The 138,230-nt window shown below is 37.4% G+C and overlaps 3 protein-coding genes across 3 annotated transcripts; 1 reads left to right on the top strand and 2 right to left on the bottom strand.

Moving 5' to 3' along the window:
• Nucleotides 1-16,802: 16,802 nt before the first annotated feature.
• On the bottom strand, nucleotides 16,803-84,381 carry LOC118846815 (complement decay-accelerating factor-like). Its single transcript, XM_036755534.1, has 11 exons — nucleotides 84,352-84,381; nucleotides 82,325-82,940; nucleotides 81,480-81,671; nucleotides 75,599-75,698; nucleotides 64,565-64,653; nucleotides 57,732-57,926; nucleotides 49,728-49,910; nucleotides 31,901-31,984; nucleotides 26,740-26,757; nucleotides 18,859-18,925; nucleotides 16,803-16,860 (listed from the first exon to the last, which is right to left on the bottom strand). The coding sequence occupies exons 1-10, from the start codon at nucleotides 84,379-84,381 to the stop codon at nucleotides 18,861-18,863; spliced, it is 1,572 nt and encodes a 523-aa protein (XP_036611429.1). The 3' UTR covers nucleotides 16,803-16,860; nucleotides 18,859-18,860.
• LOC118846816 (mitochondrial uncoupling protein 2-like) lies at nucleotides 17,990-18,815 on the top strand. Its single transcript, XM_036755535.1, has one exon. It carries the CDS (start codon nucleotides 17,990-17,992, stop codon nucleotides 18,638-18,640), a length of 651 nt encoding a protein of 216 aa, XP_036611430.1. The 3' UTR covers nucleotides 18,641-18,815.
• A 28,377-nt stretch (nucleotides 84,382-112,758) lies between the features above and the next one.
• On the bottom strand, nucleotides 112,759-126,827 carry LOC118846814 (complement decay-accelerating factor-like). The gene is made up of 6 exons (XM_036755533.1): nucleotides 126,467-126,827; nucleotides 124,862-125,047; nucleotides 123,074-123,265; nucleotides 122,038-122,137; nucleotides 120,460-120,545; nucleotides 112,759-113,633 (listed from the first exon to the last, which is right to left on the bottom strand). The coding sequence occupies exons 1-6, from the start codon at nucleotides 126,825-126,827 to the stop codon at nucleotides 112,759-112,761; spliced, it is 1,800 nt and encodes a 599-aa protein (XP_036611428.1).
• Between the last annotated feature and the right edge of the window lie 11,403 nt (nucleotides 126,828-138,230).

The raw sequence follows: 138,230 nt of genomic DNA, 5'->3' as shown, positions 1-138,230 counted from the left end.
TCATTAGAAGATTCAAGCACACTTTCACTGAAGTGGGCTCTGGGAAGGAGGTGTTTCGGTTTGATAAGTAAGAGAGTCTGTCTGCTAGAGAGTGCAACCCAGGTTTCAGTGGCTACCAATAGGCCATCATTTAGGTCTTTTCAGAAGTCTGGGGATATGTGTGGGACTGTCCTTTGTAAACTGATACCCGGATCTGGGTTCAGCCTAGTCAAATAAGATAGTGAATCTGCTCTTTCTGGGTTGCAGGTGCAAATGACTGTTGCTGAGATATTTGGCATAGAGAACGTTTGCCCTTCCAGACAGAAACATATATAATGTGATTGTAGACATTATACCTGGTAATAACCATCCTCCTGATGACCTTTAGGAGATAAAAACTGGATTAGGCTTACAATGTGAGCATAAACATTTCAATTTAGAACTGATGCTGTATATATAGCAAATAGGGGCCCAGTGATTTGTGAATGATCTGGAACTGTGACTCATCCTGTTTCTGGGAAGTTTCTGTTTTCATTCCTGTAACTAATAACCATCCTGTTACTGTCCCTCAGGGGTGCAGGATATCCTAGGGAAGGAGAAACTAGCCCCTTATTCACCAAAGGAGGTAGCTACCATGGTGCAAGGTGCCATGAAGGAGGGAATTTAGACTTCAGAAGGAACCATTGAATTTTGGGACATGGTTCTGAGGACTTAGGAAGAGAAAAAGGAGGGGCAGCTCAATCCCAATCATTTGAGGCAGGCTACTTCCAAGATATCTTCTTCAGAAAACTCTTATTAGGAAGTTCCCTTGAAGTAAAGGGCACGTCAGGTTCAGGTGAGCCTACCTATTTATCAGAATCTCACATCCATACCCTGTCTAAGCTTGCTCAAAGTTCCCCTCTCTACTCCTCTGCCTTATCTCATCCCTACAGCCATCAATAGTCACTCTGCTAACTATCCAAACCCTAAAGCCACCATATTCCCTAGCATTAATGGCCCATTATGGATAGAACACTGGAGTTGGAGTCAGGGATACCTGAGTTTAAAACCTGTTGCAACTATTTACCAGCTATGTGACCCCAGGTAAGTTGCTTGACTACTCTCAGCCTCGGCTTCCTCATCTCTAAAATGGGGATAATAAATCTATGCACCTCACAGGGTTGTTATGAGAATCAAATGAGATAACTTATGTAAAGCTCTTTGCAAACCTTAAGGCACTATATAAATGCTAGCTTTTATCATCATCAGCATCATTATTCAAAATTCTTCAGAACCTGGCAGTTAATTTCCATGGGACTAGGCAACTTGATTGCCACATGTCTGGCTTGCTTTCCATCCTATTTTTTTCCTCGTGTCTAGAAAATGTAATGAATTCATAATTCACATAAAAGTCTTAAATATTTCTGCAATTCTCCCTTCTGATATAGTTTAATTCCAAATACATATGTAAATTTATATACATATACACGTATCTTTGGAATATATGATATATAATTAATATTTAATATATTATATATTTAAAAATCATTCCTAAGCCCATTAGTCCAGGTGAGGATAATCATAATTACCCAGAAAGTGTTGAATTTAGATGTTAAAGTGGGTATCGACACGTGATGGATAGAAAGAGATTACTGTAAGAGAAGATAGTCTTTCTGTCCAGGCATTTAACTATGTGAGTCTTAGTTTTTCCTAATGCAAAAATCTAATTGATTTGAAAACTTGTTCCTGGTTTTCTGTGTCCCATTTTGAAAATGGATTTTAAGTATTACACCAGTGTATTGTACTACTACTAGTTTATTTTCCTTTATCTGGAGTTTGGGGCCTTGAACCCAGAAACTTATATAAATAGTTGAGCTTAGAAATCTGGAAATTTGTGAATAAAAGTTTGGTAAACTTCAAAACGAAGAGGAATTGCTCTGTTGGGGGTTTCCAGCCTGGCTTTGGTACCTATAGTGTTCTGAACCCTAAACACTGAGTTCATTCAGAAGTTATCGAAATGATTGTAAAGAAGAAATTTCTTCCCCTTCTAGAAGACTGACCATGGTGACACAATCAACAATAGCTTCCAGGTCATGTCTAGGACAACCAGTAAAGATCATTTCAGCCTTAGGGAATGGTCAACTAAAAAGAAAACAAAAAATGAATCTTTGTTACCTTAGAATACCTTTCTATGGTCAGTGTTAATAATTGGTTTGTTCTCTTTCCTCCCTCCCAACCCCTAACCCCAGTCAATATTAATACTTTTAACACTGCCTAACAGTGTTTCTGGTTTTTAGGGACACAAAACAATATTGTGTAATTCAAACACTTGAGAGTGTGGAACATTTTCAGGGACTTCCCAGGCCATCAAACATTTTGCAGATGCTCTGTTCCTCAGGAACTAGGCAGAGAGTGGCCATGTCTTCTCCTGGGTTCTTCTACCTCTCAGCAGAATCCATGGATTTACATGTTTACATTTTTGCCTTAATATCCCTGACCCTAAGCATTGTCTAATGACAGGGTACTGGCACAAAGACCTAGTCATTCCAGCAGTGATGAGATGTGCTTCAAAAACACACCTTTATATTATTGTAGACGTTGTTGTAGATATTGTATGCCAACAAGATCGTATCTCATCATTGCCACCAGTAATTGCAATAAATAGGTGTGTGTATGCCAGTGGCTTTGCAGGGGCAGTGGTAATAGTGGTGGGAAGCTGTTTAGCTTGCCCAAAATCCTACTGCTCTTTCTTAATGAATACTTTGTTTGGGTTTATCTTTTTTGGGGGAAGGGAGAAGGTTTTTTTAGTTTTAAAAAAACCCCAATGCTAAATAATATATATATATATTATATACATATGTATGTATATGTGTGCATATATGTATATTTAAAATTTCTAACTTCTAGCCACAGATTTAATCACAGTTTTATTGCCTTCACCCCTTTCCACTATTGAGAAGTCTTTCTTATTTGTCTTCCTTGGACCTCTGTCCCCCCACCATTTACTCTTGTAGTTCCAAAGTCATTCTTAGGTTTTTTGAATAGGTGTATCTGTAACAACAATTTTGCTAGCAGCTGCTGCTGAGGTGTAAGACCCAGTAAGACCAGCAACAGAGAGGGCTGCCAACACAGGTTCTTTGATCTGCTTTTCTAAGCAACTTTAAGGACTTAATAATCTCAGTTTAATTAAACATATATATCATTCACTTAGTTCAGGGGGAAAAGATCAGCCCCCTGAACTTTAAGGCAAATACAAACAGAAATTCCAAACATCAACAGACAGACCTTGTCTGATTCATAGTTTCCAGAGAAGAACCAATGGGTCTGGGTTAGCAAAGCCGGGGGGAGGTTACAACGGCTTGTCCAGAGTCTCAACACTCCTTCCATGAGTGAGCCCCAAAAGTCAAACACCAAGCTCCCCTCAATTACATCCTGTTCATAGCTCTGAGGGCTCTGACCTCACCCAGGCTGGGTGTATGAAAGTTTCCCATCTCCAGCATTATGTCATATACAAGTCAATGACTCCTGATTGCCTCAGTGCTGAGAAATACTATATAACAAAGACAGCAAAAGGTTTCCCACTGATTCAAACAAAGGGGAGATTTGATAGTCTTAGCATCCCAAAAGGGAAGAACAGCAAAAAGTCTGATTGCTATAACAGTATCTTAAAAATTACACCAAGAATTAAGTGGCTACCTTTCCTGAGAAAGACTTTTTCTTCATACTCTGATCCTTACTGCCCCTTAAATAGCTTGAGATCAAGATTTATAACTGGCCAGTATAGTGGAAAGAACGCTAGATTTGAAATCAGAGATCCTGTGTTCAAATTCTGGTTCTACTATTTAATATCTCCTCATTTGTAAAATGAAGCAATTAGATTAAATAATCTTTATGTTCCCTTCTACACAAAATTGTTTTGCATATATTATTTTCCTGCTTCTGTCTATTTTACTCTATATCAGTTCTCCAAGTCTTCTATGTATTCCTTTTTCAAAAAAACGGTTTTCATTCCTAATGTCAACACCAAAATTTGCGAATTTAAAGCACAAGATCAGCATCTGCCATTCCTCATAACTCTAATCCCACTCAAGTCCCCATCTCCCTATTTCCCTTTGTCTTGGTTTTTAACAGGGGTAGGGCATGGGAAAGGAAGTTTTACCAATAGTGATGGAAGAAAAATATGGCCATTGTAACCTTGTAAAAATATGAAGAGGAGGACAGAAGGAAGAACATACAAGCAGAAGAGTTTTGAAAGGTATATGTGGAATTTATTACGTACTTTTTACGAAAAGCAAGCACTATGAAAAAGAGATTTATGGATTCAAGTAAAATCTTTTTGTATTATGGAATGTGCATGGAAATATGGTGTTTATGGAAATTTTGGCACTGTGGCAAGCAATTTTTACAAATGTTTTCTCATTTGATCCTCACAACAATCTTGTGAGATCTGTGCTATTATTCTGCACATTTTACAGTTGTGGTTAAACTCTTTGAGGGCACCGTCTACAATAGCTGCCTCCACTTTGTCTCCACTCACTCTCTTCTTGGCTTCCTACAACCTGTCTTCTGACTTCATCATTCAGCCAAAATGATCACCTCTTAATTGCCAAGTCTCCTGGCCTTTTCTCAATCCTTATTCTTTCTGACCTTTCAGCAGCCTTTGGCACTATCATCCCCCTTTTTGATGCTCTCTTCTCTCTAAGATTTTATGCTACTGCTCTCCCCTGGTTCTCTTCGAATCTATCTGACTGCTCCTCAGTCTCCACTGCTGAATCTTCCATGTCATCATGCCCACTAATAGTGGAGGTCCCCCAAGACTCTGTCTGAGGCTCTCTTTTCCCTCTATACTATTTCAACTCCTGCATTTTAAAAAAATTCACTTGATGCATAGAAAATTTTTATCTAGCCCCTCAGTTTTATTCTGTGTTTGTCCGCTTTTTAAGTGTGTTTCTTGTAATCGCGTTACTTCATGCCAGGACTATTGCAATAGCCTGATGATAGGTCTGACTACCTCAAGTCTCTCTCCACTGCAATTCATCCTCCATTCAGCTGCTAAAGTGATTTTCCTAAAGCACAGGTCTGATCATGTCATATGCATACACCACTCCATTCCCACATTCTCTACTCAATAACTCAAGTGACATCCTATTGCCTTCAGGATCAAATATAAAATGCTCTGTTTGGCATTCAAAGCCCATTATAACCTAGCTCCCTTCTACCTTTCCAGGCTTCTCATACCTTATTCCCCTCCACTCTTCACCTTACATACTCTTTGATCTTGTGACATTGTCCTCCTGGCTGTTTCACAAGTAAGATACTCCATTGTTTGGCTCCAGGCATTTTATCATCATTTCTATTTGACTAATATTTTTCAACCTTATCTCCTTGTATACATTTAGAAAAAAAATCTCATAATGGCCTCTCTGTTGCTATTTGGTTTTTGTTGGTTTTCTTGGTTCTGTATTTGTTTACCTGTCTTACATTTCTGTTGCCTTACAAATAATCTCTTCAGGTGTGTTTTTTCCCTAGAAATGTTTTAAAATCATCTTTATTATTAAACATCCATCTTTTTTCATTTATGATTAGGTTTAGATCTGCAGTATATACCTTGGACTGTATAAGGTGCATCATTCATTGGAACATATTATTCCATTCTCTCCTGCATTTTCTGGTAGGTACAGAATAATCTTGTGTTATTTGAATTTTCTTTCCTTTGTATTTGAAATTCTTTCACCTGATCACTTGCAGATTTTGTTGTTTCTGAATAAAATTATTAAATTTTATCACTGTGTCTTGTGGCCTTGCCTCTTTTTCTTTCTGGAGGTGATCTCTGGATTCTTTCAATTGGTATTTTGTTTTCTGTGTTTAGAAGTTCTAGGCAATTCTCTGCTATTATTTCTTGCATTATGGTATTTAGGTTTTTTGATTTACTTTATTCTTCTGGGAAGCCTATAATCCTTAAATTTTTCTCTGTGCCCTTCTAATTATAATTACATTAGATTTGTTCATTCAGAACTTTAAAAATTTTATACAATCAGAACTGTCCATTTTATCTCCTTTGATCTTTTCTATTTCTAGTTTGGTTATGAACTCTTCCCCTTTGTCCACAGATCTGAAAAATAATTTCTTCCTTCCTCCTCTAATCTGCTTGTGATGTTACTTTCTTTGTCTAAATCATTATTTATTTGGAGTTTATCTTGGTATATGGTGTGAGATGTTGGTCTATGACTAATTTTGGTAAAACTGCTTTATAAGGTAAATCAGACTTCAAAGAGTTCAGAGTAGCAATAAGTAGCATTGCTTGTAATAAAACAGTTCAGGGGAAGTTATCCGCAGAGGGATGGGAGATGCTCAAGAATGATACTCTGAAGACACAAAGGGAATAATTCCAATAAGGAGGAAAAATGCAATTTATCTGAAGAGGCCAATATAGATGCATAGACAATTCACTATCCAACTTAGATTTTCAAAAGAAATATACAGTAGATGAAATCAAGGCCAGGTAATAAAAGACAAATATAAGACCCTGGTAAGGTCCTGTAAAAATAGTGTTAGGAATGATGAAGTTCTGAATGTACTGAAACTGGTAAGGGTAGCTAAAGATAACAGAAGAGGGTTCAGGTTGTTATTGTTTTAGCTATATTGGGAGAAAAAAGAGGATCAAAAAAGACATAGGGCCTTTGCTTGGGGTAGATGGGACAATGACAGCAGACAATAGAGAAAAGAAATTCTTTAATTCTCACTTTGTTTCTGTTTTCTCTGAAAAGGAAAATGACCTTTCACATCTTAATCAATGAATTGGATAAAGGCATAGATAGTATAGAATTCACAAAGCTGGTGGGATTATTAACACAGAGTAAGAATCAAAGAGAATTTTGAAAATCCAGAGCATTGGGTTCATTCTAACAAGATGAAATTCAAGAGGGATAAAGGTAAAGCCTTTCACTTGGGCATAAAAAGTCATCTTCACAAGTATAAGAATCAATGGGAGAAACCATGAGAAAGAAGAGACCAAAAAAGAGAGCAAATATTATGCTTCAATCTACATTCAAACTCCATAGTTCTTTTTCTGGAAGTGGATATCATTTTCCATCATGAGTCTTTTGAAGTTGCCTTAGATCCTTGCATTGCTGAGAAGAGCTAAGTCTATCAAAGTTGATTATCACACAATGTTACTGTTACTGTGTACAATGTTCTCCTGGTTCTGCTCACTTCACTCAGCATCAGTTCATATAAATCTTTCCAGGTTTTTCTAAAATCCGCCTGCTCATCATTTCTTAAGGAACAATAGTATTCCATTACATTCATATGCCACAACTTGTTCAACCATTCCCCAATTAATAGGCATCTCCTCAAAACTTGCAATTCTTGGTCCCCACAAAAAGAGCTGCTATAAATACTAAACCTGTCTTAATGCAGTCTCATTTTGCATTAGTTTTTTGGGCTGCCATATTATATTATTCATTTATATTGAACTTGCAGTCCACTTAAAGCCCAAATTCTTTTTATCCTTAAATTTTATCTACATATGCTTCCTCCATCTTGTATTTGTAAAGTTTTTTAATCCAAATATGAAACTCTAAATTTGTCCTTATAACATTTAGTCCTATTAGAGTTGGTCTGTCATTTTAGCCCACTGAAGCCTTTTTGGATCCTGATTTTGTCATCCAGTTAATTAGTTGCTGCTCCCAGTGTTGCATCCCTGTTGTCATAGTCCTCTTCAAAAATGAAGGACAAACACACCAACAGCAACATCTACAAAATGGATAAGCATGCCTTCTATGCTTTTACACAGGCATTCTCAGCAGGGAATTTTACTGAAGAGTTTGTTTATATAAATAGATTGAATAAAAGTTCTTTCTTGATTTCAGACATATAGTGACCTTTGTCCACACTCAGACACCAGAATCCCCTTGTTTGTTCTTATAAGTTGTATGACACATAAGTGAAATCGTTATGTAACATTTGTCCTTGACTCAGTTGTCGAGTGTATTCTTAGACAATGGACTCAGTTTGACAGGAAAGATATTGATCTGGTCTAGGTCAGTGAGGCTTCTACCCATAATGTTCCATGTGATCCTCAACTTGGATCCCTTGTAATTTAGAATAGACTGTCTGTTAAAATGATCAAGTAGTGCTCCCCTGGGGATCATTTTATGAGTTCTAAATTCACATAAATTATCATTATCTGATCTACATATCTTCATCTTATTCAAAAGGATAACATGATGGACTATTAAATTGTGTCTAAAATCTAGGTAAACAGTATCTACAACATTTCCCTGATGTATCAGTCTAGATACTCTGTCAAAAAAGTGAAAGTAAATTTGTCTGGTATGACCTATTCTTGATGAAGCCATGTTAAAGATTTGTGATCATCTCTCTTTTTCATATGTTCACTAACAATCCTATTAAATAATGTGTTATAAAAGTTTTCCAGGAATTGAAATCAAGAATATTGGCCTATACTTCATATTCATTCCTACCTTGGGTTCTCCTTCTACTTTTCTTTCTAATCCTTTTCGTTTCCTTCACCATGCTAGTCCAGGTCCTCATTACTTTTTTTTAGGCTATCACAGTAACTCCTAACCACTTTCCTTATCTCCATTCTCATCTATTCTAGTTTATTATACAAATTATTGACAGACTAATCTTCCTAATACACAGCTGACAGTTGCAGTCAATTCCCTCACTTCAACTATTTTTCCTATGTGGATGATTTTCCACACTTGTTCTTCTTGGTCTCAAGGGACAGAACAAGGAGTAATGAATGGGTGGACATTGCAGAAAGACAGATTTCAGTTTGGTTTAAAGAAAAACTTTCTTATTTCCTGCTTTTAACAGTGAAATGGGCTGCCTCAGTAGGTATTTAGTCCCATTTTATTAGAAGTCTTCAAGCAGAGATAGGATTACCACTTGTCAACTATATTGTAGAGAAAGTTCTTGATCAGCTACTAGTTGGACTAGAATGGCTTTCAAGGCTGACTGTTAGGTGCTATGATAAGCATAGGGGATAGTATGGTTGATGGGTCCTTTCTCCCCAGGACGTGCTCTTCTCAATGATGGCTGTGGGGGAAGGTTAGAAGTAAGGTTTTTGGCCTGGGAGGTTCATAATTTTGTTTTTTTTTAAATTTTATAACCAGCAGTACTATCCTTCCTCACTTTTAGGAATGCCAATGAATAAATGTTGCTCTCTATAGAAAATACATATACACATTTAGACTATACATAGCCATATTAGTAAGACCTTTATTTTTTTCTGTTATGATCTTTGTATATTAGAAGTCTATTCTCCTTTGGTTAGAATTTCACATGGAGGGAAAAACATAAGCAGTGTACTCTCATCAAAAAAAAAAAACCTCAAAGTTATTTTTTCTTGGCATTTGCTAGATAACTTAAGAGACAACTCCCAGTGAAGATCTTTGCCTATAACACTTGGAAGGTGTCTGGTAAGTAATAACAGTCTTTTGCTTTTGTCCCTACAGCTAGCCGAAAAGGTCTCTTCCTCTTTCCTCAATAATAACCCCATAAAGTTTCCATCTGGTCCCAGATAGCCCTATAGCACTTGGCAACATGCCCCTTCTTAGCCAGCCTTGAGTAATCAAGAAACATTACACCTAGCTCTTCCTCAACCCATTATTGTGCTCAAAGATCCTAAACTGTAGATATGAGAGCAGAGGTAGTAGTAACACTTTGCAGCTCACCAGTTACCATCCTGGAATGCCCAACAGGAGAGATACATTCTAGCATGTCAGAACTAGGACTTTTCCTTTATAAAAGGAAAGATGGGGAGGCCATCTTTGGAGGTGTCACATCATCACCCTAATTCAGACATGGATTTGGAGGACTAGCTCCCTTCTACAATCCACCTGAAGTCCAAGTTGGCCGTATAGAATATCCTTTAATAAATCTTTTGATGGACATATAAGTCTTATGCATGACTCTTTTCCCTTTCCCCCTAGTGTGGACAGTATTGAGTTTCCCCTTGATCACTCAGTGGTAGAAACTTTTGCTTTAAGAAGTAGGAACTCACAGAGCAGTGAATGTTCTCTAATTCACTTATTGCCACTTGTGGTTCAGGTAGAGCCTATCCTTCTTATATAGTCTTCACCTACTCCAAAAGGTTGTCTCCTAGGTCCTGATGTATCCTTATATTGTTTCATCCATACTTTGAGATCTTAGAATTCTATCCTTTCAAGTCCTATTCATGAAGTTGTCAGTGTCTCAGTGAGTACCACACTGGTGGTCTAAATTCAATTTTTGACCCAGCAACTTGATTTAAGTCTGTGGATCCACACTATAATTTCCAAATTATTAGTAGCTCAAAATGGGCTCAAACATGAGTAGTACCTCAGATCTGCCACGGTAACTAGATTCTCCCTAAGCCTTGATATCGTGGTTCCAAGTCTTGACTTAGCCTTCATAGTCATCAAAGACTCAGTTTCCTATTTGCTTAATTGTTGGGTATCCCATTGTTTGCACATGTACTTTGGGGCACAGGACAGTGTCCTTTTACTTGGAGAAAATTCAGCAGGAATGTGGATCTCCTTTAAAAGTCTCCTTTTTTGGTAATGGTATCTACCTCATCTGAGCAAAGAGTACTTTGTATTTCTCTTACACACTTCACATATTAAAAATTGTTACTTCTGTCTGTGTATATGTCTGATCACCACCTCCTAAACTGTAAAGTCATTGTAGGCAAGGACTATGTCTTATTATTTGTGCTTCCTTTAGTATTTAGTACATGGAAGGTGCTTGATAAATATTTGTTGCATTCTCTGACAGAATGCTTTCTTTCCCTTAAGCATTTCTTCAGGAGTTGGCACTATTCAGAAATGTGCCTGAAAGTCTCCTCCAAAAAACTCTCTATCTCAGCTTCCAGCTTAGCCTTTCTTCTACATCTATACATACTTGTACAAAATGGAACACACTTTACTCCCATGTGACACAGCTTTCAACATGCCTTTATCTCTCATACCTGGAATGTAATTCCTTTTCACCTATGCCTCTTAGGATCCCTAATTTCTTCCAAGACTCAGCTCAAGTGCCACTTTCTACATGAAATCTTTATTGACCTCTTCAAGGCGGGCACTTTCACACTGGGCTCAGAATCCTTAGTGCCTAGAATAATGCCTGGCACATGGTAGTAGTTTGGTAAATGCTTGCTGATTTATTCTGGGCAGCCCAGGAGTAACAATGAGCATATGTATAAAAGATCTTACCTGATTCTTACCAGGAGCACATATACATACACAAAACCAAGTATTTCATAGACATCATATATTTGCATTACTGCTAATCAAAGGATGTTTTAACTGTAAACATATGTAAACAGAAGTAATTAGATCTCCAGTGTTTTAAGAATGAAAAGCACCTCACTTACAGCTGAACCTTTGGACAAAAAAGTCCTTGCTCCCCTTTGGAAAATCCCAATGTGAAACCAAGAAAGAACGGTGCTTTCTGAAGGATGGAAAGGGGGATATTGTATTTTACTCTGGGAATTCCATGTCTTCTAGGAAAATATTGCTTTTTGATATGTAATCTAAAGTGGATTAAGATTTTTAAAAATTAGAATCATTGCTATTTAATTTTTAAAATTTAGTTAAAAGGTAATTGTTCCTTTTAATCCACTTAGCTGAATTGTTCAGCACATCCATGTAAAATTATTATATTCAATGACAAATTGATACAAATAAATTTTCAATCCTTTTAAACAACAAAAAAAGATAATCTGATACATCTGAGAGTATATTTTTAATAGATAGCTTGCACTCAGTCAACACAAATCTATTAAGCTCTCAGTATGTATCAGGTGCTGTGCTGGTAATTTTTTTTAAAGGCTGAACAATAGTCCCTGCCCTCAAGGAGTTCACAAGGTAATTGCACAAATAGGGGCATGCGAGAGTCATGACATCAAGCTCAGGTGTGGTTGTTTCATGGCATTGGCTGTTGGGCCAGCACTGGAGAGTTGGAGCTGCTGACATCACCAGATATAGCCACCAGATGTGTGGGGTGTGCAGGACTAATACGGTGATGATGCAAACACTGCCTTCACAGAGGTCACAACTTCACTCATACTTGGACTTCCACTATTGGGGTTAAGATTTTATGTAGGGAAAGGGCCTGGCTTCTCTAGAAAGAGAGAAGAGAAATGATTTTATTACTTTACTAATTAGGTCATGGAAGCAAACTCCATTTCTGTCTTTGTATACTTTTCAATAAATATTTTGTTTTATGTTAAAGTGTTTATTGGTAGTCTTGGTTGCTTGCAGGTGAACTGAATATCCAAGAAATGAGCCAAGTTGAGACATTCCTAGAGACAGAGATTCTCAGTGTAGGAGTGAAAAATAAACTGTTATTTGAGGAAAGCTTGCCATGATTGAACTTAATCTGACAGGTTACACTTTGGGAGCTTTTCTGGAATGCCTCTTTGGGGTGGGTAGAGAATCTAGTACAGATAGCAAAGACTCTATAAACAAGGAAGACATAAACAAGGAAGACTTGGGAGCATCGTACCCTTATATTTTGTGTGGTGAGTAGCCACCATGGCTATTGAGTTATTGAAAGGCTGGTTCACCATGGTGGGTATGAACCCTTACCAAGGACTACTGAGGGGTGTCTGAGGTAGATGCTGGAGCTTTGTCATGGAATATTGTTTTGGGATATAATTGACCCAAGAGATATAACAATTAATGATCAATCAATCAACAAAAAATTTATTAAGCACCTATGTGTCAGGCTTGTGATAAGCACCGAGGATACAAAGAAAAAAGTTAAAGTCTTTGCCCTCAAGAAGCTTGCATTTTACAAGGGAAGACAAACATGCACATGAAGCATATACAAAATAACATATATACTATATATAACGATGATAAAAGGAGATATTTTAAGAGGGAATACACTTGTAGCTGAATGGTTCAGGGAAGGCCTCATGTAGAAGATGGTGCTTGAGCTGAACCTTGAAGGAAATTAGGGATTGTAAGAGGTAAGAAGGGAGTTCATTCCAGGTGTGAGGATGGCCAGTGGAGAGGCACGGAAATGCGAGATGGTCCCATTTGTAAAGGGGAGTTTCTATTTGGCCCCAGCAAACAGACAGATAGCTACTTGAGTTTATTGAGAAGGGGAATGACATGGTCACATGTGGTAGAATCATCACATGGTCTTGAGACACCAGCTTAGTCCTAGCAATGATCTTGATTTAGAAGAGCATGAAGAGAGATAAGTAAAGGCATAACAACTGAATTTGCTCTCTATGCCTAGCTGGGGAAAGAGTCCATCTACAAGATTTTGGTTTCCCAGGAAAACACAAGGTAGTGGAGAGCTATCTGGTACTTTTAATAGTATCCAGGCTATATATCATAATGCATCTTACACGGTCATCCAAGACCCAGTTCTCTATGTGATTGTTGAGACTTGGTACATCTTTAACCAAGAAGAAAGACCAGATTGTCTGATAGTATAAAATAGGACCAGAGAATGGCTGAGGCCCTGCAAAGATTATACTGTCTATGGTGGAGTTAATGAGACTCTCTAGTGAACAGGGTGCTCAGGAATAAGAGATTGCTAAGGAAACTGGCTCCCAGAGAATGAGGAAATAACCATGAATATGAGCCATATTCGAGTCACTGAAGCGAATCAGTTCTCAGACTGAGCCTATTCTGACTGCCAAGAGAAGTCTCAAGGGGCATTAGGAGACTTCCTTTGCAAGTGCTGAACTCAAAACAAAATGAATTTAACCAAAGTCCTAACTCACCAAACACATACATATCTTACGGCAGAATGGTAGCTATTGCATATGGTTTGTAGGATGGATTTTAGCACCAGCATTTTAAAACTCTCAAGGCTCTTCACCTGAAGAAGTCTTACTACTCTTGTGCTGTAGCTTTTCTCCCATTTGAGAGGTGAGCCATCCGATCACCTGCAAAATCTTACATGGTGAATTCACTTCCTCCGGGTCTTTGCTTCTTTAACTCTCATATCAGTTCCCAAAGGAAATAGGAACCAAGGTACAATGCACTTGTTTTTCAATTCTTCTTTTTCAAATGTTTCCTAACTTAAAGTAGTATTAATGTTGAAAATTATAGATTTTTTTTGTTGGAGATTAAACTATTGTGGTATGATTAGAAATTTGGAAATTTTTGAAGTTTCACCAAAATTCATAAGACTTCTGATCTGATGTCATTAAAGATGAGAAGAATGGATTGAGAATTCCTACAAAATTCTGAATTATCACTATAATTTGGTGTATTTCTTTTTACGATAGACATTAAGCTCAAACATTTACTACGTGCTTAAAATACTAAATAAACTTGAGTGATGTTACTTGCTTCTTGAACAAATTCAATTGTTTGTCAATGTTGACAGAGAACCAATGGGTCAATTCTTTTTCTCCTGTCATTTTTTTAATAGTCTAAGCCATTTTAGACCAAACACAAATGGAAAGGAGAAAAATATTTTTCCTACTTTCTATGAGAGGCTCAAAACTGAAATTATTGAGTTTATATAAATTCTACCCTTAGTAGACTTTTACCTTTAAAATTTAAATTTGCCCTTAGTATTAGTGCTCCTTTTCTCCCTTTGTTCTATTCTTACCTATATACATCATCGACTTTTTTCAATGGATCATTATCTATCTCCTACTCTCCAACCTCCCACAACTTTTTCTTCCCCCACTCTCTCAGCTAAGAATATTGTGTCATATTTAATTGAAAAAACTGAGGCCACTGTGGAAAATTCCCTTTTTCCCCTCCTCCTTACCTCTCATTACTCAGACACCTTCTGCTCCTGTTTCCTCCTTTGTCTCTGTCTCACAAGAAGATATGGCCCTTCTTTCAAGGCAAACCCCTGTATTTACGCTTGATCCCATTCCATCTTGTCTTCCCCCACAGATTTCCCCCTCCACCACTCCTACTCTCTCACTAATCTTTAATTGCTACTTGCCTACTTCTGTTTTCCTGCTGCCTATAAACATGCCCATGTCTCTCCCATCCTCAAAAAGACTTTACAGTTCATCTATCCCCACTAGCTAGCATCCCATTTCTATTCTCCCTATTAGAGCTAAATTCCTTGACAAGGCTGACTGTACAGAGTGCCTCTACTTTCTTTCTTCTTTTTAAACTCTTTTCAACCTGGCTTCTGACCTCCTCATTCAACCAAAACGGCTCTCTCTAAAGTTACCACTGATCCCTTCACTGCTAAATCTAATGGCCTTATCTCAGTTCTCATCCTTCTTGGCCTCTCTACAGGCTTTGACACTTTCAAGCACCCTTTTCTCCTTGCTACTCTCCTTTCTAGGTTTTCATGATGTTATTCTGTCCCGGTTCTCCTACTTGTCTTCATCCATGTCATGCCCTCCAACAGTGGAGGTCCTCCAGATCTCTGTTCTGGGCCTTCTTCTCCCTCTATTCTATTTCATTTAGTGATCGCATCAGCTCCCATAGTTTCAATTATTGTTTTTATGCAGATGACTCTCACACTTACCTGTCTAGGCCCAACCTCTCTCCCAATCTCCAGTGTCACATATCCAAGTACCTTTTAGATATCTCAAGTTCAATGTCCTATAGACATCTTAAACTCAGTATGTACAAAACTGAACTCATTCTCTTTCCCCCCCAAACCTTTCCCCTGTCCTAATTTCCCTATTACTATTGAAGATACCACCATCTTCTCAGTTACTTAGGGTCAAAAATCTAGGTGCCATACTTGTCTCCTCACTCTTTCTTATCCCCCACAAGCCAGTCACTTGTCATGTCCTGTCATTTCTGCCTTCATGACATCTCTTGTATATACCCTATTCTCTCCTCTGACACCTCCACCACTGTGGTCCAGGCCCTCATCACCTGGACAACTGCAGTAGTCTTCTGTTTGGTCTCTCCACCACAAATCTCTTCCCACTCCAGTCCATCTTCCACTCAGCCTTCAAGATGATTTTCCTTTAAAAATGAGTGTCTGACCACATCACTTCCCCTTTAATGAACTCCAGTGATGCCATATTACCTCCAGCATCAAATATATTTTTAAATGATCCATTTGGCTTTGGAACAGCTCTTCATAACCAAGTCCTTTCTCATCTTCTGATATCTCATTCCCTTCTTCATTCTCCATGATCCAGTGACAGTGGTCTCCTTACTTTGTTTTTGTACAAGACACCTACCCCATCATCCACCTCTGAGCATTTTTACTGGTAGAATGTTCCTCATGCCTGGATCACTTTCCACATCTCTGCCTGCTAGATTCCTCAGCTTCTTTCAGATCTCAGCAAAAGCCTCACATGTGATAAGAAGCCTTTCCTAGTCACTCTCAATCTTAGTGCCTTCCCTCTGAGATTACTCAAAACAGACTAGGATTTTAAAACCTAAAGCATTTTAGTGTCAAACTTTGACCCAAGAGATAAAGAATGAAGCTCATAAATTAGTTATGTGAAAGACATTTTCATTTTAATTCACTGACCCATTGAAGAAGAAAGGTTTAATGAGTAAAAAATTCCATTCAAAACCCCTATAAATTAAAGAATAACAATGGAGTCTTCAGTTTGAAGCCAAAAATATAATTTAGTATTTAATGTCTTGTCTGCTTTGGTTTCTCAGATAAGGTGCTAGAATGTCTTCCTCCATGCACAAATCACCTACAAGTTTGGTTCATATGACATAAATAGATAAAAGGAAACACTTTGGTTAAAATACTTAATATGTCAAAAAAAAATCCATCTTTGCCCCTTCTGCAACTCAGAATCCCAGGAAATCATGAATTGTTAACACCATCAAAAGCATGTCATTCTCATAAGGGCAATGTGATCTGCTTTCCTGAGTTCACCTTTATAGGCAAGAAGCAAATGACAATTTAAATACTTGATGTAGATTTGATTTTTGTAGCTGTAGATACTTGATTTTTCATGACCAATCTCTGCAAATGAAAAGGAGAGCATAAAAACATTTAGTGATAACTAGAGAGAGCCAACAAAATAAAAAATTATAACTTTTGTATATTTGCATGTATATTTTTATTGGGGACAACCAGATGGCAGGGTGCTGGGCCCAGAGTCTGGAAGACTCCTTTTGCTAAGTTAAAATCTAGTCTCAGACACTTAGTAATTGTGTGATCCTGGGCAAGTCACTTAACCCTATTTGCCTCAGATTCCTGATCTGTAAAATGACCTGGAAAAGGAAATGGCAAATCACTCCAGTATCTTTGCCAAGAAAACCTCAAATATGGTCATGAAGAGAAGGACATGATTGAAATAACTGAACAAACATCTTTTAATGTATTTAAATAAATCTTTATATATTTAACCTTTAGATGTTTATATGTATATACATTATATATAAACATATAAAGGTGACATATAACTGAAGTGTGTTTACTCTAAATGAGAAAGTATTTGTAAAGCACTTTGAAAACCTCACAGTGCTAGTACAGTGTTAAATGTTATCTATTAATTTATTCCATTCTATGTAGAGCTAGTGTGAATAGTATTGCTCTTAGGACAAATACTATAAAAAATTGTGAATGAGGTAGCCTCATCTAAAACCAAACCGTTCAAAAGATGGAAATGTATACACCAAAGGGCCTGGTCAGAATCCATAATCTCTCTTCCTCTCCTCTCCTGCTTCCACACTAAATTATAATTCTGGATGCAGTTTTCTGTAACAGGCAGTCCTGGTCTCTTCTAACCCCAAAGTGATTTCTCTCTTTTGAGATTTTCAAGGTCCATAAGTCTGTATTAGGAAGGGCAGGAAGGACAGAGGCAGAGAAGCTAAAGAACATTCTTGAACCTCATAGGGAACTTGGATGAGTTAAGTGTTGAACCATTGAGAGGAAGTATGGTTACCAAAGGTAAGTTGGCAGTTCTAAATATACATTTCTACAGCTGTTACCAGTCAGAAAAATGTAAATGAAGAACATGAGAAGGGATTCAGAGTGACTCAAAACTATCCCTATAAGAACCTCAGTTTTTATGTGGCACCCCTAAATGCCTGGCATTAAATAACTGGAATTAACACCTTAACTTTGCAGGCTAATATAAAGATCTAACATGGAGTCAGGTAAATACTGTTTAAAAAAGACTTTATTCTACACCAAGGGATCTGAGCATGCAGGCATCGGGAGCCGCCTCCTCGCAGGCTGCACCACAGGGGCACTGGCAGTGGGCGTAGCCCAACCCACAGATGTGGTGAAGGTACGTTTCCAGGCCCAGGCTCGTGCAGGTGGCAGCCGGAGATACCAGGGTACAATGGATGCCTATAAGACCATTGCCCGAGAGGAGGGCCTTCGGGGCTTATGGAAAGGAACTTCACCTAATGTTGCCCGCAATGCTATCGTCAACTGTGCTGAGCTGGTGACCTATGATCTCATCAAAGATGCCCTCCTGAAGGCCCATCTCATGACTGATGACCTTCCATGCCACTTCACATCAGCCTTTGGGGCTGGCTTCTGCACCACCATCATTGCTTCCCCCGTGGATGTGGTCAAGACGAGATACATGAACTCTGCCGCGGGCCAGTATGCCAGTGCTGGCCACTGCGCCCTCACCATGCTTCGAAAGGAGGGACCCCAAGCCTTCTACAAAGGGTTCATGCCTTCCTTCCTCCGCTTGGGCTCCTGGAATGTAGTGATGTTTGTCACCTACGAGCAACTGAAACGGGCCCTGATGGCCGCTCGCACTACCTGGGAAGCTCCTTTCTGAGCCCTCTCCTGCTAGCTTTTCTGCTTTGAGTCCAGACCTCATTCTGCCTCTCCTCCCCTGCCTTAGCATTGAAGGAACCCCCTCCACCTTGGCCCCATTTAAACCTTCTCCAGCCTACTTCTGCCATTACAGCCTCACCCAGTTCTTAAGCTCCTTCTAATAAAGCCAAACCAGAAAAAAAAAAGACTTTAGATGGAATATATGCAGAAATAATTTACCTTCAAATCAGGGTGAAGATTATCAATGTTACCACCAGGATTATTGTGTCAAGTTGATTTTCTTTCCCTACAAGTGAAACATTTGTTATATCCATAAGTTATAATGATCCACAATGCAAGTATTCTTCTACAACTTACTCTAGCCTCTCATTATTCAGAGGATATTTATATGGGAATAATGAATTTGAAGACATGGACCATTTTCTTTTAATTCTTCCCTTTATGGAGTCACAGAGTGTTATGAACAGGAAGGCAGATCATCTAAAGGAGCAATTTTCAAACTTTTTTGTTCTCAGGAACCCATCACACTCTTTTTTGTTTATGTTTGTTATATCTTTTTATATTTACTGTGTTACAAATTTAAACTGATACATTTTATTAATTCATTTAAAAATAAAAATAATAGATCAGTTATGTGTTAACATATTTTTGTGGAAAAATAATTGTATTTTCCAAAACAAAGAAAAATTAGTGAGAAGACTGGCAGTTTCATATGTTTTTGCAAATGTCCTTAATGACTGGCTTAATAGAAGATAGCCTAATTCTCCTATCTACTTATGAATTCAATTTGTTGTGATGTTATTTCATTTGAAGTACCTAAAGAAAATCTAGCTTCACACAGACATGTGGTTGAAAAAGGAAGCACATTTTAATTGGCAAATTACTTCTCAGTATTATTAAGAAAATAATTTTGGCCTTTCAGACTCAAGTACCCCCAGGAATCTACAGTGCAAAGCTTGACTCTCACTCATCTAGAGAACTAGAAACCATCCAGTCTATCATTATATAGATGGTAAAGTAAGGACCATAAAGGGAAATTGACTTGCTCAGTGTCACATTAGAAGATAGGTGGCAAAGCTGGTACTATAATAACTCAAGCCTTCTTGACTCTGAAGTCCACTATTCTTTTCTCCACACTTCTGCCTCAGAAGTCCCAGTTTCTTCAATCTGTGAAGGACTACTTTCCATTTTAGGACAGACTACGTTAAACAAGAAAAAAATTGTAGGATCAACATAAAACAGCTTCTTAGAAACTCAAGAGAAGTAATGTGAAGTTCGAATTTAGTGTTCGTTGTAAGTCACAGTAATACCATTTTTTCAAGAAGAATTTCTCATTGGAACCCATAAATCCAGCTTTTAAAAAATTAATATGTTGATGATTTTGTGATTTTATCAACATTTTCCTTACTCCAACAGAGCAGATGGCAACTCATCCACAGCTTTTCATCCTTACTCAGAATCTAAGAATCAGACGAGATCTTGGAGGCTATCAGCTCCAGCTGAACAGGAATCTCCTACATAATACTATTGACCAACAGTCACTTAGCCTTTACTTGAAGACCTCCAATGAGTGGGCACTGAATATATAAATCAGTTCAGGTAAAATTGTCATTTTTATTATATTGGTCTTGCCTAACCATGAATAATTAATATTTCTCCAAGTATTTAAATCTGATTTTATTTATATAAAAAGTTTTTTTTAAATATCATTTATATACTTTCTGGGTTTGTTTAGGCAGGTGTGCACCTAGGTATTTTATACTGTATAGAGTTAATCCACTACCTCCTGAAATGGCCACTTTTGGAAGTTGTTCCATACATTAAGGCTAAATCTGCCTCTGCAACTTCTATCACTCCTGTTTTTGCTTTCTGAGGCCAATCACATGTCTAACTTCTCTTTCATTTGACAAGCCTTCAAATACTCAAGAATATTTCATTCTTAGCAATGCTTTATATATGTTTTTCTGGCATCAGTTGTGATCATGTTCATCACTAGTAGGTAGAGAGTACTTATGGAGGTTGACAAGTCTTGGGAAGTTCCTATTTTGACATGGAGAATAGAACTCACAGTGTTAACAAAGGTACATAAATAGAAGGGCCTTGGGACTCCTACTCATGGAGTCACCAACCACCACTGTTGGTCTCTTATTCACCTGGTCCTTACTAGATAATTTCCCAGCTAACAAAACTTATAGGTCCACATGATCATTCCTTTTCAATCAATTCCAGGAGGTCACTATTACCCTCAGAAACAAATATAAAATCTTTTGTTGGGCATTTTCAGCATTTCATAACCTGACTTCTTCCTAACTTTCCAGTCTCCTTAGACATTACTCTCTTCCACATAGCCTGCTATCCAGAAACACTGGTCTCCTTGCTATTCTTCACACAAAATTTTTCATTTCCTGATTCCATTCTATTAGTTTTCCCTCAGGCCTGGAATTCTCTTCCTCTTCATTTCAGTCTCTTGGCTTCCCTGATCAGTAAGAAGCCTTTCCTGATTCCTGTTATCGTCAGTGCCTTCCTTCTTAGAGTATCTCCAATTTATCCTGGGTATATCTTTGCTTGTATACAATTTGTTTGCATATTGTCTCCTTCATTATAATATGGGCTCCTCGAGGGCAGGAACTGTGTTTTGCCTTTCTTTGTATCCCTAGTATTTAGCACAGTGCCTGGCACAAAGTGGTATTTAATAAATGCTTATTAACTTGACTTGATTTGTAGTACAGGCTGCTGTTTCTTCCTTGGAGGGGCCAGTTCCCTGTTCTTTAGGAAGAGGATCCTATTTTACCTCACTTCCAAGTATTCAGTGGACCTTCTTCCCTTTCTTCACTATGTAACATTCTTTTACCCTCCCAATATTTTGAAACAATTAAAAATTCTTTTCTTTCCCTTTAATTCTTTTAGTCTTATATTGAAAACCTTTTCCTAATTTTTTTTAAAGGGAACACTTCATTGCTCCTGATAACCTGAAGAGAAGAGAGGCATTCCTTAAGCCCCGTTACCTTCTCTTCTTTGAAGACCAAAATTGGCTTCACACATAGACAATGATGGCTTGGCTGGTGCAGAAAGCAAACATTATATACTCTCTGCAGATTATTGCAAAATTATTTCTGTTCTCTATACTTGTTAGAAGCAAGATCCATATTCCTTTCTTATACAACTCTTCTCCATTTCTCCCACAAATCCTCCACGTGGATCTACCCAACATTCTCTGGCAGATTTCTCAATGCTGTTCCGTTTTTCATTCTTGTGAATGTAATCACACTGAGTGACCACAAATGGATCTTGAACTGTTCATTAATTATCCCCCACTTTCACTTCATGTCTGGCCACTTCCTTTTTGGCCCAATATCTCTCTGGTTGTTTCCGTATTTATGTGACTTATCCTGTGCAATTCTTTGTTGATAATGTGCTGCTACAAACTACTTCTACCTGCAGTGTGCCTCTTCATTGTCCTCTGGGTGCCCTCAAATTATACGTCCTTGGAGACTGTACTTCTTACTGCCATATAGCATTACCAGGAGGATAATGATGTTAAAAAGATAATACTTCATTTCAGGGACAAGTTGTTCAAAGCATTGCAGAATTTCCCAAATGCAACCCAGCTTGCCTCACTATTCAGTTCTAGGCCCAGATAGTCTGTACACATCTCTATGTACACAACAGCCTTCATGATGTTTTTTCCTGTGTAGATGGTTAGAAATGTTGTAAGTGACTACAGATCTCATTTAGAAGGCTTCTTTACTTTTCTGGGACTTGACTCAACTGGGGTCACATGAAGAGCCCATTAGTTATAGAGAATTCCACTTCCATTTGGATTCTATGCTAACATCCTCTATGACAGTGGTAAAGGTATTTGGCAAGGTTATGTTTCCCTATTTTATACTTCTCTCTCATATTCATATGGATCTGTGATCTCATTGATTTGGATATTCACTCTTACAATGCAGGTCATAACCATCCATACCTGCTCTTCCTATGTAACCATCATCCATATCCTTGAATAAGTTTGCCACAGGCTATGCATACAACATGCTGATAGCCTTCCTTGATGTCTCCTGCTATCACAAGGATTTCAGTGGAGCATTTGTACTGTATACTTGTCCTCCCTTGCCACATCACCCTTACTAGACTATCTTTTCTTCCTATGACAATGTTTTACTCTTGTTCTTCTCTGAAGTTCCTTATTGTTGCCTGTTCACATCCACCATATGCTTCTTCACTGTCCTTTGTGTGATATTTCAATTCTTCAAAGAGTTTTGTGTTCCATGTTTTATAGTCACATAGAATATATTGGTTTCACAATATGGAACCTTGTTTCTGCGAGGATGTTGGAGGTTATTAAAGGAACTTGGCAATTTTCTAATTTCCTGAAGGCAACCCAATCTGATTTCCCCTTACTATTTAATTCTAGGCCCAATTTATTGCCCATTTATATCATCTGTCTCAAATTACACCCATAAACAAACATACATATATATACATATATGTATAAAACTCATACGTATATTATTCATATATGTATATTATGTATATATATTGATAGATCATTGTATTACATGCTCTCCATCCAACTGTATGTCATAAACTTGGCAATAGACATTTTTCATCCACTTGTTATTTCCAATGTTGATAGATCAAATTCTTAAGAGGATCAGTATCTCTTTTAGGAGACTGCTATATTATAGGACTTGATAAAACCAAATTCATATTGCTCACAAACAGGAGTATCTATAGGAATTCACCATTCACCAAATCAAAATTTGGTTCAACAGTCAACAAACAATAAAATCAATAGAATCTTGTATTCTTTGTCTGTAAAGATTTGGTCTGCTGCAGAATATTGTTTTCAGAAGCCTGCCTATTCCCTTCTCATGCCTTCTTCAAAGATAAAGATAAATGTTATTTTTTATAAAGATTTCACAAAGATGGCAAAGTAAACATGCGTCAATAGTTATAGCTATATTTTCTTAATCTCTTTTTCTGGTAATAGTAAGGTCGACAATTTTTTTCAAGCCTTTTGGCATCCTGCACTTTTCAGATAGTTTAATAACTGATTTCTAAATACCCTCACAATTAACGCCAATTTCAGCATAGATCTACCCTCTGTATAAATGGTCTAATCCCAACCACTGTTGCCATCTCATTTTTTTTTGTACTATTTCTAATTCCTCATTCAACATAGTGGGAACTGTGACGTTGGAGTCCAGATGTGGTGGCTCTATTGTGAATTATGGAGAAAATAGTTTGATCTGGAAATCCTTACAGATCTTTTCCATTTTTCATGTTTGTTGTTCTTCCACTTAAATAATAGAAGAAAAACTTAGACTTAGGTAGATTTGAAATGATTTGGTATACTTGTATCTCTCTTCAAGATCTCTGTAAACTTTTTTTTTCTTTCCACTACTTCTCAATGTTTTATGGGACAGTACTACTTAATCTTCTGTCATCCAAAACATTTAAAGATCAACTTATATTCAAAACTAGTGTTCTTCTTGGCTATCATATCTCTCCACATGGCAAGACCAAATGTTTGTTGAGTAAGACAATTTCTAGACTCTTTTGTTCTCCTCATTATGGTAATTAATTTACAACAGCTAAACTTCCATAATGATCCATAGTGATAGTATCAATGTCCTTTGTCCTATCTATTTCCAATTTTGCAGTGTCAATAGCATGTTTAAGTAGGTCACATTAGAGTTTTTTCAATTTTATACTACATCATCTCATTTTTATCTTTTCTTCCTATTTGGTTTTGATTTTTATCTTTGTTCTAAGAAGTTGTTGGTTTGCTTTTTATTGTATCCTCAGTGCATAGCATGCAATAAAAGTTTGCGGATGAATACATATGGATGACTGATTTGGAAGTGATTCACTCATTAGTTGTTTCCCATCTAATAGAACATAATCAGTTTAATTTCTTTTATGTTGTTCAGTGCTTACCCCATCCCTCTCAACTCTTCTTGAAGCAAATATTCATATTATACAAGGGTAAGGCTTCTGTATAGTCTACAAGCCTTTGGCTTCTTCCATTTCTTATTTCTGAATCATACTTTCCAACTTTTTTTGCCATTGTCACCTATATCTACTTTTACATTAAAGTCACCAAATATTATAACATATGTTAACCTAATTTGGAAGTTCTTAAGTTCTTTATAGAATTTGTCTCTCCTCTCATTCTTTACAACATATTTTGTTTCATAATTTGAAGTTATAGGAGTCATTTTGCTTATTATGAGTAATGTTATTTAAGATGCAAGTATATTTCCTCTTGCCTTTGGATGTCAAATAGAACCAATTTTGCCAATTCTTTTACTTGCCTCTCCAAGGAGAAATTGTGAACCATGCTTCCAATTATAATTTCATTAAAAAATTCATAGTGAGATTTTCAAGATTGATGTGATTCAGTTCTTTCAGTTGTATATCATTCACTGGTCACTGAATAAGGATCTTCATTTAGAGTACAAATAGCTTAGTTCTCTAAAATGGTGTGTTTTTTTTTAGCTCTCTTTGCTCTTTTCTGCCACTTTACTATAATCAGTTTACAAGTAGAATGGAGTCACATAGGACAAAAGGCTATTTTATGTTTTTGTTGTTTTGTGGGTTACCACAAAATTTATTACCAAGTCATTAGCCTATTGATGAAGACCTTCTCTGTATTCAGCTAGCCTGTGCTCCAAGTGCAAATGGCCTGTTGTCAAAACCATGCCTGAAGCCCTTCCATGATGAAATAACCTACCCAAATTTGTATTTTTCTGGTATAACCCTCAAAACCAGTGTTAGTTACCTGTATGCTACAAAATGGTTTCAAAGTAGGACTTTGTGGAGGGACATTAAACACAGGAAAAATATAAGTAAAGAAAATAATTACAGTCCTAGAAAAAAATAAGTGGAAATTTTATCAGCCAAATGAGCAGGTGTTTGGAGAGACTAACAGATAATGGCAACAACTTCTAAACAAACAAAGATCTATAAAAGAAAATGTATTATTTCAGTTTCAGTAAAACTTACATGCTTGCAAGAAGGAATAGGTATAAACAATGTGGGCCAGCACAGTTTTTATAGGGATAAGTTCATCCATGATTTATATGTTTGAAAAGAGTATAATAATTCATGAAATGACAACAAATTCAGTCTATATTAATAATTAATAATCCAAGATGACCCTTCAAATTGGAGAACTCTTGAAAATATATAATTTATTTAGGAAGCAGTAGTTTAAGAGTAGGAAAGGTAGGTTGTGCCATGGTGGATAGAATGCTGGGCCTGGAATCAGGAAGACTCATCATTCTGAGTTCAAATTTGGCCTCAGACACTTACTACCTGTGTGACCCTGGGCAAGTCACTTAACCCTGTTGGTATCAGTTTCCTCAGCTGTAAAATGACCTGGAGAAGGAAATAGCAGACCATCCCAGTATCTTTGCCAAGAAAACACCAAATGGGGTCATGAAGAGTTGGACTGGATTGAAAAACAACTGAACAACAATAGTTTAAGGGAAATAGCCCATATCTTAAATATGTTTTAGTGCTTTTTTTTTTAAAGGATTGTGTCTCACTATCTCACCTAGGCCAGAATTGTGGTGGCTGCTCACAGGTCCAATTTCACTGCTGAGCAGCATAGGAACCATGACCTGTTCTGTTTTTGTTTGTGTTTCTTTTTTAAAATCTAGCACCCCCTCCTTAGGCAGCCTGGCTCCCACTACATTCCCTTCTCCCCCAAGAGCTCCATGTATTGATGCCACACTTGGTGTGGGTCAGCTTAGCATGTGATCACTTTAGCACATGGCAGCTTGGAATTTTCAAGCTCAAGGTATTCACCAACCTCAAGCTCCCTGGTACAAGAGATTACAGGTGCATGTGACCATGACCGGTTTTTTATTTTTTGCAAATGCTTTGTTTTAGTAGAGTTATGAATTATGTGTCAATCCCTTTAAAGAAACTTCCTGGCTAAAAGTAGTTAATACTAGAAGCAATTTGTAAATATCATAAAAAAACTTTTCTTATAGTGACAACAACTACAGGGGAAAACAAATCTTTAATGTGTTACCATGAATAGTTCTAATCAAATATGTTTGTGTACTTGACAGAAATACTTACCACTGTCAGGAGAAGAACCTGAGAAGAAAAAAAAAAAGGTAAAATGTAATGTTGCAAGTCAGTTATTTCTTCGTTTGTATTTGTATAGCAGTGGCATAGAGCTGTCACAACAGGGCATCAGGGGACTTGAACTCCAACGTATAACTCCTAACGTGTTCTCTATCAGTGTGGGCTGTCCCATACATGGTTTCTGTACTTTTTCCCATTCCTGGTGTGTATCTTTTTTTTTGGAGAGTGCTTGCTGAGTTTACATGGGGCATATTGTACTTTGAACAAGAATTGGCTTGGTCAGTTAATTACAATGATGTGATTTGTGCATTTAAGTCAAGAACATCCGGTGCTGTCTTATTCTCTAGAATAGGAAGATGAAGAGAACTTAATCTATTTGGGTCAATTTGGCTTGCTTAGCTCCTTATTTGGTAAGAGAGAAAGACCATGAAAATGGACTGCATGTTTTCATAAACCTGATCATCACTCCAGTAAAAATTTAGTATTTTGTGTCTCATTTAAAAAAATTTTATTTTAAAGTACAGTCATTAATTTAAAAAATTAAATTTTATTTTCTTTAGCTTGATGAATAAAATATTGTTGACTGAATATTTAATAAATGTTTGCATTTTTTAAAAGCTCCCTCGGTACACACTCTAACAACATGTACTATGAATAACTGGAAAAGATTTTGGAGGTTGACAATCACATGTGTGACCTTGGGCAAGTCACTTAACTCTGTTTGCTTCAGTTTCCTCATCTATAAAATGAGTTGGAGAAGGAAATGGCAAACCACTCCAGTATCTTTGCCAAAAAATCCCAAATGGGATCACAAAGAGTTGGATATGATTGAAAAACAACAGCAATACTCCAAGAGAGTATTTAGGGTAAATTAGAAAGAGGCATTTTAATCAAGGATGGGACTAACTAGAATAATTCTAAATTATAAAAATAAAAGCTAGTAAAGAAGGTTGCCAAATTATAACAAAATATTTCTTTTAAAATTTTTACTCTCTGAATGTGTTTTAAACCTGGAGTTTGGTAATAATATTTAAGCCTAGTTGTTTTAAATAGGTATTCTATTTAAAGGGCAATTATCTCCATGTCAAGTAAAGGATAGTAACTGTGTAAGTTTTATTGTTTGACCACGTGACTTTGAGACACAGCTATTACCTGGTGATAACACATACTAATTCAAATTTCACACCTTTTATTGATGAAGGATAATATGATGATAAGAATAAAATTCTTAAAAGTTAAATCTGGAAATGTAATATATAAAGTCATAACAATAATGTTATAAGACATGCTGCACAAATATAATCTAAGGTATGATTGGTATATATGAGTATAACAGAACTGTCATGAAGGTCAGAGTGGAACACAAAATGACAATTCAGTTCTGTTGGCAAGCAGAGCTGATAGGAGGCTGAAATTGGTAGGCTGAGTGCTCATCAAAGATATTTTGAACCCCAATAGATAAATGGTCAAAGGATACAAACAGGCAGTTTTCAAAAGAACAAAAACGAGCTATCAACAACCATATGAAAATGTTTTAGATCACTAGTAATAATATAAATGCAAATGAAAACAACTCAGAGCTTCTGCCTCACACCTATCATATTAGCAATAATAACAAGTTTTGGAGGTACTATGGGAAAATAGGCATTCTGATGCAATGCTGGTGGAGCTAAATGCTTATTAACTGGCTGACACTAGCTTTGTTAGCAGTTATTTCATACCACTGATTCATAGTGAGCTTGAATTTTGCTAAACCCATAGGTCTTTATCCCATAAACTTCTGTCAAGTAAGGTCTCCTTCATTCTATACTCATGTAGTTCATTTAAAAAAATCTAAATGAAGGAGTTCCACATTTTTCTTATATAGTCTGATCTTGTTAATTTTGCCCATTTTTAGCTTTTAATCCTACCGTACCCCAAGTTTATGTTTTCTGAAAATGTAATTAGCATATCTTCTGTCTTTAACCAAGACATTGATACAGATGTTGAACAATATAGGACAAGGAAAGAATCCTGTGCATTGCATGAGAGACCTCTCTCCAACCTCCTTCCAGGTTGATATTGAGCCAACAACCAATATTCTTTGGAAGTAGTCATTGAACCAGTTTCATATCCATCATTATACATTGTCATTATCCAGGTCATTTTTCTCTTCCTTGAATTGACATAGTGAAAAGGTAATGAGGCAATTTTTGTTTGGTGATGGAGCAGAGAAGAAAGGAGAATTAAAGAGTGAGGAGGGAATTTGGAATTATCCAGGAAGAAGTCTCACAGATAGATACTGATTAGGGAATTAGAAGCATTTTTTTAATTACTGATTTCTAGCACCTGGATAAGTATCAATCCAAGAATAGGAGAAAGCCTCAGAGAAGCTGCAAACCATGATCAAACACCTACAAGTGACCAGCAACCTGAACTTCCTTAGAAAATAAGCACTTTAAGCCTTTCGTTCCCTATTGCAGATATCTGGGGAGCAAAAAGGAACAACAGATTTGTGATTCAAGATATCTGGAAAGTAAGGAAACTTAAGAGTGGCTACAAGGGATCATGCTACAGTTGTACTTCTTTGGAAGCAAGCAGCAACTACATATGTAATAAATGTTAGTATTCCCAAGAAAGGAAAAAAGTATAAGGGCTGAAGGAATGCTTTTCTACCCTCTAGCATGTTGGAAAGGATGAAGGGTTCCTACACAGAACTAAAGAAATAATCTAAGAAAAATACTCTAAGGAGGCAGAGAAGAATCTAAATTTGTTTAAGAGGCTGGACTATGGGAGAATTTGTTATAGAAGAAGAAAAGAAATCCCAAATTGTTAAATTTTTATGCCATGGAACTAAAGAGTTGGGAAGTACCTCAGACATTATCAATCAATCCATTAACCAATCAATAAGGATTTATAAAGTGCTCTGTGGCAGCACTGTTAGGTGCTGGGTTATTTAACCCAACCACTGCCCAAAGCATGGATTACTTCTCCAACATCTATGACAAGTGGTCTCTACATGAAGACCTTCAATGAAAGAAAAAAGCTCTATCTTCCCAAGTACCCATGCACACTGCCATGTATAAAAAAGACGTGGAATGAATGAACCTTCTGGAGGTCCCTCCGCGAAAAGCAGAATATCTGGTAAATTCTTGATTTGGCTTGCTAATAATCATTATTCAGAAGCTAAAGGAAGTGATGGGGGAACTGTGAAATTCTGCACTTCATTTTGAATGACAAGGAGGAACTGGCAACTTGCTGGTGTAGTACTAAACATGGGAACCCAAGGGGAAAGAGGACATGTCATCTTAAGAGTTTTTAACAGATAAAGAAGGGAAATACCAAACATAGCTTGGTATGTGTTCTACATTTTATGAGAGTTTTTTTTAAATTCAGGGACAAAGTATGTGGGATTCTATGGCTTAAGACTCTGAAAGAGAAGTCAACTTAATGAGGATGGGAGACAGAAGAGTTATGATTGCATTGTGCCATCCTGCCTTTTATGACTGCATCATGAAATTAATCCTCTGTCCCCTTGGGTTGGTTTATTATACTCCTCTAGTCCATGAGGCAAATGTCCACCAAATTGCTTCCCTTGTCCTTCTCATGGTGATTTCACTCACTTCCATAGCTTCAATTCAATTTATTCATGGAGATAATTCCCAAATCTGTATATTTGGCCCTAAATTTTCCTGAGCTCCAGTCCTTCATTTCCAAACGCTTCTTGGATAACACTACTCAGATGTACTGCCTGCACCTCAAATTCACCATATCTTTTGATGCTTTTGCTAGAACTGTTGTGGTCGAGTTCTATGGAGAATTACTGTGGCAATCTTCAGAGTACAACAGTACTCACTAGGGGGCAGCATGTTTTCATCAAGAACAAGTCATGCCATACTAACTTCTTGTCTTCATACAAGTCATTCAATAAATATTTGTTGAATTGAATTTCAACAGGATTATTAGACTGATAGCTAGATTTCAACAAGGTACCTGGATATCATAAAGGTGAACCTGATGGTAGAACTGTTAGGTAGATTCTTAAATGACTGGGTAATAACCCAAATAATGGCAATTAATTGATTCACGTAAACCTGGAAGTGGGGTTCTAGTGCACTCTAGTGGTTCTACAAGGCTCTTGTTTTGTTCAAAATTTTTATTATTGACTTAGCTTAACGTTATACAGATGATGTTCTTATCAAACTGTGATGGAACAAAATCAGGAGGAATGTCTAGTATGCTGGAAAACAATCTCAACAAGATGGACTGATGATCCAAATCAACAAGGATATATGAAAAGTTCTGTATTCAGATTAATTAAAAAAACCCCAAGATTTCCCAAGTACAATACAAGGGTGATATGGCTAGACAGAAATTCATGTGAAAATAGCTTTGGGGTTTTAGTACCTACAAGCTCAATATAATTTGAAAGTATGCCATAAGTTAAAAACTTGGTAACGATCTAAGGCCATATTAATAGAAATATAGTATTTGTACTCTGATGTTTCATTGGAAAATGTAAATGACCTCAGTTCCTAGACAGCAGAGACCATCTTTTGCATCTTTTTGTATCCCCAGCACTTAACACAGTGCTGGGCACGTAGTAGGTGTTTGAGAGAAGTTTATTAATTGATTGATAGCTACAGCAGCATACTAGAAATTCTGGAAGTTCTAATTAAGTTGGAAACCATTAGAATAAAAGTAAAACTGGTAAAACACTTATCTGAGGACTAGTCTAACTATGTTTGGAAAGATGAATCACCAAAAAAAGGTTAGTTAGCCACAGGGTAATAATTTTTTTTTGGCTATAGTAATTCAAAATGTTTACAAAGGCAGACTGCAGTAGTGATTTGAATTAATAGAAGAAGGCCTCAAATCAGTGAAGTTCACATCTCTTTTGGATTACTGAAGAGATATCCAGGACAAAGGAGGTTATAGGCCTATTGCATGCTACCCTAATTAGATCACTTCTGTGTACTATTCAGTTATGGGTGCCATGTATTAAGAGAGATGTTGACAGAATGGAGATCAACTAACAGTTGGCAACCACAATGGCAAGTCATTTTGTTTTAAAATACAAGTTAAAAGAACAGCTCCTTGTGTACAAATATCTGGAAGAGAAAAAAGAAAGGTAAATTAAAGCATGACATTTCATGACTGGTAAAACACTTACCAGTAGTGGTAGTAGTGGTGGTGGTGGTGGTGGTGTTGGTGGTGGTGGTGGTGGTGGTGGTACTGGCAGTGGTAGACTTAACATCTAAGAGGAAAAAAAATAAACTTATTTAAAATGTGTTTTGCCCTTTCTCTGTACATTCTCTACTGTGATGATTTTATCTCTTCCCATGGATTCAATGATCACTTCTATGCAGATGACCACAGAATCTATGTATTTAGCCATAAGTTTTTTGGATCAGGAACTTTTAATGATGCTGTTGAGAAAGTCTATGAATCTCTTGAAAAGCTAACAAATCATGATGTGCTTAATTAATCCTAACAGATCAGTTTTTAGGGGCTTCTCTTGGAAAGGCAGCAGATGTAGTAGATGCAGGAAGGCTTGCGTTTAAATCCTATATGAGATACTTACTAGCTCTGTGACCCTGGGCAAGTCACTTCACCAATCTGGGCCTCAATTTCCTTATTTGTAAAGCAGGGGGAGGGGAGCTGAACTCAGTGGCCTCTAAGATCCTTGCCATCTCTAAATCCATGATCCTGTGATCTCCATAGGAGAAAGTAGGAAAAAGGAATTGTGTTATAGTAGTAGGGATATAGTAGATATAAGGAAGATAGAGTAAAGATTGCTAAATACCATAGTCAAGCACTACACTTATTTCAAAATATCACAGAGGGGGAAGATAGAATATGTATGGATTGTATGCATTGGATGAAATAGATACCAAGGTGCCTTCTACCTTTCAGATTCTGATTCTATAAAGATTATGAGTATTATCATTTTATAAAAGGAAAACCATTAGAAGGGAGAAGATGAGCCTGCAGTGAGCTTGGTATGAGACCCACAAAGCCAGATGAATCATCCTGAGAGCTCCAATACTTCACTGGTATCCAAGAATACCGAAAGAAGCAAAGGAGGCTTATGGTTTGTTAGACAGATTCTCTATATAAGATTTATGGAAAGACATAAGCAAGCATGACATAGGCTGAGGAGGCATGGATTATTTGTGAACTAAATACTGCTAAGTTCATGGATTTATTGAAGTGGTAAAGTATATGTGCACACATGGGGGGTGGGTAGAGTTAGTTCCCCTATTAATAGTGCTCTATCACTAGACCATTGTCAGGAATTAGTTTATCAGATAAACCTAGTCATCTTGAAAAGTGCAATGATCACCTCTGAGGAGAAGGGACAAAAGGGCAAAAACATTTCAATTGGTGAGGGAGAAAAATTGAGGGAGTAAGATAAGTTCTGAGTAGCATAAGGGTGAGTAAGCCCAGTGTTAGAAGAGGTAGAAACTAGTCTGATGGCACTGTTGACCCTCAGAGAACATGGTAATATCCAACCAGCTTTCTCTCTCCTCTGTACCCATCAAGGTGGGTTAGGCTTGGCTGCTGCTATGACTGGAGGGTGTGGTGACACATGTCAAGTTCTGTGCCCTATCTGCCAGGAAGAGAAGTTGGATGGGAAGCAATAAAAAATAAGTACCAATTTCAGGTCAGAATAGTCAAGAGATCAATTAGCAGGAGTACAGAAAAGCATGGAAAAAACCATAGATGAAAGTGCCAAAAAGAGAAAGGCAAAGGCAGGAAATCTGTATGCATAGGTGTTCAGTGAGCAGGAAGTAAACATCAGAGGACCTGGAAAGTACCTAAAAGACTTTGTGACTGCTCACAGGATGCTGTAAACTGGCTGCTCTTCACTCATCAACTTCCATCCCCATGTGCTGGCAGGACTCATCTCTATCTCACACTTTCTAGTACACACTAGCCCCTCCCTCAGGCTTTAAAAAGTAGATAATGCTAAAACTTCAAGGATCCATGATTGTGTCCATGCAGGTACTCCCTTCACCAAAACACTATTCAATGTTTTATTATATAATGTCATTATTCAAAGTCTTATGACTTAGTAGATGATCTTTGAGAATTGCTGCAGATGAAAAATCAATCACCCTGTGCCCATGAACTTAGGTGGTAGCTGATCTTACATTCTCAAAGACTTTTTAGATTAGTAATATTTTCCTGATCTCAAACTCCAACTGCTATAGCTGTCAAAGAAGCCAAGTGTTTCAACAATCCAGCTAGCAGCTGCTGTGGGGGTGAAAAACCAACAACAACCAGCTCATAGAACGTTGCAAGCCCAGGTTCTTTTGATCTGCTTTACTAAGGAAAGCAATGTTAAGGAGTTAACAATCTTACTTTAATCCAGCATACAAATGTCATTCACTTAGTTCAGGGGAAAAAGCTAGCACCCTGAACTTCAGAGCAAATACAAACAAATTACAAACATCAACAGACAGACGAAATACAATTCATAGTTACCCAACATCTGAGTTCAGCTGGGAGCTCCACAAAGGCTGGCTCAGTCACGCAGTACTCCTGCTGTGAGTCAGAGCTCCGAAAAATGAAAGCCAATCCCTGGTTTTATATCTTTTTCAGGGTCAAGGGTGGGTCACACATGCGACTCACCCATGTGACCTAAAATCGTCACAAAAACGTGACTTAAACCCATGTAGCCTAAAAGCCTCTGATGTCACGAACATGTCACTCAAACTCATGTAAACTAGGCTTTCCCTTGAGGCAAGGAGATCATCAAGGACTCCTAATTTAATCAAAGAAATAAAGGCCAAACTCTTCAAGGGCAATTGGTTGAATTAAGTGCTAAGAGCCCATTTTGATTGCCAATACACCAAGTCACATTCCTGCTGAATGACATCATCAGGTAACATGGATGTGGTTTCTTGGCTTTAAGGCCAGTTCTCTATCTGCTATACCAGACTGCCTAGGTTATCATTGGAAATAAGGTATAGCTAGCTCACTTGTGCCCACCAGGTGTGTTTCCATTTTCCTCAAGGTCTCCCACAGTATTAATTTCTCAGAGATTCCAGTGTTCTAAACTTTGCATCCTTGCAGTATTGCCAGGAGAACATTTGTACTTGAGTCTTTGTGCTAGGGAGAAGCTTGGGATCATTATCACAATTAATCAAAATACCATACGATTTCCTAAATGCATTCCAGCCTAATCTCTTTCTCATAACACATTTTGGGTCCAATTCACTATCCATCTGCAGTGTCTATACCAAATATGTGTATTGAAATACTAATCCATCCAACTTTATAGTATAATCTAAAAAACAGGCATTTTCTATTCATTTAGGTTTTTTTCTGAGGGACTATTAGGCTGATCTCTTCTGAATAATTATGGATTTCATTGAGGAAACTGTAATGTTCTGAAACTTGATACGAGTAACCCAGCATTATTTACAAATAAGACCATCTAGAGGAACTCACCATGTACTGGGAATCCTTGCATTTAGACCCTACACAAGATATCCTTCAGATTCTTAACCTATAGAATATAAGAATGTCTGTAAGTTTGAGTAAAGTGGTTCCAATCTGTAGTTTAAAGAAACAAGATCTATACTGTATGCTAGTAATAGGAATCATGGCATTTATAGTTGAAGTATCTTAGAGATAATCTAATCCACTTTTCTGTTTAAGACATCCAAATATTGAACAAGAATAAATGAATCTTATTTTCAAGTAATTGTCTTTTCTAGATAGAGATAAAAAGGGGGAGAAAGGAGAAAATGAAAAAACTGAAACACTGTAAATGGAAAGAGAAACCTAAAGACAAGCTAACTTTATCTATTTTAGACTTTACATATTTATATATTATATATACATGTACAAACTATCTATTTTAGACTTTATATATTTATATATTATTTATGTACATATGTCTAATTTTGTCTATTTTATATATTTAGACACACACATATGACATACTAGCTTTATATATTTTAATTTTAAGGTTGGTCGTAGCTCTGAGTTAAAAAAAGAGATGAGGATAATAAGAGGCACACATCTGCCTCAACTCTTCCTTCCCAGCTCTGTTGTTCTGATTGGAGATTTAAATGCTTGAAGTAAGGAGGTGTGAGACAAGACAGAGGGAAGAAAAACTCACACCTGCTGAAATGCAGGACAAGAAGACCTGTAAAGGACCTCACCCTTTTTTCTCCAGGTGTGGCATATGAACAGGGTTCAGTCAAATTATTTCATTATAGAGATTACTAGCATAAGGGATTTGTCCAAGTTCATTCACCAACCTCATCACAAAAAGGGGCCCAACTAATGAGGTATTAAATTGACTATATAATTCAGCCACACCATGTGATTTCTTTATGAGGTACAAATTAATCCCTTGAGTGAAGAATAACAGGCAAGACAACAAAGACATTGGCCAAGATGTCAGAATAATAACAATAGCTACCATTTAGAGCAATTGAAGGTCAGCCAGGCAGTGCAGTAGATAGAGTACTATGGGCGGAGTCAGGAAGACTCATCTTCCTGAATTCAAATCTGACCTCAGACATTTACTAGCTGTATGAACCTGGTCAAGTCACTTAACTCTGTTTACCTCAGTTTCCTCATCTGTAAAATGAGCTAGAGAGGAAGAGCAAAAACCAAAAAATTTCCCTAATGAATACTGATGCAAAAATTTTAAATAAAATACTAGCAAAGAGATTATAGCAATAGATCACAAGGATCATACACTATGACCAGGTAGAATTTATACCAGGAATGCAGAGATGGTTCAATATTAGGAAAATTATCAGCATAATTGACTATATCAATAATACAACCAACAGAAATCACATAATTATCTCAATAGATGCAGAAAAAAGCCTTTGATAAAATACGGCACCCATTCCTATTAAGAATACTAAAGAGCATAGGAATAAAGGGAGCTTTCCTCAAAATGATAATATTTATCTAAAGCCATCAAAAAGCACTGTCTGTAATGGGGATAAGGTAGAAGCTTTCCTAATAAAATCAGGGGTGAAGCAAGGATGCCTATTATCATCACTATCATTCAATATACTAGAAATGCTCACTATAGCAATAAGAAAAGAAAAAGAAATGGAAGGAATTAGAATAGGCAATGAGGAAACAAAACTATCACTCATTGTAGATGATATGATGGTATACTTTGGATTCCTAGAGAATCAACTGAAAAACTAACTGAAACAATTAACAACTTTAGCAAAGCTGCAGTATACAAAATAAAGCCAGATAAATCATCACCATTTCCATATATTACCAACAAAGTCCAGCAACAAGAAATAGAAAGGGAAATTCCATTTAAAATAACCATAGGGAATATAAAATAGTTGGGCGTCTACCTGCCAAAACAAAACCAAGGAACTATATAAACACAATTACAAAACACTTCACACAAATAAATTCAGATCTAAACAACTGGAAAAAAAATAATTGGTCATGGGTAGGCTAAGCCAATATAATAAAAATGACAATTCGACCTAAATTAATCTACTGATTCAGTGCCATACCAATCAAACTACCAAAAAATTATTTTATAGAGCTAGAAAAACTAAAAACAAAATTTATCTGGAAGAACAAAAGGTTAAGAATACTGAGGGAATTAATGAAAAAAAATGCGAAGGAAGATCACCATCCCATACCAGATCTCAAACTGTATTATAAAGTGGTAATTACCAAAGCAATCTGGAACTGTCTAACAAATATAATGGTGCCTCAATGGAATAGATTAGGTATACAATACATCATAGTAAATGACCATAGTAATCTGGTGTTCAATAAACCCAAAGATCCAAACTTTTGGGGCAAAAAACATTATATGACAAAAACTGCTGGGAAAATTAGAAAGCAATTTGGCAGAAACTAGATATAGACCAATGTCTTACACTGTATACCAAGATAAGGTCAAAATGGGTACATGATCTACACATTAAAGGTGATACCTTAAGTAAATAGTTTACCTGTCAGATCCATGAATAAGGGGAGAATTTAGGACCAAACAAAATGTAGAGAGCATTACAAAAGGTAAAATGGGCAATTTTGATTATATAAAATTAAAAAGTTTTTGCACCAACAAAACCAACACAACCAAAATTAGAAATAAAGCAGGAAACTAGGGAATAAAATTTAGAGCAATTTTATAAAGGCCTCATTTCTCAGATATAGAGATTACTGAGTGAAATTTATTTAATATTTTTAGTTTTCAGCATTGATTTCCACATGATTTTGAATTACAAATTTTCTCCCCATTTCTACCTTCCCCCCACTCCAAGATGGTATATATTCTGATTGCCCCATTCCCCAGTCAGCCCTCCCTTCTGTCACCCCACTCCCCCCATCCCCTTTTCCCTTACTTTCTTGTAGGGCAAGATAGACTTCTATGCCCCATTGCCTGTATATCTTATTTCCCAGTTGCATGTAAAAACAACTTTTTTTTGAACATCTGCTTTTAAAACTTTGAGTTCCAGATTCTCTTCCCTCTTCCCTCCCCACCCACCCTCCCTAAGAAGGCAAGCAATTCAACATAGGGCACATGTGTATCATTATATAAAACCCTTCCACAATACTCATGTTGTGAAAGACTAACTATATTTTGCTCCCTCCTCTCCTGTCCCCCTTTATTCAGTTTTCTCCCTTGACCCTGTCCCTTTTTGAAAGTATTTGCTTTTGATTACCTCCTCCCCCATCTGCCCTCCCTTCTATCATCCCCCCTTTTTATCTCCTTCCTCCTTCTTTCCTGTGGGGTAAGATATCCATTTGAGTGTGTATGTTATTCCCTCTGAGTGAAATTTATAAGAATACAAGTCACTTTCCCAATTGATAAATGGTCAAAGGATATAAATTGGCAGTTTTCAGATAACGAAATCAAAGCTACCTATATTCATATGAAAAAATGCTCTAAATCACTACTGATAAGAGAAATACAAATTTAAACAACTCTGAGACACCACCTTGCACCTGTCAAATTGACTAATATGACAAAAAAGGAAAATGATAAATATTGAAGATGTGGGAAAACTGCAACACTAATGTACTGTTGGTGGAGTTGTGAGCTGGTCCAACCATTCTGGAGAGCAATTTGGAACTATGCCCAAAAGGCAATCAAACTGTGCATACCTTTTTATCTGGCAATACCACTGTTAGGTCGATATCCCAAAGAGATTTTTTTAAAAAAGGGAAAACGACCTATTTGTACAAAAATATTTATAGTAGCTCTTTTTGTGGTAACTAAGTATTGGAAATTGAGGGGATGCCCATCAATTGGGGAATGGTTGAACAAGTTGTGGTATATGATTTTAATGGAACATTATTGGTCTTTAAGAAATGATGAGCAGAACGATTACAGAAAAAACCTAAGAAGATGTCCATGAACTTATACAAAGTGAAGTGAGCAGAACCAGGAGAACATTTTACATAGTCACAGCAATACCATATGATGAAGAACTTTGAATGACTTGGCTATTCTCACCAAAACAATGATCCAAGACAATCCCAAAGGACTCAGGATGAAAAAAATGCTGTCTACCTCCAGAGAAAGAACTAATGTTGTCTGAATGCAGATTGCAGTTTCTTTCCTTTCTTTCTTTCTCTCTTTCTTTCTTCCTTCCTTCCTCCCTCCATCCATCCATCTCTCTCTCCCTCCCTTTCTCTCTTTCTTTCTTCCTCTCTTTTGTCTCTTTCTTTTGAATCTTTGAGTCTTCTCACACAAAATGGAAATGTTTTACCTGACTGCACGTGTATAACCTATATTAGATTGCTTACCATCTCAGAGAGTGGGAAGGAAAGACAGGAAGGGATAGAATATGGAATTTAAAACTTGAAAACAAACAATGAATATTAAAAAATGCTTTTGAATTAAAAAAAATAAAATGAGCTGGAGAAGGCAATGGCAAACCACTCCAGTATTTTTGCCAAGAAAACGTCAAATAGGGCCATAAAGAGTATGACATCACTGAAATGAATGAACTTCAACAAATATATTTTTATGTATTTAACTTTTATATATTTATGTGTATAATTATATTTTATATATTTAACTTTTGTTAGAAAATAACATGTAATTGAAGTGTATTTACTATAAATAAGAGTGTTTGTAAAGCGCTTTGAAAACCTCACGGTGCTATTACAGTGTTAAATGCTATCTATTAATTTATTCCATTCTATGTAGAGCTAATGTGAATAGTATTGCTCTTAGGACAAATACTATAAAAAATTGTGAATGAGGTGCCCTCATCTAAAACCAAAGGTTGCTCAAAAGATGGAAATTCTGACCAAAGGGCCTGGTCAGAATCCATAATCTCTCTTCCTTTCCTCTCCTGCTTCCACACTAAATTATAATTCTGGATGCAGTTTTCTGTAGCAGGCAGTCCTGGTCTCTTCTAACCCCAACGTGATTTCTCTCTTTTGAGATTTTCAAGGTCCATAAGTCTTTATTAGGAAGGGTAGTAAGGATAGAGGCAGAGAAGCTAAAGAACATTCTTGAACCTCACAGGGAACTTTGATGAGTTAAGTGTTGAGCCATTGGGAGGAAGTATGGTTATCAAAGATAAGCTGGCAGTTCTAAATATACATTTCTACACCTGTTAACAGTCAGAAAAATGTAAATGAAGAACGTGAGAAGGGATTCAGAGTGACTCAAAATGTAAAATTATCCCTATAAGAACTTCAGTTTTTAGATGGCACCTGTAAATGCCTAGCATTAAATAACTGGAATTAACACCTTATCTTTGCAGGCTAATATAAAGATCTGACATGGAGTCAGGTAAATATTGTTTAAAAAAGACTTTAGATGGAATACAACTGTGGTATTAAGAAAATATTAATATATGCAGAAATAATTTACCTTCATATTAGGGTGAAGATTATCGATGTTATCACCAAGATTATTGTGTCAAGTTGATTTTCTTTCTCTACAAGTGAAACATTTCTCATATCTGTAAGTTACAATGATCCACATTAGAAGTATTCTTCTACAACTTATTCTAACCTCTCATTATTCAGAGGATATTTATATGGGAATAATTAATTGGAAGACATGGACCATTTCCCTTTTATTCTTCCCTTTATGGAGTCAGAATGTTAAGAGCTGGAAAGTTGATCATTTGGAGGAGCAGTTTTCAAACTTTTTGGGCTCAGGAACCCATTACACTCTTAAAATTACCGAGGACCTAAAAAGCTTTTGTTTATATTATAACAATACTTTTATATCTACTGTGTTAGAAATTTAAACTGATCGGGGCAGCTAGGTGGCACAGTGAGTAGAGCACCGGCCCCGGTGTCAGGATGACCTGAGTTCAAATCCGGCCTTAGACACTTGACACATGTACTAGCTGTGTGACCTTGGGCAAGTCACTTAACCCCAATTGCCCTGCCCCCCAAAAAAAGATAAAAAAGAAATTTAAACTGATAAATTTTATTGGTTAATTCATTTAAAAATAAATAATTATATTTTCCAAAATAAAAAAAAATCAGCAAGAAGACTAGCATTATTTTACACATTTTTGTAAACCTCTTTAATGACTGGCTTAATGAAAGATAGCTGGATTTTCCTATCTACTTCTGTATTCAATCTGTTGTGATATGTTATTTCATTTTAAATACATAAAGAAAATTCAGTTTCACACAGACATGTAGTTGAAAAAGGAAGGCATGTTTTAGTTGGTAAAGTACTTCTTAGTATTGTTAAGGAAATAGTTTCGGGCTTTCAAACCCACTGAAAGGGTCTCAAGGATCTCCAGGAATCCATAGACCAAAACTTGAGTCTCTCTCATCTGGGGAACTAGAAACCATTCAGTCAGTCTACCATTATATAGATGGTAAAGTAAGGACCATAAAAGGAAATTGACTTGCTCAGTGTCATATCAGAAAGCAAGTGGCAAAGCTGGTACTCTAATCCAAACCTTTTTGACTCTGAAGTCTACTACTCTTTTCACTACACTTCTGCTTCAGAAGCCCCAGTTTCTTCAATCTGTGATGGACTACTTTCCATTTTAGGACAGATTATGTTAAATGAGAAAAATTGTAGGATCAACATAAAATAGCTTCTTAGAAACTCAAAAGAAGTAATGTGAAGTTTGAATTTAGCATTCATTTGACATTTTCAAATGTAAGTCACAGTAATACGCATACCATTTTTTCAAGAAGATTTTCCACTGGGACCCATGAATCCTATCTATAAAAATTTAACTTCATAAATTTCATCTCTAAAAATATTAATACTTTGATGGATTTGTGATCTTATTAACAGTTACTTATTCCAACAGAGCAGAGGGCAACTCATCCACAGCTTTTCATCCTTACTCAGGATCTGAGAATCAGAAGAGATCTTGGAGGCTATCAGCTCCAACTGACCAGGAATCTCCTACATAGTACTACTGACCAACAATCATCTAGACTTTGCTTACAGACCTCCAGTGAGTGGGAATCTGCTACCTCTGGAAATCACCCATTCCACTTCTGGAAGTTTTTCCACACATTAAGCCAATCTCTGCCTCACTGCAACTTCTATCATTCCAATTTGTACTTTCTGAGGCCAAGCACAAGACTAACTTCTCTTTCAATTGACAAGCCTTAAAATACTCAAGAATATTTCTAGCAATGCTTTATAGATATTTTTCTGGTAGCATTAGTTGTGACCATGTTCATCACCAGTAGGCAGATAATACTTATTGAGACTGACAAGTCTTGGGAGATTCCTATTTTGATGTGGATACATACCCCAGAAAGAGAGCAGAACTCTCGATGTTAACACAGGTGCATAAATATAGGTGCCTTGGGACCCTTCATCATGGAGCCACCAACCATCTCTGTTTGTCTCTTATTCACCTGGTCCTTACTAGATTAATTTCCCAACTCAGAGAACCTATGGGTCCACACAATCATTCCTTTTCAATCAATTCCAGGGGTTCCCTATTGCTCTCAGGATCTTCCATTTGACATTTTAAGCACTTCACAACCTGACCTCTTCCTAACTTACAGTTCTTTTCACACATCACTCTCTTCCACATAGCCTGCAATCCAGCAACACTATTCTTGCTGTTCCTCATATATGACTCTCCGTTTCCTGATTCCATGCATTTCTATCAGTTTTCCCTCATGCCTGGAATTCTCTCCCTTTTCATTTCCGTCTCTTGGTTTCCCTGATCAGTAAGAAGCCCTTCCTCATCCCCGTTATCGGCAGTGCCTTCCTTCTTAGAGTACCTCCAATTTATCCTGTGTATACCTTTGTTTATATATAAATTGTTTGCATATTGGCTTCCTCATTAGAATATGGGCTCCTTGAGAGCAGGGACTGTATTTTGCCTTTCATTGTATCCTCAGTATTTAGCACAGTGCCTGGCACAAAGTGGCAGTTAATAAATGCTTATTAACTTGACTTGATTTGTAGTACAGGCTGCTGTTTCGTCCTTGGTGTTGTAACAATTTGGCTAGTGGCTGCTGTTGGGGTGAAAGACCAATACAAACCCAACAACAAGGATGCTGCCAGCACAGATTCTTTGATCTGTTTTACTAAGGAAAGTAGCGTTAGGGGGTTAACAATCCTACTTTAATCCAACATATATAAACTCACTTAGTTCAGGGGAAAAAGGCAGCACCCTGAACTTCAGATCAAATACAAACAAATTACAAACATACATTATAAACAGACCAAATACAATTCATAGTTACCAAGAAACCAATATCTTAGTTCAGGAGCTGGGGAGCTCATAACAACGGCTGGCCCAGAGTCACGCAGCACTCCTTCTGTGGCTCAGAGGCCCAAGGGAGAACACCAACCTCTGGGTTTATATATCTTGTTCAGGGTCAAAGGTGAGTCACACATGCGACTCACCTACGTGACCTAAAAGCATCACAAAAAACGCGACTTAAACCTACATGGTCTAAAAGCCTTTGATGTCACAAACATGTCACTCAAACCCATGTAAACTAGGCTTTCCCTTGAGGCAAGGAGGTCATCAAGGACTCCTAACTTAATCAAGGAAACAAATGCCAAACTCTTCAAGGGCACTTGATTGAATAAGTCTTAAAATCCCATCTTAATTACCAATACACTTGGAGGGGTTGGTTCCCTGTTCTTTGGGAAGAGTATCCTATTTTAACTTAATTTCAAGTATTTAATGGACCTTCTTCGGTTCCTTCTCTATATAACATTCTTTTACCCTTCCAACAATTTGAAATAGCTCAGAATTCTTTTCTCTTTAGACTTTTTTCTTTTTAGTCTTCATATTGAGATCCTTTTCCTAATTTTATTTTAAAGAAACACTTCATTGCTCCTGATAACCTGAAGAGAGGAGAGGCATTCCTCAAGCCCCTTTACCTTCTCTTCTTTGAAGACCAAAGTTGACTTTGAGCATAGACAGTGATTTATTAGCTCTGGCAGAAAGCAAATATCATACACTCTGTGTTGATTATTGCAAAATTATTTCTGTCCTCTGTACTTGCTGGAAGCAAGATCCATAGTCCTTTTGTAACTTTGAAAAATATACTATGTTATTTGTACACTGAAACATAATACAGTTCTCTAAAAACTATTTATTGCTGGAAGAACTGCCAGGCAAAAAGGAAGGTTTTACCTTTTTTGGTTGACCATTAGGAAAAGTTAGAGGAATAAACAAGAGCATAGCATGTTTTTTAATTTAAGGAATTTTTCCAGGTACAAATTTTATAAATAAAAAACAAATTCAAAAATTTCCTTGAATACTAAATAAATATCTATTCAATAGACTACAATTGAATACCTCCAGCAACCACTGGTATAGCACTTTTGCTTTTTCTAGACTCTGGAGTTGTGGAAGTTTTATCAAAATAAATGAAATCTTCTACTTTAGCACGGTTTAGAAAAATGTAAATGACTAAATTGTTTTATGAGCACATCATCCTTTGAACACTACACATGAATGAGTACAATTTTTTGTATAGCAATAAAAGATGAAAAATAAATCAAAGGTGTAGTTCTTTCTTGTACAACTCTTGTCCATTTTCTCCCATAAATCCTCCACATGGATCTACCCAACATTTTCTGGTAGATTTCTCAATGTTGTTCCTCTTTTCATTCTTTTGGATGTCATCACATTGAGTGACTACAAATGGATCCTGTGAGTTGCTCATTAATTATCTCCCATTTTTGCTTCATGTCTGGCCCACTTCCTTTTTTGGCCCAATATCTCTCTGGTCAGTTCCATATTTATGTCACTTATCCTGTGCAATTCTTTGTTGATAATGTGTTGTTACAAACTACTTCTACCTGCAGTGTGCCTCTCCATTGTCCTCTGGGTGCCCTCAAATTATACCTCCTTGGAGACTGTACTTCTTACTGCTATATAGCATTATCAGAAGGATAATGATGTTAAAAAGATGATCCTTCATTTCAGGGAAAAGTTGTTCAAAGCACTGCAGAATTTCCCAGAGGCAATCCAGCCTACTCTCCTATTTAGTTCTAGGCCCAGATTGTTTGTACACATGCTATGCACACAACAGTCTTCATGTTTTTATCCCGGGGCAGATGGTTAGAAGTGTTATGGGTGATTATGGATCTCATTTAGAAGGCTCCTCACTCTTCTGGGACTTGACCCAATTAGGGTCATGTAGAAAACCTCATCATTTATAGGGAATTCCACTTGCATTTGGATTCTGTTCTAACATTTTCTATGACAGTGGTAAATACATTTGGCAAGCTTGTGTTTCCCTATTTTATGTTTCTCTCTCATATTCATATGGAACTGTGACCTCAATAATTTGGATGTTTACTCTAACAATGCAGATCATAAACATCCAAGTCTGCCCTTCCTATGTAACCTTTGTCCATATCTTCTAATAAGTTTGCCATAGGCTGTGTATACAACATGCTGATCGCGTTCCTTCATATCTCCTGATATCACAAGGAATCCTGTGGAGCACCTGGACTGTATACTTGTCCTCCCTTGCCACATCACCCTCATGAGACCATCTTCTCTTCCTATGACAATGTTTACTTCTATTCTTCTTTGAAGTTCCTTATTAATTACATATTGTTGCCTGTTTGCATCTACCATACTTCTTCACTGCCCTTTGTGTGATATTTCATTTCTTCATAGAATTTTTGTGTTCCATGTTTTATAGTTATATAACCATGAGACAATATTGGTTTCAAAATGTGTACCTTTGTTTCTGGGAGGAATTGAAGGTTTTAAAAGGAACTTTCCAATTTCCTAATTTCCTGAAGGCAATCCAATCTGATTTCTCCTTCCTAATTAATACTAGGCCCAACTTATTGTCATTTTATATTGTCAATCTGAAATTACACACACACACAAACACACACACATGTACACAAAAATACACACATAGTAACTCATAAATGTATTATACATATGTGTCTATTATATAGCCCATTGATGGTTAACTATCTTCTATAGCCTTTCCATCCAATTGCATGTCATAAACTTGACAATAGACATTTTTCATCCACTTGTTATTGCCTACGTGGATAGTCAGGCCAAACTCTTAAAAGGTTCAGTATCTCTTTTAGGAGACTTTGCAATATTCTATAATCAATGTGATACAACCAATACAATATCATTCACAAGCAAGACCATCTATAGGAACTTGCCATTCACCAAATTAAATTTTGGTTCAATTGTCAACAAACAATAAGCTCAGTGAAATCTTGTGTTTTCATTCCCTTCTCATGCCTTCATCAAGGGGTCAGAAGAAATGTTATTCCATATGGGAAACGTAATGATCTTGGGGAGGGCAGGGGGTAAATATGGATCACACAAAGGAAAATTTCTACCATATGAAATATTTCTCTGTTCTCTGTCTCCTACATGAATTGACACTTTTAAGAATTAGGCACACACAACAGAAATGAAGGAGAAGAGGGCAAGATCTGTAAGGCAATAATAGAAATTTTTTAGAGGAGGGAACTCAAAAAGTTTCTTTGGAAGATTAATTCCATGAAGAGCACATAAGCTAAAATGAGCATGTAAGTATAAGGAACACAAATAAAAGAATTATTCAACAAGGATGTCTTTGATAAAGACAGATATTGTTTACATAAAGATTTTATAAAGACAGTAACGTAGGCATAGAGGAATATTATAGCTAAATTTTCTTAATCTTATGATATAAAAATATAAATAAGGAAATTACATTATGATGAAAGGAATAACATACAACAAATAAATATTAATATTAAACTTATATGCTTTAAATGCCTTAGCATCCAAATTCATAAAGAAAAATTAACCTTATTATAAGAAGTACAGTATATGCTATATTACAAAAAGCATAGTATATATTACATCCTAAGAAGCGTAGATAGTAATACAATAATAATAGAAGACTTTAATATACTCTAAATTTTGAACAAATTAACAGAAAGATAAATAAAAGAGAAAATATGGAATTAAATAATTTTCTGAAAACTCTAAAGCTAATCCAAATTGGATTGCCAAAGAATATACACATTTTTGAGCACCACATGGAAAAGTCACAAAAATTGACTATGTTTCATGGCACAGAGGTATGTAAATAAATGTAAGGAGACAGAAATACAAAATACACCCTTTACACTCCATGATAAAATAAAAATAATCAGTTCAAGGAACATACATAAAAGACAAAGATCCAAGTGGAGATTTAATGATCAAATCCTAAATAATGAGGTAGTCAAAGAACAAGCCCTAGAAACAGTAATGCTTTTAAAAATTATAATAATGAAACAACATAGCAAAATTTTAGTCCTTGGGGAAAAATCATATCTCTAAAAACATAAATAGAAATAGAAAATAAATAGAAAAAGAGGCAACTAATGAACTGAATAATACTTTAGAAAGTTAACAAGCAAAATCCAAACTAAAGCCCAAAATAAACACAAAAAAGAAGATATTCCAAATTAGAAGAGAAATAGAAAAATTGTAAATTAAAAAGATTTTAGAATTGATAACCCAAAGCTTTCTTCAAATAGACAACAAAATTGATAAACTTTTAGCTAACCTAGTAAAAGAGGACAGAAAATCAAATTAACAAAATAGCAAACAAACAAGGTAAAATCACAATAAAACTAGAAGAAATAAAACTATTTATCAAAATCTACTCTATGGTTTTATGATAATAAAACAGAGAACAAAAAGAAATAGAGGAATGCCTTCAGGAATATCAAATACTCTTACCAGTAGAACACCAAAACAGAGACCTTAAATAATTCAGTCTCAGAAAAAGAAACAGAACTAGCTATAAAGGAATTACCTAAAATAAAGGAACTACCAAAACAAAACTTTTAGTTCCAATGGATTCATGGGGAAATACTATCAAATTTTTAAAGAACACGCAATACCAATACTATTCTCAGAACTATCCTCAGAAGTTGAGAAAGAAAGCACTTTACTAGTGTCCTTTTATGAGACAAATATAGTCCTAACACCAAAATCCAGAAAAGATAGAGCAAAGAACTATAGACCAATATCATTAATGAATACCGATTTAAACATCATCCTGTCAAAAAGTCTATAGCAATTCACCTAGGAAATCATTCATTAAGGTCAACTTGGACTTATACTAGGGAGATATCTGGAGAACAAGAGATCTAGAACAGGGGTAGAGAACCTGCAGCCTCGAGATCACATATGGTCTTCTAGGTCCTTGCAGGAGGCCTTTCAACTGAGTCCAAGTTTTATGGAACAAATCCTTTTATTAAGGGGACTTGTTCTGTGAAGTTTGGATTCAAAGGGCTGCGCTTGATTCTAGAACATCAAGGGAGATGAAGAAAATAAGTGGGTTTTGAGTAATGAGTAAAATGTTTAAGATCTTAGCATCCTGCTTTGGATTCTGAAGGTGCTTATGTTTACTGAATTGAAACATTTACAGATTTGCTAAAATTGTTACTAATAATGCAGAAAAAATACTAGATTTGGAGTCAGAAGACCTGGGTTTGATACTTACCAGCTTTTGTTATTTACAAGCTCTATGGCCTTGATGAAGTACCATAGCTACTCTGAACCTCACTGTCCCATTTCTGAGATGAAAGGGGTAAAGAGTTGGGCTAGAACACCAGATAATCTCTAAGGTCCCCAAGATCTTGATCAGAGCACTCAGGAATTACTCCACTGAAGCTCTCTTCCTCTCTGTTTATACCAAGTTGTAAAGAACACCTCCCTCATCCTGGCACTGACATGCAAAATAATAGGGACATATTTGTCCCCAGGCAAAAATGAGAACATAATCCTGTGGGAGACTTTGGTCAGAGACTGGAATGCCAATGTAAACATTTTAGGGTAGCCAGTGCCCATTATCACCACCAACACCACAATGAAAACAAAACACTTGAGAACTGGTATTTGGCACCCTGGCTCTCTTCTCAGAGAAAGAGGGGTGGCAAATGTGAAATACTCCTTCTACTGTCAAATTCCATGAGTGTGTTGGTTAGTTTTGCTGAAATGCTTTTTTCCCTCTCCCCACTTCCTTTTCTTTTGTTTGCAACAAGGTATGGCTGCCTGGGTAGGGGAGGGAGGAGGGAAGCATTTAGAAATAGATTCATCTTAGCAGCAGCATCTCTAGACACAAAAATCCAAAATATATCAGTGAAAATGGAAGACCAACAAAAACCAACCAACCAACCAACCAACAAAAAAAAATGTTCATTTGTCAATGATTTCTAGGACTTAAGCTAAGAAACATAATTGTAGTAGTAAATCCACGAGGAGGGGTGGAAAAAGTCTTCTCCCCCCTATAATTTTAAAAGGCATTCTGTTAGATCAGAGGGAAGAACTTAATAGAGAATCTGGTCAATTTGGAAGAATGTCTGAGGCTGGATTTGTGCTCAGGTCTTCCTAAGAACCCTAAATTACAAAACCCAATGTAAAACAGTATATTTACTAGTACACTTATACTTAATATAATTACTAGTATACTTAAATTCTTTTCTAATCTCCGCCCAATGAAGTCATAGAGATTTTGTGGATAACAGAAAAATGAAGTGCTATTTTTCTTTCTGAAGTGCTGGTCCTTACCTTGTATACACTGTGGAACACCAGGAACCCATGAGTTGTTAGCACCACAGGAAATCTTTTCCTCTCCTTCCATGTGAAATCCAGAATTGCATTCCAAGATCACAGCTTCTTTATACGTATAAGGTGGTCTTCTTCCAGATAGCAGGCGTCCGTTTGGGAAAACTGGACTTTCACAACGGACAACTAAAAATTAAATGAATCAAATCATTTTATGTTGAAGTGGGGGATGTATTGAAAACAAAGACTAAAAAGAACTCTTTGAAAACAATTGTATTTTTGTCCATTAAAAGAATACTCATTGCAGTCATCTTTTTATTTCGTGTCTTTTTTGTTTATATCATGTTATATTGTGAGGTTGCAGCACTGAGACAAAAGTGAACTACCAAAAGTAATTTCAGATTTAATTTCATTTGTAAAGTTAATAAAAAAGTTTAGTAGCCTCATCAATAATAAATTAATAAAGTATATGGAACTGCACGAGGTGTTAGGGGATAGAGGCTGGAAGACTGTTTAAAAAAAGACTTCCTTCAAGTCATTTATAAACAAGGTGAATCCAAAGCTATTCATGAGTATTTATAGGATATATGGCCGTGGTGGTGGTTGTTGAGTCGCTTCAGTCACGCCTGACTCTTCATGACCCCACTTGGGGTTTTCTTGGCAGAGATACTGGAGGAGTTTGCCATTTCCTTCTCCAGCTCATGTTACAGATGAGGAAACTGAGGCAAACAGGGTTAAAGTGACTCACCCAGGGTCACGCAGCTATAAAGTGTCTTAGGCCAGATTTGGGCTCAGGAAGATGAATCTTCCTGACCCCAAGCCTGATTTTCTGTCCATTGTGCCACCTGGCTGTTCATATGTGGTGGAAGCACACATAAATTTCTATAACATGGACACAGACTCTGTCAAAATAGAAAGAGTTACAAGATGTGAGGAATACATAGATACAGCAGAGATTAGAAGAGGAAACATAGTCAACGAAATGTTATGTTAAAATTATGTTTTTATCTTTTTGGTGAATTGTAAAGTAGTTTAGAGTTTTTATCTTGTACAATAAATGAAATGGATGAAAATTATTTATTAAGAGTTTATTATGTGCCAAGCACAAAAGGGAGACAATTCCATCTTCAAGCTTAATGGGGGAGAACACACACACGTATGTACATATATACGTATGTATATATGTAAATTATATATGTGTATATAACATTTTTATTATTTTATATATAGACAGACACATGTATGTTTTCTATCTATCTATGAGAATGGTGGGAGGGAGGGGAATTATGGTCTAGGAAATCACAATGGTGAACTCAATTGCCCCACCCTTTTTAGAAGCAATGGTAGTGTTGATTTAATTGCGGTTCTCAGAGCAAAAGGTGAAATATGTGGTGGTGGTGGTAGGGTCATGGTGGTAAATGGCCTAGTGAAGAGGAATGAGGGAGTGAATGAATGAAAACACATTTATTAAGTGCTTACTATGCACCAAGCATTGTAACAAGTGTTGGGGATACAAACACAAAATCAAAAATGACTCCTGCCTATAAGGAGCTCAGCTGGTGGTAGAGCAATGGACCTGGACTTAGGTAAACCTGAGTTCAAATTTGCCCTCAGACTCTTACTTACTGTGTGATCTTGCAGGCAAATCACTTAACTTCTGTTTGCCTCAGTTTCTTCATCTATAAAATGAGATGATAATAGCACTTACCTCCCACAGTTGTGATGAGGGTAAAATGAGGTAATATTTGCAAAGTGCTTTACAAACCTTAAAGCGTTAGCCATTATTACGTTCTAAACAACATACATAAAAGATTGGTGATCTGGGAGGGGCAATTTAGTCCAGAAAGTTACAGGGATGGTAAGTAGAACTATAGGGGAGTTATGTAGATTGACAAACTCTATATGAGAAGAGTTGATTTGACCATGGTTAGTGGTTACAGAAATGATGGGGAGGTGGGAAGGTAAGAAATGGAAAGAAAACAATGTTCTGAGAGAGACAGTCACCATTCAGTCCCTTGAGAATATGGCCTCTGGTGTAAGTCACTACGGGTAGTCATGGAACCCAGTGAGTACTGAACTGAGGAGTTTAGCTCCTCCCAGGCATGGTCTTTCTAGTACTATTTTGGAGTACGGAGCAGGCAAAAGGGCAGAAAATGAAGGATACCACCTCACAACTATCAGATTGACTAATAGGACCGAGAAAGGAAAATGATAAATATTAGAATGGATGTGGGAAAACTGAGTCACTAATGCACTGTTAGTGGAGTTGTGAACTTATCCAACCATTTTGGAGAGCAATTTGGAACTATGCCCAAAGGGCAATAAAACTGTGCATACCCTTTGACTCAGCAATACCACTACTAGGTCTGTATCCCAAAGAGATCAAAGAAAAACAAAAAGGACCCATTTGTACAAAAATATTTATAGCAGCTCTTTTTGTGATGAAAAATAACTGGAAATTGAGGGGATTCATCAATTGAGGAATAGCTGAATAAGTTGTGGTATCTACTGTCCCATAAGAAAGGACAAGCAGGATGCGCTCCAAAAAATCTGGAAAAACTTACTTGAACTGATGAAAGTGAAGTGAGCAGAACCAGGAGAACATTGTGCACAGTATCAGCAATATCTTATGATGATCAACTGTGAATGACTTAGCTATTCTCAGCAATACAATGATCTAAGACAATTCCAAAGGACCCATGATGAAAAATGCTATCTACCTCCAGAGAAAGAACTGACAAAGTCTGAATGCATATTGAAGCATACTATTTTCCATTTATTTTTTTCTTGGGGATTTTTTTTTGGTCTGTGTTTTCTTTCACAATGTGACCGATGATTTGCATAATTGTACATGTATAACCTATATCAAATTGCTTGCCACCTCTAAAAGGGAGGAAGGAAGGGAAGGAGAGAGGGAATTTGGAACTCAAAATTTTAAAAATGAATATTGAAAATTGTTTCTACACGTAATTGGAAATGATAAAATATTATTTAAAATTAAAATACATTCTAGAATTTTTCCAGGAATCAAAGTAAACCTTACTGGTATATGTAGATGCCACCTTCTTCCTTTTAAAAAAAATACACACATCTGTCTTTCTCTTCTGTTTTGTCTGATTTTCCATAGTTAGTATAAGAATGCTTAGCAATGACAGGATCATGGAAGAAACCACAGAGACTGTCTATACCCATCCCCTCATTTTACATATAAGGAAATAGATATCCAGGATATTAAGTAACTGGCTCAAAGTCATATAAGTACTAAGCACCAGAGGCAGGATTCAAACTCAAGTCCTCTAGCTTCTGAGCCTGTGCTCTTCCCAGTATACCATGGCTAGTCACAATTTTTCTGGTACCCTGGGATGTGGTTCATCTGGTCCTGATGACTTGAACTCACTTAGTCCAGCTGGGTGCCCTCTGACGATATCCACTCTTATCTTAGGTTGTAATTCCTTATTAGCTATTTTTATTCTATCTTTTCCAGTTTATTGGTAGAGAAAATGGAAGCAAAATAAAAGTTATCATCTATTGATGATATAATTGTGAAGCATTTAGCTCAGTACCTGGCACCTAGAGAGTGCTATGTAAATGTTAGCCCTGATTAACTATCGTCATTGTATCATCCAGCCTGAGCGACAGTCCCATCTTTCCTTTGACCCTTCTCTTTTCCTATTAATAACAGAAATCCCTTTCTTTGTCCTTAGCATTCATCACCAGCTTTAGCTCATTCTAAGCTCAGTGTTCTTGATGCTATTCTTATAGGATCATGACATTTTTACAAGATCATGACACTTTATTGGCATTAATTCTCCATTATTTGCTTTTGCTTCCATCTTCAACATGTCTTTTCTTATTTGAAAAATGTTTATTGATGCCTTCAGTTCATAGATCACAGTCTCTTAAGGATATTCCAGGCATCCTTGAAATTGAGCCCTTCATTATAAGTAAAACAATTAAGCAAAAACAACCAATACTGGGGCAGCTAGATGGCTCAGTGAGTAGAGCACCGGCTCTGGAGTTAGGAGGACCTAAGTTCAAATATGACCTCACATGACCTCAAATATGACTTGAAACACTAGCTGTGTGACCTTGGGCAAGTCACTTAACCCCAACTGACCTACTTTCCCCCCTCCCAAAAAAAAGACCAAAAAAACAACCAATACAGTGACTGCATCTGACAATCACACCTGTCTTGGAAAAATCTAAGTTGGTCAATGAATTTCCTGTATGTCCACATTGGTCTGTCTCTATACTCTTCCCATTTCTTCCTCAGCAGAATAAATTATTTTGGAGTCTTCAGAATTTTTCTTCCTTTATTGATTTTCATCTTAATATTCTCCACCATTATTTACCCAGTCTTTTTTTAGCCTTTTCTCATACGTTTCCCCGCCTCGATTGTGGGGAGACTAGTAAGATGGACAAATTTACTTTAATAAGTAAAAATAGACTTTGCTTATGAGAATATTTTCTTATATCATGCTACTCCAAGCCACCCCCCCAACTATCCTGTTCTTTCTGAATAAGGCATATTCTAGTCCTGTCTGATTAATGATCCTCAATCTACCAAATCTCACTGATATCTCTGAAGCTGTTTTTCTCTCTTTATAGTTGAATTGCTTTTTCATTTTTAATACCCATACTTTGTTTATTTAACTTACAAAGGCTACAAACCAAGACTAAAGTGGAGGGAGAGTTGGTATGTGACTTTTTGTTCACAGATGACGATGTACTCAGTATAGCCTCTGAAGCTAAGATGCAACAAAATATCATTCAATTCTGTGCCACTTGGTGCTAATTTTGACCTAACAATGCCAAGAAAACAGAGGTTTTCCACCAGCCAGCACTGCACCATCCATATGTGGACCCAGTGGTTATAGCAAATGGAGAAATTCTGAATGCTATGTTCAATGTGCACTTCATTTACAGTATATGCTACATTGAAGCAACTGTCTAAAATTCCAAATCCTGTTCTCCTCACCATCTTCCTAACCAGCTGTTTATCTCCCAAATATACCTTTCTCTTCTGAAATCTTATCTTCAGGTGGCATCACTGAGAAAAATACCACCCATGGTCCTGAGGTCTTTGGTTTCTTGCCTAGGCCTCCAGTATTTTTAGTAATACTTTCTAGGTTCCATTTGACATTATAATTTATCCCCATATGAATCACCAGAGATAGGCAGTAATTGTTAGGTTAAACAAGTCTCTGGAGGTTCTCCATCATGTTTTAGGTACCTGTCCTAGAAAGACAGAAGACCTTTCTACTGTTGACATATTAAGTTGACAAATAACTGATTCTGTATGTTACCATTACTTTTCTCATTTACTTTGAACTTTAGTGGATAATCTTTCCTTTGATGCTATGTATGGATTTATATCATGCTGCTTTGGAGTATAAAGAGTTGCTTCCTCTGGAAAGTGTCCACTTTCCCCTTTACAGGAAAAGTCTCATACCTGTAACTTATCTTCAAGTATTTAGTGGTCCTTCTTCCCTTTCTTCTCTCTCATATTTTTCTATACTCCAATCTTCTAATAGAAGTCAGGATTCCCTTTGCCTCTTCAAATTATTTTTCTTTTTTGTTTTCTATCTGTAAATTCTTTAGTTCCTTCAAGGAATATGTCAACAAATTCCATTCAGCAAATGATTATTAAGCACCCACTGTGCGCAGATCTGGAGAGCAGAAAGGTTTTCTTTCAACCTTTTTGCCTTCTCTAGGTGGGAGACCAAACCATACTTTGTACTTACACAGCAGTTATTTGACAGGAGCAATATCATTCTCTGGTCAGTCATTGATTGGCCAACAATAGGTCCCAGTCCAGGCCTCACTTGATCGTTGTTTGGGCCCTGGTGACTCAGAGTGACTGTAAATACCAATTGTTTCTGTTTTGGCCAGAAACTCTGAGGGCCTTCCCCTCCTAGGATGATTTTTTTTGACTAGGTAAAAGAGGCCTTTCTTTACTTCATTTCTTACCTAGCCTTAATCACTGATTGGGCATTGCCTCAAACTGAGACCTGCTAAAGATCTTAGCTTAAAAAGGCCAAGGTCTCCCACTGTATCCAGAGCCATCTCCAGTCATCCTAATCTACTGCCACTAGACCCAGATGGCTCTGGAGGAGAGAGTGAGGTTGGTGGTTTGGCACAGCCCTCCCTCACTTAAATCTAATTCACTTGCAAGTCATGGCATTACCTTTCTGATGTCACGGTCCTCTTCAAGAATGAAGGACAAACAATAACAACATCATTCTCTGAAGGACAGTGTAAAATTCTTCTTGTCTCTCTCCATAATAAAAGCAAGATCCTCTAGCCTGCCTTTTTTTGTTGGCACCTCTCATAGCTAATTCATCTGGCCAGCTGTCTGGTGGCAGTGCCTTTTCACTGAAGTCAAGATTCAATCTCTGGAGGCTCCAGCTGAAACTTAATTTATAGTCCTTTTCCTTCTAGTTTTCTTGAGATAACACTAATTTGCTTAATCTCCTTTGATTAGCAATTAACTGCTTTCTACTAAAGCACCAATACAACAAAAACTTTACCCAGTGTTATGTTTGAAATAGGGCTGTCGTACAAAACTGAAATAGCAGTCACTGAATCCTTCCTTCCTACTCTTTTCTTTTCTCCTGCTGCTCAGACTCTACAAGTTTCCTTTAACCTTCTTGTTTGAGTCTCTGCTGATGTGTCCTCTGCATGTAGGATCTGATTCCGTACTTTATTTGTTTTCTTACTTTGGTTGATATGGTTAGGTTTATCACAAATATTTTTAAAAGATGTATTTACACCAGAGTTGTACTGTCTTTTGAATCCCAAGTGTATACAGTTGTACAAGGCCAAAAAAGAGAAAAATATAGAAAATTTTAATTTCCACATTTTTGGTAGATATGAGTTTAAAATTTAATATGTTACTGGCAAACAAAATGGTTTAGTTTTTAAAAGATAAAATTATATAGGTTGTATAGTAGATAGAATTCTGGACCTGGATTCAGGAAGACCTGAGTTCAAATCAAGCCTTACTTGCTGGATGACTCTGGGCAAATAAATTAATATCTGCCTCAATTTCCTAAATTGTGAAATGAGAATAATAAGAGCACTTACCTCTCAGGGTTCTTGTGAAGATAAAATGAGATAGTATTTGTAAAGCACTTTGCAAATCTTAAAGCACTATATAAATGCTAGCAATTATTATTATTGAAAGGATAGATTTATATTTCATATTAAATAAACCAACTTGAAATGTAATTTGCAAACATCATGATGTCAAAATTAATAAACTGGGATTGTTTTTACATAGAAATGTTTAGCTACATGGATCTGCCCAGACATTAGTCTTCCTTAATTTCCAAAGTTTGAGGACAATGACAGAATTTTTCCAAGGAAACTAATTAGGAGAAAGATTTTTATGGCTTTGGAGACTTAAACTATAGAGTTGTGAGATGTATATACATACAGAGCTGCTAGTACTTTCCCTTCTAAGGTGACTTTATATGTGTTTCCTAACTATCTTATATGTACATTTTATCTATTCTGTCAGAAGGTAGTTCTTGAGGTACAGACTTGTTGTCTCAAGAGATACAGACTATTTCATTTCTTGAAAGTACAGACCATTTCATTTTGTCTTTGTCTCCCCAATACCTGGCAGAGCCTGACTTATAATGGACTCTTACTAAATACTCACTGAATGAATGCTTGAGTCTATGTGTATAGATGATATGAACTGACAGGAACTCAGCTGGTCAAAGGTGGGGGCTACAAATGAAACTAACTGACGACATGCCATTTATACAAGTATATTTGAAGAAAAGGGATTCACAAAGAGAACTATACAAATATGTGACCCTATCTATAGTGGGTTTTCAAACTTAATCTTCTTAAGATGTATAGCAGCAGCAGTATTAACTTTTAAAACAATAATTAACATCTTCCTTCATTTTCCAGGAATGCCTAAAGTCATTATTCGTCTAATTTTCTTTTCATGTGTATATAAATCAATGAATCAAATACATAAAAATGAGTCACCTTTGCATTGAGGGGGAGAGCCACTCCATTCTCCATCTTTCATGTTGTTGGTAGTACAATGGATGGATTCATCTCCAATAAGTGAATATGTTTTATCACATGTATATCTCACTGATGATCCGTAAGTAAAATAATCTTGAAAAGCTCCTGTGAATTGCCCATTGGCAACATCTGGAGGTGGATTACAGTGAATGACTAAAAAACAAACATACACACAAGCGCAAAGGTAACTCAAAAGTAGTTTGAATAAGGTTTCAGTTTCTTCAAGATTCTTCACTTCCCTCCTTCTCCTTCTCCCTCCTCTTTTCCTACCCACCCCCACATGCAAGGTATTATGACATAGTAGAAAGGCCTCCTCAGAGTCAGGAAGACACAGGTTCCATTCTCTCCCCTCTGCATACATGCATCCTGAGCATGTTACTTAACCTCTCAAAGCCATGGGCAACTCTCTTAGATTATAAACATACAAATCAATAGAGAATCTTATAAAGATGGAAGCAAAAATGAGGAAAAATTCAAAAAGACACCATAACACCATAACATTCAAAGAGACACCATAATAACAAAATTATGTCATGGTGGAAAATGAACCACAATGAAGAAGAGAATTTTAGAGAACTTAGAGATTATGAGGCAATAGAGGGTAAAAAAAACAAAATCCAACAATTCCAGAATGATTCAAAAGAGAAAAACTTTGAAAAGACATTAACTAGAGCTTTCAATATCCAATTAAAGACAAATAACAGGTACAAAATTTAGAACAAATGACCAAGAGTATCTCCAAAGATGGAGAGGATTTGAAAGACAGAATGACAGATATGCCACTAAAAAATACAGAAATGGAAGAAAATTTGGCAGAAGAGAAGCAAAAACAAAAGTGGCAACTTTAGAAGAACACATGAATTCTATTACAAGACCTTGCAAATAAGATACTCTGAGAAAACTAATGCATAATAGTCACCCTAGAAATCAAATAATCTGAATGCCATACTGCAGGAAACTGAATAAGGTAACAAGTCTTAAAAATTAATCATAGATAATGTTAATCCTTACATACACTCAGTACTCCTTGCACACTAGCCTCTACTCTCTGGCAGGTTGGGCATAAATGAACCTATTGTCTTGTGTTTTGGAATCCACTTAGAGATCTCCTTTCCTGTTTCAGACACTCCACTCTACTCTCCCCCTCTCTGTTGCAATAAGCATCAGACATTGACCAGCCAAGATGGCAGAGTAATAGACAAATGGGTGAATCAGGCTTTTGTTTACCTGGAATAGCCCTTAGGTTACAAAATTTCCAGGAAACAGAAACTCTGCCCAGAACACTCATCCTGCCTTCCCTGACTCTACTAAAACTGGTAGACACTAATATAACCTGGCTAGAGAAACAAAGAACAGAGTGAATTGGGATGGGGGCAGCATGCATAGCTGTACCAAACCTTGAGGAAGTAGGATTGAAATCCAGGTAGGGTCAATCCTATCTCTTTAGAAACTACTTAGGGCAGTGAAAAAAGTAAATAATTGAATGTGAATGAGGGTGAAATAGCATTCTGGTCTAGCCTCAAGGGTATACCTACTATCAAAGGAGAGGTAGTCACAAAGTAAGTGACAGGAGGAAAAAGGCTAAAACCACCAAAGATTTCAAGATAAAGATAATTTAATTAAAAACCTAAATCAACACAGAAGACAATAAAATTAGAAAGTAAGATGCATAGCAAAACATTGAAAAATTACAAACATCTGTAAACAAATATTGCCGTCCAAAGAAAGTTAAACTAATGCCTGATGGAACCATGGAAGCACAACAGGATGTCCCAGAATGTTTCAAAAAATAAATGAAAATCTTAAGAAGTTAGAAGAGAAAATATTAGAAATTTTGTCCTATACAGAAATAATTAGCAGAATACAAAAGCTTAAAGCCATAGTAGTCTCTCCAAAGAAGCAAAAGAGAGAACAATAGATTTGAAATGCAAATAGTGGACAGTCTGAAGTGGACTGTCTAGAAGAAGAGAAGAAAGAGGTTATAATACTACCACATAAGGAAAAACCATTGATTTTGAAGACAGGATTTGGAGAGAGAATAGGAATCAGAAGTCTCCCAGAATAATATCACAAACTAAAAAAAAAACCACAAACCAAAACTCAATACCATAATGCAAGAAATAATAAAAGAAAACTGTCCAGAACTATTGTGTATAGAAAACGAAGCATCAGTTAATAAGAATGCATTCAGAAAATAACAGAAAAACCTATGCTTCAAACTCTAAGACATACAGTGCTTAAATTGAAGAATTCCAATGAGAAACAATATGTTATTCAAGCAGTCAAAAGAATAGTTTCCAAATATAAAGGAAAGGAAGTTCAAATTTTCTGCAAGAGTATTCCGCAACTACTAGAAACCCCAGAAGGTACTGGAATAATATATTCTGAAAAGTAAAGGAGATCAGGATACAACACCAAAATAATATATACTTTACAAACCTGAGACTAATCAGAAATGAAAAAACAATATTTATGTTTAATAAGAAAAGCATTTAAAGTATTCTTACAAAAAAGATATGAAAAAAATCATTTGATTTGCCAACACCTGGGGGTGAGGTGAGAGGTAGAAATTTTGCCTCTGCCCCTTCACATCCTTCTCCACAATGACATAAAAAACATGCCAAACCAATTTCTGATTGGGAAAGCCAAGAAAAAGTCACAATGAGTCAGTTTTTCTAACCCAGGGAAGCTTAGGAAGATAGAAAGGATTGCAGACCTAGGGTAGGAGTAGGTCAGGAGCACAATGCAGCAGCAGTAGCATGGTAGCAGGTAGAAGCAGCACAGAACTGTGGCAGTAGCAGGAGTGGGGAGGAGTCCAGCTCTCAACAACGGTAAAAGGACTGACTATTCAGGAAGAAAGACAACCCAGGGACCCCTGTACCATCACTGGGAGCAGGAATGGATGCCATTCGCTCTGTTGCGAATTACTCTGTTCCAGATCACAGTTCCTGGGCAGAGAAGAGAAGTTAGTGAGGGAATAGGAGTTCTATCCATGCAAAGAACAAGTTCCTGAACCATAGCTGTGTGACTCTAAGCCCAAGAGGAGAGGAGGGATTCAGTTTTAATCTTTAACCTTATACATAAGTTTGCAGTGGAATAAACTAAGACAGGACCCAAACCAAGGGGGAGTCAGCAGTTCAATCACACTGAACCGGCAGAACCTTCCAGAGTGCTAACTGTGACTAAGTCGAGCAGCCGTCTATGAAAACTCAACTATACATATGCCAACAGACCCAAACTGGGTCAGGAATTTGCAGATCAGGAAGGCAGAGCTCTCTCCAGATCATACCATTTTGGAAGCAAGTCCCATATTATCTCTTAATCTATTTTCTAGGTCAGTTGTTTTCCCAATGAGATATTTCATATTTTCTTCTATTTTTTTTTACTCTTTTGACTTTATTTTACTGTTTCTTTATGTCTCCTGGGGTCATTAGCTTCCAGTTGCCCAATTCTAATTTTTAAGAAATTATTTTCTTCAGTGAGCTTTGATATATCTTTTTCCATTTGGTCAATTCTCCTTTTTAAGGAGTTCTCTTCAGTGAATTTTTGTCCCTCTTTTATCATTAGGTTAAGTCTATCTTTTAAGATGTTAGTTACTTCTGTATTTTTGTTATCCCTTTTACCAAGCTGCTAATTCTCTTTTCATAGTTTCCTTGCATAGTTATCTTTTCTTTTCCCAATTTTTTTTGTCTAGTACTCTTATTGGATTTAAAATTTTGTTTTTGCTCTTTTTAAAAATCTTGTTTTAACTCTTCTAGGAATTCTTGTAGAGCTTGTGTCCAATTTGCTTTTTTTTTTCCTTTAGACTTTGCTTGTAAATGTTTTCAAGTTTTCTTCTAAGTTTGTGTCTTGAGCTTCACTGTTATCATAGCACCCCTTTTCATAGCCAAGTTCTTTTTGTTTGTTTGCTCATTTCTCCAACCTACTTCTTGCGGACTTTATAGTGTTGAGCTATGCTCACTCCTGGGATCTGGCCTGAGCTTCTGTCTTTTTATCTCCTTCTTTTGTTTTCACAACTATGTCTGGGAACTCATGTTGACTGAAGTGAGCAGAACCAGGAGAACGGCAATATTGTGTGATGATCAACTATGACAGACTTAACTCTTCTCAGCAGTACAATGATCCAAGCTAGTTCCAAAAGATTCATGATGGAAAATGCTATCCACATACGGAGAAAGAATTATGGAGTCTGAATGCAGATTGAAGTATACTATTTTCACCTTGTTTTTTCTTTCTTGTGGTTTTTCCCTTTTGTTCTGATTCTTTTTTCACAACATGACTATGTGAAAATATGTTTAATAGGATTGTACATGTATAATCTATATCAGATTGCTTGCTGCCTTGGGAAGTGGGTGGGAAGGAAAGGAGTGAGGGAGAAAAATTTGGAAATCAAAATCTTATAAAAGTGAATGCTGGGAACTATCTTTATATGTAATTGGAAAATTTTTTAAAAAATGTTAAGTGAGGGAAAACACAATGAAGTATAAATACAATGATCCAAAACAGTTCTGAAGGACTTATGATGAAAAATTCTACCTACCTCCAGAGAAAGAACTGATGCAGTCTGAATGTATTTTGAGCATACTTAAAAAAAGACACTTTATTATTCTTGTTTTTTTTTGGTTTGTTTTCTTTTGCAATATGACTAATATGGAAACGTTTTGCATGGCTATACATTTATAATAATATCAAATTAATTGCCTTCTCAAGGACAGGGAAGGGGGGAGGGAGGGAAAGAATTTGAAACTCAGAAATTTAAAAAAATATTAAAAATGTTTGTTTACATGTAATTGAGAAAAATAAAAATCAAATGAGAAAAAAGAAACAATATTGAAGAGAAACATAAAAAGGTAAACATGAAAGAGTAATCACAAAGAACTCAATAAAGTTAAACTTTACATTCCTTTATGGGGAGATGATTCATGTAACTCCTAAGAACTTAATCATTATTTGGACAGTTAAAATGAGTTTACATAGACAGAGGTGATGGGTATAAGTAGATGTTGAAATGATCTCCAAAAAAAAAATGAAGGGATGAAAAAGAGGGATGCATTGGGAGAAGGGGGAAGGGAGAGGTGGACTGGGGAAAATTTTCTCGCATAAAATTGGTGCACAAGGAAGAGCTTTTACAGTGAAGGGGAAAATGGCAGGGGTGGTGGTGGTGGCGTGTGGTGCTTGAACCTCACTTATCAGAACTGATTCAAAAAGGGAAGAATATATAAACACATTCAGATGTGTTTATATAAGAGGGCAAGGGAATAAGTGAGGAGAGGGAGAATGATGAAAAGGAGGGAAGATTAAGGGATGTAGTGATCAGACACAAAATAGACTTCTGAGGAGGGACAGGATAAAAAGAGAGAGAAAAGAGTAATCAGAAGGAAATGGGATGGAGTCACATTACATAGTAATCATAACTGCGAATGTGAATGGGATGAGCTCACCCACAAAAGGGAAGCAAAAAGCAGGGTGGATTAGAAGCCAGAATGCAATAATATGTTGTTTACAAGAGACACATTTGAAACAGAAAGACATATATAGAATTAAAATAAAAGGCTCCAGCAGAATCTAAGATGTTTCAGATGAAGTAAAAAAGGTAGAGGTAGCAGTCATTATCTCAACCAAGCCAAAAGTGAAAATAGATCTAATTAAAAGAGATATTCAGGTAAACTACATTTTACTAAAAGTACCATAGACAATGAAGCCATAGCAAAAAATTTTATAGCAAGTTTCTCTGATAAAAGCCTCTTTTCTCAAATAGATTGAGAACTGAACCAAGTTTACAAAAATAACAGCCATACCCCAGTTGATAAATGGTCAAAGTATATGAACAGGAAGTTTTCAGAAGAAGAAATCAAAGCTATCAACAGTCGCACAAAAATTAGAGAAATGCAAAGTAACACAACTCTGAGATACCACCCTATCAGAAATGATTAATGCTGGAGAGGATGAGGGAAAATAGGTACACTAATGAATTGTTGGTGGAATAGTGAACTAGTCCAACCGTTCTGGAGAACAACTTAAAACTATTCCAAAAGTGGTTTAAAACCACTACTAGGTCTGTATCCTAGAGTTCAATGCCCTGCAAGCATGATCATTATTTGAAAATGCAAGAATGAACCTCAAAGACCAGTAAGATCTGAAAGAATTTATCAACAAAAACCCACAAGAAATCCCTCCAACCAGTACAAAAGGAAATCCAAACTGACTGAATGATATGACTAACAAAATTAGTAACAGATTTTCAGATTACTTTTTCCTCTAACTAAAGTTTAATATAGACACAGAGATAATAATAAAATGTAATCCATCTCATGTATAATCTATAATAGAAATTAAAAAACTAGAGCTTGGAATAAAGACATGTATTTCAGTGATCAATATCAGTGGGTAAATAACATTTTAAAATACTAAAAAGGCATTTAACATAGATGAGAAAAATAACAGGAGTGAGGGGCAAGGGAAAGGTACTGACACTGACAAAGGCAAAGCTCCTCTCTTGATAAAAAATAAGACCTCATTTTGCCTATCAGATACGGGGCTGAGATTCCCCTCTCAGAATAAGTAACAGAAATAAATATAGAAAATAAATTTTTGTGTTGCACATCTCAGAATGAATTGTACTTTCATTCTTAAAATAAATGTTCTGAGTGCTTAAGGTTTAAACCAAAGTTAACACAGTATGCAAAATGTGCCCCAATGCTCCCTTGGCAATGCAGTTTTAAGTATATTTGCTATGCAAACGACAAAAGTTCACAGTGTGAACTTTTTTGTGGCTTTGGTTAGCAACTTACCTTGGCATTCGGGAAGAGGTTCACTCCATCCAACCTGGTTCTCACCTATAATTTCACATCGAGTCTGGGGCTGACCAACTAATAAGAACCTAAATGTAAGAGTAAAAAATATCTGTGTGAATTGTGGGGCAGGTCAGAACAAATGGAGCTTTAACATCAAAGAAAATGGAAGTATGAAAGAAAGTCCTGCTGATAGATAGAAAAAAGGCAGTGAATAGGTCATGAAAAAAGATTGATCGACTGGCTTATCTCAAAATAAAGTTTTCTTCACAACCAAAGGAATAATCTCAAAATTCTTGAAAAATAATGACAAGTAAAATCTTCATGATAAATATTACTTACAACAATCTGATAATAATCATTAAATATCCTCCGGGAAATGGGCAGTCTCTTTAAAATTTTTATCACTTCTTTGTAGATTCTAGGTATTTCCCAATGAGAACAGAAAGGATATTTTAAAAAAATTTCCAAGGAGTTAGGAAAGAAATCGTTATAATCGCTTAAATTTTTTTAAATTCCCCTGTATATATACACTTATAACCATGTAAACAACAACAATAATAACATTAAAATATCCAGAAAAACATAAACAAGAAACAGTACCAAAGAAGAGATGTGAAGAGATTTTTTCATTACTCTCATCTTTACATAAGGCACTGTCTCTTTTCTGTGTGAGCAGTCTGGTTGCTGAAAGGGCAAAGAACTGTTGTGCACAAAAAACCCAAATGAGATTGAAAATTAATTTTAGGAATGGAAATTGAACTGTTGGGTTGTGAAGGATGGAGGATACTATCCCCATTTGAATGTGAATGGTTGGATTGCCAAAAGGGGCTTTCTAGATAAAGGTAGAGTAACTTTTTAAAATTTTTATTTATTTCATTAAATATTTTCTAATTACATTAACAAAATTTTTAACATTTATAAAAATTTTGAGTTCCAAGTTCTCTCTCACTCTTGCCTTACTCCCTTCCCTGAGAAGGCAAGCAATTTGATTTCAATTATATATGAAAAAACATTTTGTGCAAAACATATTTCCATATTAGCTATGTTGCAAAAAATACACACTAAAAATAAAACAATAAGAATAAAGTTTAAAAAAGTATGCTTCAATCTGCATTCAGAGTTCATCAGTACTGTCTCTGGATATGGATAGCATTTTTCATCATGGGCCATTTGGAACTGTCTTAGATTATCTTGATCAGAGTAGCCAAGTCTTTCACATTTGGCCATCCTTTACAAAATTGCTATTACTGTGTACAACGTTCTAGTGGTTCTGCTCACTTTACTTTGCATGAGTTCACATAAGTTTTGTTCTCCAGAATAGTTGGACTAGTTCACAACTCCACCACCAGTGCATTAGCATCCCAATTTTTCCAGATCCCCTCCAGCATTTGTCATTTTCTTTTTCTGTCATGTTAGAGTCAGACATTCTCATAGATGTGAGATGGTATCTCAGAGTTGTTTTAATTTCCATTTCTCTAATCATATTATTATGGATAACTTTGATTTCTTTATCTGAAAACTGCCTGTTCATACCCTTTGATCATTTATGGACTGGAGAATGGCTCTAATTTTTTATAAATTTGGTTCGGGTCCCTGTATATTTGAGAAAAGAGGCCTTTATCAGAGAAACTTGCTGCAAACATTTTTCCTGGTCTAATTTTGGCTGTATTAGTTTTGTTTGGGTAAAAAGTTTTTTTTTAATTTCATGTAATCAGAATTACCTATTTTGCTTACCATAATTCCCTCTATCTCTTGTTTAGTTATAAACTCTTCCCTTATCCCTAGATCTGATATGTACCATGTACATGTTCCATGCTCCCCTAATTCACTTATTACATCACCCTTTTTGTCTAAATCATTTACCCATCTTGACCATATCTTCGTACACAGTGCAAGATGTTGACCTATGCCTAATTTCTGCCAAACTGCTTTCCAATTTTCCCAGTAATTTTTGTCAGATAGTGAGGTCTTACTTCAAAAGCTTGGATCTGTGGGTTTATCAAACACTTGATTAATATAGTCATTTATTATTTTGTATTCTGTAACTAATCTAGTTCATTGATCTACCACTCTATTTATTAGCCAATACCAGATTGTTTTAATGATTATCACTTTGTAATATAAGTTGAAACCTGGAACTGCTAGGCCACAGTTCTTAACTTTTTTTTTTTTCATTGATCCCTTTCATATTCTTGACCTTTGTTCTTCCAGATGAATTTTGTTACTATCTTTTCTAGCTCTATAAAACAATTCTTTGGTAATTTGGTATTGCACTGGATAAGTAAATTAACTTAAGCAGAATTGTCATTTTTATTATATTGGCTCAGCCTACTCATGAGCAATTAAAATTTCTTCAATTGTTTGGATTTGTCTTTATTTGTGTGAAAAGTGTTTTATAATTGTGTTTGTATAATCCTTGGCTTTGTCTTGGTAAGTGAACTCCTAAGTATTTTATATTGTGCAGTTATTTTAAATGGAATTTTTCTCTTTTGCTGCTGGGCTTTATTGGCAGAATATAGAAATACTGATGGTTTATGTGGGTTTATTTTATATTCTGCAACTTTGCTGAGGTTGTTAATTATTTCAAGTAGTTTTTTAGTTGATTTTCTAAGTAAACCATCATATCATCTGCTTTTGTTTCCTCATTGCCTGTTTTTATTTCTTCAATTTCTTTTCTTGTCCTGTTGCTAGCACAATGCTGAATAATAGAAGTGATAACAGGCATCCTTACTTCACTTCTGATCTTGCTGGGAAGGCTTCAGTTTATCCTCATTGTAGATAATGCTTCCTTTTGGTTTTAGATAGAAACTACTTATCATTTTAAGAAAGTTCCTGTTGATTCTTAGGCTTTCTAGTGTTTTCAATAGGAATGGGTGTCATATTTTGTCAGACTTCTTCTACTTCTATTGATATAATCATATGATTTTTGTTGTTATTGTTATTGATATGATCAATTACACTGATGGTTTCCCTCATATTGAACCAGCCTTGCATTCCTGGTATAAATCCCACCTGGTCATAATGTATTATGTTTTTGATATATTGTTGTAATTTCCTTACTAGTATTGTATTTAAATTTTTTGCATCAGTATCCATTAAGGAAATTGGTCTATAGTTTTCTTTTTCTGTTTTTGCTGTCCCTGGTTTAGGTACCAAAACCATATTTGTGTCATAAAAGGGATTTGATAGGACTCCTTTACCTATTTTTTCAAATAGTTTATATAATATTGGGATTAATTTTTCTTTAAATGTTTAGTAGAAATCACTTACTAATCCATCTGGTCCTGGGGATTTTTCTTAGGGAGCTCATTCATGGCTTGTTCAATTTCTTTTTCTAAGATAGGGTTATTTAACTATTATATTCCCTCTTCTGTTAAACTGGGCAGATTATATTTTTGTGATCATTCATCCATTTCACTGAGATTTTAAGGTTTGCTGGCATATAACTAGGCAAGATAACTCCTAATAATTGCTTTAATTTCAACTTCATTTGATGGTACATTCACCCTTTTCATTTTTGATACCACTAATTTGTTTACTTCTTTCTTTTTTTAAAATCAAATTAACCAATGGTTTACCTATTTTATTGTTTTCCCCCCATAAAACCAGATCCTAGTTTTATTTATTAGTTCAATGGTTTTTTTTTAATTTTAATTTTATTAATCTCTCATTTGATTTTCAGGATTTCCATTTTGATGAGAATTTTTAATTTGTTTTTTCTAGTTTTTTTTAACTGCATGCCCAATTCACTCATTTACTTTTGTTACAATTTATTATCTAAAACAAAAAGCAAATTGAGGACAAAGTTACCCAGCCATCTATGATTTAATTTGCAAAGCTAGCATTTGCATATTAAACCAGGTCACCTGACTCTTCAGATATTAGAGACATGGAGTGATTTACAGAGATGATTTTACAACCAAAAAGAATTGGAAAAATTACAGAAACTTGTTTTGAACATAATTCTATTGGACAAGGCAGGTCACTTGACTAGTTAGCTTCTCTCAGACTTTCTTAATCTTATGCCAGATAGCTTTTCCACCAGGTGATATCTTTTATAACCAGAAAATGTATTGGGAAAGAGGAATTTGTGGTCAATGGTTAACACTCTCTTCCCAACTTCCTTAGCAGAGTCAGTTACTCAATTTAGACTCTTGCTCAAGAAAAAAAGGGCATATCCTCTGGCTAACATTTCTCCAGTTGCCAGAAAGGGGAACTTAGAAACCCCTGCTTTCTACTAGAAAGGGGAAATTTAGTCTTTTGAAAAACCTTATAATCTTATGATTATTTTATTGTTCTAAATTATCTTCTACTAAGTGATAAAATCTTCTCAATCTATCTATGCACTAAATCTATAGGTAACTTAGACTTAAGATACTATCTATTTTTAGTCTGGCTTAGCTGTAAGGGCTAAGGTTTTCCTAAAGAAGGGAGCCTAATCCTATGATTAAACTAAAAGAAATCAAATTAATTTAAAAATTAGCTGATTTCTGTTCACTTTTATTGAGGTATGCACTTAGAGATATAAATTTTCTCTTAAGTACTGCTTTGGCTACATCCCATAAATTTTGGTATGTTGTTTCATTGTTGTCATTCTCTTCAATGAAATTATTGATTGTTTCTATGATTTGTTGTTTGACCCACTCATTCTTTAGGATTAGGTTAGTTTCCAGTTAGCTTTTAATCTATGCTTCCACAGCCCTTTATGAAATGTAGTTTTATTGCATCATGGTCTGAAAAGGGTGCATTTAGTATTTCGGCTTTTCTTTATTTGGTTGTGAGGTATTTATGCTCTAATACATGGTCAGTTGTGGTGAAGGTGCCATGTACAGCTAAGGAGAAGTTATAATCTTTTCTTTTCCCATTCAGTTTTCTCCTGACATCAATAATATCTAGTTTTTCTAAGATTCTATTCATCTCCTTGACTTCTTTATTATTTATTTTGTGGTTATATTTATCTAGCTCTGAGAGGGGGAAATTTGAGGCCTCCACCTAGTATAGTTTTACTTTTTCCTACTGAAATTCATTTAACTTTTCCTTTAAGAATTTGGATGCAATGTCATTTGGTACATTTATGTTTAGTATTGATATTACATCATTTTCTATGATGTCTTTTAACAAGATATAATTTCCCTGCACATATCTTTTAACTAGGTCTATTTTTGCTTTTGTTTGTCTGAGATCAGGATCACTATTCCTGTTTTTTTTATCTCAGCTGAAGCATAATAGATGTTGCTCCAGACCCTTATTTCGAGTCTGTGTGTGTGTGTGTCTTTCTCTGTTTTAAGTATGTTTCTTGTAAACAACACACTATTGGATTCTGGTATATAATCCATTCTACTATCTTTCTCTTTTATGGATGAGTTCATCTCATTCACATCCACAATTATGATTATTAACTGTGCATTTCCCTCTATTCTATTTTCTTCTGTTTATCTCTCTCTCTGTCTTTCTCTCTCTCATCCCTCCTCTAAAGTCTGTTATGCTGCTGACCAATGCCTTCTTTTATCTGCCTTTTATCACCACCACCACCCCACTCCCCTGTTGGGTACGGTAGATTTCTATTACCAATGTAAGTGTGTGTGTGGTGTGTGGTGTGTGTGTATTTTCCTTTTTGAATCAATTTAGATGTGAGTTTCAAGCATTGTGCCACCATCCCACCACTTTCCCCTAAACTATAAAAGCTCTTCCTTGTGTGCCCTGTTCTTCCTTTCTCTTCCCCCTTCTCTTAGGCCATCCCTCTTTCTTGTCTATGCATTTTTTCATATCATCCCAACATAATGGACTCACTCCTGTACCCTCTTTCTATGTACAATCCTTCCAACTGCTCTAATAATGATAAAGTTCTTAAAAGATACATGAATCTTCTCCCCATATAGAAAAGTAAATAGTTTAACCATATTGCATCTCTTATGATTTCATTTTCAAGTTTACCTTTTTATGCTTCTCTTGATTATGTTTCAATGTCAAATTTTCTATTCTGCTCTGGTCTTTACATTAAGAATACTTGAAAGTTCTCTATTTCATTAAATATCCGTTTTTTTCCCTTGAAGGATTATACTCAGTTTTGCCAGGCAGGTTATTCTTGGTTGTAATCCCAGCTCTTTTGCCTTCCAGAAAATCATATTTGAAGCCCTCTGCCCCTTTAATGTGATAACTGATAAATCTTGTATGATCCTGACTATGGCTCCATAGTATTTAAATGGTATCTTTCTGACTGCTTAAAACATTTTCTCTTTGACTGGAGACTCTGGAATTTTGCTATAATATTCCAGGAGTTTTCATTTTGGGTTCTCTTTCCGGTGGTTATCAGTGGATTCTTTCAATTTTTAGTTTATTCTCTGTTTCTAGGATGTCAGGGAAGTTTTCCTTGATAATTTCTTGAAATATGTCATCTAGGATCTTTCTTTTATTATGGTTTTCACATAGTCTAATAATTCTTAAATTATTCCTCCTTGATTTATTTTCCAGGACAGTTATTTTCCAATGAGATATTCACATTTTTTTCCACTTTTTCATTCTTTTGATTTTTTTATTGTTTCTTATGTCTCATGGAGTCTTAGCTTGCACTTACCAATTTTAATTTTTAAGAATTATTTTCTTCAGTGAATTTTTGTACCTTTCCTTCCAATTTATCCAATTTTGCTTTTTAAAGAGTTATTTTTATCAATGAATTTTTGTACCTCTTCTTCCATTTGGCCAATTCTGTTTTCTTGAGTATTTCTTTTGTGCTTCTTTTACCAGGATGTTAGTTGTCTTTTCATAATTTTCTTCCTTTGCTTTCATTCCTTTACCTAATTTTTCATCTACCACTTTTATTTGACTTTACAAATTTTTAGCTTATCCAGGAATTCTTTTTGAGCTTGTCTCCACTTCACATTTTTTCTTTGAGGCTTTGCTTGCGGCTGTTTTGACTTCATTGTCTTCTTCTTCTTCTGAGTTTGTGTATTGATCTTCCCTGTTACCATAGTAGCTTCTTATGGTCAGGTTCTTTTTTTGTTGTTTATTTTCCCCCCTCTATTTCTTGATTTGGAACTTTATGTTAATGTTGGGCTCTGTTTTCAGCTTGTGGGGGGAAGGGGCTCATCTCAAGCTTCAACTTTTTTCACACTGCTGTTTCTAGAGCTAGTTCAGAAGGTCTGGAAATTTTTTGTGCTTCCAAAGTGGTGTGATCTGGGAATAAGTGTAGTTACTGTTCTCTTGGTCCACATTGTGAGCCTTACTCAGGAAAGGCTATTGATCCATTGAGATTGCAATTAATACTGCTCCTTAGGGCCCCTCCTCCCTTGGAATCAGAAAACAATATTGTTCCTCAGGGTCCCTGATCCCTTGGGGCCAAAAGTGATACTGCCCCTCAGGGATTCCACTCCCTGTTGACTGAAAGTGCTCCTCTTCTCCTTTGAGCTATAATCCAGAAGAGATATGGGCAATGAGTTGCCAAACAGAGTCTAGCCCTGTGTCCAGTGTTAGAACAGGGGTCTCTTAATATTTTCCGATCAGCTGCCAGGTCTCCTTACCATGTCGGGCTTCAGAGCTCCTGAAGCTGCTGCTGCTTCTGTTACCACCACCTGACCACACCACTGGTGTTTCATCCACATGGGCCAGCCTCCACTTCTTAAATATATACCTCATGGAGCTCCTAAACTATCTTTGGCTGGAATAATGTCTCACTCTGACCTTTTTCTGGCTCTGCCATTCCATAATTCAATTTGAGGTATTATTTTTAAGGTGTTGTTTTCTTCAGTGTATTTTTCAGTATTTTTTTGGGTCTCCTTTAGCAAGTCATTGACTTGTTTTTCATGGTTTTCTCGCATCCTTCTCATTTCCTTCCCAATTTTTCCTCTACTTCTCTAACTTGCTTTTCCAAATCCTTTTTGAGTTCTTCTATGGCCTGGGGCCAGTTCATGTTTTTCTTGGAGGCTTTTGTTGTAGGCTCTATGACTTGGTTGTCTTCTTTAGGCTGTATGTTTTGGTCTTCTTTGTCACCAAAGAAAGAATCCAAAGTCTGAGACTGAGTCTGGGCGCATTTTCGCTGCCTGGCCATATTCCCAACCCACTAACTTGACCCTTGAGTTTTTCAGTGGGGTATGACTGCTTGTAGACTTACGAGTTCTATGTTCTACGTTTGGGGGGGAGGTGCCAGCTCTGTCAGAGCCGCACTCCTCCTTCCCCAAGGACCCCCAGTCCAGACTGGGCTTAGATCTTCAGCAGGCTGTTGCACTCCTGCTCTGATCCGCCACTTAATTCCTCCCACCAGGTGGGCCTGGAGCCGGAAGTAACAACAGCTGTAGCTGCCCCACCTCCGCTGCCCCCGGGGCTGGAAGCCGAACCCCGAACTCCTTCCACTCCCGCAGCTTTTCCCACTAACCTTCTCCGCAGTCTTTGGTGTTTGTGGGTCGAGGGGGGACTGGTAACTGCCGCAGCTCACATATTCAGGGCGCTAGGGCCCCCTCCGCCCGGCTTCTGGTCTGGATCGTCCACGCCGCTCAGGCTGGGCTCTGCTCCACTCCGTTCCCAGCTCCCAGCTCCGTGCGGAATAGACCTCACCCAGAGACCATCCAGGCTGTCCTGGGCTGGAGCCCTGCTTCCCTCTGCTGTTCTGTGGGTTCTGCCGTTCTAGAATTGGTTCAGAGCCATTTTTTATAGGTTTTTGAAGGGACTCGGGTACGGAGCTCACTCTAGTCCGTGCTTACCAGCCGCCATCTTGGCTCCGCCCCCTTGAGGTATTATTTTAAAGTTGTTTGGAGGGAAATGTTGGGAGAGCTCAGCTGAGTACTTCTCTTGCTTCTCTATTCCACTCTCAGCTCCCACCCCCAAAAGAAGATAAGGTAATTTTAACAGTATCCTGAGTTTCTTTTTTTTTTTCTATAGAAAGTATGATAAAGGAAGGGAAATCTGTGGCTAATTGCTAAATTCAGCTGGCCAGGAAACTGCTCTCTCTCCTCAGAAATCAACAGATCTCTGAAGGCTCAGAGCATTTTATGAATTCTATTTGCAATTCATTTTTTTAAGTTCTGTAACTTTTTGGAGAAAGGAAGCCAGGTGGAACTGGGACCCTCAACCTAGATTAAAAAACCTTCACAAGTTAATCTCATTATTTCCGACTAGATAGGTTACTTCCTACCAGGCCCGTCCTATACTCACTGAAGAGAGGGAGAAGAGGAAGCTGAGACTTCAAGTGGTCACTTCCTGAGCTGGCCACAGTGATTGCTGCTGGATAACACTTAGAAGATAGCTACCACACCGCCCTTTTCAACCCTCTTCCTTCTTCCTACTCCCCCCAAGTCTTCTTTTCTCCAGAGAAACACTCTCCTGTTCTTCCCTTTGACTGGCTTATGGCATGATCTAAGGCCCTTCAACATTCTGCTCACCCTTTTTCAAATGCTTGCTAAAAATAACCACTATCCTTCCTAAAATGTGCTAATTAAAACTGAACAAAATATTCTAGATAAGGCCTGATTAAGGCAAGGAACAGCAGTTTGAATCCTGACCCTGACACTAGTTAGCTGCACATCCCTGGGCAAATTGCCTAATTTCTCTGAGGTTATCTTCCTTATTTGTTCTGTAAAGTGACCATAACAGGTTTTTACAAAAGAATTTACCTGTAAGCCTTAAAGCACAATAGAAATATGAGTTGTTACTATTGTGAGTTCCCTGGCACCGTACATTTTCAAAGTGAAGAGTGGAAGACCATCTGAGGAGACCCGTACTTCAAGGATGGGTTGGGCTACGGGATCTGAAGTCTTTTCTAACTTGAGGTATATACAAACCTTTACTTCAGTAGGAGGTCTAATGAGACCAGAGTTACTGAACTCCAAACCTGAAGCTGGGGAAAACAAGTTGAGTGATGTCAAGTATGGGAGAAGGTACAAACTGAATGGAAATGAATGAAAAAGTTCGACAACAGTTACAAAAGAGGTTCTAAAACTTTTTTTTAAAGAAAACCTGGTTTATTTTCTATTGTTAATCCCCTCATTGAGGGAGTCTGTTCCTAAAGCATCATGGGAGGTATAATCCAGAACCACTCCTAAGGACAATATCTTTCTGACACCAAAATGCTATGAGAATGTGGTGGACTAGATCTCAGAAGAGGGCCTTCATGCAAATTTACTCTCTAAGAATCCCTACAAGGTTAACTGAATTCCCAAGATTTAACTAATTGAAAATCAATTCAATTATGCCCTTTAAATGTTCCCCATGCTATCTATTCTCTAAAAACTGGACTCAGTCACAAAGAACTAGAGACAAAATAGATACCCACTGATTGGGGTAATGGCTAAACAAATCGTAGCACATGAATATAAAGGAACATTACAGCATTACAAGAAATGATGACTGTGAGGACATAGGAAGACATATGAACTGATGAAAAGTGAAGTAAGCAGAACCAGAAAAACAATATACACAATGACTAGAATATAAATGAAATGAACAACAGAATGACTGACATTAAAATGACCAATTTTGTCCTTAAGGAAGAGATAAGAAAATGAATTTCCCTTCTTTCTTTGCAAAGGCATAGGATCACAGATATAGATCACTGCATATAATATAGTATGTTGGACTTGTTTGATGAAACAGTTTTGCTGAACTGTTTTCTTTGCCTCTTTTTAATTTTTTGTTATAAGAGGTAGCTCTCATGGGATGGAGAAGATGGGGAGAGGAAATATTGTGAAATGTAGGTGATGTAAAAACACAAGATCAACAATAACAAAAAATGAATTATAATATGAAATCATTCTGAACCAGTTAAGATAAATGAAATGTATAACATACTAGTGCAATAATTAGCTTGAGATCATAACAACAGAAGTCATAAAGAACTCTAGGCTGCCCTAATATAAATACAAGCAGCCATTAACCTATTCCTTTACATTTTTGGTAAAGGAAGATTTTAGAATTTTTAAAGAAAGAATCCTCAGTAACTGTAGAACATAGAGAATTAAAAATAGAAATTACAACCTTATTTTGGTTCTTCAATTATTTATCAATGATAATAAATATAATGATATATCAAAGTTAGCAACTCACCCTTTTTCACAACTAAAAGAAATGGTTGAACCAAATACCATGTCCTCCTCAATATTAATGTGACCATTGATTAGGTCTCCAAGGTTAGGGCACCGTTTTTCTAATAAGAAATAAAGTTAGAATTAGTTGTCATTTCACATAATACGAAGCACACCTTAGTTTTTAAATCAGGACCATAATTATAGTGAAATATTTGGGATCGTTGTACCCCAACTGAAAACTCTTCCCCATGCCCATCAATTGGGAAATGGCTGAACAAACTGTGGTATATGAATGTAATGGAATACTATTGCATAATAGGAAATGATATGCAGGCAGATTTCAGAAAAATTTGGAAAGACTTGTACAAACTGATGCAAGATGAAATGAGCAGAACCAGGAAAACATTGTACATAGCATCAGCAACAGGAAAACACTGTTCGTCGTATCAGCAACATTGTAGCATGATCAACTATGAATGACTTAGTTCTTCTCAGCAACACAATAATCCAAGACAACTAAAGAGGATCCATGAAGGAAAATGCTATCCATATCCAGATAAAGAACTGACGGATTCTGAATACACATCAAAGCATCCTTTTTTTCCACTTTATTTTTTTCATGGTTTTTTTTCCCCTTCTTGATCTGTTTCTTCTTCCACAATTGTGACTAATATGGAAATATGTTTTACATAATTGCACATATATAACCTATATCAAACTGCCTACCATTTTAGGAAGGGGGGGGAAGGAGAGAGGGAGAAAATTCTGGAACTCAAAATCTTGTAAAAATGAATGCTAAAAATTGTCTTGACATACAGTTAGGGAAAATAAAATACTATTAAAAAAAGAAAATTCTTCCCTGACTGAAACAAAACAAAATACAATGTTTATTAAGATTATTTAATAAATAAGATTATTCGAATATTTATGGAGAAATTATCTGTTGAAGCTTAATTCAAATGCCACCTTTTCCATGAAACCTTGTCTAATTCTCCCTCCTTGCTTCATTTCTATTGGGCCACTTTGTTACTCCCTAATATACTTATCATATATTATGTATAGTACAACAATTTGTGCCGGTGTCATATTCAGCTACTAGGTTATAAACTCCATAAGCACAGGGGCTGTGTCTTATTTAAACTTCGCATTTGCTTCAGCACTTAGAAGAGTTAGTACTTAAGACCCAGAAGGACATGAATCTACTTTACTCTTTGGACTTTTACTCACCAGCTACTATGCTGCCCCAGGGCCACCTTCTGTTGTTCACTCCCCTTTCTGGTTTTGAAACTATAATTAAATCAATTCTGTCATTGTTCCTGAAAAGAGTTGGTGATATCTATTCTCCTATGGCTCTATTCATCATCCCAATGACTCAATATCTTCCTTCCTGGCTACCATTCCCCCATGGGTGTGGTCTCTCTCATATAAGCTCCTTGAGGAAAGGCATTACCTTTGTTTTTGCATTTTTATCCCCATCACTTAGCATGGCACATGGCACATCTTAAGTGCTTAATACATTTTGTTTTCATAGATTCATGTGAGTCCAGGGCTAGAGGATGTTCTGGGTCATGGGTAATATAGTCATAGGGAAGAAGATGGGCAAAGGCATAGAGAGCTAGGAAAACACAAAGTACAGCTGGTAGTGGGGGTGGGAGATTGGAGGTGGAAAGGTAAAGAGTTTGACTAACTTAGACTATGTGGAAGGAAATCATATGCGCTAATGCTAGAAAGACTGTATAAACTCAGATTGTCGGGGTTCTGGATTGCCAAAAAAAAAGGAATAGGAACTTTACTTGGTAGGTAATAGGGAACTACTGAATATTTTTGAGCAGAGGCAAGATATAGCTAGGAAGAAGGGAGGGGTTGGGTTTTTTGCTTGTTTGTTTTTGTTTTTGACAGTGATATAAGACACAGATTGGAAAGGGGAGCGACTAGATGTTATTGCTATTGTCTGGGCATGGCTGGGAAGAGTGGTATATAGCTGTAATTTCTGCTATTGGGAAAGTTGAGGCTATTGGATTGCTGTTACTACGGAGTTTTGAGCTGTAGTAGGCACCAACATAGTCAGGCCCTGGGAAGAGGATGCCAGATGGCCTAAGGAGGGGAGAGCTGGTCCAGTTAGAAATGGAACTGGTCAAAGATCCCATGTCAATCAGTATGGAATCTGGTCCATGAGTGGTCACTTCTGTCCTGGGAGAGATGAGTCCCAGTTTTAAAACAAAACAAAAAAACCCCAAACAAACAAACAAACAAACAAAAACTTGGTCTATGCAGATAGTAACAAGGGCCTGATTCTAGGTGGTTGCAGTGGGAAGAAAGAGGGAGGGGTCATGCAAAAGATAGCGAAATTGAATCAATAGGAGTTGGGAAATGGGTATGAGAGCTAAGAAACAACTGGAAAATAAACCTAAAATCCCAAACACTAGAGACTGGCTGGATAGTAATACCAAAGACATTAACAGTGAAGTTGCAAAGAAGAGAAGGTTTAGGGGAAAAAGTGGTAACTCTGGTTTTTGATGTGTTGAATTTGAGGTGCCAATGGGGAATCTAGGGATGTGTGTATATGTATGTGTATATCTACGTCTCTCTTTTTATATGTATACACATATGTAAAAATAAAATATTGATATCTATAATATTATATCTATAATTATCATGTTAATATCTATATAATAAAATATATACCTAAACATAGATATGGATGTTTTTATTTTTATATATGTAGACATATTCATCTATGTATCTAGATACAGATACAGATATATATTTTTATATGTGTGTACATTTATATCTATTACTAAATACATATTTTTATATATCTACATCTGTCTGTCTGTCTCTTTCCCTCCTGTAAAAAGAAAGAGATTCTGGTCTGGAGCTCCTAAGAATGGTCAGGGCTAGAAATAATGGATTTGAGAGTCATCTTTGCAGAAATGATAATTAAAACTTTAAGCATGGAGGAGATTACAAAGGGAGGAAATGTAGAGAGAGAGGGAAGACACAGATAAGCTCTGAGAGAATACATATATATTTTTAAAAGCACAATAATGTTCTTTACGGCAGCCTCTTATTTAACCTTCTTCCTACTTCTGCTATTCCTCTGACGTGGTGTCTTGGGGCTACATAGCATTTCTTGAGGGAGAGGGATGATGTTTGCTTGATGCTATCTTTCTTACACATTGCAGTCATTCCAAATATCCCTCACTCACCCCGGAAGAATCCTTCTTTGGGACAAAGAAGTTTTGCCTTTCAGGATATGACTCACTCTGCACTGAGGGAAGAGCTATATATTTCATAAGTTCTCTGAAGTCAAGGTCATTGTAATGTAATAACCTGCTCTCTGATCATATTAAATATGAATTCTAACGAATGAATGAAAAAGTATTTATTAAGTGCTTACTTATTAGGTGCCAAGCACTGTACTCAGCCATAGGGCTATAAGTACAAAAGTGAGAGAGTCCTTGCCCTCAAGGAACTTACATTCTAATAAGAAAAGATGTGGTATCATTGGGTCAAAGGTTATGAACAGTTTGGTCATTTTTCCTGTATAATGTATTTTTGTATGTGAACTTTTTTTCTGAAAAGGGTAGAAAAAGAATATTTTGTGTCAGTGTCAGAAGACACATCCTCAGATAAAAATGTTAAAGCAAAAGAAAGACTTGTTCTGATGACCTGAAAGAAAAGTGTCCTCCATGTCATATCATATCATATATCATATCATATCATATCATATTATAAATATACTGACAGGATCTGTTTGAAGACAGAGGCCTGACTGACTCTAAGTTGACTTCAGGATATTGTGGTTCACCAGCTCATTTACATATGACTATTTTTGGAGTTTTAAAGGTTATACCTAAGAAATTATAAATCAACTAATTGTTTAGGGGCCATTAGCACGTAGACGGGCTTTTTAAGTTCCATAAATCAGATGTAGGGTACTGCTTTTGAGAAGGCCTTGGCTTGAGGTGTTAGAAACTATGTGAAACAGGCAACAATCAGATAAGATGGAGGCTAGAGGGGATGCTGAGTGGAGAAGTAGGAGATAAAAGACACAGAAGGAAATAGGAGGGGCTGTTTACAAAGGACACAACAGAGAGGCTGACAGGCATGTTCTTCGGCTGTTTTACTGGTAATTAAGCTAACTGGAAGAGCAGGATCACTCAGAGAGCTGACTGGCTGGAGAAAAGCTGAATCAACTGAGAGGTCAGGAGTACAAGGGATTCTAGAGTAGTATCCAGTGAAACATTAAAGTGGGTTAAGGAACTGCAGGTCACATTCAACAAGCATTTAGTAAGCCCTTATTTATGTACATGGAATAGGTAAACTCTGAGGATACAAAGAAAAAGCAAAAATGCTACCTTCGAATTGCAAAGAGCCACAAGTAGATTCAGTATTAGTGAAAGAGAGGGAAAAGTGAAAGGCTGGAATGTTCTGGCCAGAGAATACAATGTCAAAGTGTCAGACCTTGGAGACTTTAAAATTCTAAGATTCTAAGTTATAAGAATTCTAAGAACTCTAATTAGTGAGTTCAAGGGTATGACCAAGCTAATGATTAATTGAAATATGATCACTGGGGTTTAGAAATGTGAAGAAATTAATGATCAGGTTGCTAGTAGGGTCATCATTTTTATGTTCCCCCATTAACTATTTCTGGAAGCTGCTTAGTACATTTTTATTACAAATGGGCATGATTAGTACATATTTGCTACAAATTGCAGTTATGCCAAAATCTAATATCCATTACTTTTTTCCTACTTAAATAATCCTGTATGTATATGAAAGGTAATTTCTGGCTTGCTAATTGATCATCCATGCCCTGCCTCCTAATCACAGGATAGATCATAGGTCCAGAGCTGGAAGATGCCTCAGAGGCCATTTAATGCAATCCCCTCCTGTTATAGATGAAGAAAGTGAAGTCCTTGATTAAGTGACTATTTGAACTGAACTCCTTTGACTCTAGAGCCAGTACCCTTCCTTTTGTATTGATCTGGGTCATCTTCTTTCCTCTCTTTGTACTCTCTCTTGTCAATGTCATAAACTTCCATGGCTTCAGTTATGATCTCTCTGCTAATAACTCTTAAATCTATAAATCCACCCCTAAGCTCTCTCCTGAGCTTCACCAACTGCCTGTTGGACATTTCCATCTAAATGTCCCATAAGGAGTTCCAACTTAACATGATGAAAACAGGACTTATTTTTCCCTCTAAACCCACCCCTTCCAAACTTCCTTACTTCTGCTGAAGGCTCGCTCCACCATCTTTCCAGTTCACCTGGTTCACAACCTCAGAATCATCTCTGCCTCTTTATTCTTCCTCACTTTTAAAGCCAATCAGTTACAAAGTCCTGTCCTCTGTAATGCTGTCCACTTGCATGTATCCACATGCCCTTTCTCACAGTTACCTCTCAGAATTCTCAGGTTGCTTCAACATTCAACTCAGGGGCTCTTAGAGAAGTCTTTCCTGATTATTTTTACCTGATTTCTCCCCTCATCTTCTGATGTTCTTGTATTTCATTATCTGAATAAGTGCTATATCTCCCGGGGAGAATGCAAAGTTCCTGCAGTGTCTGTATCCCGAAGGCCTTGCATGTTAATAACTTAGTTAATGTTTATTTAATTTAAGTTTTGTTTCAAATTTTTGGCAAAAATCGGGAAATTCTGACACATAATGCACCCGGGTTTTTTTTTCAGAATGGCAAAATGTCTTGTTTTCATTCAGAAAATCTGTCTTAATTCATCTATTTGCTAAAAATAGATGATGCTAATAAATAGATGCTAAAAATAAATTACCCTAACACTTAAAACCTCTAAAACTTAAAACCAAAGGGTTTAAATGCAGTGAAAGTTTCTTTTGAAAATTAATTGAAAAGGGAGGAGTAAAAGTTTTAAGAATACTAACTTTGACAAAATTGGGTTGCTTCGGACCATGTTCCATTTGGAAGGCAAGTACGCGTTGGTGGCAAATTATAGTTTCTTAGGTAACCGGGTCGACAAGTATAGTTCACTTTAGAACCCTCAGGAAAGTTTTCCTGGCCTGTAGAATCCTTTGTCATCATAGCAAATGGTAACCTTTCTGGCACACCACAGGTACCTATACATGGAGAGAGAAAAAGAAGAAATATTGGAATATACACCTACAAACAAAAGCCACTCGCAGGTCACTTCTGATACTGGAAAAAATCCTCACTGGAGGACATTCCAGACTTCATCAGTTCACACCAGCCTTTAAGCCATGGAGCTGATACGTCATTCCTTCACCCGTTGGGTAAGGTGTGTTCATTTCTCAACCAGTATGGTCTCTTACTTTCGGAGATACTCTCCTGACTCAACCCAAACCCAGCCCTTGTACAAACACTCCTTAAAGTAGGAAATTGCGCATTTGAAAAAGGATCCCAATTGGAAGCTGCTACTGCTACACGACTAACAGAAACTGATTTTATTGTTTTGTGTGGGGTCCTCCGGAGGAATTGGGGCGGATTTATCTCGTTTTCTTTAGTTTTTATTGCTGGTATTTGGTTGGTTGGTTTCCTTGATCCTTCCTTCCGTTAACCTCCCTAGGGAAGCCAGCCGGAGTCCAGAAGGCTCCAGGAAGGAGACGAGGACCACGCATTCTTCATCCTCCCTCATCCCCGGCTCTCCGTTGCCATGACAACGGACCTTCTCCTTCCTCTCCCCCTTGCCGGGTCCTGTCTGCCTTTCTCTCTCCCCCTCCCCCCAGCCCACGTGCCCCCTCGAGCCTCTCACCGCGCGCCAGGGGCAGGTTCAGCAGAAGCTGTAGCAGCAGCAGCGACGATGACCGGCAGGGCAGCCCCTGCACCGGGGGCGCGCTCCGGGGCCCGGGGCTCATGACAAGCCCAGACTGAGATGCACTCCGGGGTGCTCCCCAGTGCGGGATGCAGAGCGGTGCGGGGACCAAGGAGAAGGCGGTGGCTGCTAGGCCCGAGCCAGCAAGGGGCGTCTTTGGTCCCGGTCCCAGAGCGCCCGCCGCGGCAAAGGGGCGGAGGCCAGGGCCACCAGCGTCGCACTGGGCCCTACCTAGGCCACAGCCAGTGAAAGCACCAGCCCGCGGGGGCGGGGCAGGAAGGCCGCCCCGCCCTCTGGTGATCACGGTCCACGGCGTTCTCAGCCGTGTCGGGTGTGGGAGGCACCAGAAGCCCGCCGCGCCCTCCGCCGCCACCCAGCCTGGAAAACCAAACCAGTGCCGGGCCACTCCCTCCCGAGCCAGGTTCGCTCTAAGATCACCCCCGGCCCTACCTCGATCGCCATGGTGTGCGCGCCGCCGCTCCAGGCGGACCCTTGAGCGTCCGGGGAGCGGGCCCTCGCCGCGCTCTGCACCGGGTCGCGCGGCGGAGCAGCGCAGCTGGAGTTGAACACGTTACAGCCCAACTGGAGACAAATAAAACTGGGTGCCAGTAGCATTAATAGGAAGGCAGTCCCGTTACTCCATCGGAGGAATTTGGTGGGAAGAAATGACCAGGAGAGGGCATGCTAGGCACGGGCGACAGCCGGCAATCACAAAAGCTCTGAGGCCGGAGAAAGAAGGGTGTGAGGAAGGGCAAGTAACAGGCGCAGAGGATTTGGAAGATGAGAAATAAAGAATCGAGATCTGCTATGTTTTCAGTGGGATAGGTCTATCTAAAAAATGGTCTCTTTGAAATAATTAAAGGTTATTCGTAGTTTTTCACATGAGACTAAATTGTGCTGCGAGGCTGAGAAATGCTTAGTGAATAGAAAGCCATCCTTGTAGGCATGAAGATCTGTATTACTAGATGGATTTTCCACACCTAGATTTCCCCGCACCAATGAAGTTATAGGTTGAAGCACAACAGGATTGTGAGTGAGTGAATATGAACGAATGAATGAATGGAAAGGCCCAGGGGTCCTCAGAGTACAAGCAATGAAGCAGATATCTGGTGAGGAATTTTCTTTAATGTAATTTCCAATGACAAAACGATGTCAATTTTTGATGTTGAGTCATTTGCCAGTGCTGAGAAATCTGGTGGCAAGAACTTCATTTTTTCCAGTTTTAGCTATGGCCGCTAGGGAGATGGGATTTCTGCACTTGCAGATGCATTTGCCAGGTCACATCTCTACAACGGTTGCTTCCCTGAATGATAGTTACAGGGAGAGGGCTGGAAGCAGAGTTAGTGGTCTGGGAGGGGGATCCTGCCATTCCTGGGCTTTGGAATCTAATCTGTAGGGCAGCAGTTCTCAAACTTGTTGGTTTTAGGACCTTTTTACACTCAGAAAACTTATTGAGGACCCCAAAGAACTTTTATTTATGTGGATTATGTACAACAATAGTTAATCATATTGGAAATTAAAATGTATAAGTTTAAAAAATTTTAAAATAGAAACGATGAACTTATTACATATTAAAATGTTATTTTGGTAACATTTAATAACATTATTTTAATAACTTTTTATTAAAAAGGACTATTTTTCCATAAACAAAAAAAACTGTGAGAAGAGTGGTGTTGTTTTAAATATTTTTGCAAGTATGGGAGAAAAAGTCATCTGTCTCTGATGAAAAGATAGGACTTTTTTCAGGACTTACAAAATGCAAATATTCTCCACAGCAAGAGCACTTTAATCTTATTGTCATAAATACAAAACAGAACATGACTGAAGAGTTCTCAAAGCTCAAATAGAAGCCCAATCCTTTACGAACCTACCTGATATCAGGTAACACTGACATCATTTCCAGTTATACCAAAGGCACAGCGCTGTTGGCTATGAGACCTGCCTTAAATAAGGCAGCCACTTACTACCTTGGCACCGCCAAAGTACATTAAGAGCATCTTACGTAATTATGTAATCAATTCCACAGTATTATTCCAGTAACACTGGAATATTCCACTGCTCGTACATTGCAAGCTTTAAAAGGCAACAGAGATGGAAAGAAGTAAGAATAGATGCTGGATCCTCCAAGAAAATGGGAGAGCCGATATGTGAGGAAAGACCTAGTTGCCCCGACTCTTCCTGTCCTGAGTTTTTGTCTTCCAGTTATGGGGATAGATCAGATCCTGAGACTAGGAGACAGGCAAGAAGGCCTGGGTTTAAATTCTTCCTCATATCCTTATTAGTTTGTCACCCTGGGTATAGTAAGCATAGTATCTTACATAGGCTGAGGTGGTTTCTCTTGAATGTAGGAAGGTGTAATGTTAATGGAGGGGGGTGTAAGATCTTTCCTGCTCATTAATAGGCCTCATGTGGAGTCCATTAAAGGAAGGTTGCTTATAAGAAGGCTTGCACACCTTTTGTTAATAAGCTAATTAGGCAATGAGTCTGGTTGTGATGCCTTCTGGCTCTGAGCCTATTACCTGAAAGAGTATATATTGTGAGAGGTGAGCTTTTGCTTTGGGGGCTCACTTATAAGAAAGATGTTGTGATTGCCTGGTCGAGACTCTGACTGGCCATATGTTCAGAGCTCCCTGACTCTTCAGAGGTAAAGGCTCTCTCGATTCAGTGGTGGATGTAAAGCTTTGATTCAGGCAGTAGAGCTCTGTCTGTTGGTCTTTATTTCTCTTCTCTGTATTTCTTCTGTTTAATTAAAGAAGATTGTTGACCCCTGAAACAGCTATCTTTCCTTAGTAACGCAGATAAAAGAACCTGCACCAGCAGCCATCCTGGGTAACCCAGTGTGGTTGCTGTTACTGAAGGTCATCCTCAGATCTACTAGCATAATGCCTTGTGTATGTGGAGTTGGTGCTGTAGAGGTTTAAAGGAAATAAGTGCCTCTGCCCCGTGAGGATGGCTGACTGGTGTTGCTTTTACTGTAGTGAATGTGAAGGCAAAAGGGAGTAATGTTTTGGCTGAATTAATAACTAGGGATTTAACCTTTTTAATCTTATTTATAAGTGTAACCATGTTTCAGACAAAAATGAATTCACATAAATTATTAAAAAAAATCAAAATTCAGAAAAATCAAAGTCTTAGAGCATAGGTATATCAAATGGATACAGCAGTAATGCAGGAAATTGTGCTTAAATGAGACAAGAAGAATTTAAAATAACAAAACATTTAAATTTCCATTTGTTGTGTTTGTCCTTCGTTTTCAAAGAGGACCATGACATCAGGGAAATGATGACATGACTTGCAGTTGACTTTGATTTATGTGAGGGAGGGCTGTGCAAGGTCACCAACCTCACTTTCTCCTCCAGAGCCATCTGGGTCCAGTGGTCTGATATTCATCAGGATGACTGGAGATTACCCAGGATGCAATGGGAGACCCTGGCCTTTTAGGCTAAGGCCTTTTCAGGTACTCACTTAGAGTGAGGTAATGCCCATTCAGTGACTAGGCCTCTTTAAGAAGTTAGTCAAGGCTAGTGTGTAAATTAATTCAATGCCAAGTTATACATGGAAGTTATATGGGATTCCATGCTGTCTTGGGGAGGGAGGGAAGAAAATCTGGAACTCAAAATTATGTAGAACTGTGCGTAGCAAACTAAAACTAAATAAATAAATAAATAAAAGAAAAAAAAAGAAGTTAGTCAAGGAACGGCCCTTTTAATTAGAAAAAAGAAAAAAAATCAAGCTAGGAGGGAATATCCTCAGGGTTGCTGTTCCAAAGAGAAACAGTTATGATAGACATTCACTCTAAGCCAGGAGGGCCCAAAAAACAGCCATTAAGTGGAGCTTGGGCAGGGGCCTATTGTGGTCCAATCTATGAGCTTCAGAGTGAACTGGGTTGAAGGAAGGAAGGAGAAAGAAAGAAATCTAGCCAGTAAATCCCAAGTTAAGTGGGCAGCTTCTGGCCATCAAAATTTACCTTCCTTTGGATAGGAGGAGTTGTAACCAGTAGATGTCGCCATGGTGCATGATTTGGCTTAGCTTTTTTTTTTTTTTAACTCCCTGCTCCCAACAAGAAAGCAAAAGAACAAATTCCTTCCAAACAATGCCTTTCTCTTCCCACTTCGGCATAGCCTTTCCTTTGGCCCTTGACATATGTGAAAGTTGTCGTTTGTTGTTACAATAACTTGGCTTTATACTAGAGCATAGCAGCACTGATTTCAATTTTTATTCTTTTCCTGTTAACTATCCTTATTTAATTTTCTTGCATGTCTTTTGTCTGAAGTGTTTGCTTGTTAACTATCCCCACTCACATATAATTTCTTTTAAAGAAGTGAATCAAATTTCTCCTTTTTCTTGAAAATTCATCTTTTTGTCATTGACGATTAAGGTCAAATATCCAGGAAGTTATTTGGGGATACAACTTGATCTCTTTTGAGTTTTGGAATATCATATTCCAAACTCTAATTTCATCTAGACAAATAATGATTCTGAGATATTGGATTTGATTTTCCTCAATAACCGCTGGAGTTTATTGAGTAGGGAGCTGACAGCTGGACCTGCACCTTAGGAAAATCTATTTGGTGACTGCATGGGGATGATAGATTGGAGTGGAGAGATACTTGAGGTAGGCAGACCCATCATCAGGCTTTGCAAGAGTCCAGACAATGTGGTGAGTGCTGGCTGTGTCAGAGGAGAAAAGGAAGCATATGAGATGTTGCAAAGTTGAAATCAACAGGTCAGGGCAATAGATTGGATATGAGTGGTGAGAGATAATGAGAAGTGGAGGATCACAGGAAGGTTGTGAACCCGAAAGACAGGGAACATGATTATGTCCTCTAGAATAAAAGGCAAGCTACAACATAGGGAAAATTCAGGGGAAAGATAATGAGTTCTGTTTTGGGCATGTAGAGTTTAAGAGGTCTCCTGGACATCCACTTTGAGATGTCTGGAAGGTAGAAGTCTGATTGGAGGTCTTGCACCATGGTATTTAGTCTTTTTAAATTAATCATTTTTTCCTGGGTGACATATGATTTTTAAATTATCTCTGTGCATTTACTCATTTACGTCAGTCATTTTGGCCTTTATACAACTCTCGTTTTCTTCCAATGTGTTTTTTTAATTTTTTTGTCAAATTTTATTCTGTATTTCTGTTTTTGAATTATCAATCCGCCTTTCTTTTATCATTATCTTTTTCCAGAGGCTACTATTGTGGAGAGATTGTCCATTGTTTATCAACTTACATAATCTTTTATTAGCACTGTTGGTTTTTTTCTTTAAAAACTTTGATCTTTCCTAATTTGTATTATTATTTCTTTTTTCAATCATTCTTTTATTTATATTTATCTCTCTTCTGAACCATCACAGGATTCCTTGGTGTTTTCCCATTATCTCTAGGGATCTTAGAGAATTTTTTCATTTTGGGGTTTTCAGGTTGCATAACATTCACTATTCGTGTTCTATCCTTTTCTAGATCATTTATGCACTTTTTCCTTCTCCGTTTGTGAGTCTCACTGATGTACTATTTGTCTGGGGACTGGGCTCATGTTCCAATCTTTCTGTCTCGGCATTCTTGCCTTCTCACCTCTGTCTTCTGTTTCGGGTAGCTTCGTATCAGGCCCCTCCGTTGATTGGTTGCTCCTCAATCTACCGTCATATATTTTCTCCTGTCCAGTCCACAAGATGTCTGCATACCTGCAGCAAGGAAACTCCACTGCTAGATAACTAGAGTTGGATTAATACCATTCCTTTCCCTAGGCAGAAGTCACAGTATCATAAATCTAGAGGTAGGTGTTACCTCAGAGGCCATTTAATTCAATGACCTTATTTTATATATAAGGATATAAGACCCAGGGACTATAAATGACTTGCCCAAGGTCACAGGGGTGGTAAGCATCAGGGAAGCAATGTGGTACAATGGAAATAATGTTGACTTTGGAGGAAACTTCTGGTTCTAAGTTGCAGGAAATGACGCATATAAGTGTGGATTAACTTGAGAAGACTTACAAACAACATAAAGTGTAAGGTACTCATTTTGTTGTTGCTGAGTCATTTTCAGTCATGTCTGACTCTCTGATCCCTATTTGGCAAAGATACTGGAATGGTTTGTCATTTCCTTCTCCAGAGAATTTTGTAGATGAGGAAACTGAGGCAAACAGGGTGACGTGACTTGTTCAGGGACAGCTAGTAAGGGTCTGAGGCCAGATTTGAGGTCACAAAGATGAGTCTTCTTGACTTCAGGCTAGGCACTTGATTCACTGCACAACCTAGCTGTCCGAGGTACTCGTATCAAATGAGTATGAGCTCCTTTTGCCTTGGAAACTTCTGTATTCCAGTTTAGGGCTATTCTGTCTTGGTTTTCTCATGGATTAGCTTGATGTTGGACTTCCATGAAAAGAAAAAGGTCCATCATTGGAACTCCAGCATTGTTAGCAGTGCTAGCTAGACCAGACCTATGATCTAGCCCAGAGGTGTTAAAACACCTGGCACACAACATTCTCAAGTAGTGCCCACACCAAATTGAAATGTAATTGGGAAATACTTAATAAAATAAATAAAAATACAACAAAACATAGATAATGTAGTTTTTCAAAGTTAATACATGGCCTACAGGGATCCTTATTCCTACATGATTTAGCAGCTCCTGTTTCTATTTGAGTCTGACAGCACTGACAAAAGCACCAAGTCATATGTTCTATTGAGCATGTTTAACGTCTTTCATTGGCATATTACTCATGTATTTGTTACAAATGTTTGGGTCTGCATGGCCCTTGGCTTCAATCATTGAATTATTTTCTTTAACCTCTTTGTCTGAACCCAGGAAAAATTCTTCCCTGGTTGCCAGTTTTCTAATTTCCTATTTTCCTGGACTAATTTAGTACTGGGAGGGAAAGAGTCTCTGATCCTGAACCAACCTTCCTTTAAATCTCTCATTCTTCTGGTGATTGGACAGTCTGAGGTTATTGAGATTACCTAGAGAAGTCAACAACAGTAGTATGGTCCTTTCTGAGACAGCTTTACTGCTGACCCTCCTTGTATTCTGAGTCATGGTCCCATCATGGTAAACCTTGTAATTCCTAGAATTGAATTAAATTGGGAAACTTGAAAATATTGTGGAGTCAAAGCATTTTCTGTCAAATATAAACCCTTTATTTTACAGAAAAGAAAACTGAGTCCTAGGCAAGGATCAGTCTGGCTGAACATCTCACAGCTAGTTCACATTAAAACAAGGATCAGAACCCTTTTCTCCTAATTCTTCTTCCAGTGATCCTTCCAATGTATCAACTATCTGGCTTTCCTGGAGAAAGACTCTGACAATAATTAATGATAGACCTATCATCCATTAATTTACCTGAAACTTTTCTGAATATATTTAAGTTTTTGTCTATTCTACCTCTTGAGGTCATGAGTTTTATATGTTGACTAACCACCAAGTAAAATTGTGTGATACTTCTTTTAGATTTGCCCTTTTATATACACAGCCTTAATCTAGCAACCTTACATTGGATGAACAGGTTTATTTATCTCATCATGTCCTTCTTGATTTCATAGACTTAATCATATCTCCTCCTAGCCACTTTAGTCTAAAGATTATTAATTTTTTTAGCCTTTCTCCTACCAGTCAGCTGACCTTCTTTACTTGAATTATTTTAGCTGACCTCCTCTAGTTCTGTTTCATATTTAATGAAGTAGAGAGCTCAGTACCATGCACAATATTTTAGGTGAGGACTCACCACAGTTTTGTACAAGAGTATTGTTTTCTGTCTTAATTTCTATTCTCTATCTCACTTCCTTCAGTGTCTGTGCCAAATCTGTTCTCTCCTGAAGCCAGCTGCACTGCTCCAAATCTATTCTCTCCTGAAGTCAGCTACACTGGTCTACTCTCTCAGAAAAGGTCTATGCCAAATACTTTACATCAAAGCTTCTCCCTCTTCTACCTAGATCACTTCAGCATCGTCTCCCTCTCTTCCTTGCTTTACTCCAGTCTTAAAGGAAGAGATGGGCTTTCCCATTGTACAGGGTGTCCCTAAAGTCTGGACACATAGGAAAATTGATGGCAATGTGGAGTTATTGCATGGAGTTGATGCGAACCTTGCAAAGAGCATCAACCTTTGCATCACAAATGATGGAAATTATATTGAAAATGTAATTTGTTAATATTCCAATTAAATAAAATGTGGTTGAAAATTTCATTCATTTTATTTCTTGAAAATAGGCATTTTTTGCCTGTGTGTCCAGACTTTCAGAACACCCTGTACATGCTAGCTCCCATGCTTTCGCCCTTGTGTCTTGAGCCCATCCGTTCCTATCTCTTCTAAAACTTTGCCCTTTTGATCATCACCTCTTGCTCTCCCTAATACCTATTCCTTCTTATCCACTGACACCTTACTTACTGCTTTCAGAGATATCCTTATCACCCTATCCTTAAAAAAGGAAAACAAACACAAAATTTTTAACTTACTTCTATCATCCCATTCAAGCTACAATTCTAGATCTTGCCTCCTTTTCACAACCAATCTCCCAGGAAAAAAAGTTGTCTACACTTGCCTCTATTTCATAATCTCATACTCAACTCTCAACTCCTTGCAATCTGGCTTCTAGCCCCATCACACAAATGAAATTGTTCCATCTCAGGTAACAATGCTCAATTAATTGTTAAATACAATGGCCCATTTTTCAATCCTTTCTAGACACCCTCTTGTCCCTGAGTTTTGATGCCATTTCTTCCTCCTAGTTCTCCTCCTACCTGTCTTGCATTCTTCCTCAATCTGCTTTGCATCATGCTCTTCCCAACCCAAACATGGAGGTACACTTTCTGTTCTGGAAATTCTTCTCTATATATTCCCTCTTGGTAATTTCATCAGTTCTCATGTCTTTAACAATCACTCCTATACAGATAACTAATTTCCAGTTCTGCATATCCATGCCTATTTTCTCTCCTGTTCTACAGTCTTATGTGAACTTGATGTCCTGAAGGCATCTGAAACACATGTCTAAAACGGAACTCATTATCTTTCCCCCAAAACCTGCTCCTTTTTTTTTTTTTTTTTTAGTAAACATTTTATTTACTGACCAACACAGCAGCTCTAAAACCGTAGCTTCTGGAAGAACCACTTGTTTTTGCCTGTCTTGTACCTTTCCTCAAACTTGACCTTGGCCTCCCTCCTTGCCTTACGTTTAAGTGCAGGGTCACGGAACACATCCTTGTTGACAACTGTTTTGTCAAATAGGACAGGTTTTTTTGGGGGGGGGCAGGGCAGTTGGGGTTAAGTGATTTGCCCAAGGTCACAGCTAGTAAGTGTCAAGTATCTGAGGCCGGATTTGAACTCAGGTCCTCCTGACTCCAGGGCCAGTGCTCTACTCACTGAGCCACCTAGTTGCCCCAAAACCTGCTCTTTTTAAATATTCTAATTTATTATTTTTAAACACTTTTTTTCTTTTTAAATTTTGAGTTCCGAATTCTCTTCTTCTCATGCCCTCCCTCGTCCACTGGGAAGGCAAGCAACATGATATCAATTATGCATGCGAAATCATATAAAACATGTTTCCATATTAGATACACTTCAAAGATAAGCAAGAAAAATAAAGAAAGTGAGAAAATTGTACTTCAGTTTGCACTCAGAGTTCATTAGTTTACTCTCTGGAGGTGGATAGCATTTTTTTTATCAGTAGCCAACTCTGTCAGAGATGATCAACATTACAGCATTGCAGTTACTGTACACAATGATTTCCCAATTCTTCACTTTGTATCAATTCATATAGGTCTTGTCATGTTTTTCTGGAAAATACTGCCTTTCTAATTTCTTATAGCACAATAGTACTCCATCACAATCATATGTTACAACTTATTCAGCCATTCTCCAATTGAAGAACATCTCTTCGATTTCCAATTCTTTGCCACCACAAAAAGAGCTGCTATAAATATTTATGTACATATAGGTCCTTTTCCCTTGTTCTTTGATCTCTTTGGGATACAGACCTAGTAATGGTATTGCTGGGTCAAAGGGTGTGCACAGTTTTATGGCCCTGTGGGCATTGTTCCAAATTGTTCTCCAGAACGGTTGGACCAATTCACTACTTCACCAGCAGTTTATTAGTGTACCTATTTTTCTCTCATCCCCTTCAACATTTGTCATTTCTGATAGGTATGAGGCGATATCTTGTTTTAATTTGCATTTCTCTTGATTAGGGCATTTTTTTTCTTATGACTATAAATAGCTTTTTTTTTTGAAAATGGCCTATTTATATCCTTTGATCATTTAACAATTGAAGAATAGCTCTTATTTTTATAAATTTGTCTCAATTCTATAATCAGTATATTTGAGAAGTGAGGCCTTTATCAGAGAAACTGGCCGTAAAATTTTTGATATTATTTCATTGTCTATTTAGAATTTAGAATAATGTAGTTTCTCTTATCTTTTTTAATTAGGTCTGATTTTGCTTCTGCTTTGTCTGAGATCATGATTGCTACCCCTCCCTTTTTTATGTCAGCTAAAGAATACTAGATTCTCCTCCAGCCTTTTATTTTAACTATATGTGTTTTACTGTTTCAAGTCTGTCTCTTGTAAACGATATATTGTTGGATTCTGGTATCTAATCCATTCTGCTACTTGCTGCCATTTTATGGATTATCTCATACCATTCACATTTGCAGCTGTGGTTACTGTGTATTCTTTCCATTTCATTTTCTTCTCTCTCACTCTCTTACTCTCTCTTTCTCTCTCTCGTCCCTCCTCAAAAGTCCATTTTGCTTTTAACCATTGTCTCCCTTAATCCACCCTCCCTTACATCACCTTCTTCTTTCTCTTATTCTCCAACTCTTCTATTTTGCTATTGGGTAGGTTCCATTTCTATACACAACCGAGCGTGTGTATATATATTCTTCCCTCTTTGAACCAATTCTGATGAGAAAGGTTCAAGTTTGCCTCCCTCCCACCCCATTTTCCCCTCTGTTTTAAAAGTTCTTCCTTGTATACTTCTTTTATGTGAGAAAATTTTCCCCATTCTACCTCTCCATTTCTCCTTTTCCTAGTGCATCTTTCTTTCTCACTATTTTTTTTGGAGAGCATTCCAATAGAATCAACTCATACTCATAATCTCTTTCTATGTAAACTCCTTTTAACTGCTCTAACAATCATAAAGTTCTTAAGCATTACATGAATCATCATCCCATATAAGAATGGAAATAGTTAAACTTTATTGAGTCCCTTATTATTACTCTTTCATGTTTGCCTATATGCTTCTTTTGAGTCTTGTGTTTGGATGTCAGATTTTCTATTCAGGTCCGATCTTTTCATCAGGAATTCTTGAAAGTCCTCTGTTTAATTAAATATCTATTTTTTTCCCTGAAGAATTACTCTCCATTTTGCTGGATAGGTTTTTCTTGGTTGTAATCCTAGTTCCTTTACCTTCTAGAATATCATATTCCAAGCCCTGCCCCTGCCCCACTTTAATGTGGAAGACACTATATTGTGTAATCCCAACTGTGGCATCACAATATTTGAATTGTTTCTTTCTGGATGTTTGAAGTATTTCTTATTTGACCTTGGAGCTCTGGAACTTGACTATAATGTTCCTGGGAGTTTTCATTTTGGGAGTCCTTTCAGGAAGTGATTGGTAGATTTTTCATTTTCTATCTTTTCTGGATATAAGATATCAAGGCAGTTTTCTTTGATAATTTCTTGAAATATGATATCTAGCCTCTTTCTTTAATCATGGCTTTCTGGTAATCCGGTTATTCTTAAATTATCTCTCCTCAATTTATTTTTAACATCAGCCATTTCTCTGATGAGATATTTCACATTTTCTTCTATTTTCAAAATTATTTTTGACTTTGTTTTATTGTTTCTTGATGTCTTACAAAGTCATTAGCTTCCAGTTATCTAATTCTAACTTTTAAGGAATTATTTTCTTCAGTGAGCTTTTGTACTTCTTTTTCCATTTGGAAAATCCTACTTTTTAAGGAATTCAGTGAATTTTTATGCCTCTTTTACCACTAGGCCAATTCTGTGTCATTTTCTTCAGTATTTTGTGTGTGTGTGTGTGTGTGTGTGTGTGTGTGTGTGTGTGTATGTTGTATGTCTTTTACCAAGCTGTTACTTTTCTGTTCATAATTTTCTTGCATCACACTGATTTTCTTTTCCTAAGTTTTCCTCTACCACTCATCTCTTTCTTTAACTCTTCCAGAAATTCTTGTCTCTTCCAATTAGCAGTTTTCTTTGAGCCTTTGTCTAGCTTTTTCATATGGTTGTCTTCTGAATTTATGTCTTGATTTTCCCTGCCACTGTGATGGCTTTTAATGGTTAAATTCTTTGTTGTTGTTGTTTGCTTATTTTACCATCCTATGTCTTGACTTTGAACTTTGTGTTAAAATTGGGCTCTGCTCACTTTGGGGTAGAGCAGCACTGTCCCAAACTTCAGCCTCTTTTGTGCTGCTATTTTCAGAGCTAATTCTGGGGATCTACGGGTTTTGGTGTTTCAAAGCTGGGTTTTACCTGGTGCCACGGACTTCTCCTGCTGATCACTTAAACTTTCTTAGGCCAAAAAAAGTCTTACTCTGACCTTTTGTTAGCTCTGCCACTCCAAAATTTGATTTGAGACATTATTTTACAATTGTTCAGAGGGGAATATTAGGAGAGTTCAGCTCCTAATCTGTTATCTTGCCTGTACCTCCAAGACCCACTCTTTTTCCTAGCTTCCTTATTTTTTCCCTTCTTTGCTTGACTTTTAAAGCTGTTCACACTCTGGTTCCAGTTTACCTTTCCAGACTTATTGTATAATATCCTTCTTTATGCACTCTACATTTTATTTTTTCATTTTAAATTTATTTATCTTACCCCAGTTAACAAAAAACAATTTTTAACATTCATTTATAAAACTTTGAGTTCCAAATTACCTCCTTTGCTCCCTCTTCAGGGCACTCTTGCTCTCTTCTAGGTACATTTCTATGATAGAGGGGACAATGTATCCCACTTTTTCTTATAGCAGTCAGAAAACATTTTCTACCAAAAAAAAAACCCATGCTGACAGGCTGCAGTTTGCACTGGATTTTTGAACACCTCCTGACAGACTGGGTAGTAGAAGTCATCTTTAGTATAGGATGTGACAGTGGAGACCATCTGGTGGTGCAGGACTGGTGGAAGGGTGGAATGGCAGCATACATTCAGGGGAGCCAGAAGGGGTTATTTCATATTAAGTATTTAATTTTCTATGTGTATGTTGTTTCCTTCCAATAGAATGTAAGCTCCTTGGTGTGTTCATGGAGGGCTAACATCTCTGGTGTGAGGGCTTGCTGAGCCCTTTGCAGGGCTGCTCATCCACCTTTGGTGTCCACTTATCACCCAACCCTCATGTATGGCTCCAGGAAATTGTAGCATGTGCAGCAGCCACACCCTGGTAAACCATCTTGGCAGATCAGCTAAATCAGATTCAAGGTAACTGACAGGCTTCAAACCTGTCAGTAAGTTTGGGGGTTTCTATCCCATGCATGTTAGGACTTTCCCCAGCAGAATGGGCAGATGACAACAATTTGTTCCAATGACCATGAAAGTGGCTAAAGCAAGCACTGTGGAGTGCTTAGAGCTTGGTCAAACAATGAAGACATCAAAGTCATCCACTGTATCCCAGGCCATCACTAATCATCTTGACTTTTGTCCTGCCACGACTGGAAGAAAGAGTGGGGTGGACGACTGTGCGATTCTGCCTCACTTAAATCCAGTTCACTCACAGGTCAAGACATCACCCTGTGATGTCAATGGTCCTCTTTGAATGGATGGACAAACAATCTCCTTGAGGGTAGAGACTATTTGGGTTTTTCCCCCTTTATATCCTCAGCATCTAACATAGTACTTGGCAAGTAGTAAGAGTTAAATAAATGCTTATTCAGTCAACAAACATTTATTAAGTGCTCACAATGTGCCAAGACCTATGGTAGGTGCTAGGGATACAAATGCAAATAAAAAGAAAGACAGTACCTACATTTAAGGAACTTACATTCTAATGAGGAAGATGGGAAAAGTCAATACATAAAAGGGGAGCTAAAGGCAATTGTGTGGTGGGGAGGATATGTAACATGCAGGTGATGAAGAATGGCTAGTCTAGGCTGTTCCTCAAAAAGGAGGTTCCAGGAAGCACTCACCAGTGGGAGAAGGGGAACACAGGGATGGAGGGAGAAAGCAGCTGAGGCATGGTGGTGAAATCTGAAGAAAGAAGCATTATTGAATTGAGTCACATTTCTAATGCTCTCTTGATGATCCCTTGGATTTTGTGGGTCACTTTAGACGTGGCTTCAAGGATTGGCCAAAAATTATTCCAAATTCCCTTTCTTGTATAACAATTGAGCACGTGAATTATGTTATCTTATAAATTTGGTTTTGATTGTTTTACTTTGATGGGGAGGGGGAAATTTATTTTTCTAAAAATGTATTACATTACATTTACCCACATTCAACCCTTATGAGTTGAACTCATAATATTTTCTTGGTTTTAATTTTCTTTTAAAATGCCAAGATTTAAACCTATTTAAATCAGGTTAAAATTCTACTGGTGGCTCTTAAGTCTTATAAATTTGGAGGTTTTATTGTGCATCCCACCTTTTGAAAATGTTAAGTAAGACTAGCCCCAGCACTCTGGAAAGCCTAACTCTTTATTCAAAGAAATGACCTACCTTTTATACCTTCTTTTTTTTTTCTTTGTGTAATCCACTTCCCATCGATGGCAATCACATGCTAATTCAATTTCTCAAAAAAAAAAACCAAAAACAAAAGAGTTTTCATTTGAGGTCCTTTCTAGGAGATCTAGCCATTGAAAGTTTTTGTAATATGCCTTTGAAAGACTGTCTTTCATGAAGCAACATACTCATAACATGAAGCACAAACTCTATCAGCATCCACACTCTAACTTCTTGGAGTTGCTCCTTTCTTATGCTTGTATTTCACATCTGGTCCTGATAAGACCTCCACCCTGAGGCAGCCCTTGAGGATGTTTTATCTTCCCTATTCTATGTGTGCTTAATTTTCTTACAGGCTTATATATAAAATTTCTACAAGATCATGCCTTCATCCAAAATGTTCCACTGGAGAACTCCAAAATATCGGATCCCTTATTGAATTTTTTTTTGCAATACTTTGTTTAGGAATAGTTAAGGTAAAGGTAGTAATAAAGGTAAAGTCAACCCTCCCCTTCTCTCTCCCCTCTACAAGTGTGTTTACCTTCTAGGGGAGATTCGTGAGTTATTTAAGTATTTTATATTTCGTGTTTTCATTGGCTTCTGTAAGTCCTTTGAATCTTATACATTTTCTGTGGGGGGTAAAATAAAGCCAATAGCCCTACCCAATACCCATATTGTACATTGAATTCCTACATAGGAATTGGGGATTCTACCTCCCATATTTGGGGAAACCTAGATAAGAGCCATTTCTAAATTTAATTTGTTCAGAGAGTTCTTCTGGAATAAAATTACAGGATGGAAACAATAAGCCAAAGAGAAAGAATGACCTTGTAGCAGCCAGATGTCAAGAATTGAGCCTTGTCCACGAGAGCCCAGATTCCTTTGGAGATCCCAAGGCCACAGATCATACTATATTTAGCTAGTCCTTCAGAGCTGGATCAGTGCCAAAGACATCTGTAGACTCTAGATAGAACTGTAACACTGGGCTGTAATGTTGCCCGGTACACAGCTCATTAGAGCTCTTAACACTAAGCTGACAAGCTGTCCAAATGAGGTTTCTACTAGCTCCTGTATGACTGTAGTTTAGCTTCCTAAGCTAAAGGAAGTTTAGTTTTGACCTTTGCAGATGTGTTCCAGTGTGTTTGGGAATCTGGAATTCAGAAATGACTGAGTGAAGTATACATGTTTCTGCTAACTATACTTGCCATATCAACCAGGTAATGAGTATGGATTCTTTCCTTGGCTCAAAACCCAAGCTGAGTAAAATTCCTGATGAACTGGCAAAATTGACATGGTTAGTACTCCTCTATTCTTGACAGAATGGCTTGCAATGTAAGTGTCTTTTAGGACGTCTAAATAAATACCTATTGGTTGCCCATTGTCTACAAGCATAATTGCCTCATTAGAAAACATTGATAATTAGGCATGATTTCCTTTTATAGAAACCATGTTGCCTTCCTCCAAATAAGTTATGTGCAAAGGTATTACCCTTTGTTGTGGATTCCATCAGTTTACCTTATATGTCAGACTCTCTGGAGTAATTCCGGTGTCTCTGCAAGAATAGATTTCACAGGTCGTTCTCTAATTCTGTAGGAGGGATTCAAATTACATATTTGTCCCATTTTATAATTTCAACCAATTCTTTAAAAATCTCTTAGATGGGTGTCATACATCAAGTACAGGTCACCTTTTGCAATTACTGAATTAGTACTGCAGACCAATCCATTTTAAGAGATTATCTATGCAAATCATTTGAATCTGTCACCACAAAAGTTATACATATATTCACTATTAGGAGTATTGCCATAAAGAAAAAAAGGCTATTAAAAAATCAATGTCATGATTTGTAATATTTTGGGTTTTTTTTTGAAGAACTGGAAACAACTTAAAAATCTAACAGTTGGTGAATGATTGGACAAATTCTGGTATACCAGTGTCATATAATACTGTTCCCATTTCAGATTATAATTATTCAGTTCAATTCAATAAACATATATTAAGTGCCAACTATACAGAGACAGCTAGGTAAGGCAATGGATAGAAGACTGGGCCTGGAGTCTGGAAGGAAGGGAGGGAGGGAAGAGGGAAGGAAGGAAGGAAGGGAGAGAGGGAAGAAGGGAGGAAGGAAAGCAGACCTATTAAGTACCTACTACATGCCAAGCATCAGGCTAAGAGCTTTACAGATCATCTCATTTGATCCTCACAACAACCCTTCGAGGTAGGTACAACTAGTATCTTCATTTTACAGATAAGGAAACTGAGACACAGAGAGGTTAAGTGATTTGCCCAGGTTCACACAGTTATAGTAAATGTCAGAGGCTAGATCTGAATTCCAAATTTCCTGACTCCAGGCTTCAGTAATGAAAAACAACTCTAGAAAAGTAGGTGGGAACCAAATTGTGGATAGTCTTAAAGGTCAGACTAAGGAAGAATAAGTTTAATTTTGGACAGGTTGAATAGTATATGCCATCAGTCGTCCAGGTGGGGAAAATCTGTTGGAAATACCCGCCTCTCACTCAGGGGAGATTAAGTCTTGCTATGTAGATTTGGAAGTCAAGTGAGTGGATAAAATCATTAAAGGATAGTGTGTAGAAAGGAGAGAACTATGATAGAAACTTGGGATGATGCCATTTTCAAAAGTAAGTCGGTGAACCAGCTTAGGAGACCAAGAAGGAGCAGTGAACAGGTAGAAGGAAAACGAAGAGAAAGCAGGGTCACTGAAGCCAAGGGAAAGAGAGGAAACAAGAAAGGTAGCTGGTTAACAACATTAAATGATGTAGAAAAGTAAAAAATCATGAAGCCTGGAAAAAGGACATTAAATTTAGCAAACAGGACCATTGGAAACCTTTGAGGGAGCAATTTTGAGAGAGTAGTGTAGTCAGAAGTCAAAGTGCAAAGGGTTGAAAAGCAAATGGATGATAAAATGGATCGTTGAACGTAGACTAGTTTTTATAGGAATTTGACAGTGGAAGGGAAGAGAAATATAGATGATATTTTGAGGTGACAGGGACAAGGGAAGGTTTGTCAAAGATTAAGGAGATGTGAGCCTATTTGTAGGCTTGATGGAAGGTCCCAGAAGTGGTGGGTTATTTTGTTTGATACAGGGTGGGTAAGTGGCGTAGTAGATAGAACGCTAACCCTGGAGCCAGGAAGACCTGAGCTCAAATACAGCCTCAGACACTTATTAGCTGTGTGACCCTGGGCAAGTCACTTAACCCTGTTTGCCTCAGTTTCTTCATCTGTAAAATGAGCTGGAGAAGAAAATGACAAACTACTTCAGTATCTTTGCCAAGAAAACCCCAAATAGGGTCATGAAGAGTTGGACACAACTGAAAAACCACTGAACAACATTCTGTTTGGTAATGATCTCCTAGCAGAAAGTTTGTGGAAATTACAAAAAATAAAGCAAAGGGAAGCAGTTCCTGGAGCCTAATTCTAGTTTTCTGAACCCAGAGGTCATTGCCCGTAGTTTCTACCCATTCTGAGTATAACTGCTGAGCTTCTATTTTCATTGGCTACTGAGAATTGTCTCCCAGAAATCTATTTTTGCTTATTTTCTACAGTTGTCTTTGAGGACAATTTGTAACAAGAAGCTTGGATAGAAGTCAGAAAAAAAATGCTAGCCAAAAATAAAAGGAAAAAATTCCTGTTCCCTAACCCAGCTTGTCTTTTAGATCCCAGGAATGCAAGGTACCACAAAAATCACTCTTCCTGGCACCAGTTAAATTAGTGTTTATTTAGTCTGAAGGAATATTTGGATTGTAAGCTCCTTAGGGCCCCTTGTGTTTTGCCTCTTTTTATATCGATAGCATTTAGCACAGTGCCTTGCACATAGTAGGTGTTTAATAATAATGTTTATTAAATGAATGAATGAATGAAAAAAGACAATGACTCAATATCCAATCTATCACTTTTTTTGTCTAAAACTGTTTATTGCCTTTGGTAGAAGCAATACATGGTATATTCTATATATTTTATTTTAAAATAATTTAATTTTTTTGTTACATTTTAAGTTTTAAACTGTCCCCTTCCCTCCCTTCTACCCCACACGAGAGAAGGCCACCCTACACACACACGCACACACACTTATATATACATATATATATATATACACACACGCACACACACACACACACATATATATATATATATGTAAAACCATATTAAACACACATCTATCTATCAGTTCTTTCTCTGGAGGTGAATGGTATCTTCCTTTGTAGTTGATTTGAGTATAATACTCCAAAAGACTTAGTCATTTATAATTGTTCTTTGAACCACATTGCTGTCACTGTGTGCAGCATTCCCTCGGCTCTGCTCATTTCACTCTTCATAATTTCGTTCAAGCATTTCCATGTTTTTCTAAAGTCAATCAGCTCATCATTTCTTAAGCCTATTATATTTTCTACATTTAGCAGCAATTTATCTCTAAATAAGTGATTTTTGGGGTAATCTAGCCAACACACCTTCCAGGAAGAATAGTCCATGCATGTGTATCCTAATTAGATTTAAGCATGGTATTCTTTAAAGCCAGCAGGTCTCAGGAGAATTAGAGATGGGAGTGCTATGATTCCTCAGGCTTATGTCTTGCAATGAGTGTCCACTAACCAGCTAACCAAGCTGCAAAGAGGCCTGCAATTTCTGCTCAGCTTGTGCTTGGGAAAGAGACAGCTCTCCAGATAGCTGATTGAGGTTGCAACACCACTAATGGATTACTGGTCTCTTTTTATAGGGAAAAGGTTCCATGTCTGAGAGGTCCATGATGTTTCACTTTTCCAGTTCCCAACTACTGTATTTTAAGTCAGCGATTGGCTGTTTGGGATGGTAGATGCGAGAGTGTCTATAAATTTGGGGTGCAAATCAAAATAGTGACAAACAATAACACAGGCAAGCAGGAAAATAAAGTTAGTATGAAACTGAATATTTTTAAAGAGTTGTCTTTATCTTTAAGTAAATTGATTTCTGGCAAGGAAAATGGCCATGAGGCATGTCCTTTCACTACTAGGTCTACTTCAAAAGATGATTAAGGAAAAAGGAAAGGAACCTATATGTTCTAAAATATTTAAAGCACCCCTCTTTGTGGTGACAAAGAAATGGAAATTATGGGGATGCCTGTCAGTTGGGGAATGGCTGAACAAGCTGTGATATAGGATCACAGTGGGTACTATGGATGCTATAGTGATACTACTCTAAGATAAGAAATGATGAGCTTGTTGACTTTAGAAAAACGTGGATAGACTTGCACAAAATAATGAAGAGCAAAATGAGCAGAACCAAGAGAACACTGTATAGAGTAACAGCAATACTGTTTTAAGAACAACTTTGAGAGACTAAGTCATTTTGACTATTATGAATACCCAAATTAACTACAAAGGACCTATGGATGACACCATCAGCATCCAGAGAAAGAACTGATAAATAGCAGTATGTATAGAATGATTTTACATACATGCATACATATATACATACATACATATTTGTGTCTAATAGTAGCCATCTCTAGGGTGGGGGGGCAGGAAAAAAGGAAATAAAAGAAGTTTATATGATAACTTTATTATATATTCAAAAGGAATAACAAGTTGTACATAATAGATTTACAGTTTCATGTGCAATCTTTTTTTATTCTACTATGTTATGGAAATGCGGTTTATTTCATAAATTTAAAATAAAATAAAAAAAATTTTAAAAGACAACAGGATCTTTGCTGAAGGAGTTTATAGTTTTTTCTAGATACATTTTCTATCCAGCCATGCCAGTTCTTATAGAAGTAAAGGATGGCATTTGCAGTTTGCAAAAATCCCAACAGATATACCCTTATGTATCTACTTTGAACAATGTATAGAAATGATAAATCAGACATTGTGAAATGCATTATGGCTGTCACAACTTAGCTAACCCTAACAGAGAGACATCAATAAACATGAAAGTGTATTTGTACCTGTTTCAGGTATACTTTGAGCTGAATTTCCCTGAGTCTAAAAATGTAGTAGGGAATGTGAATATCAGGGCTTCAACCAATGAATTATCATAAAATCCTTGAGCTAGAAGGATCCTTAGAAGTCATGGAATGTAGAGACTGAGGAGTATTGTGAGGGCATTGTAGATGAGGAGATACTAAGAAGGAATATAAGTGCTCCAAGGGTCACAGGTCAGGCAGTTTATTATTCACAGGTATGCGCTCTTACCCCATAGTCTAATAGGTGGCTTAAGATATACAGTGGGATATATACCTCACCGTTATCCGATTATTGCTGCTGGGCAGATTCATGGCCTGAGATAGAGAGTGACCAGTCAATGGTCTGGTCTACAAACCTTTCCTCCTCCTATCAACCAAAAGGACACTATGATTAATAGTTTGCAAATCTTCCAGACTTGCATTTGATGAAGTTTGCTAAACTGATGGTTTGCTAACATACATTCCTAACTCTAAATGTAGCTTACCAAGCCAGTTGTTGGGTTCATATGAACATTCCAGCATGTAGGTGGGTTAATTAGTGATCAAACATGCAGTCACTTCTTGTCAGCTAGGGCCTAGCAATAGGCTGATTCTCACAATCATTTAGTCTAAATTCTTCTTAAAGCATGTCCCAGCAGATAATTGTCTAGCTTCTGCTTAAACATTGCCAAAGATGAAGAAATTCACAACTTGTAAGGCAAGCCGTTCTATTTTTGACAGCTCTAATTATGATGATTCTCATTATTTTTCTAAAACTGAGCCATGCACCAGAATATGTGCAGATCTGTCCTTCTTAATTCTGGCTAACCATATGGGCGACTTTGCACCTGGGAATGAAAAACCCATGGCTGCTTCAGGTCATGGGATGAATCAGTGCCGAAAGGCATTGGAACTTTGGTGTAATACAGAAAACCATGAATGGTCTCTTGATCTTCCCTCTTCCCTTATATCAACAACAGCAATACCCCTCTGTCAGAAGCTGTAAGTCACAATAAGAACTCATATTTATTGAAGTCAACAAATACTTTAAAATTCACAAATTGTTTTCTTTATAACAATCTTATGAGGTAAGTAGTGCTTGACAATGCTAAATTTGTATTGTAAACTGAAAAAAAATCTAGTATGTTTTAAAATCCCCTACTACTACTTGGATGGAAACAATATATTTTAAAATCTTATTATACAATAGTGCAAACAGATGTATCATTTATTCACATGTAATGAAATAGTTTAGCAAACTGGATAGTATAAAATCATCATCAAACATTCATTTCTTTATTTTTATTTCAGGAAAATAAGATTCTCTTCATAAATCTTGAACATGTGAATTTTCACAGTACATATGTAAATCTTCCACTCACTGATGTAAATAAATAAATTTTAAATTACAAGGCAACAAAATACACAATTTGGCTATGAATACATTATTTCAAAAGTACAGAATCTTTTTCTTTCTTTAAAAAAGTTCACTTTTATACAGTCTCTGGATGTAAAAATAAAACTGGTTTAACTTAGACACTAAATCAGAAGCATCCTTCTCATAGGCTTTTTTGCCCTCAGATAAATTATGAACAAAAAATGCCAGCTGATGTATTCTAGCAAAAGGAGAAACCTACAAGTCCTGGTTGAGCCAAGAACACCAAGAAGTCACAGGTAATCACACTTTCCCTTTATTTGTGTTAACATCATTTGTCAGATCCTAAGGACAATGGGAAAAGATGACTAACTTTTCATTTGGGTCTTCTTCTTTTGAATGTGATCAACAGGAAAGAAGATTGGTCAATTGAGCTCCTCTATTTCTGGCAGTTTTGTACGAGGTGTGACAAAATCTTATCCTGACATTTAAAAAGATCACTCTCAATGCCTAATTAAAGTCTTTTTAAGACTGAAGATTTTTGCTTTTGATACCGTTATAAGGACAAAAAGAGGAGGTATGGGAAAATGCCATGCATCTGAAGTGAAGGAACTAGTGCATTGGCCTTAGTGTTCAGAGATTTAAAACAGCATCAAACCACCAGTGAAGGCCAGCTGATTTGGGATAGATTTTGGTTGAGTGGTTTTTAGTTTTTTGCTGACTCATGTTCTAATGTAAGCAAGATTCAGTCCTTGGCTACACACTTGGGAAAAAAAGGGAACAGTCTGCAACCTGCAAATTGCTAGTGTTTTCAGGAGGTTTAGCTGGCTTCAGAGTAAGATTCTGAGACTGACTCCTCTCTTTACTTCATTCAAATGCCAAGCCCAATAAGAAAATTCCATCTGTAGAAAGGTGGGTGGTAATGGTGAAAATTACATCCACTTCTCATGAGAGTCCTAGCAAAACTAGATAGAGTCTGTGCAAAAGAACTGTCTTCCTTAGCTCTTCTTTTTTTGCTGTTAGTTAGCCAGTCGTTAATAGTTTCATAATCAGCAGTGCCAAGATTATACATGTATTTCCTGGAAAGTTAAAAAAAATCAACACAGGATCACAGATTGCCTGCTTTTTTTTCAACTAAAGAGCCCTAAATTAAGCATTAGTTTTGTACGGTTAGTGGGATAAAACATCAAGCATTGAGCACAAAGCATCTTCAGTAAAAGGAATGTTGTAGGTAATGGAAAAGCACTTGACCAGGTATTATGGGTCACTTTTCTTGGAGGCACCTTTGTTCAGCAGCTATAGAACTATCAATTTAAAAGATGACAATTGGTTTCTTATGTTTCTTTTGAGTAATAATGAAAAATTTAAAACAAGTTTCCAGGTTGAGAAGTTCTTTCAGGTAAATAATATGCTGTGGGAGTAAGGCATGGTATGTGTGCGTGCATATGTATGCAATGAGTACCCATGTGATGTGTAGCTTGGCGGAGCAGTGCATAGAATAGAATGCTGGACCTGGAATCAAGTTATTACCTGAATTCAAATCTGGCCTCAGAAACCTACAAACTGTGTGACCCTGGGCAGAGCAGTTCTGTTGCTTAATTTCTTGACCTGTAAAATGGGGATAATAATAGGTACTATATCCCACGGTGTTGAGAGGAAGAAATAAAATGTAAAGTGCTTTGCCAACTTTAATGGGATATATAAATACTAGCTGTTATTATTATTATTATTATTATTATAATTTATTGGAAGAACTATATTTTGGAAGAAAAGGAGCCAAATTCTATTTTGCTCAAATTGATGCCTCTTAGATGTCTTTCAAAAACTCCAAAAATACCTGTAAAAATTCTTTAAAAGTTAGTATTTTTAAAAGCATCCAAAACCCTAAAAACTGTGAAGAAAAACAAGTAACATGTTAAATGCAGGGCAATAGCATTCCATTTACAATAAGCAGGATAATGAAAATATATGTATGCATAAGCTCTAATGTATAGCCCACTTTCCCCCAGCATTATTTGCTATAATAAAAACAGAGTAAAAGATTTATTGTAGAAATATAGAGAATTAATGAATAAACATTCTAATCATATATTCATTTAGTAAAGGGAAGGAAACCAAAATGAAAGCATATCTGGTAGTAAATATCAGAATATGGAATAGAGAATATTCTATATAAAATAGAATATAGAATAGATGTCAGATATGGAAAAGTCCCAAGTCAATTCTGTTGACCAACATTTTAGGAGCTGCAGAAAAGAGCCATGATAAGAACTGAAATTTTTTATTTTAACAAGAGTTCTTACTTTTGTGGGCTTGCCCGTCTCCATTTTATCAGGTAAGAGAACATTAAGTTCTTTGTTGATCTCATGAATATTGTAAGAGCTGAATAGCAGAGGAGGGAAAATAGCTAAGTGAATTGGGTAAGGGGTATATTTAATCTAAAAGAAAAATCAAATCATTCTTTGCAGTACTTATCCCATTCCCAAACAAAATTGTCAACATACAAAAGTCACTACCACACCTATTGTACTCAGAATCTTAAAACTGGAAATGGTCTTAGCAATGATTTAATATACCTCCCCTCAATTTTAGAGATGAGGAAACCAAGATCCAGAAAAGCTGGCCATATGACTAATTAGTAAGGAGGGCAAGATTAGGACCCAGATCTCCTCAGTTCCCATCCAAAGTGCTTTCTGTTTTTCAAACCAGTTTACTCTCTTTGAAGTAAGTCTTGTTAACTGTCAATGAGAAGCTGAGAAAAGGTCAACTTTATCTTCTGGAAGTGCATTTTTTTCATATTGAACAATTGCGACTGACCCGTTTCCACTAGAGAATTCAAAGCAAAATCAATGTCCAATAACATGTAAAATCAGCTCCATCCCCCCTTTGGTTACACCCAGAGTAAGGAGTGGTTCAATATGAAAGTGAGAGAGGAATTGAAATTCCCTTCATTGGTAGTTTTCATGAACGTTCCCTATGCTTAGCGAATCAGGTTTGCTTGCTGTAAAACAATACATTATAGTGAAAAGAGCCCTGGGGTTAGTGTCTGAAGGTTGGGTTTTTAAGATATCACTTCTGCTACTAACTGGCTTTTTTCATCTATAAAATTAGGAGGTTGGACTTGAAGAACTTTACAATCTTTTCTGCTCTGAGTCCTGTGAGCCTGTCTGTGATGGTACCAATCTTGCCATTTAAATACCGAAAAAAATACACCAAAGAACAAATACATGTTCCCACGAGTGTTGTTCTTCATAGGAAAAAAGGAATGACATATAGGCATTCTAACTAAATCAGTTATCAGTAAGATAGGGTCAGATTTTAGAGCCAATGAGGAAAAATTGGCAATTCTTCCCTACCCCTACAAAAAAAAAAAACCCACTGGCTTTTGGGTGATAAGTGAATGATAAAGAGTACATTGTAAAATGAAATCAGTAAGGATTATAAGAAATTATATAAAGCTGATAGCTAAAAATTGTATTTATTTTTTTAAATTTTAATTAATTTATTTTTGGTTTTCAACATTCACTTTCAGAAGTTAAAAATTGTATTTCTAGAGAAACTACTGAAAGGCAGCTGAACCAACATCACTTAGGTACTTTTACACATGACTCAGAAGCATCACATATCTCTTTCCATCAGATATATTTTGGGTAACAAAACAAGAGTCAAAAGCTATAGTCACAGTATTCAGAAGTAATATCTAAAGAATGTAATATTGTGGGTAGGGCATTGGATATGGAATCAGGGAGGCCTGGCTTCTGATCCTGCCTCAGAACTATGTGATCCTGGGCAATTTAACTTAACCTCTCTGGGCCTCAGTTCCTCATCTTTAAAGTGGGGAAGAACTGGATTTGATGACCTCTAAGGTCCCTTCCAGCTGCAAATGAATGAATAAAACTATGATCCCCTTACCTATAATTTGCCCGAAAAGGTAACTAAAAAAAAAATTAAAGAAATTAAATGTTTAAAATAATCAAAATGTTTGATACTTATGTTTTAAATAACTACTCATGAGATTAAAATATAGTTAATTATCCCAATATTACATTTATGTGTTTTAAATTTGTTTTAAAAGAATAAAATATTTGAAGGCCTGGAGGATGGTCAGGACCTCTCATTTCATCAGCGTAGGGAATTCCTGATATGGAAATTTTTTTCCACAGCTATAGCTTGGAACTTGTCTGTAACTAATAGCCTTACCAAATTGGCTGGGTCACTGAGAAGTTAAGTGATTTTCCCACAGTCACACAGCCTTGTGCATTGGAGGCAGGCCTAGAGCCCAGGGATTCTGCCTAAAACGAAATCATAACGTCTAATACATAATAACTTGTGAGATCTTAAGACTTCAATCAAAATGCCAAGAGAAAACCAAAAATGTTTATTTATTAGCAAGTAGTTCCATTCAGAAACAGACCCAAACACAGCAACCACAGGATTGTTTACGTTTTCCTGTTTCAGATGAGGAAAAGTTGTGAAACTCACAACCAACATCATGAAGTAAGCTGAAGAATTAATGGAAAATCAGAACAATAGCATTTTTCCTTTTATGCAGCAGGAAAAACAAATAAACTACCCCATTTTAAAATTTCCTCGAATTACTAGTGTAAATATATCTCCGTGTTGCTGCATACACTTGGGTCATAATTACAGTCTTAAAGAGAGTAATTAGAGGTTGTTTACTGAAGGAAGAAATGGCATTGACACGTCAAAGGTACAATAATAATCTGAAAGTTTTTGGCAGCCCGAGTTTCATGGGGGAAGATGCTAACAAATCAAAAGAGGAAAAGGACTTTTGGATTTTGGCTCACCCAGATTTCCCAGAGTTACAAAGAAGTTTGATGAAAACCGGAAGTACTACTAGGATAGCCAGTACTATGAGACCACCACTAATTCCTTGAAAGAAAAATATTTTGGAAACCAAGTTAGGTGTGGAAAGAAAAAAACACATTAAATGTGGCATCTCGATTAAAGAAACGTTGTTCTGAAACAATTCAAAATCAAACAGAACAAGAGAAGTGAGCAAGACATTTCATATACCTTCCTAAATCCTTAGGTTTGAGACTGAATATCTAATACCATTTCTCAAATTAGCTTGTCCTACCACTTTTAAATATCCTCCAGTGATATCTGATCTATTTCTCATTGGCAGAATTATAAAATTTATCACCTCTGTCCTCAGTTTTTTAAGGGCTTTTGGTCATCTAAGAATCATCATTGTTAGGATGTTCTCTCTGCTGCCTACTATGGAAGGGATTATTTAACAAAATGAACTCTTGTTTTTCATATGAAACATTTCAAATTAAGTTAAAATCTCACATGATGTTGTCAGAAATCATCCTTTCCATACAGCCTTAACCGCCTAGTCTCTACTCCTAGCCTTCCTTCCTTCCCTTATTCCATTCTGCCTGCCTGCCTTCCACTCTACTCTCTCTCCCTTTCTCCTTCGTTTCATTGTTTCCTCTTCACTCCCTTCCCCGTCTCTCCCTTTCTTTTCTTTCCTTCCTTCTTTCATCCCTGTCTCCCACACTCTCCTTTTCTTTCTTTGTCTCATTATTTCTCCCTTCCTTCCTTCCTTCCTTCCTTCCTTCCTTCCTTCCTTCCTTCCTTCCTTCTTTCCTTCCTTCCTTTTCTTAACATCCTCTCTGAAATCCTACTGCAATATAAGACAGGCTAGCATCAGCATGGCAGAGATAGTGAATGGCTAAAGGACAAAAATATTTCATCCTCTCCCCACCCCCTCCCTATCCCTTCTAAATCAGTAATGCACAGGTTTAAAACCTTCCCATAGTCATACAGGTATGTACACAAAGAAGTTAGGGTTTAGTTTGTGCCTTGGAGTGTGTGGGAGGAAAATGGCAGAAAGGGACATTTTCCAGATCCATCTACCCGAGGGTAAGCCTCCACCATAGCTCCAATTCTACCCTACAATCCAGATGACTTTCTTGTTCAGATAAGTGAAAGTTCAGGCCTTTTATCCTAGCCTGAAACCTTGATATCTTGTCCATACCTGCTGTTGAATTTGTTTCATCCTGGTTATGATATTTTAATCCTTCCTTCCCCTCACTGGTGGAATTTCCAAGAGCCAGTTTGGCCAGGATTTATATTCATACCATGAACCAAGGTCTCTGACAAAGTTTTTACTCACTCTCATCATTAAATGTCCTGTTTATAAACTTTGAATATAATACTTTTTTCAAATTTAAATTATAACTGAAGTAAAAAAATAATCTGAATAACCTGTTTTTACAGAAATCAAGCTGTCTGAACAGAATTAAAAGGCATAAAAATGTAATGGCTATAATTTAAAGCTGATGATGCTTACAGATGGTCGATCTAGGCCAGGGGTGGGGAACCTGTGGCCTTGAGGCCACATGGGGTCTTCTGGGTCCTCAAGTGTGGCCATGAATGGATTCTATCAAAGGTTCACACTTGAGGACCTAGAGGACCCCATATAGCCTTGAGGTTCCCCACCCCTGATCTAGGTAGCATACATAGTATTAGGTAAAGGAGGAATTGTGCAATGGATTATAAATTTCTTGAAGGCAGGAACTGTATCTGAATTCATTTTTATTTCTCCGCAGCATCCAGTAGACTCTTTTACACAAGGTGGACACTTAATGTGATCTGATTAATTTGAAGCAGTTCCCTCTTACTGGAATATATCTGGAAGAAGTCTGGAGCTTACCGAATACCCTGGAGCATTTAAACCTCCTGCATTTCAGTAGTATTTGTCCATACCATCCATTGACTTGATACATCTTTAATACTCTTTCACTTTCAATAGCATTCCAAGAATAGTCTAAAAGAAGAACTGTCCTGAAGTGGTACAATTTAGTCAAAGACATCTTACACGGATAACAACTTCTTAATCTCTGAGAGCCAGACTTACCATATATATTAGTGACTGCACCTGAAGAGTGAAAGAATAAAGAAAATAGTAAATTTTAAGTTAAATGTTGATGTCTTCTAGAAGAATCAACGATGCAGATTTAAGGTACAACAATATGTCGAAAATAGATTTGCATATTTAGAAAATGTGCTATTTATAAGATTTTTCAAGTTTGTCCTAGATTTTGATCTAAGGCGTGATCTTTGAACATGTTTTTTGGTCTAGACCTATAATTTCATCAGAGTCAATATAAATTAACAACCATTCTTCAATGTACAGTTTTAAAGGGTTGCCTGGAACATTTACAGATTAGATAGTTGCTCATGTGCAGAAGTAGGACTTGAACCAGGTTGAACCCAGGTTGTCCTGACTCCTAGACCAGTCCTTTATCTTCCACATCAAGTTTGCTGTATGGCCCATCTAAAGCTTGAGAGAAGATCAGCTTTAAATAAACCAATTCTAAAAAATGCTCATCATGAAATCACATTTGAGGAAATTTTCCTATCTCATGGGATTATTTTGAGGGAAACACTTTGTAAAACTTAAAGGACTATAGGGACATTAGACAGAAAAGAAATCCCATGCACACAAGGTATAGGTCAAATTATGTTTTGATTTGACCTGCTATGATGTGAGCATATAAGTCCTTTAACCATAACAAATTGTACCTTAGCTTGGGATCACCATGTCCTCCAGTGACTCATACTCTTGGCTAAGTTTGAATAGCATACAATTTGACCTTATTTTACCCTCAAATATAACATGTATGCTATAATAATATATAATGTATATTGATATGTATAAAATACTATATATTACATGTATAGATCTATATGTATAGATACATATACACATATATAAATATACACACATATATCTATACATACACACACATATATATGTATATATAGTAGTCTACCCTACTAAGGTGAATAAATTCATCTAGGGTCCTAGTTAGAAGAAAAGATAATGGCTATTGAGTTTTTCCCTAGAAGATTCAGTTCATTTCATATTGAAGAAAAATTTCCTTTCAAATAGCGTTTCTCATCATAAAACTGGAATTTCCCATTTGCATATTCAGAACACATAGAGAAAAGAGGATAGGATATGTTTTACAGTCAGGTAAGCCACATCCAAGAATATATAACGAAGGTGAGATCCACTTGGGTCTGTATAAGCCTCTTCCTGGGTTCCATGGTTACCTAAACTTCTCTAGAATTTCCCTTCTCAACCTCAACTTGGAACCATTTTTGAGAAGGACATACTTTTTTCTTTTCCCATATGGTCTAATGGCTTTTCTCTCAGTGTTTGTCCAGATGCTATCCAAGGATGCCAATGCAGAGTATTTCGGGGACCTGCATAAAACTTTCATGGCACTGATGGACCAGAGATCATTTAACATACATCCTCATTTGAGCAATTCAATTTATACAACCCATTATCTTAAAACAGGACATTGTAAAACCTCTTTTTTTACAACTCAAATTCATTACAATGACTAAAAACAAGTAGAGCATGCCTACTGACCTGAAGGAGTGGTTCCTTTTCCACGAAACTTTGTTGAGCTGGATCTAGTTGTGTGAAAAGATGTAGTTGTGGTAGAACGATGAGTGGTGACAATTCTGGTAGAACTCCGAGTTGTGGTGGCTCTTTTGGTTGTTGGTGTGGTAGAGATTGTTGCAGCATTTGTTGTGCTGGCCTGCTGTGTTGGTGGCTGGGCCTGTTTTGCTGGAGCATTTGTTGCATTGGCCCATTCTGTCACTGGCGGGGCAGGTGTGACTGGAGGGGTTGTTGCACTGGCCTGTTCTTTTGGTGTGGTTGGAGCATTTATTGTGTTGGCCTGTTCTCTTGTCGGAGCAGGTGTTGCTGGAACTTTTGTTGCATTGATATGCTCTGTTAGTGGGGCTTGTTCTTTTGCAGTGTTTATTGCACTGGCCTGTTCTGTTGGTGTGGCAGGTGTTGTTGGAGGGTTTGTTGCACTGGCCTGTTCTGTTAGTGGGGCAGGTGTTGTTGGAGTGTTTATTGTACTAGCCTGTTCTGTTGGTGGGACCGGTGTTGCTGGAGGGGTTGTTGTACTGGCCTGTTCTGTTGGTGGGGCAGGTGTTGCTGGAGCTTTTGTTGCATGGGTCTGTTCTGTTGGTGGGGCAGGTGTTGCTGGAGCTTTTGTTGCATGGGTCTGTTCTGTTGGTGGGGCAGGTGTTGCTGGAGCTTTTGTTGCATGGGTCTGTTCTGTTGGTGGGGCAGGTGTTGCTGGAGCTTTTGTTGCATGGGTCTGTTCTGTTGGTGGGGCAGGTGTTGCTGGAGCTTTTGTTGCATGGGTCTGTTCTGTTGGTGGGGCAGGTGTTGCTGGAGCTTTTGTTGATTTTTCAGTTGTTGGGGCCAATGTGGTAATTTCTATAAGTGGTGGGGAACACCAACCATAAACAGTAATTAGATATTACTTTCCAAGTTAGCATTTATTAATTGAATATTTTTTCTACACAAGTACTCGGACTCGACTTTGAGAGGCTTAGTACCTTGTGTGATGACCTTGGCAAGTCATATAAGTGTCCTGGCCTTAGTTTCCTCATCTGTAAAATGAGGGGGTTGGACTGGAAGAGCTCCAAGTTTCCTTCTAGCTCTAGAATTATGAACCTATGATCTTATGAGCTTTATGGGAAACTGAAGTACTTATCATACATACCATTTTTGACCTCCTACCTACTATAAGAAGTGTTGACCAGTTCCTCCAAGTGTCAGTATTCACAGCCTTTCCAATTATTTTGTATTTATTCTGTATATATTTGTTTGTTTATCAGTGTATATATCATTCCCCACCCCACCCCCAAGTAGAATGTAAGCTTCCTGGGTTCAGGGACTGTTTTGTCTTTGTCTTTGTATCCCCAGAGGTAAATCTAGTCCTCGGCACTAGGCACAAATAAACATTATTTTAATTTAATTGCAATGAACTTTATTGTTAGTAGACTCAGTCATCATATAATTTAATAAAGTGGTTCCTAAACTATTTCTAGAGCTGATTAAGGTGGGTGGGTGGTGGGGTACATTGGAAATGGCATTGATTCTTGATAGAGTCAGAAGACCCAGGTTCACATCCTACCCTTGGCACTGTGTAACCTTGGGTGAATCACCCAATTTCCTTTGGTCTCGGTTTCCTCATCTGTAAAATGCAGGGGTTGGACTAGGTGACTTCTGAGGTCCTTTCTAGGACATAGATCTATGAGCCTATGAATAAAAGGGATAGGGCAGGAGAGCTGCAAGCGTAAGAGATGATCGAGTTCAGTGAGATTTCTATGTCTTTACTCTTCTTGTCTCAGTGTGTATTTGACAGACTATGAAATATAATCATGCCTGCTTGTAATATGAGTTGGCTGGAGATATGGTTCCAAGTCAGTATCTTTGTGCCATGCTTTCAAATTGGGTTAAAGTTTTGCTGCTGCAAAGTCAGAAAAGGGAGTTTCCTTACTTGGGCTTTCTAGTACCAATGAGATGAGAAGTCTAGATCAGATGAAATCTGAGCCCAAAAGTCACTCTGTGTAAAATACTGTCACTTCTCATTTCTCTACTTCTTGGACAGGCTATATACTTAACCCACAGATCAGCAAGCCCCATCCTTATATTTTAGATTAGGCTATGATCCTCTGGGAAGAGCCCAATGGACCTCTGGTAATATGGACAACCAATCACACTTTGGGAATTGTTGGAGTAGCAGGGAGAGCCTAGAATATGTATCAGGCATCCTGGAATCCAGTCTTGCCTTCCTCACTGATTGTGTGACCTCAGGTACTTTATGGTTTTTGGCCTTGAGTTTTCCAGTTTGGCCTCAGTTTCTTGCCAATATTAAATGGTTAGGGGTAGGGTGGGGCCAGCCTCAGTGTCATGGTTTCAAGACATGAGTTCAAGCCATGCCTCAGACACATCCTAACTGTGAGACTGTGGGCAAGTCACTCAACCTTTCAGTGCCCTAGGTAAATGTCTAAAACTATAGTATAAGCATTCTAAAGCTATAATAATACAACCATCAATCTAAAACTATAATAGATTATATAACATATAATCTATTATAATCTCTATATAAATTGTTACATATAAAATATTTACTATATAAATATGTATTAATTATAAAGTTATATATATAAATTTATATCATTTAATTACAAATATATATTTATACATAATCTATAATACTTTTAGACTTAATATACTATATATTATACATATATGTATGTGTATATATCTATATATGTGTACAAAGATACATTATATATGTTTATAATATGTGAGTACATAGACATATTACGTATTTGTAGTGTGTGTGCATGTGTATGTGTGTGTGTAAAATCAGATGATTTGTCTGTATGCAGGATAGGGACTCCACGCTAAAGTTTCCCATTTATTGTGCAAATGGCTTTGGCTGTGATGCAAATGTGGTGGTGATGGGCCTGAGAGGGAAAAGTGCATGGAAGACCAAGCTGGAGAGTTCCTCCCTTCCACTGGGTCCACTGAGCTTCCTGACTATCTTTTGCCTTTGGTGATAAATTCCTTTGTTTAGCAGGCTTGTTTCTTTTGGGGTAATAGCAGAGAGGGATATACTTTATTCCCACAAGCCACTAACCCAGGCAGCAAGTCCAAGATTGCCTCAATCAATTTGCTACCTTCAGGAAAACAAAACAAAAAACACAGAACTACAATGGTCAACAAAATGACAACAAATTCATCACTCCTTTGCTCAAAAACCTCTCAACGTTCCCCATTACCCAGAGTCATAGATCCAGAGCTAGAAGGACCACAAAGGCATCTAGTCTGTCTCCCTCATTTTATACATGAGAATCATGGTGCCCACAGAGGTTAAGGTCAAATCAGTAGCAAGTATGAGTAGCAAGAATTTGAACTCAGACCCTCTGACTCCAGAGCAGTGCTCCTTTCCCTATATCATATTGCCTTCCATGCCCAAAATCCTGAGTAAAGCATTCAAGGCCATTCACAATCTGGCTTTAACTTAACTTACAGGCTTCACTGCTCACTATTCTCTTTAATGTACCTTAACCTGACAATGCAACCTGAAGAGTTAAACGCATTTCACTAATTTTGCCATTTTGTTGAAAGAGAATACACCAATGCCACTTTTAGCAGGTAAAAAGCATGAAGACAGCCTAGTAGGCACAATATTGCCTATACAGGGAGCGTGTAGAGAGCTAGCTTGAATCAGTGAACCAATTGTTAAATTTTCAGTGTATTTACATTGTGTAAATCAGCAAATGCTACAAATGAGGACTTGATTTAATGTTTTATTGACTGTCAACACTTAAGAAAGTGATGGAGAAAATGTCACTAGTGCAGATTAAAATTAAAAGAACATCACATGTTACACCCGCACCCCCTACATCCCCAGCCTGGAAAGCTGGTTGTTAAAATTTGCCTAAACACCATTGCCCACATACGTAGTGTAAATGATGCTGCTAGGCTGATCACCATCTTGACTCCTTCTACACATTTTAAACTCATTTTAAGTGTGGATTTTTTTCCATTTAGACCTTGTTTCCAATTTTATAATTGAAGTGAATGAGGAAATAGCATTCATGTTTTAGGAGCGAATTTTATAGCCAACATTTTAGGAATACATAAAGGAAAAAATATTTCTTTAATTTACTGAAAGTTGGATTTTTCATGATGTTATGGCAGTCTTAATTTAAGCTTGCTCTCTCCACAAGTATAAATAAAGCAAAAAAACTAGTTATTTTAATATATAAATTAGTTACTTTTGCATTCAGGGGGAGGCCCACTCCATTCACTGTGTTCATCTTTAATGATACAATGAATTGGGGCAGCTAGGTGGTGCAGTGAGTAGTGCACCGGCTCTGGAGTCAGGAGGACCTAAGTTCAAATCTGGCCTCAGACACTTGACGCATGTACTAGCTGTGTGACCTTGGGCATGTCACTTAACCCCAATTGCCCTGCCCCAAAAACAAAAACAGTACAATCAATAGATTTTTCCCCAATAAGTGAGAAGTCATTAAAACATTTATAAGTTACAGCTGATCCATATTTACAACTGTCCTGATTTTCTTGGATTTCTCCATTAGCAATTTTTGGTGGTTCATGACATAAAATTTCTAAAGGAAAAAAGTCCAAGATCTTTAAAACATTAAATGGTTCATGCAAATGGTGATGCATTAAAGACAACAGAATTAGAAATCTTCAAAGATTCTATTGGTGAAGAAATTAAAACCAATAAGGTGAACTACTTGATTAAAACCATAATAAACATGTTGCTATTCAAAATAGCATGTTAAATCATGACAGTAAAAATAAGAAGGCTAAAATAAGATAAGCATGGAAACTGTATTATTGTAGCTCAAAAGATGGTAAAACAGTAGTAACATTTAATGTGCATCAAATGTCATAGCACCTAAACATTTAAAGGAAAAGTCAATTAAACTGCAGAGAAAAATAGACAGCAAATCTTAATAGCAGGGGACTTCAGTGGACCTCTTTCAGACCTAAACAAATCTAACCAAGACTAAACAATAAATATGTATCTAAATAAAATTTTGAAAAAATTAAATATAATAGACCTCTGCCAATTACTAAATGGGAATGGAAAGGAGTTTGCCTATTTCTCAGCTGGACATGACCCTTTTATAAAAATTGACTGTGGTTGGAGGCATAAAGACTTCACAGAGAAAAAGAAAAATATTTAATATATTCTTTATTGACTACAATGCCATAAAATTATATTTAATAAAGGGCCTTTGAAGAACAAAATGAAATCACTTGGAAACCAAATCATTTAATTTAAAGAATTAGTTGGTGTGTCAGTAAGGCAATAAATACAACATCAACGATAATCGTGAATATGCCTATGTAGTTCCGTATCGCAAAGTATGAGAGACTCTCCATATAGAAGGTAGGAGTAAAACATTTATTCAGACACCAGAGAACCATATCCCATGACCAAATGTTCAGCTCCCACAGCCAGTTAGCCCACTTTATCATAACAGCAAGGAACTTAAAATATGATATCACAATATGGAGCCTCGCCATCCCAAAACCTCTCTGACTCTCTGCTGGGGTCTTCCCAAAACAAACGCACAGTACAGCTAAGTCAGCCTGTTCAGTTCTAACTATCATGATGGTGTCCATTAGCAACTTCCCTTAGGCAGCTTGATACCACACTGGATGGAGCCGGTGGTCTTGGAATTAGGAAGAACTAAATTCAAATCCAGCCTCAGTCACTTGCAAGTTATATGACCCATGTCTGTAACTTGGGAATAATAATAGCACTTACCTCCCAGGATTGTTGTGGGAATAAAACTAGATAATTTTGCAAAACCTTAACACATTGTATACGTTAGCCATCTTTTCATCAGCCTACAGGTTGGATTTTCTTTCATGATTTGGTCAAGATCTGTGATTTTATCAGTATGATGAACATATAAAGTGGAGACCCCCTCCATCAAATGCAGATCTGTACCTGCTTCAACTCTATAGTCTTAGAAAGTTGCTTGGGAGTGCTGAGAAGTTATGTGACTTCCCCATAATCTGACATAGTATAGGTACATAGTGTAGGTACATAGTATAGGTCAGAGGCAGCTAGATGGACAGAATGTCCTAAAAGTCAGGAAGACTCCTCTCCCTGAGTTCAAATATGGCCTCAGTCACTTACTAGCTGTGTGACCCTGGGCAAGACACTTGACCATGTTTGCCTCAGTTTCTTCATCAGTAAAATAAGCTGTAGAAGAAAATGGCAAACTACTCTGGTATCTTTGCCAAGAAAACCCCAAATGGGGTCACAAAGGCTTGGACACAACCCAAACAACTGAACAACAACAACATAGGTCCGAGGCAAGATTTGAAGCTAGGTCTTCCTATCATCTCCAGTCATTTTCTATATTACCTTTGTAGTGACTATATCCTCTATGTCTAGAATGTTCTCCCTCATCTTAGAATCTGTGGCTTCCTTCTCAAACCCCATCTTCTATGCCTTCCCTAGTTCTCCCAGCCAAGAGTGCCTTCCCTTCCAAGGTTACCTTGTATCTACTTTGTATGCCTCTTGTCTCATCCATTAGGATATAAGCCCTTTGAAGGCAGGTACAGTGTCCTTTGTAGACTTAGTACAGTGCCTGCTTCATGGGAAGCACTTAATAAAGATCTTTTGATTGATTGATTGTCTTCCTAATTCCATGACAAGTCCTCTACACACTAATGGATTACTAAATTCTAATCCCCATAGTTAGTATGAAAAATAGTAATTCCTAGGCACCCCACCAAGGTACTGTGAACTGGAGCTGCTATTCAAAAGCTAGTCTGTACTAGAAATATGTGGTTAGAGTATATAATATGCGTTTTGGGGAATCACATAAGGAGAAAAATTGTTTGCATGAGGGTGGGTGTTGTCAATATTAAAGTAGGAGAATGCAACAGTCTAGCTTGGGTTTTAGGAAACAATGTGTGCAGGGAGTGGGGGAGAGGGCAGAAAAACCCAGTCCCAGTCTTTCTACTGCATTCTTTTGTAACTCTGTCTTCCATGTTCTTTTTTCACATGGGCTGGACAAAAGTAACTTAAATGTCAAAAATAAACCCTAGTCATAAAGTTGAGTTTCTTTAGAAAGAAGAAATTAAACCTTCGGCTTTCATTCCTTAAAACCAATGATGAAAATCTGATTAGGGAAGAGTAGTTTTTGTTCTTTTAAAAATAATAACATTTATTGGCTTCTACTATGGCAAGTAGGTAGCACTGGGGATAGAATTCTGGGCTTGGAGTCAGGAAGACCTCAGTTTGAATTCTACATGTAAGTACAAGCTGTGTGCCCCTGGATGGGACACTTAAACCTCTCTCTGCCTCAGTTTCCTCAACTGTAAAATGGAGATAATGAAGATGATGATGATAATAATGCCGGTTTTACAGAGTTATCATAAGGATCAAAGTACATACCATATTAAAGAGTTTTTCAAACCTTAAGACAATAGGTAAATGCTCACTATTGTTATTATTGAGATGCCCCAATAGTGAAATGCTAAATAATTTTGATTTCTTTTTCTTTCTTTTTGTTTTGGAGGCAATTGGGGTTAAGCGACTTGCCCAGGATCATACAACTACTGGAGGTCCTCCTGACTCCAGGGCTAGTGGTCTCCACTAAGCCACCTGGCTGCCCCCAAATAATTTTTTTTATGCTGCAAAATCTACACAACATTGACTTAATAACTTCTGTTAATGTCTTACCTGTGCACTTTGGATGTGGGTCACTCCAATCAACATTTTTATCCTTAAGAATACATTGGCTTTCTTGTTCCCCTACTAACCTATATCTAAATAAGAGAGAAAAAAGTTGGAAGAAATAGGTTCTATTCCCTTATTTGAATTTTCTCAACAACTGCAGAGACAGCTTGTTGTTTTTTTTTCTGCCAGTGAGTGGAGACATAATAATGTGATTAAAATCTACTGTATCGGAATGAGCAAAGTGAGTGTTTAAGCAATAGGGATGGTAATAACGGGACAATATAAAAGACAGATTTTTTTTGTTAAGTAGGAACCTCCTCCCTCTACCACACAATACAACAAACAATGATTTTTTCCTATGGCATTTGTTATATGGTATAAATACCCAATTTTTTCAATATTTTTGAAAGCCCTAGAGACCAATTTCTCTTTTATAGAAGAGTATTTAAAAGGATACAAAATACTTTTACAGACAAGTTAATAATTCAAACATAAACATACAGAAATTAGAAGACAGATATTCTCCTTTCACAAAATGTGAAGAACAGATGAGTAAAATGACACACTCAATGTCATTTAGAGACTTTGTGTGACAACTAGGAACAGAAATGACAACTCTCAGGCTAGGGGGAAAATTGCCTATCCGGCCCTGATCTCTACCCTGCTCCACCCCCACCTCCCACCAAAAAAGACCCCCCATAACGTTTCTGTTATAGTCCCTAGGATTGTTGGATTTAACATTTGGAAGGGATCTTAGTTATCACCCAGTCCAGCCCTCTCCAGGTAATTAATAATAGAGGCAGCTGGTGCTATAGATCTGGAATCAGGGATACCTGAATTCAAATCCAACCTCAGACTATGTGATCTTGGGCAAAACACTTAACCACTGTCTTCCTCAGTTTTCTCATCTGTTAAATGGGAATAATAATAGCCCCTACCTCCCAAGGTTGTTATGAGAATAAAAATGATATACTATTCGAAAGGAGATTGCAAACCTTAAAGTGATATATAAATGTAAATGTAGGCTAGCATAGAACCCCCATGCTCTCTATTGGCTCTTCGCCCCTTTGGCAATTACTATAGATACCAATGATGAAATTAGAGTAACTATACTGAATCTGAGATTCTGAAGTCTCTAGATTACAAAGGATTCTCAGAATCTAAGAAACTTTTCATGCCCCATTGAAATACATATAACTAAGATCATTTGCTTGGGAAAGGGTTGTGTGTGTGTGTGTTTTTAAAAGAAAAGAATAGCCCAGATAGTTTTAATTTCAAACTATCAGCCAGAATATATGGCCCTAATGTTAAGCCCACTTTGATTTTCCTGCTTTTTTAATGACTCTGTAGTTACGGTAGATAGAGAGCCAGCCTTAAATAGGCAGACCTTGAAGGTTTGAGTCTGGCCTTTGACATATTACTGGCTTTGTCACCCTGGGCAGGTCTCTTAATCTCAATGCAATTTTTAAGTTGCAGGGAATATACCAACATATCTTGGTAGAAAGAGTTTTCTTACCTGGGAATTCCCCCTACCAATGAAACCACAGGTCTATTCCCTATTCCTATATAATGCAAACTTACCCTTTGTCACAAGCAAAGGTGATTATTGAGCCCAATAAGATGTCAGTCTTTACACTGACATGACCATGGAGTAGCTTTGCAGGAGGTGGACATGATTTTCCTAAAAGAGAATAAAAATGGAATTAGGCTTTATCTTCCTGTCATTGTATATTTTCAAAATACCATCTGACCTAAACTGTTTACTACTCACATTACAGAGCACCGTTGAATAACACTGTTGTCATTATTCATTGGTATATAGCACATGACACCAATAGCATTAATAGACCAATATATCTTTTCTTTTGACTTTTCCTTTATGTTCACCTTCCTCTTAGGAGACTTCATCAAAGAGACACTTTTAAAATGCTGTCATTTCATTTTTTAAAATTTATTTATTTTATTTTTAATTTATGGAATAAAACAAGCATTTCAATGACAGTGTAATAAAAAAAGATGATTACATGTGAAACTGCAAATCGATTGTATACAACTTGGTACTCCTTTTAAAGCTATAACAAAGTTATCCTGTAAATTTCTTTCTTTTCCTTTTTTTCTTCCCTTCCCCACTCCCACCCCCAAACCCAGGTGGCTACCATTAGACACAAATATGTATGTGTGTATACACAAACACACACACACACATACAATCATTCTGTACATAATTCTACTTACCAATTCTTTCTCTGGATGCAGGTAGCATCTTACACCATATATCCTTTGTAGTTAATTTGGGTATAATAGTCAAAATGACTTATTTGCTTAAAGCTGTTCTTAAAACGACATAGCATGTTTTCATTTTCTTTAGTGAAATTTCCAGTCACCTTTAAAAATATGACTAATGTGCTATTTGAGAAGTTATCTTAAAAGTCTGCCTATTTCCAAACAAACAAATGAATTTAGTAAATAATAAATTTAGAATCCAGGAATGATTTAAAGCAAAAACTACATGCACTGAGAGCTCCTTTAACAAAAGGGGAAACAGATATTCATTGTTTCCCAACCCTATCCCCTCACTTCATTTGAAAGAGAAAACTTATTTTCAAGTCATACTCACTTTTACAAAATTCAGAGGCATTGGACCACCTTAAATTTTCAAGGCACGTAAGCATTGCTGGCAGAGAATTGTCTCTTTTATAACCTTGACGGCACTCATATTGCACATTGAAACCCACTGGAAAGTAGTTTTGTTTACTAGACTGTTTTTTGAGTGAAGCAAAACGTAATGAAGGTGGGACATTACAGGTACCTGAAGATAAAAAGCAAAAAACAGAAATAAGAAGCAACCTTTTTACTTAACTTTACTTTTGCTCCCATATACCACATCAGCTGTGATCTCAATATGAATATTCCCCCAATAATGCAGATTGCAACCCATTCATGCCCAGGCATCGAGGTGGCTCAGTGGATAGAGCACTGGACCTAGTTAGGTAGGCTTAAATCTAAATTCTGTCTTAGATACTAGCTGTGTGACCCTAGGTAAGTCATTTAACTTCTTGCCTGCCTCAGTTCCTACAACTGTAAAATGGAGAGAGTTGACACTATGGATAGAGTGCTGAGCCTGAAGTCAGGAAGACTCATTTTCCTGAGTTTAAATCTGGCCTCAAACACTTACTAGCTGCGTGACCCTGGGCAAGTCACTTAACCCTTTTTGCCTCAGTTTCCTCATCTGTCAATGAGCTGGAGAAGGACATGGCAAACCATTCCAGTATCTTTACCAAGAAAAGCCCAAATGGGGTTATGAAAAGTTGGACATGACTGAAAATAACTGAACTACAACAACAAAAACCTGGATAATAATAGCACCTACTTCTCAGGATTGTTGTGAAATTCAAATGAGATAATATTTTTAAAGTGCTTAGCACAGTGCCTGGTCCATAGTAGGTGCTTAATAAATGCTTATTTATTTCCCTCCTTCCTTCCTATGTATCCTGTATAACTCTCATCCATGTCCTTCCAAATATATTACCTACAGAAGATCCACCTAACACGTGGAAGGGGACATAACCATTTCCCTTTTCTGAAAGTCTTTGTGTATATTGTTTGTGCTATTCGCTTGACAACTAACATCATGCTACAACTTTTCATAATAAATACGTTTTCTGTTGTCTTCCATGCCTGGAACACACTTCCTCCTCAACACAACCACCTCTTAGAATTGCTAACTTCCTTCAAAACTCATCTAAAGTGTCATTTCATACATCAGGAGCTTCATGAGTCCCCCAGGTGTTAATGGTTACCCCTTTCCTAACCCCCTGCAAAATTAGTTTATATATGATGATATTTATATTGTTTGCCCCTGCCTTGAGGGCAGGAAATGTTTCCCTTCCATTTTTGTATCTGCAATACCCAGCACAGTACCTGGCACATAACAGAAGCTTAATAAATATTTGTTGAGTGAAGGATTATAAATTCTTCAAAGACAACAAAGCAAGGGACCTCTTTTTATATACTCCTTGTATTCAATAGGTATAAAATAAATATAAATTAAACACAGGGCAATTAAAATGCCACTTAGAATTCTGTTTGAATAAAATTTGAGAAAATATTTCAGCTCTGGAATTTGTACTCAAGAGTATTACCTAAAATAGCTATGATTTTTTTTTATTCCCTAACTAGCAGTGACTATCTTTATTAATTGGGAAGAGGCTGTAATGCTAGAAAACCTTTTAATGAGGAGCAGAACTGATTCAGGTAAACAATGCTTTCATTCAGTAAGACTGTGAAGGCATTTGTGATAATTTGCTAGAAAATGCTCAGCGTTGAATCATTAATGGTAAATCATTCAGAGTTAGATGACACAGGATGTCAACTTTTCATAAGCATATTAAAAAGAAAGACTTACGATTACAAAACTCTGACAGCTTTGACCACTTATTGGATTGAAGACAGACCACTGAGTCTGACTTGCCAGGAATTTTTACAAATCCTTCTTTACATTTGTATGTTACAGTGCTATCGACAGGAAAACTTGTTAGACCATGCAGTTCTGGCTTGGCGTTGGGTATATCTGGAGGGATACTGCAGGCACCTACCAAAAAAAAAAGAGTAAGCTGAATTTAGTGAAATATCATATTATAACTAGATTCTTTCAAGTGATTATATAAATTAATGAATGAATAAATAAATAAATAGGAAGACCCCAGAGTTTAATTACCAAACAGGTCTGACAGAACTAGGAACTGGAACAATATAAGAGACACATGAACTCTGCTTCTGGCTCCGCCACTAAATATCTGTGTGACCATAGCCATATCACTGAATTTCTCTGTGCCTCAGTTGTTCTCATCTATAAAATGTCAGAGAGATGGATTAAATGAGCTTCAAGATCCTCCTGGGTTCTTACCCTATATGATTCACCTTCTTTTCAACCAGAACCAGAAAGGAAACCAGAAAGGGAAGATGCACAGTCAGTATGTCCATTAGTAGCACTTCTCCAGTTTTCTGATTGCTTTCATTAAGTTACTTCATGGATGGGCTGTGTATACTTGGAGCTCATTAGGTATTTGCCTCTTTAAGGAAAGAAAGAAAGAGGGAAAGAAAGGAAGGAAGGAAGAAAGAAAGAAGAAAAGAAAGGAAGAAAGGAAGGAAGAAAGGAAGGAGGGAAGGAAAGAAGGAAGAGAGTGGGAAGAAAAGAGGGAAGGAAGAAGGAAAAAAGAAAAACAAAAGCGGAATATTTGGGGGGCAGTAGCATGGATAAAAAAACTGGATTTGGAGAAATCCATTTGGAGAAAGATGAACTAAGTTTGAATCTCACCTCTGCTTCTTACTACCTTTGTGACTTTGAACATGTTACCTGTTATCTCTGAATCTTAGTTTTCTTCTCTTAAAAAAAAGGACTGGATCAGATGATTTCTAAGGTCTTCTACAGTTATGATCCTTTGAGAAACTAGATTTTTTTTCCCTTGAGACTTCACCCTATTCGTATACTCTATGAAGTTTTAAGAGAGGTCTCCATATTAACCTATTGAGGCAGGTTGGTGTCTTGGAGTGTTGGAGTCAGGAGACCTCCTGAGTTTGAAAGTTGCCTCTGAAACTAGCTATGAGGCTGTAGGCAATTCACTTAAACCTCTCTAAGCCTCAGTTTCCCCATCTGTAAAATGGGGATGATAATGCCTGTCTCATGGGGTTGATGTGGAGAAAGCACTTTGCAAACCTCAAAATTCCATAGAAATGAGAGTTTCTATTAATCAAAACCTAGCCCGAACCTCACCTCTAAAACTTAGCCACCCTGGTAAACGGAGGATAGACTTTAGATAGTGTCCAAAGAAAACCTCATTTTTGCTAGCACACCCACTTCCATAGGCATGTAAACCCATCCGCTATACTCTTTCGGTTTCCAGTCCCTCTCGGTTGTCATGACGACAAACTCGTTTCCAACCCTCTCCCTTGCCCAAATCCAGTAAGTGGTTCGGCCAGGGGGCTGTGGCGGCCCCAAGTCTCCACTCACCGTGTGCGGCGGGCAGGCACTGCAGCGACAGCAGCAGCGACAAGAGTCCGAGAAGCCCCAGTGTCGGGGGTGCATTGGGGGACGCGGGGCTCATGACATGCACCGACCCAGGGACAGCAGCGAGGTTTGGAGGTGGCTCACCCTGAGCGCCCGGGATGGAAAGAGGAGGAAAGTGTCCACGGAGGTCTCTTGTCTCTGGAAGTTCCTCTTTGGAGGAGGAGTAAGCAGCAAGTGTCCCTAGTCCCTCACCAAATGAGGGCGGGCCAAGGGTGGGGCCAAGGCTCGGAGTCCCAGGAGTAGCGGAGTCTAGGGCAGGTGTGGGAAAGAGGCAGGGCCTCTGAGGCAGAGGGGTGGGACTCATACTTTTAAGTCTGGGCGTTTCTGGGAACTGGGTGGCGGGATTTGGCTTGAAACCCCAGGGTGGGACTGAAAAATGACATCTTGCATTTGAAAAATGTAGATACGAGGACTGAAATGTTGTTCACAGAAAAATAGGATTTAGAACGGAAGGGAGCTTAGTGTAATCTGCTTCAGCCCCTTTATTTTTACAGAAGAGGAAACTGAGGCTTTAAGAAAGAACGGAGAATAGTGCACAAGCCTCGACTCAAAATATTGGTCTTTCTACTACACTAAGGTAAGAAGACAAGGAGATGCCGTCTGGTCACTTGGCATTTTACAAATGAGTTAGGGTATACAAAGCTTATATGAAAAGAACTTAAGAGCACTTACCAAACAATATATTATGGAGTAGGTCAGCTCCTCCCTCCCCCCCCTCCCCTCTCCGTCTTCTCCACCCTCCCCCCTCCCTTCTCTCTCCTCTCTCTGCCGTTTTCTTTATTTCTCCAGGACAACTCATGTACTCCAATTTAGATCTATCCTCTGCCAAACCGTTAGGAGCTTGCCTGGTTTTCACCTTGGAGTGTTCTGACAATGGACAGACATCTACTACAACCTTTCCGGAATCTCATAGACAGTTTCTGAGGCAGGATTTGAACTCAGTTCTTCCTTACTCCAAGTCTATCTGCTATACTGCTGTTAGGCTCTTGTCTTTAGGGATAGGTTTAAAATGACCCCCAAGAGTTCTTCCTTGAGGAAGTCACAAATACCCATTTGGAGGCTCTCATCTTGGAAGCAGAACTTACCATCTGTGGATCTGTGATCTCCTCAGTGGAACCATTCCTTCTCTCCCTACTGCTCACAATCCATGCATATCTTCTCATCCTGTGGCACTCTGGCCTATGTTCTCCCACAGATCCTACCCAGAAAATCTGCCCATTCTACAGATGTTTCAATTTTGTAAGTGCCAGGCTGCTCCCCTGTTTTCCCTTACTTTCCTCACCTGACCAGCCCACCTCCTTTAGTTATCCCTTGGGGTCACTACCATTGGAAATCCCCTCATCCTCCTCTTCCCTTCTGAGGAAGTAAATAGCCTGACATAGAAAGGCAAACTTATGATGGAAGCCTGCTTTTACCTAGTCATAGCAGTGGTAGTAGTAATAACAATAACAACATCTCTATAGAGGATACTGTGTGCCAGGCACTGTGCTAAACACTTGATCTCATTTGGTCCTCACAACAACCTGGGAGGTTCCCATGCCCATGTTGTTCCCATTTTACAGATGAAGAAGCTGAAGCAAATAGGGGTTGAGTTACCCAGGGTCACACAGCTAGTAAGTGTCTGAGGTTATTCAGTTAGCAAACATTTATTAGTCACTCACTGTCTACTAGGCACTGGTGTTAAGTGCTGTGCAAACAAAGACAAAAAAGGGGCAGCTAGGTGCCACAGTGAGTAGAGCACTGGCCCTGGAGTCAGGAGGACCTGAGTTCCAATCCAGCCTCAGGCACTTGACACACAAATTATTTAAAAAAAAGACCAAAACAGTGTCTGCCACCATTTGGGATTCTAATGAGAGAGACAACATGCAAATAACTACGCACATACAAGATATTGACACTTGAAAATGTAAAGTTATTTACACTCCTAGATGGAAAGATGATGTGTATAATTCATGAGACCTCAGTATTAGGGTAGCTGAAGGAAATACACATATACATATGTATATATATATGTATATACATATATATATATATATATATATATATATATATATATAGAGAGAGAGAGAGAGAGAGAGAGAGAGAGAGAGGGCACAGGGTGAGTTGAATATGAAGGGATGATATATATATAGAGAGAGAGACAGAGGGCACAGGGTGAGTTGAATATGAAGGGATGATATCTAAAAAATAAAATCAATTAAGGGATGAGAGAGGAATATATTGAGAGAGGGAGAAAGGGAGAAATAGAATGGGGTAAATTATCTCACATAAAAGTGGCAAGAAAAAGCAGTTCTGTAGGAAGGGAAGAGGGTGCAGGTGAGGGGGAATGAGTGAATCTTGCTCTCATCAGATTTGACCTGAGGAGGGAATAACATACACACTCAATTGGGTATCTTACCCCACAGGAAAGAAGGAGGAGGGAGATCAAAAAGGGAGGATGACAGAAGGGAGGGCAGATGGGGGAGGAGGCAATCAAAAGCAAACACTTTCAAAAAAGGGACAGGGTCAAGGGAGAAAATTGAATAAAGGGGGAATAGGATAGGAAAGAGCAAAATATAGTTAGTCTTTCACAACATGAGTATTGTGGAAGGGTTTTACATAATGATACACATGTGGCCTATGTTGAATTGCTTGCCTTCTTAGGGAGGGAAGAGGGGAGAGTTTGAAACTCTAAGTTTTAAAAGCAGATCTTAAAAAATTTTTTTTTTGCATGCAACTAAGAAATAAGATATACAGGCAAAGGGGCATAGAAATCTATCTTGCCCTACAAGAAAGTAAGGGAAAAGGGGATGGGGGGAGTGGGGTGACAGAAGGGAGGGCTGACTGGGGAATGGGGCAATCAGAATATATGCCATCTTGGAGTGGGGGCGAGGGTAGAAATGGAGAGAAAATTTGTGATTCAAACTCTTGTGAAAATCAGTGCTGAAAACTAAAAATATTAAATACATAAATAAAATTTAAAAAAAAAGAAAATGTAAAGTTATCTTTAAGAAGGTACTGGGGCTGAGCCTCCTAAAGAATGTAAGATATGAGCTGAGTCTGAAACTAAGTCAGGGATGTGAGGAAGTGACCACCACACACCTTTCTATCCCAGCTGTATAGCATTACCTGGAGACTCTTTGCGCTGAAAAGACAGTTTTGTGCTCCAGATAAGCTTGAGGTTGTTAAAAGTACTATACAATTTTCCAAATGCAATCTAGCCACCCCTCTTCCCCTATTCAATTTTAAAGTCCAACTTACTGTCTGTGTATGTTGTCTATAAAGATATGTAGGCACTTGCTACCTGTGTAACCTTGGGGAAGTTAACTGACTTGGGAGGTAAGTCGCTTAACCATTTTAGGCCTCAGTTTCCTTATCTGTAAAATGAAGGTTTAGGACTAGATAATATGAAAAATCTTTTCCAGCTTTAAAATTCTGTGATTTGACCAAATACTATAATACTAAATAACATAATTTGATTAAATAATGTAATTTACTGCATATCCATCTATCTTAAAAAAATTTTTTTTGGACCCATCCTGTGATTTCACTAATATAAGAAACTTTTTTTGAAACAATTCCCTCTACCAATTTAAATCTTCACCTGCTTCGTAACTTTGTCTTAAAGAGTTGTCTGGGTCACTGGGAGCTTAAGTGGCTTCTTAAGGGTGATAGAGCCTGTATATGTCAGATTCAGGGCTTAAAATCAGGTCTTCCTGTCTGAGGCTGGCTTGGGCTAGCATTCTATCCATTACAACTAGGCTGCCTCTTTTCTGTCTATATTATAGTTCTAAAATTCTGTTTTTGAGAGCTAGAAGTTTGCATATATCAGAGTCTGACATAATTTATGGCCAGAGGCCAAGTGAAGATGATTTTGCATGACCTTCAAAGTGCTGGTTCAAATTAAATGTAGCCACATATACTCATGCTATAGTAAGGACCAATAGCTTCATTTTCTGGAGGCCAGGAGAGCGAGGGAGAGAAATAGACAGAGAGGCACATTGATAGAGACAGAAAGAGACTGAGAGAGACAGAGACAAAGAGAGAGATGTCAAATATCTTCCTTAGCTCACTGTCAGAAAAACATGTCCATTTTTTCCCATCTCTAATCATTTTCCAAGGATTCATACTATCTGTTGACTATGCAAAGTCTCCCACTTTGGCCACCCCATCTGGGGCTCTCCTTTTGCTTTCTTCATACTTGAAAATTCAGTCTCCTCCCATATTATCCAACCAAATCTCTCCTTCCTTTAACGTGTCAGATGGCCCAAGGAAATCTCTTTAGTTAAATTAATGTTTTCTGAATAACTCCCCATACCAAGAATATCTGCATTTTGCAGAGAGCTTCCTCTAATTGGTGGCATTTCAGGCAATGTGTGACAGACTAATATGAGCACTTTGAAAAGATGAGAGGGAGATATTTTTATTTTAAAATTTTTATTACTTGTTTATTTTTAACATTCTCTTCTTTTTAAACTTTAAGTTCCAAATTCTTTCTCTTCTTCCTACCACTTCCCACATTCACTGAGAAGGCAACCAATATAATGTCATACGTGTGAAATCATGCAAACATATTTCCATATTTGTCACATTGTAAAAAAAAAGGGAGAAAATTATGCTTCAATCTGCATTCAAACCCATCAGTTCTCTCTCTGGAGGTGGATAGTATTTGAGAAGCTACGTCTTTCACAGTTGATCATCATTACAACATTATTACAACTATGCATGATGATCTCCTGGTTCTTCTCACTTCATAGGTCTTGCTGTGTTTTTTCTGAGACAACCCACTTTGTCATTGCGTATAGCAAAATAGTATTCCATTACAGGGCAGCTAGGTAGTACAGCGGATAGAGTGCCAGGCCTGGAGACAGAAATATTCCTCTTCCTGAGTTCAAATCTGGCCTCGGGTACTTCCTAGCTGTGTGACCCTGGGCAAGTCACTTTACTCTGCCTTAGTTTCTTCATCTGTAAAATGAGCTAGAGAAGGAATTGGAAAACCGCTCCAGTATCTTTGTCAAAGAAACTCCAGATAGGGTCTCAAAGAGTCAGACATGACTGAAAACTACTGAACAACAACAAAACTTCACTCTGCCCAATTGATGAGCATCCCTTTAATTTCCAATTCTTGGCCACCACAAAAAGAGTTGATATAAATGTCTGTGTACATGAAGGTTCTTTTCTTTTTCTATCTCTTTGGGATACAGTAGTGGTATTTCTAACTCAAAGGATATGCACAGTTTTATTGCTCTTTGGGTCTAGTTCCAAATTGTCCTCTAGAATGGTTGGACCAATTTACTATTCCACCAACAGTTCATTAGTGTATCTATTTTCCTTCATCCCCTCAAGCATTTGTCATTTCTGATTGGTGTAAGGTGGTACTTGTCCAGAGTTGTTTTAATTTGTGTTTCTCTAAACAATAGTGATTTGGAGCATATTTGCATGTGGTCAATTCTGCTTTTTAGAGTTCTTTTCTTTAGTGAATTTTTGTGTCCCTTTTCGTATTAGGCTACTTCTATTTTTTAAGATGTTATTTTCTTCCATTTTTTGTGCCTCTTTTACCAAGTTAATTCTCCTTTCATAATTTTCTTGCAACATTCTCATTTATTTTCCCAATTTTTTTTTCTGTACCACTCATATCTTTAAAAAAAAAAAAAACCAAACTCTTTCAGAAATTCTTGTTGGGCTTGCATCCCATTAGCACTTCTCTTCGAGGCTTTGCCTGTAGCTGTTTTCACATTTTTTTTCCTGAATTTATGTCTTAGCTTCCCCTCCCCCCATAGTAGATTTTTATGGTCAAGTTCTTTGTTGTTGCTGCTGTTTGCTCATTTTTCCAGCTTATTTTTTTTACTTTGAACATTATGTCAAAGTTGGGTTCTGCTCACCTGGGGATTGGGAGGTGTTGTCCCAAGCTTCAGGCTTTTTGTGCTGCTGTTTTCAGAGCTGGTTCTGGGGGTCTGCAAGTTTTGGTGTGTTAACAGGATTTTACTGAGCCAGTCTCTAACCTGATCATGACAAAACAACAGGCCAGTGACAAAGTGCCAGCAATCAGGTAGCCATTTAGTTAATTAGTTTCATTATGAGGAATAGATTTGCAATAATAGATTATGTACATAAATCACAATGGAAAGGGAGTATATATGGTGGAGGGGGGTTAAGTGGGTGGGGGGGGTGGGGAGGTGAATTACAAATAATGTTTTTCCGGTCTTGAGAGATTTCCCATGACCAGCCCACAAATCCCACCATACTAAGGTACAGGTGACCTGAAGTTCTGTGGGAAAAGCATTGTTCAAGTCTTTGGGAGTCGTTACTTGGTGGGTCACAGGACCACAGTTCTGTGACAGGAACAGGTTCTACAGTCTGATTCGCTTCATTTCAGGTACACAGGCAGAAAGATGCTAGTGATTGTGAGTGTTGTCAAACTTTGATTTATTGTTTCAAGCTTCATTGTGAGTTCTGACTCACTAGAGAGGCAATTCTGAAAAATCTAATCTATTAGTATATTCATTAAACATATCATATTGATTATTATAAAAATCAGAATTCCTTCCACAGGTGCTTCCAAGGTGGTGTGATCTGGGGAGAGGTATGGTCACTGCTCTCCTGGTCTATGCTCTGATCTTTCCTCAGGAAGGGCCCCTATCCCCTGCAGTTCTAAGTTCTTGTGTACCTCTTGGCCCTGGAATTGTGACTAGGATTCCTTCTCCTTGTGACTGACTATGAGCGCCACTCTGTGCCCTAGAACCGCATATAAGCAATGGAGTTGCCAATCAGTGCCAGGCCCTGTACTCAGTACCAGCAAAAAGTCCCCTATAATCTTATTTTGACCAGTTGTCTGACCCCTCCCCCGCCCCCACACCTTTTATGGGCTGAGAGATCTTGAAGCTATTGCAGCTGTTATTGCTGTTGCCTGCCCTCCGGACAGGCCTCCACCACAGTGTCACAGATTTTTCCTGTGGACTTTCAAAGTTTTCTTAGGTGGGAGAAATGTCTCACTCTGACCTTTTGTTGGCCCTGCCACTCCAAAGTTCAATTTGTTGAGTTATTTTAAAGTTGTTTGGAGGGGAATGTTGAGAGAGTTCAGCTGGGTTGCTGCTTCTACCATCTTGGCTCCCAGGAGATATTTTTAATAGAAAGTTTGCTTCCATTTAGTATGACCACCTTACTCCTAGGGGTTAGATCTCTCAACTGGTGCTCTTCACAGTTTTTCCATTCCTTTCTCCTTTTCTGAACTCCAAAGTTGTTTTATATCTTTACCACCTCCACTTTTTCATCACGAACCCACTGGGCTGCTATGAAGTCATTTTCATAAGCCATATTATCTTTTATAGATAATTGTTGCCATATTTGTAAGCACTCCAGAAAATATTCATTGAGCACCAACCAAATGTGATATGTAACAGTTATGTGTAATCCAGTTTTTCTGACCTCAGGTGGACAGAGAGGGAGCAATTATTACTGGTTTGAGAAACCTTAAAGTGAGTTAATAAATGAAGACAGTACACATTTCTAAAAAGTTAAAGAACTTTAGCATATATTTTGCCAAAAACATGACTGGATTTATTGTTGTTCAGTTGTGTCTGATTCTTCATGACCCCATTTGGGGTTTTCTTGGCAAAGATACTAAAGTGGTTTGCCATTTCCTTCTCCAGTTCATTTAACAGATGAAGAAACCAAGGCAAACAGGGGTTAAGTGACTTGCCCAGGGTCAGCTTGTAAGTATCTGAGGCCAAATTTGAACTCAGGAAAATGAGTCTTTCTGATTCCAGACTTGGAGCTCTATCCACTATGGCACCACCTAGCTGCCAACTGGATAATTACTTGCAAATGATGCTGCTTCAATAGACTCAAAATTCTTCTTTACAGCTTGACTATTGTGTAAATAAGTTCAATGTGAAGTTACATGTAGAAGATATATTGGATTCCATGCCATCTGGGGAGGGAGGGGGAGGAGAGGGGGAAGAAAATCTGGAACTCAAAATTGTGTGGAACTGAGTGTTGTAAACTAAAAAATAAAAAAAAAAATCTTAATTATTTTTTTAAAAAAAGGGGAAGTGGAATAGAGCTACCATACTTTGTTGCATCTTCTCCTGTGCACAGTTTGCTATCGTCATGCCTGTCCTCTCAGGTAAACAGCAGAATTTTGGTTGCATTTGTGTTTAGCCTTCTGTGCACAGATGATCTTCATTACACCTGTATTTAGAGATGTTTGGTGACTTGGAGGAGCAATCACCATTCATAGTGGATATGAGCTGGTTGCATTTATAACAAACAGGTAACTTCAATTAAGCCCTAGAGTAAAGGATGTCATCAAGGAGGTGTATTCTTGAAAACAAAAGACAACCTGGTCATATAGCCAAGGAAGAGATGGACAACGCACAGTAAGTCTTCTCTGTAAGATATGCACCACTGGTGTTTTCATGATGTCAGAGGAAAGAGAGAAAGTTCCTCATTAAAATGACAGAATCCAGAGATATGCTAGAACCAGTGTGAACTGGAATTTTCAGTGTGAGCATTTATACCTCAGAAATCTGCAAATGCTACTAATCAGGACTTGTTTCACTGATCGTCTAGAAATGATGGAGAAAATGTAATGTAGATTATACTTAAAAGTGTGTCAAGGGTACATCTCCGTCCCCCTAGGAGAGCTGGTGGTTAAACATTTACTAGCATACTACTGATTGGACCCCGTAGCAAACTTATAGGAGAACCATTTGTTACATAGGAAAGCATTGTAAAAATTGTTCTCTTGGTTCTGCTCACTTCATTCTGCATCAGTTCACGTAAGTTTTCTCAGGATTGAGTTTTATTGCGTGCCACATTTTTTACTCATTTTTTATATTTTTACTATTTTTTATTCTTCTTTATTATTTTATTTCGAGCTAATTTTGTTCTTTGCTCTGTCAAGTCAGTAGTCTTACTTATACAGATTAAAAAATTACTTCCATTTGAGTAATGAGTTGTTTTTTGTCTATTAAAATGTGGCCAGTTTCCTTTTTTGTTATGCTATTCATTGTTTGCCATGTCCAAGGCCTTCTGATTCTCAAAAAAAAATCACAATACACAGGCACAATACCTTTCTCCAAGTCTTCTAATTTCTTGTGAGTAGTTACCAGTGAAACACTCAGGCTGTAAGTCATCTCTTGCTCACATTACATGAATAATCCACTGCTTTTTCTAGTCACATGTCATGGATAATATGCTAATTCTCTTATGTACAACTCACTGTTGGCAATATATCTAAAGCTAAATTATATCTTCCACACACTCTTTTATTGGCCTTTAGGTCACTTTAAAAATGGAGTTTTCTGAGATCATTCCATGACTCTTAGTCATATAGTCACCAAGAGATTATTAATGGATCATGCCTTTAACAGAAGCCATAATCTTCAATATATCAGTCCCATTCATTTTGAATTTATTATGGAATATTGTGGAAGATATTGGTCTAGGAGAGTTTACCCAGAAGTCCTTATCCAATAAGGACTTTTTTCCTAGTCATTTATGTTTTCAGGTTTATCTTTTTTAAAAAAATATTTATTTTGTTCTGAACTTAAGAAATAAAGCAAGCATTTCCATAACAGTAGAATAGAAAAAGGGATGATTTATCAAACCCAGGGTTATTGTGTTTAATTATTTGAATTTTCCTTAAGTCTGTTTCATTGATCTGCCTTTAAAAAAAACAAGACTCACTTCTTTTTTCTTTTTAAAATTTTTTTAAATTTTATATTTTTGGAGGGGGGAAGGCAAGGCAATTGGGGTTAAGTGACTTTCCCAAAGTCACACAGCTAGTAAGTATCAAGTGTCTGAGGTTGGATCCAAACTCAGGTCGTCCTGACTCCAGGGCGGGTGCTTAATTCACTGCACCACCTAGCTGCCCTTGGGACTCACATCTTATAAAGAAGGTTCATTACTAGGGGAATTTAAAAAATCAAGATATGTCTGTGTAACTGATAATAGGGGCCTGACACCAAAGGCCATTCAATGACAATAGGATAGCATTCCCATCTGTGAGAAAAAGCCCATCAGCCAAAAGGGAAGGGCCCTGGAGTACTAACATACTAGAGCTAGAAGGGACTTTAGAAACCATCTTTAAGGCGATTAGAGTGTTGTAGAATTAGGAGGTAGAAGTGAACCCAGATGCTATGGGACCCACTGTTTCAGGCTGTGGCTGATGGAGCCAATCTTTCTCTATTTTTTCCCCTCAAACAGGGGTGGGGAACCTGTAGCCTCAAGGCCACATGTAGCCCTCTAGGTCCTCAAGTGCAGCCCTTTATTAACTGAACCCAAACTTTACAAAATGAATCCCTTATTAAGGATTTATCCTTAATTTATTTTATTAAATTTATCATTATTTATTTATTAAATTTAAATTTATTAAATTTATCCTTAATAAAAGGATTTATTTTGTGAAGTTTGTGAAATTTGGATTCAGTTAAAGGGCTAGACTTGAAGACTTAGAAGGCCACATGTGGCCTTGAGGCTGCAGGTACTCCACCCCTGTACTAGGGTTTTTAATATTTTTTTAAATTTTCAGTTCTAAATTCTCTCCCTCCTTCCAGCCCCACCCCCATTCATTGAGAAGGCAAGCAATATGATACCTGTTACATATATGAAGTCATATAAAACATATTTCCATATTAACCATGTTGCAAAAAAAAACACAACAAGAAAAATAAAGAAGTAAAGAATGCTTCAATCTGTGCTCAGTGTTCATCAGTTTTCTCTATGGAAGTGGACAGCATTATTTATCATGAGTCCCTTGGAATTCTCTTAGATCCTTGTCTTGATCAGACTAGCTAAGTCTTATTGTTGTTACTACGTACAATATTCTCCTGGTTCTACTCATTTCAATTTACATCAGTTCATGTAAGTTTTCTTAGGTCTTTCTGAAACCATCCCCTTTGTCATTTCTTATAGCAAAATAATGATGGTTATTAGTGATTTAGAGCACTTTTTCATATGATTTCGTATTGATAGCTTTGATTTCTTTTTCAGAAAGCTGCCTGGTCATGTCCTTTGACCATTTATCAATTGGGGAATGGAAAACAACATTTCTGCTGGAAAGTGGCTAATAATCTATGAGTGGTTCGGTGGATTCAGAGACCAGTCTTCATATGGAGGCATAAGCACACAAAGAATGTGTGATTTAGTGGTGATGGTGGTTTTTGAGGCTCAAGGGAAAGAACAGTGGGGTGTGTGTGTGTGTGTGTGTGTGTGTGTGTGTGCGCACGTGCATGTGCACATGCAAGAGAGCAGAGGAAAATGTAAGGGAGGATTTCAGGGTGCTGATCCTCCACTGATAGGACTAAATCCTTATAGGGGTCTGAAGGTTCTGCCCAAAGAGAGAGGATACTTTAATGTTTCTTGCAATCCTATAGAAACAGAAGCTGGCTTGGTCCAGTTATCATATGTGCTTCTGTGAACCTTGATTCTTACGGGGAAACAGGACCATAAAGGGGTCCTGGAAACTCAGGGGACAGGTTGGCTGGGGAGGGGAAATTGCCTGAGGAGACAGAGAACTTCAGCCTCTCACTTCCTCCCAGAAACACTGGTGATGAGGCACTAGCTGGGCGAGAGCAGAGTGGAGACCCTGGGGTGCTGAGACCTTGCCTAACCCCTGTCTCCTGGGAGCAGCTGTGCCAGATGACCAAGGAGAGAAGAGATCACACCTTGACAAGAAGCATGCCCCTTGAAATGTCAGAGCTAGGGGGCAAAGCACTAGCTTTCC

Source organism: Trichosurus vulpecula, chromosome 4, assembly GCF_011100635.1.
Source record: "Trichosurus vulpecula isolate mTriVul1 chromosome 4, mTriVul1.pri, whole genome shotgun sequence".
NCBI classification, from domain to species: domain Eukaryota; kingdom Metazoa; phylum Chordata; class Mammalia; order Diprotodontia; family Phalangeridae; genus Trichosurus; species Trichosurus vulpecula.
Note: the sequence above shows the minus strand (reverse complement) of the source record. Positions and strands in the feature narration are given on the sequence as shown.

What these genes read in the sequence shown, in the direction of transcription:
- LOC118846815 (XM_036755534.1), bottom strand. Translation starts at nt 84,381, where the DNA reads ATGCTCTTAATGTACTTTGGCGGTGCCAAG. An exon ending in TCTTTTAGTTGTGAAAAAGG is followed by an intron (nt 64,654 to 75,598) that starts GTGAGTTGCTAA and finishes TCTTACATTTAG; the next exon opens with GTTCTTATTAGTTGGTCAGC. An exon ending in ACCTCTTCCCGAATGCCAAG is followed by an intron (nt 57,927 to 64,564) that starts GTAAGTTGCTAA and finishes TTTGTTTTTTAG; the next exon opens with TCATTCACTGTAATCCACCT.
- LOC118846814 (XM_036755533.1), bottom strand. Translation starts at nt 126,827, where the DNA reads ATGAGTCCCACCCCTCTGCCTCAGAGGCCCTGCCTCTTTCCCACACCT. An exon ending in GTGCCTGCCCGCCGCACACG is followed by an intron (nt 125,048 to 126,466) that starts GTGAGTGGAGAC and finishes TTTTTTTGGTAG; the next exon opens with GTGCCTGCAGTATCCCTCCA. An exon ending in GCTGTCAGAGTTTTGTAATC is followed by an intron (nt 123,266 to 124,861) that starts GTAAGTCTTTCT and finishes TTTTATCTTCAG; the next exon opens with GTACCTGTAATGTCCCACCT.
- LOC118846816 (XM_036755535.1), top strand. Translation starts at nt 17,990, where the DNA reads ATGGAGTCAGGTAAATACTGTTTAAAAAAGACTTTATTCTACACCAAG.